Source organism: Saccoglossus kowalevskii, chromosome 3 (assembly GCF_978046115.1).
Source record: "Saccoglossus kowalevskii chromosome 3, keSacKowa6.1, whole genome shotgun sequence".
In the NCBI taxonomy this organism is placed as follows: domain Eukaryota; kingdom Metazoa; phylum Hemichordata; class Enteropneusta; family Harrimaniidae; genus Saccoglossus; species Saccoglossus kowalevskii.
In genome coordinates this window covers 40,809,075-40,933,899 of record NC_140643.1, presented here as the reverse complement: position 1 = coordinate 40,933,899, position 124,825 = coordinate 40,809,075, and the positions used below count along the sequence as shown (strand labels likewise).

The 124,825-nt window shown below is 35.1% G+C and overlaps 2 protein-coding genes and 3 long non-coding RNA genes across 5 annotated transcripts in view; all 5 read right to left on the bottom strand.

The window, feature by feature from the left end:
- Positions 1-12,845: 12,845 nt before the first annotated feature.
- Positions 12,846-18,338, bottom strand: LOC144349470 (uncharacterized). The gene is made up of 2 exons (XR_014928999.1): positions 18,042-18,338; positions 12,846-13,367 (listed from the first exon to the last, which is right to left on the bottom strand). It is a non-coding gene; the product is annotated as an uncharacterized LOC144349470 (long non-coding RNA).
- A 3,525-nt stretch (positions 18,339-21,863) lies between these two features.
- On the bottom strand, positions 21,864-23,311 carry LOC146747983 (uncharacterized). Its single transcript, XR_014928998.1, has 2 exons — positions 22,899-23,311; positions 21,864-22,027 (listed from the first exon to the last, which is right to left on the bottom strand). It is a non-coding gene; the product is annotated as an uncharacterized LOC146747983 (long non-coding RNA).
- A 4,489-nt stretch (positions 23,312-27,800) lies between these two features.
- Positions 27,801-37,993, bottom strand: LOC100367528 (plexin-A4-like). Its single transcript, XM_085497507.1, has 2 exons — positions 37,889-37,993; positions 27,801-28,851 (listed from the first exon to the last, which is right to left on the bottom strand). The coding sequence occupies exon 2, from the start codon at positions 28,842-28,844 to the stop codon at positions 27,801-27,803; it is 1,044 nt and encodes a 347-aa protein (XP_085353633.1). The 5' UTR covers positions 28,845-28,851; positions 37,889-37,993.
- A 10,131-nt stretch (positions 37,994-48,124) lies between these two features.
- LOC100371982 (plexin-A2-like) lies at positions 48,125-111,856 on the bottom strand. The gene is made up of 37 exons (XM_085497506.1): positions 110,804-111,856; positions 108,705-108,872; positions 101,021-101,146; positions 100,652-100,752; positions 100,357-100,489; positions 98,086-98,248; positions 97,684-97,780; positions 96,686-96,806; positions 96,353-96,487; positions 92,854-92,955; positions 92,599-92,692; positions 91,967-92,154; positions 91,720-91,868; positions 91,123-91,246; positions 88,653-88,789; positions 88,360-88,407; positions 87,212-87,385; positions 84,561-84,657; positions 83,663-83,920; positions 82,875-83,051; positions 82,393-82,624; positions 81,615-81,760; positions 80,176-80,297; positions 79,851-79,916; positions 70,320-70,394; positions 70,128-70,194; positions 67,288-67,434; positions 66,794-66,953; positions 66,308-66,417; positions 65,249-65,345; positions 61,641-61,759; positions 60,670-60,810; positions 60,197-60,366; positions 57,131-57,278; positions 56,112-56,252; positions 54,758-54,832; positions 48,125-50,461 (listed from the first exon to the last, which is right to left on the bottom strand). Exons 1-37 carry the CDS (start codon positions 111,854-111,856, stop codon positions 50,360-50,362), a joined length of 5,763 nt encoding a protein of 1,920 aa, XP_085353632.1. The 3' UTR covers positions 48,125-50,359.
- Positions 111,857-121,073: 9,217 nt separating this feature from the next.
- Positions 121,074-124,825, bottom strand: part of LOC146747982 (uncharacterized) — a 15,885-nt gene continuing 12,133 nt past the window's right edge. The window contains exon 2 of the long non-coding RNA XR_014928902.1: positions 121,074-121,187. This is a non-coding gene — a long non-coding RNA (uncharacterized LOC146747982). The remainder of the gene's footprint in view (positions 121,188-124,825) is intronic.

The window sequence follows — 124,825 nt, the reverse complement described above, 5'->3', positions numbered from 1 at the left end:
TGCGTTTCCCGGAATCGTTTGGGTCGCAATTATCGTAGCTACCGGCAAAGCAAAAATTCTCTCACCCCTTGGTTATTATCAATGTTTTCATCGCTGGAGGGATGACAACCAAACAATCATGGCAGATTGGCCTCGACCTTCTCTCGCTCGGAAAAGCAAGGGAGATAAGACTCGATTTTCATAGACGCAGGTCTTTTAAATCGGATGGTTACTTTTGTTTTAGATTTGTTGTTGTTTTAGGTGAATATAGAAGAGGTTCAAGCCCAAAATTGTAGCAATAATGTTCACATCGCTGTTATTCAAAACACACTCTCGAACTTGACAACATTTACTCACCGACCACTAAGCAAATAGGTGGAAATGCCAGTTACATCACTCATGAAGATTGATGATTCGATTGCTGACCGGGATTTAGTGTTCATTTCTATGCAATTGTGATTCTCAATTTGTATGTGTAAAATCATATCGCTGGTGTGGACGGTGACGGCTGGCATATTGTTTTGGTTCTGTGGCTCTCTCGGCACGGGCAACTGACTTTTAGCTTCTTTTTTTTTACTATTCTGACATTTTCTTGGTCACATTTTGTATATACCAGTCAGACACTGACAAGTAAGTAAATGGTCCGGGACATGATAGTCAACATTGGTTGGCAAGGGGTATTTTTCGTAAACTGTAATCAATTGTTTTTTATTTTCATAATAATGTTCTAGTAATTTAAATAAATAAAAACTGTTAATTCTTGACATGGACAAGGTGTAAAATGTAATCAGCTATTTTATTCATTCGTAATTTTGAATTCGCTTTATCTGTAAAGTTTAAAAAATTATTTTCTAACTGTAAATTTAACTTCTATTTTATTTCCAGTTACCCTCTTGCCCACCTCAATATTGGTCTCTGAATACAGGTAGGCCCGGAAGATAGTGTCATCATACAGTATTGATTAACGAAATTCACATTACTTTCTTATGCTTCCGACGGTACAATTCGATATTTATGCTGTATAACAAGTACTGGAAAAAGTGTTGTCAAATCAGTAAGAAAAAGATACTATGGACCCTATGGTATACATGTGCATAAAAATAAATGTCAGTGAATAAAATATTTCCAATGATTTCATTATTTTTTTCAAATCCTGTAGCCACCATGGACAAGTTGACAATATTGCTAAACTGCCAGTTGTGAACGGGTGTTGACAGATACAACATTAGATTCTCAACTCCGATGAAAAGACAAGTTTCTGCTGCTCACTGGGAAATCCAACCATCACGAAAGCCACTAATCGCTAAGCTACTAGTATAACCATCGAAAAGTATTCTTAACAAGCAGCCTGTCGGCTGAGATAGCTCCGCTGTTAGCAATGCACATGGCAATTAAAGAACAGAAGATATCATTAGAAAATGAACAAATCTGAGTGAGGTCAACATTTAGTACCTATATATGTAATATCAAAGCAATTGGACTTGAGGTTTTTAACAAGAAGTCGAAAATATCACTTTTTACCAAAAATGACAAAAATATTCACCAAAATTAGAAAATCAAAGAAAGCTTAGAAAGAACTCCCGTGTGCTGAGGGAATAGGGATCATGATGTAATATTCGGGAATATTTGAAAATGATAAACAAATTATGAATAATCTATTAAATAAGGAGCCACCAGTAGTCATCTACACACATAGACATCGTATACCTACAATAAGCCTACTTAAAAATATGCATAAAAAGTCTACACAAAATTGAAACATTAAAAAGAAAATGGAAATAATTCATAAAACATTGGGGAAAATGAAATGCAACGAAAATAGTAAACAAATAAATGCCCCAAATAAACTTATGGGGCATTTAAAAACACGGAAAATGTAAAGTAGCAAGAATAACTATGTAAATTTCTGACAAACAATCACAATCTAAATATCTAAAATTCAAACCACTATCTTAATATCAATATGTGTGTCAATAAATATTATATTTATTTATTTTCAGTTACGTATATTAATAAGGAAGGCATCACAATCTTTTCGATTGGTTCGTATATCCCGAAAATCGACATGGTAAAATTACAACCATCGTACAGCTCAGTACCATAACCAATATTAATAATTTACGGCAGACGTACTTCTCGGTACATAAAATTCAAAGTAATCCTCAACGCGTCTCATTTGTTACTGCCTATAAATTGACACTATCTGGGGCACGTCGCACGCCATGAGTACCAACCAAAAATACACACAGGACATTTTAAGTGGCTCGAAACAAAACCTATTCGCTAATTTTCTTTTCAAAAACATCTACGACGGCTTAAAACCCTGCAGCCCGTCCCGCATGTTTTTTTTCTTTACATGCAAAATAAATGAAATACGAAGAAAACATGGTTATGAATAAAAGATCAATAATTCAAATGAATCTCCCCACAATTACGTTGCGGCAACTGTGATAACTTCATATCTATATTTAGTACGCTAGATGTTCTTTTGTCAGTTGATTTAGAAATTGATACAGGTGCAAGCTTTACTTTGTTCAATGCACAGGAATTTAAAAAATTATGTAGATTTAACCCAGAATTAACGCAGGGGTTGCAGAAAGTTGATGTAATTTTGAAGACTTACACTGGTGAAACACTGGATGTCGATGGTGTCGTTAAGGTGGAGGTTGATTATAATGGTCAACACTTCACATTACCGGTGATTGTTGTATCAGGTACAGGGCAGAATTTGCTAGGTAGAAATTGGCTTGAAATTATTCAGTTAGACTGGAAAAAATTGGTACACCAAGTCAAGGTAGAGTCTAGTGATCATGATAGTTACTTGCATAGAGTAAAACAGAAGTATAATGATGTTTTTACACCAGGTTTGGGTAGTTATAATGGAGATAGTGCCAAGATTTATGTAAAGAGTGATGTGAAACCTAAATTTTTTAAGGCACGTCCCTTAGCTTTTGCACTGAGAGAAGCCACTGATTCAGAGTTAAACAGGCTTGTAGCATCTTGAATTTTCAAGGTGAATGTTCCGGCGAAGTATTTCATTAGGAATATGTGTATGTGACAATGCCCTCACAGTTTAGAATCAGTTTACCAACAGCCAATCATATTGCTTCTTTCATCAACGCGCTTGACCAAGCTATCAACATTGTCGGGGCAGAGCTAAGTCACAAGACCTTATTAAAGACGCGCACCACTCTACCATGTATTTCTATGGGCTCTGTGCGAGCTGCTGTGGAACGCCGGTCGAAAAGCCGTTGAAAATAGCTAAAATCGAAAAAACAGCACAAACATAACTTTAAAGAAATACAAAAACAACCAAATTTAAATATGTTGCATATGCAGGGTAATCTTGTTACACGGTTCAGGGGGTGTCAACAACCATCCCAAAGTACCGTTTTCTGGGAGTTGTTGGCCTTTGTTTTCACCATGATGGTTGCCAGGCGGTGAAAATGCTCGCACAGTGGAAGCTGTGTTGGCTTGGATGTCGAGGCAATACAATATTCGGACAAAAGCCGTTCAGGGTACTTAGTTCCGAGTCTGATGTGTTCGTTTTTAGTCGCACTGGAAATGGTAAATCATTATGTTATTATGCTTTACCAGCCTGTTGAGTATTATAGAAGAGTAGGTGTTATACCTCAAAGCTCATGGTGTCACTGCAACATATATTGGCAGAAATGAAGCCGAAGATGAAGACATCAGAAATGCAAAGCCCCAAACGCTTTTTGGTAGTCATTGTAACAAAGCTTTCTATTGGTCGGTAAACTTTCTATCGCGCAACCACGTGATATACACGGTTATGAATAGAATTACCGCACGGTGTTGTGGAGGGAGAAATGTTCGAACGGAGCAACACCGTGCAGGCGGACGATGGGCTTGTAGAGAATGGTACTCTCACACCAGTACAGAATTCTGAGTAGGCAACACCTATTGTGGTAGTGTCAAAACCATCTGGGGGTGTTCGCATTTGTGGGGATTATAAAGTTACTATTAATCCTGTAGCTGAATCTGACACATTCCCATTACCCAAGATTGATAGCTTACTTGCAAATTTGGCTGGTGGTAAAACCTTTACAAAATTGGATTTGAGTAATGCATATCAGCAAATGCTGCTGGAAGATGACTCCAAGAAATATTGTGTCATCAACACTCATCGTGGTTTGTTCATGTATAATAGAGTTCCTTATGGAGTGAAAATGGCTCCCGGAATTTTTCAACGACATATGTATAATTTGTTAAGAGATATACCACATGTTACTGTATATATAGATGATATACTCATTACAGGTGTCTCTGATCAAGAGCACAAAGAAAACCTTGAGAAAGTTTTGAAAAGATTGCATGATAAGGGTCTTAAGATTAAGTTTGATAAATGTTATTTTTTTAAACCAAGTGTAACCTATTTGGGTCATGAGATAGACTCAACGGGTATCCATCCTTCTAAGGATAGGGTTAGGGCTTTTGTGGATGCACCAAGACCAACCGACGTCCACACATTGAAGTCTTTCTTAGGTGGAATCAATTTTTATGGGAAATTCCTCAAGAATTTGTCCTCAGTGTTGGCGCCCTTATATAAATTACTACGTAAAGGTGTGTCATGGCATTGGTCGCAGCCACAAGAGCAATCATTTAAAAACGCTAAGAAATTACTGATTTCAAGTGGTGTTCTTGTACACTATGACCCATATAAACATATTGTATTGTCATGTGATGCTTCGCCTTATGGCATTGGTGCGGTTTTAGCACATAGAAATGATGATGGTTCTGAGCATCCTATTGCTTTTGCCTCTAGAACCTTGAATGATGCTGAAAAAAACTATGCTCAGATTGATAGAGAGAGTTTAGCTATCATGTTTGGAGTTAAACATTTTCATAATTATGTTTTTGGATTACATTTTACATTGGTCACTGACCATAAGCCTTTAGTTTCATTGTTTCATGAACACAAAGCCTTGCCTAGTATGGCCAGTGCTAGAGTGCAGCGTTGGGCAATAGCTCTTGCAGCGTACGATTATAATTTGGAATTCCGTAGAGGCCTAGATAATGGTAATGCTGATGCATTGAGTAGGTTACCATTGCCTAATAAACCAAAATCTGTACCAGTACCTACAGATACAATTTTATTGCTAGAGCACTTGTCAGGCCAACCCATTAGCGCTGATCATATTAGAAAATGGACAGCTAGTGATCCACTTCATTCCAGAGTGCTGTCACTTGTTAAAAGGGGTTGGTCAAATGAATTTAAATCACAAGAGTTGAAACCATTTTATGTACGTAGACATGAGCTCAGTGTACAGGAAGGTTGCATATTGTGGGGTAATAGATTGATTATTCCACCTGCTGGACAGCAGGGAATTTTAACTGAATTGCATGAGGCACATCCAGGCATCTCTGTAATGAAAGCTATAGCTAGATCATACGTTTGGTGGCCTCACATAGATCATGATATTGAGAAAGCCGTTGAGAATTGTGAAATTTGTCAAATTCATAGAAGTAAACCTAGTAAGGCTCCATTGCATTCCTGGCCTTATCCAGAAAAACCTTGGGAAAGGGTGCACATCGACTATGCAGGACCATTTTTAGGCAAAATGTTTTTGACTGTAATTGATGCATACTCAAAATGGTTGGAAGTGAAAGTCATGAATAATTCTACATCTACAGCAACTATTGCTGAATTGAAAGAGATATTTTGCACTCACGGCCTACCAGATATATTAGTTAGCGATAATGGTAGCCAATTCACAAATGATGAATTCCAAAAATTCATGCTGTATAATGATATTAAGCATGTGACCTGTGCACCATTTCATCCAAGTTCTAACGGTTTAGCCGAACGAGCAGTTCAGACTTTCAAAAATGGAGTGAAAAAAATGAAACAGGGAGACATTAAAACTAGAGTATTAAGATTTTTATTTAGATATCGTAGTTCTCCACATTGTGTAACTGGTGCTACACCAGCTAAGTTGTCTATGAATAGGGAACTACGCACCCATTTGTCACTTGTTCACCCTGATTTTAGATCAAAGGTAATATCAAAACAGGCAACACAGAAATTGTATCATGACAAACATGTAAAATCACGAGCTTTTGATATTCATGATAATGTGCTAGTACTAAACTATAGTGGTAGAGGGAATAGATGGTTGCCAGGTGTTATTGTCGAAATTCCTGGTCCTGTATCATACAAAATTCAATTGGGCGATGATAGAATTGTTAGAAGACATGTAGACCAGATTAGAATTAGGAAATTTGATAGTACTGTTAGTGAGACTAGGGTAAATGAGGAGTTACCAGAGATTCCAATTGTTAGTAAACAAGTTACTCCTTCATTAAGTATTCCAGTTTCTAACGAGGACTTAAATCCCAGTGTTGTTCTTGATACAAGTCCTAGTAACATTACTGATTGTAATCCTTGCCCAGATCACTCAATTATTCAGACTCCTCCAGATACCACTCCTAAAGATACAGTTAAACCAACGATTTCTAGCCCAGGTGTTATTACTACTAGGTCTGGACGCATTGTCCACAAACCAGATAAGTTGAACTTGTAATTCTGAGTTTATTAGTGTTTTGACTTTCCTCATTGTAAGCCATTTTAGGGGGAAGGGATGTGATAACTTCGTATCTATATTTAGTATGCTAGATGTTCTTTTGTTAGTGGTCACATGACCACCTTTGAGTTTGTAATGGCGGCAAAGCTTGCCAAGTTGTAGTCTGCAGTTCCACAGAATAAAACTGAGTTAAAGTGTTAATTGCCGTTTTTCCTGTGTGGATCTTTGCGGTGGTGGATAGGCAAACACTCGGTTACTACAGCAACGTATACCACGACCAAGAGACCTGCATAAACTGCAGCAAGGCGTTGCCCCAGTGGTTTCCACTGTGCATCCAGTAGTTAATGCCGACATCACGGTCTACACATTCCACATGAAGCATTTTCTTTTTTGCTCCATGGCTTAACTTAATAGGAACAGTAACTCGAGCAATAAATGTGCCTTCCGATTTGAGGGATATCGTGCTGTGTAATATTCAATGAAAAAAATAGTGAAACACGAGGCCTACGCTGGGGGCCCACATAAGGTGTTGCAATAGTTTATTTAATTTATTTATTTACAAGACACTTCGCGATGAGCGTCTTTTGCGGTCAGTAATATTTCCAAAAAATTTTGTTTACTTTTGATGATCCGCTCTGCTAGAATTGCCCTTAAAGTCACGTTTGTTGGCGATCCGCTCCCCTAGAATTGCCCTTAAAATCACTTTTGTGTGTCTGTGTGGGTGATTTCCAGTGTTTTCACGTATTAATTCTTCTGTGATTATTTTGGCTTGGCCAATTTTGCTCAAATTTGGCAGGTAGGTTACACCTTCACCCTAGTTATTAGGAAAAATCTGAAAAAAATATTCTGCCCCAACATTTCTATGGCAACAGCCAAAAAACTGATTTTTTAATACCTTCGCGCGAAATGTATCTCACCGTACATTTCTACGATTAAGTAGCTTATTCTACTCAGTCTGAGTGTGGGCATAAATTCACTGGGGTTTTTATGTCTATTTTCATTACTGAGAAACTTGACCTCAAAGTTGGGGTAACTTTTTACCAGCAACGGTTTTTAACTGCTCTGTGGTTTTTTTCTTTGTATTTGCTAATTGTGTTCATACTTGACATGAATGAACTGTAAATGCTGCCTTCAATCCAGAAAATACTATCGCAAAGCGGTTGGAAATAATAAATTTAACAGCAAAATATGTCCTAGTAATAAAATAAACTAACTTCTAAAGACAGTGTTTTTTTGCTAACTTCGTATACGGGGCCCGGTTTTAGTTATAAACCGACGTTAGCTTCACGTTCATGTCCTACCATGACAAAAGCCGAAAACATGTTGCTTGTTTTTGAGCGGAGCGGATTGCCAACCAGCCTACCGGCTTGGTTTATAAACTGGCTTGGCAATTCCTACCACCAATTAGACCATGTCACAGCATTTCGGCTACTTTTCCAACAAATCCAAAATCACTCATAATTTTGTTTACTTTACATTTGTACTATGATTACATTTTAAGTTTTGATCATTTTAATGCATGCATGCACACTCACAAAAATACCCCCAAAATAAGATAATTTATTTAATACATAGCCTTGACAAATAAGCATTATTTTTCCTTGACTTAATATTGCATTTTTTTTTCTATCTGTGTAACTTCATGTGGAATTCCTGATGAAATTTAAAGTTCAGTTCAGTTCACAGCTAACGGTTTGCAATATTAGAGGCTGTGAACTTGTCCATTGAGGCTGCAGATTAATAAATATTGTATTCACTGACATTTATTTTGTATTTACATTTGTAATAAGTTCCACAGTATTTCTTACTGGTGTGACTACAGTGACTAGTGTGTAGTGCTTTTGTTTTGTCGAATGTTGTCAGTTGTTTGTTTTGTGTTCTTAGAATTCTGTACAAAAATCAACAATGGTTAAATAGGTATGTCATTTCCATTTTGCAGTATATCGTAGACAGTACTTGTATAGTCTGTTCGGAAGCATAAATATTGGATTGTTCGGAAGCATGAGATTGTAATGTACATTTCGTTCATTAATGTTGTACGATGGATGACGCTTTCTCTGGCCTTCAGAGTCATATGTCATAGTCCTTCCTATGTCCTGACCCGTTTACTTACTTGTTGTAAGTGTCTGGGTGGTATATAAAAAATGCGACCAAGCAAACGTCAGAATATTAAAAAAACAGAAACCTAAAAATCAGTTGCCCATGCCAAGAAATCCGCTGAACCAAAACAATCTGTCAGCCGTCGCCGACCAGTACGTACAGCAGCGATATGATTTTACACATCGAAATTGAGAATCACAGGTGTAGACATATTGCATAGAAATGAACACTAAGTACATCTATCCCGGCCAGCAATCGAATCATCAATCTTCATGAGTGATGTAACTGGCCTTTCCATCTACATGTATTTGCTTCTATTCCCACTATCCTAAAACGCTCAAGTGAATGTTGTCAAAATCCAAGTGTGCATATTTTCGTACAGTGGCGTAAACATTGCTACAATCAAAGACGCGCTGAACAGAAAGTCCATTCTGGGCTGGTACCATTGTCAAATTTTGGGGAGTAGAGGACTATTTATATGGGAGACGCTACAATACGGAACTATTTAAATTGTTCGATTTGCATATAAAAATCATTTATTGGAACAGAGCATATTCTATATTCATCAAAAAACAAAGTTATGTTTCTAGACACACAACAGACTCGAAACAATAGAAACCGTCCGATCCGAGCGACCTGCGTTCTTGAAAATCGAGTCTTATCGCCCTTGCGTTTCCGAGCAAAAAGACGTTGAGGCCAAAAACGACCGATTTTCGCCCAGTCTTCTATGAATTTTTCATAATATAGCTAAGTTAGATAGGATATTTATTAGAGACGCCCGGAGAACCAAAATTTAGGACGTGAATCGCTCCGGCGACGAAAAATCAGCGAAAATAGCCAAGGGGGTGAGGGACTGCATTTCAAAAACATATTTTATATATAGGGTACTAGTATATAAAGGGTATATAATTAACACACAACATCCCCCGGAGGGGATGAAAAGGGTTACAAATCAGATATTAGTAAAAGAAAAATAATCACATAAAAAGTAAGGCAACAAAAAAGCATAAAAAAAAAAGATAAAAATTTGAATACAAGGAATGTGTTACTGGCTTAGTTTATGTAGGTGCTGCTGTCTTGTATTAAAACAGTTTTTTAAATATTGCGCTAAAAGAATTGACATTTTCTCGTCACTTAGTAATGATATGAATTTATTTTCATTACTAAATTTGTCAAAATTTGGTATACATTTAATTAGCTACAATGTAAAGTTTTAATCTTATTTCATTGTAATGAGGACAATTTATGACAAAATGTTGTTCATCTTCAACATGGTCATTGTCGCACATATTGCAGACTTTAAAATCCAATCCTGTATGCCGGCCTGTTTCAATTTTCAGACAGTGGTTGCCAAGTCTAAATTTTGTTAAGGATTTGCGAAGTTCACTGTTTTTCATAATTGTTAAGTAGTTTTCTTGTTCTATTTTGGTTTTAAAAAGTTTGTAGGTTCTTAGTTTATTTTTAGAATTTGATTTTTTCCTATTGTCATTATTTATTTCATTTTTCCACTCAGTTGTAAACTCTTCTTTTAATTTCTCATCAATTGTTTTTAATTTTGATAATGAGATAATATTTGTTTCATTTAAAAGATAAGAATGGTTAATATTTTTTAATATCAGATCAAGTTTTTTAAACCATTTACTTTTAATAATTTTATTGACATAGTATGCTTCTTGAAGTAGAGTATTTGTGGAATTTGCAATACGATTGGCATATTTTATCATTTGTTTCTTAATAAAAGAGTCAAGAGGTAATTTTCCCAATTCACTATATATTGCCATGATTGGTGTATTTTTGAGATACCAAGAATGTACCGATAGTATGTAAGCTGGACATCCTCTACAATTGATTTTGTAGAGCTTTCTTCTCCCCAAATGTCACTCCCATACACAATAACTGGTCTGATAAGTTTATCAAATAGTAATAGTAGTATGGACATGTCCAGATTACCAAATCCAATTATGGTCTTTAATGAGAATAAGGCTTTTATTCCTTTTCTTTTTAGGTTTTTCATGGCATCTTTAAATTTACCATTTGGACTCATAGTTGAGCCAAGATAATTGAAATCTTTAACTATATTGATTTCTTTTCCTTCATAAAAGAATATTTCCTTGTTAAGGAGTCTGTTACACTTATTGAATATCATTATTTTTGTTTTATCTGTGTTGACAGACAACTGCCATTTTGATGTGTAGGCTGATAGTTTATCCAAACAGTTTTGTAATCCCCTTTTGGATTTTGAAAGAATCACAATATCATCTGCATAAAGAAGGCAATTAATGGGTGTGTTGTGTAACAGTGTAGGGTCACAATGATCATTATCAAAAATATCAGGCAGGTCATTAATAAATAAATTAAACAGACTTGGGCTAAGGTTGCATCCTTGTTTTACTCCGATATTTGAACAAAATGATTCTGTTAAACCATTTATTGTTTTTACCTTATATTTCACATCACCATACACATCTTTTATAATTTTGTACATATTACAGTTTACACCATTTTTCAACAATTTATAAAAAAGACCTTCATGCCAAACACTATCAAAGGCTTTTTTGAGATCTACAAAGCAGGCATAAATTTTCTTTGATGTTTTCGATTTATTTTTATCATTTGCCTGATGGATGATCTCCTTGTCCTGATGGAGGTATTTATTAATAATAGTTTTCAGGATAAACAGATTGTCTGTTGTCCGACAGTCTTTCCTGAATCCAAATTGTTTATTCGAGAGGATATTATTTTTTTCTAGATATGAAACTAGTCTTGTGTTTAAAATACTATTAAATAATTTACCTAAACAACTTGAAATTGCTATTCCCCTGTAATTAGAAGGGTTCAATTTTGATCCAGATTTGTGCAAGGGTACAATAAGACTAGTATTCCAAGAATCGGGGAATTTGCCAGACATGAACACTATGTTAAAAAGTTTTTGTAGTGCGTCTGACAGGTAATAACCACCACATTTAAAAACCTCATTACTGATTTTGTCTTCTGCTGATGACTTATTATTTTTTAATTGGCTAATTGCTTTTTTAATTTCATTTTTTTGAATAGGACCATTCAAAGATTCTGTATTGACTGCGTCCAAATTTTTCTCTAAAGTTTCTAGATGTGTTTTCATATTAGAGTGAACAGTGTTGTTTTTATTTAACAGTTTTTTAAATATAACAAAGCCAGACACCGATTGTTTCCTTTGCTAGGTAAAATCAAAGACACTAGAAAAAGTGTCTTTGGTAAAATCAATGTACAGAATAATCGGATGAAACAACTAAAGTAAACTAGGATATATTAGAGCCAATGAATTCGTAATTTCCGACGAAAAGGGCCGGGAAAAAATACCCCTCATAACAAGTCACCGTCATAACAAATCACCGTGTTGAAGGGGCGGTGAACAAATGAGACACTGATTGTCAAATTGTTTTGGTAATCATCGCATGTCGATTCATGTCATTTGAACAGGGTACCCTGACACAAAAATAAGGTAAACCAGCTTACTTAGTGATAATGATTTTGTGATTTCCCACACGAAGAACGTTCTCAGAAATAATCCGACATGCTGATCAGCCCATCAACAATCGGCACCAAAATTGATCACTCCTGTCACAGTAAATTCGGTATGTTTTACGAGTTTTTTTCTCCAAATCCCAACATATATTTACACATGTAGGCAAATTTTGTCAGCTCTGTGTAAATAGATATTTTTACTGGGAATGTGCCCCATTTTACGTACGAGAAGCCCTTAAACAACGCAGTAGTCATCAGTACACATAGACATCCTATACCTACTAATCGACTTGATAGCTTCGTAATTTGGGGAAGGTGGGGGTGAAAGTGCACCATGCAAGTTTCCAAATGTGTAAAGGAAAATAAAGGAAAGAAGTACAATACAATGTTGGTAAGCGATACAAAGGAAATATCTCCTTACGGCAGCGACTTGATACAACTACATTGATGCTGGAGGTCACCATACATGTATTTGTTCTCGCGTTCAATAATACGGTGATAAATCAGGATTCACAAGTACAACGAATTTACACAACATTTTACCATGAAATCGAACCTACCAACCATTTTCATATCTTCAACACTGCCATGGTTTTGGCGATGATGAATCTCACATTCATTATTTTCTTGACTGGGCTCACACAGGGTTCAATGTTCCGTGGCTTGAATGTAATTGTGCACCACACGTGAATGTAAACTAGCTTGCACACTAATTCGTTTCACAGTCATTGAGGTTATACATTTGTTCAATTACTTATTTATTTATTTACATATACAATAATAAACATGGGGCCCAGGGGCACCGAAGTCCTTTGGAATTAAGTAGAACTTGGGAAGCAGACATACATGATTTTAACTGCTACTGTTCAAGATTCTGACTATTAATATGTTCAAAATTCAGCAAGTAATCTTCAGATGAATGCAAAGAATCATCTTTGTTACCCAGTATACGTACACTGCTAGTCTTAGCACAAGTGCTATCAACTTGCTTTATATTTAGTTCCATTCAATTCATTATCAAGTACATTATCAGGTTCATTGTCAAGTTTATTATAAGATATATTGCAAAGTAAATTATGAGATTCATTAGTAAGGATTATACCCTCAATTTTGCATTTGGGATTGTTTCCTCATTAATTGTGTGACTCTTTTTTGTGAAGGCAGACTCCTCATTAATTGGGTGACTGTTTTTTTTATGAGGGCAGTCTCCTCAGTTTGTTTGGTTCATCTGCATGTTCTCTGAAAAAAAGAAGAAACACAAACAGGTTTAATGAAAGCACCATGTCATTCATACCTACAATGAATTTGTAGCACATAAATTTTGAGGCCTACTAGAATTTGAATAAAAATAATGATTGCACAAATAAAATACTGGCATATTTTTTCACCACGCATTCGTCGACTATCAAAACAATATGTAATTTAGCTATTAAGTTGCATATGCAAATCATCCACACTAGCAACATGACATGCAGATTACATCAAATCTGTTGAGATGTTCATTAGCTAATTTACATATACAAATTACTCCCAATAATATGACATGACAATTACATCAATGTATATGCCTACCAAATTTGATCCAAACCTATTGAGTCATTTAAGAAATAATCCAAATTTAGTAAAAAAACAATATGCTATTGACAATTTACATACCCGGTATGCAAATTAACCCCAATAGTAATATGGCACACAGATTACATCAATGTACATCTCTATAAAATTTGGTCAAAGTCTGTCGAGTTGTTTAGGATTTAATCCAATTAGTGAATTATCCCTAATAGTGCATCTATTACAACAATGCATATCCCTATCAAAGTTGACTCAAAGGGCAAATATGTCGAATTCTTCAAGAGATAATCCCAATTTAAGAAAAATATGGAAATTAGATAAATTACATATTGTGCATATAAAACAGATTTAGCCCAAAAGGTGCGAGGAGTGTCCCAAAGCATGTGTAATGAATTAAATAATTATTTCTATTCATGACCGCGGTTACAAACGTATTTTAGTTTACCCCCACACTCACAAAAACACGTATACCGTTAAGCCGATCGAGCATGGGTGGCCACATCGGGAGCCACATGCTCTGACTCGCGTGAACAGCGAGGGGTCCAAATTGCTAAATTACAGGATTACTCAGAATATATATTAATGAAATGTTGAAAACCAAAAATAAGTTAATGATAAGATGTTTACAGAAACTTTTCAACTGTATTCTAGATAGTGGAAAATTTCCTGCAACCTGGAAATCTACGATTCTTGTTCCACTACACAAATCAGGCGACAAATTAAATCTTGGTAATTATAGAGCTATTGCATTAACAAGTTGTCTCTCAAAACTATTTACTGGCATAATGAATCAAAGATTGACCACATACTTGGAAGAAAATAATTTATTTACCGACATGCAGTTTGGCTTTAGGAAAGACAGGAGAACGACAGACGCAATTTTCCTGTTAAAAACAGCAGTTGAAAAAACAATTTATAATAAAAATAAAAGCAGCAGTTCTGGAAGACGGTTATACACATGTTTTGTTGACTTTAGAAAGGCTTTCGACAGCATCTGGAGGGATGCACTCTTTCTGAAGTTACAAAACAGTGGTATCACGGGGAACTTTTATGAAATAATAAAATCTATGTATAAGGATATTAAATATAAAATTAAATTGTCAGAGGGTATAACTGATGGATTTCAGTCTACCTGTGGAGTTAAGCAAGGCTGCAATTTATCACCAACTTTATTTAACATTTTTCTGAACGATCTGCCAGAATTATTTGGGGATCAAATTGATAAACCAGTTCTAATGGGCGAGAAACCTATAAATTGCATCCAATATGCAGATGACCTTGCACTTATTTCAGAAACGGAAGACGGCCTACAAAGCTGTCTGAACAAATTAAATGACTATTGTATAAATTGGAATTTAGAAGTAAACGTAAAGAAAACTAAAGTCATGGTATTTAATTGCAGCAACAGACTGATTAAAAACATGAATTTTAAAATCAACAACCAAGACATAACAGCTGTTAGCGAGTTTTGCTATTTAGGGGCAATATTTACTCCAAATGGGAAATTTAAAACAAACTTATCTATGTTAAAAAATAAATCAATGAAGGCTCTTTTCAGCATCAGACAAACAGTCTTAAACCACAAAATAATTTCACCAGCACTTAGTTTGAAAATTTTCGACCAATTAATTTCACCTATACTCATGTATGGTGCAGAAATCTGGGCCAATGAAATCACAACTGACAGTAACAGTTTAGAGCAAGTTTGCAGTCATTTTTACAGGTTTATCCTAGGAGTGAGTAAAATGACGCCAATTAGTGGTTTGAAAGCAGAACTTGGTAGGTTACCAGTAAAATTAAAAATTAATTTGGCTCAAATTAAATACTGCCATAGACTATATAGTCTGCCAGATAATCACATTTTAAAATTAGCCCTGGATGAAATAATAAAAATTAATTCAAACTGGGTAAGGACTATTAATGCTACACTGGGACATGATCTAATTAAAATAAAAAATGATCACAATATGGAAAATTGGAATCAAATACTAAAAAAAGTAAAACTCAGACTATCTGAGTTTTATATTCAAAGATGGAGAGAAAAACTAAATTTCAGTGAAACCAATGAAAATAGGGGAACAAAACTGAGAACATACAAACTATTCAAAGTAAGCTATAATATGGAAAATTATTTGCAAAACATTTCAAATTTCAGTCTCAGGAAAATGCTTTCAAAATTCCGTCTGAGTGACCACAACTTAGAAATAGAATTAGGTAGAAGAACAAAGCCCAAAATAGAATTAGAAAATAGGCACTGTAATAAATGTAACACTAAAGCATTAGGAGATGAAAAACATTTCCTGCTATTTTGTACTGGCTATATAGAACAAAGAAAAAAACTGTTTGATGAGTGTTCAATAAATATTTACACAATGGATGTGAATTCCATATTTAAAAAGATTATGGAGAATAATATAGCTTTAGCAAAATACTTAAAGAGCACAATTTTTAAAACCACAAAAAGTAATTAATTTATTTTATTTTACTAACATTTTATTTTTTATCTCTTATGTATTGTATGTATTTATGTTCCTTACCATACAAAAACCCTCTGAAGGTTTTTTAGTAGTGTAATAAAGTTATTATTATTAACAACATTAATTATCAGAAAAGTATTAACAAAAGTCGTTCGATCACAAATATTCATAATTGGACTCTAGAAAAAAATCCACGATAAAACGACACACTATTAAAATGGCAGAGGCAACGATAAATTCACGCTACTTACCACAGGCGCTCGGAACGTTTCCTGGATAATAAAAATGACCTAAAGTAGGATCGGCATTGTTATAGTCAGTCGCCGGTAAATTTCCCTACTACTCATATAATAACACAAGGTAGGAAAGCGTTGACACCATGGCATCGAAACTTCCCGAAAATAACACGATTTTCCAAATTATATTTCGATCCGCTTCACAAAACTCAAGCATGATATCGGTTGAAACTATCGACTTACATTACCTTTATTCGAACTAAAACGGGATAAATCCTGTGAAAATCGAAACACCAGAGCAATATGAATCAACCCGTCTACGCGGATATTTTGAAGCAGAGGCTCGTGCATGCGCAGCTTCAAACATGCGCAGTTCCATATACATATACGCGCGTACTGCGCCGTCTCACAATTTGAATATCTAGGCCCAGTACATATTCACAGATGATACCGATGTACCTGTTGATGCCGAGAAATAAAGATGTCTGATACAAATTCATTCGCAGCAACTTGGTAAGCATGTCATCAATAATATCAAACACATTGCATTTGTTCATCAGTGTTCATAATCTTTATTTGTGTTTCAGTTTTACTCTGATGAGACAAAATAAAAAAAAAAGAAATTGGAAATTGGAAATACAAGTAACTTATTATAATATAAAATCAAAAATCAAAATAAAATTAAACAAACACGCTTCAATATAAAATGTTTGCTTATAACATATTACATAATACATTTCTTGAGAACACTGGTTCATTTGGAAAATTATAAACTAATTATAAAAATTACAAAAGAAATATCCATGAATCGTCAATAATGCAGCATGTAGAAGTGAATATCACAAAGGCAATACATACTAACATTTGCAGAAAATAATTTCAGGAAGTTAGCCTACTGTGAACAAAAAATAAAGTTATACAGGCATTAACTTTTATATTTTCTGCTGAAGATAAATTTTGTGAGAAAAAACATTACAAAGGCCAATTTCTACAAATTCAAGATTCAAAACAATAATAAGCAGTACAGTACACTTATTTTTTTTATTTCATCTTCTATTCACAATCAATTATATTTTATAAAGCCATACTTGTACATTTTTCTTCACCCTTTTTTCCATATTTTATTCTATTAAAGAAATAATTTCTAAATTTTGATACAACTTTAAAAACAGGTACATCGGTATCATCTGTGAATATGTACTGGGCCTAGATATTCAAATTGTGAGACGGCGCAGTACACGCGTATATGTATATGGAACTGCGCATGTTTGGAGCTGCGCATGCACGAGCCTCTGCTTCAAAATATCCGCGTAGACGGGTTGATTCATATTGCTCTGGTGTTTCGATTTTCACAGGATTTAACCCGTTTTAGTTCGAATAAAGGTAATGTAAGTCGATCGATAGTTTCTACCGATATCATGCTTGAGTTTTGTGAAGCGGATCGAAATATAATTTGGAAAATCGTGTTATTTTCGGGAAGTTTCGATGCCATGGTGTCAACGCTTTCCTACCTTGTGTTATTATATGAGTAGTAGGGAAATTTACCGGCGACTGACTATAACAATGCCGATCCTACTTTAGGTCATTTTTATTATCCAGGAAACGTTCCGAGCGCCTGTGCTACTTACCAGGAAAGTTGGGCGAGAGTGAACTACTTCCGGGTCGCGACCAATCATGTCGAAAAATGACCAATCACGTTTCGTGTACTTCAAGAGTTCAGTGAGTTGACTGTCATGACCTCACGTGCGATGAAAGGTGGCTGGATGGAGGTGTTTTCCGAAAAGAAATAAAATTTCCGAGTCCCCCTGCCTGGCATTACAGCTAAACAAGGTCAGCTTGGACGTTCAGTTGCGAGACGTATAAAAAATGCAGCCAGTGACACTTTTCGAAAATAAAAATACAAAATAACCGCAATCAGACCACGCGCGTTGGTAATAAATAGAACGCGTTGTGACACCAGCTCACCAGCCTCTTTCACTGACGCAATATAATTATGCTATTTCCCAACGCACTTGTATTTAATACATTGACGAAAAACACCACAAGCAAAAATGTAAATCAAGCTTGTAATTACAAGTAACTCAATTCGAACGCAATATTCATCACTGTAAAAGTGGATAAATTCGAACCAGCCAGCTCATGACCGGAGACGTCCGGTCGTCTTTGTCGATAACTTGCTAATTCACCATAATCGTGGTGGTAAACTGTTTAGCTGATTTTTTTCAGAAGATGGATATTCAATTCATTTTTCGTCTTAACCGTCGCAGTCTGCTTCATTGAATGTTTAGTTTGATAATTGATAAACATTGATAGATCCAGTGTGAGACTGTTGTGTTTAATAATACAAAGATGATTTAAACTTGTTCCTTCCGTTGCGATCGTATTCAATATATGGAAATAGGATGTGTGTGCGTTTGCGTGAGTGAAAGATGCACGGTACGAGGTTTTACCCAGAATTCAACACGTTCTGTACCAACGCATATTGCTATGCGCAGAACTGAAATTCTGGCATCGTTCTGCGCAAAAACCGTTTTTAGCGCTTGAGTTGTTTCCGGGTTAGCCTTCCATGTGCTTATCGTGCGATTTATTGTACCAATATCACATTTTCTGGACGTATTCCTACACAATCATGCTAAGAGTATCCAAAAGAGTCAAGCAGGCAAGTTTAGCCGCAAAATTACGTGGGAAATTGGCTTCAACTGCTCACTCGATCGCCGATGTTGTCCGTCGGCACACAAGGTCGTTCGCTTTCTGATCTTTCTTCCGAGACTTAATCAAATAATAATCAAATTTTATTGCATCCTTAGAAATTACAATATTTCTTTTGGTAAAAAGCAATAAATATATACGTACACAACACAATTACAATACAATATAAATAGATACGTTAAAGTTTTCTGTATTCCATGGCTTTAAGTAGATAGGTCCCCATACATTTAATTGCCTTGGAGTCCTTGTTGCTCATCAAAAATATAAAATTACTCAATTTATCTCCTGCATTAGTTAATGTAATTTCTGTGAGCAATTCATGTCTAATATATTTGTACCGATCACATTCTAAAAGGAAGTGAACTTCATCTTCTATTTTATTTTGGGAACATAAATTACAAATTCTTTTTTCAATGGGAGTTTTTGGCTGTGTGTGCCTTCCTTTTTCAATAGCCAAACAATGGTTACTTGTTCGGAAGCGTGACATGCAGACTTGATGTTTTTTCGGAAGACAATTTAAGTATGACTCAAAATTATAAGTGTTTTTGAATTTTGCATATGTTCTTAGTTTTGTGTTTTCTTGATTGACATTCTGTTTCCAAAATGTAATATAGTTTTCTTTTAAAGTCTTATCAATGTTCTTTATATTCAAATCTGTTTTACTAGTTTGAATTCTTGAGTCAATAACTAAATTCTGAACCGATGAACACCATGGTAAATTGAATTTCATTTGTTCATAATATGCTTGTTTTGTAAGACATTTATCTGGAAGCCCTTGTATGCGTAACCAATACTTGATAAGGTTTTTCTTGGTGTCTATTAGTAATGGGAAACAGCCCAACTCTGCCCTACAAGCTAAATTTGCACCAAATTTATTTAGGCCTAGAATATTTCTACAGAATTTCAAATGTAGTTTTTCACTTGTAGTTTTGTCCCATTTGTTTTCATCCAAAACTTCAATTCCCCAAATTTCTGAGACTTTGACTCGAATATTCGGGTTTTGTTGCTTTTTTAATGACAGTGATGACTATATATCACAGTTCGAGAAAGTTAAAACGATGTGCTCACTTCGAATGGTTTGTAGGCGATTTTATGCTATCGCGTCGAATGTTCGTTATGGGAATGACGGCAAGCTCTATTGCCAGCCGTGCTTTTCAAAGATTTAAGCTGATGAAGGCGAGATCGCTCGTTGCTAATGAAATAGGGCAACTTTCCGATTTGATCATTCAAAAAGGGCCATCTCAAGTAAGACAAGTGGTGAGAAATTTGCTGGAAAATTTAAAGGGTCACGAATGGGATGATTCAAAGAAATATTTGGAAGTCTCTCTTGCAGTTCTATTTAGCACGAAAAGATCAGCAATTTCTAAGAAAGCCACTGGGAGTCGAGCCTACATCAGTAAAATCTTAAATCAGCACCAGGCAGTAGGTGAAAAGTTGTCTGGATTTGATGAGAGTGCCCTTTGGCAATTACGATTAAATAAAGATAAAACATTTGCCAAATCAGTATTATCTGTATCATTTTTCAAGGAAGCCATTACATCAGATATTCTGCCTCCTTCTGTTAAATTGGCTTTATTAGCAGCACCATCTTCCCAGAAATTAGATCCGACTACAAATGACACTAAATTATGGAATGATTCTGAAGCAGAACACATATTTATCCATCTAGGGGGTGGTCTATCTGAATCTGACAATGATGGTTTAGAGAAATCTCTGAGAACACAAGAAAATGTTTCAAGAATTCTCAAATTAACCACTTTGTGAAATAATTTGAAATGGTGTCAGAAACTGCCTCTCAAAATAAAAAGGGCTGGTTTGTTCATGATATTGAAGGCCTGGTTTGGAGAAGTGTCCTCAACATATTGACTGAAAAGAAATTGGATTATGACCTTGATGATGAAAATGAGAGACAGAAGTTAGAAATAGTTGTAGGTGAGGGTGGCCACACTTTCCAAGATTTCAAGGGAGTATCCCAAAATTTCAAAGTATTTGCCATCAGTGGTGCTATACGTCTGATAAAATATAATGGTAATGAAGTATGGAGAAATCCAAATCCAGTCTTCTGATGCAAGCCGCATTCCATTTGCCATTATAAATGCCCCAGAGAGTGATGCACTGATAGAAGTTGATATTCTTCCTGTTCTGGCATGCACTGAAAAATTTGCCCAACATGGTATAAAGGGGATGAAATACTGTAGAAAACTGGAACGAGATGAAAAGTATAAAAGTTTGGTCTTGCAGAGAAAGAATACCATTTTTTTCTGCAATTTATGTTTGGCTACAGTTCATAAATGTTACAATCCAAATCATGAATGGGATATGTCTATCACTCTTGCGGATATGAATTCATGGGCAGAAGAAAAAAGTAATGGTCAGAGTAATCATCCTCTTATAAAGTATGACCCCATAAATGAATACACTATGGATCACCTTCATGCTAAATTGAGAAACGTGGGTAAACTAATTGACAAGCTCTTCAACGAGGCTCAAAAGATCGACCAACAACTGGAATTTATACAAAAGTTTGCAAAGTTATCTGAAGATCAAAAACATGATGTGAAGCAATATGAAACAAAACTGGTCGACCAATTTGATACCAAAGTTGAAATTATTAATTAATGAAGCAAATCATTCAGCAAAGTTACTTCAAGTTACTAAAAAGGATGATCTTAACAAACTTGATAAGAAACTTGAAGCAGCTTCACTAGCATTTGAAATTAAATACACTGAACACATTGAAGTGAATTTGTTGGATTCTGCTGAATCACATTTTGAAATTTTATTTGGCACACACAAGGAATACAAATGCACACTATGTGCATCACATCTCCATGTTGTATATAAAATCAAGCCAGGTATCACTCGTCACATGCAAACTGTCCATGGTAAGTTCAGCACAAAAGATCTGAAACAAAACACAAGATGCATTACTAATCTCAATATTTAATATCAAAAATCTGTCATAATAATAAATTATTATTTACACTTGGTAAAACTATTCCAAAGTCAGCCTAAATTGTCAAATTTGTAATGACACTATTTTCTATGAAGTCTTTGACTGTAAAAAATGGGGCATGTGGAGGGGGCCTGGCACATTTTCTTTGAAAATCATTTGTTATTAAACTAATCTCAATATTTAATATAAAAAATCTGTCATAACAATAAATTATTATTTACACTTGGTAAAACTATTCTAAAGTCAGCCTAAATTGTCAAATTTGTAATGACACTATTTTCTAGGTATTAATTCTTCAACTTCAAACACATCAATGTGTGTCACGTTTACTGGAGAAATGGAGCAAGTGGAGGGGGCGTGGCACATTTTTTTTGAAAATCATTTGTTATTAACTATATTTAGTATATTCTCACTTTAATATTACATAATTTATTATGAATAATATGTCAGAAAATAATATTGAGAGAAACGAATGAAATGCATTGGTATCAAAAACAGATACATGGAAAATGTTCATTTTATCCCTATACCCATAGTATCTCAATAGTGTATATATTATCTCAATAGTGAATATATGGTATGCAAATTAATGACAAAATACATTATGACACTTTATTCACTACTCCTATGAGGGACGTAACGTGTATATGGTCGATCTACATATCGTTGTAAAGCTCTCGAAATCCCCAACAAAATTACGTTTTTCATTTTCACGACCAGCATTATTGCAACAAAAAAGGCGCCAACAATTGAAGAAATCGAACGTTATTTTCTAAAAATTGCTTTTTTTGTGTGTAAAACGTAAAAAAAAAGGACTTACCGAACGTAACTTTGTGAGCCGCCATGTTGACAATCCATAGGAGGCACTCTCGCGGTAATTCTAACATAACAGTGAGAGGAGTAGGCCAAAAACCACCAAAAATGCAGTAATTTCGCATAATCAATTATAGTCTATAACTATTTATTGAAATGGTTAAAACGATCCGGGTAAAAAACTTTAAATACATCAAAAAATGAGAATTCCAGTATCAAGTTGGGAATGAGGCTGGTGGGTCAATTGAGGTCATAGAATGGTAATAGCGTGTATGCTAGTTTTTCTTTCAATTTGAAATTGCGCCCTCGTGCGGAGATAAAGTGTATATTGGATGGTACAAAACGCATTGAACTCTGGGATATCACATTTGCCGTGAGATGCAGGTGAGATTTCTCGTCACAACGCGTTCTATTTATTTCCAACACGCGTGGTCGGCGCCTTTGATTGCGTTTATTTTGTTCTTGCATTCGCGAAACCCATCGCTGGCACTGTTTATTTTGTCATGTCTCACAACTGAATGTCCAAGCTGATTTTGTTTTGGCTGTATTTAATAAAAGTACATTAGTCTTTACGAGTTTTGTATATATATCAGCATAATGTTATCGTCAACGCTAGAGTTCGTTTTTTTCTTCAAAATTTTTAATTTGAAAACGACAAGTTGACAACATCGAGTCGCGTTTCGATCGGTTTTTATGATTCACGGGGCCAAGAAAACAATGTCAATACCTACCGATGATGTTGAATAATATTTTTGTGTTTGATTCCATTTACCCAATGACATGATTGACCGCATTACGATTGTGTGTGCTTCGCACAGACTATGGAGCTAAAAAAAATCCATGCACAGACTAGACCACCCACCTCAGGCGAAGCGAACGGTACTTCCGGTGAAATGTGTAGCCATGTGCAATGTGTACGCCACCCTACAGTTTTTAGCGGCTGTAACATCAGGCATTTACACAGGGCTGTGCAATGTCATACTGTTAGTAATATTCTCTCAGTTAAACTCCGTAAAACATGTCAGTACCTTCTGATGATGTTGAATAAAATGTTTGCGCTCAGACACGACTGACATGATTGACCGCATTGCGATTTCATGTGCATTCGCACAGACCATCCACGCTAGTACGCTCAGGCGATGCGACGGTACTCGGTGCAATGTCGCACTATCAGTACCGGTTTAATATTTTCTCAGTGACACGCCGTAAAAAAACATACTTATCTTCTAAATGCACTCTATGATGCAAGACACCCGGGATACGCTGGGAGTTATTACTAGCATTGTATCGAGTAGCCCTGAGTACAGTCCTGTAGGTTGGCCTTCTTCCGCTGATCATTCGGTCCCCACGGACCGAATGATCAGCGGAAGAAGGCCAACCTACAGGACTGTACTCAGGGCTATGTATCGAGGTTAACCCTGAACACACGTTCCTGTAACCTCGTGTAATTATTCCATCGTGATTCGATGAATAGCCGTATGTGGTTCATAGCTCTCTTGTCGGCGCACGTCTTTTTTTATTGCTCAACGGTATTAGTCGTCCCCAGAGATGACTGACAAGATACAAAACCATACTACGAACATAAATAAAAATGTAAAAATCAGTTGTCAGTCGTACAAAAGAGCTATGGAACCGCAGCTATGGATATAGCCGCTGGTTGTTGCCTGTCAGTGACCAGTTCGTGCAATAAAACAGCGCAGCAAGTGTTCAATTCGTCCAATAACACACACTACTTTATTAAGACAGCGCCCATGTAATCACAAATACACATCACGCATTGTATTCTATCAAAACAATTATTATACTTTAATTTTCATAGCGAAATTTGAGACATCGAATCACACTGCCATATCGTCCAATGGTGATTTTATGCGTAACTGCGCATGCGTGATAAATTCGAATTAGTACTATTTAATCTATCATTAAACGAATAATTTATGCGATAAACCATCACAACATACATGAACACATCAAATAATATACATTCTTTATTATGAAACCACAATTTGATAAAAGAAGTGTGTATCAGAAAAAATAACGCAAAATGTTTACTATGCAAATTGTGCCACTCACCATGTATGATAATTGGACAGAGAGTACCTACACTAGAAAAGCCTGATTTTGGAAGGTTTTTGGGCCAAAAAGTAATTTTAAAATGATTCAAGCCAAATAAAAAAAAATGCCCTGGAGATATTCACACAAGCTATCATAATGCCAAGTTTCAGAAAAATAGACTGAAGGGTTTTTGAGATATCTTTGTCTACAGCACACGGCCTACGGCCTACGGCCTACGGCTTACGGCTTACGGCCTACGGCCTACGGCTTACGGCCTACGGCCTATGGCTTACAAATTGTGATAGTATTAGTCCGTTGGACCGTTGGTCCAAAGGACTAAAAATCATACATGTAATTTCTTAGACCTTTTCATAATGTAAACTGATACATTTCCTCTCCCGAGCGCTTGCTTCGTTTTTGTACAACACACTGGAAATAACAAAATGGCTGACACCACCATAAATTGCTGGTCATAAAAAATAGAATACGCATGCGCATCATTATGCAAATTAGTCCACTCACCGATTCTTATTAGTTGTATTCATGCAATTGGGCAGAAAAAAATGTAAAAAAAATAATAAAAAAATACATAAAAAATGCTAAATTTTAATTAAAATGTAAAATACAACAATGAATTGCAGCAGCCAATCATTAGTAACATTCTTACCAAGTTACATGAAAATCGTTTTAATGCTTCTTGAGATATAACTGAAATAGCTTAAAATTCACACATTATTATGCAGATGAGCTCATTAATATGCATGAATGTCAACCAAAAACTAATCAAATCTGCGCATTGCCCCAGACAAGCTATATACCAAGTTTCATTGAAATCCGAACATTGGTTCTTGAGATATCGATGGAACAGACACACACAGACAGACAGACAGACAGACAGACAGACAGACACACACACAGACAGACACACACACAGACAGACACACTAACTGCAAAGACTCCCTTTTTGTGCTTCGCACACGGAAGTCAATTAAAGATATCATTACAAAATGAACAAATCTTAGAGATGTCCACATGCAGTACCTATATATGTAATATCAAAGCAATTGGACTTGCGGTTTTCAACAAGAAGTCGAAAATATCACTTTTTACCAAAAATGACAAAAATATTCACCAAAATTAGAGAATTAAAGATATCATTACAAAATGAACAAATCTGAGAGAGGTCCACATGTAGTACTATATATGTAATATCAACGCAATTGGACATGCGGTTTTTAACAAGAAGTTGAAAATATCACTTTTTACCAAAAATGACAAAAATATTCACCAAAATTAGAGAATTGAAGATATCATCATGAAATGAACAAATCTGAGAGAGGTCTACCCAAGGTTATGTACACCAAGAAGAAGAAGTCAAAAAAGTAAAACATTGACACGGACGACGACGAGGACGGACAATCACTCATATGATAAGCTCCGCTCGACAAAGTCGACAGCGGAGCTAAAAAAATACAGTGAACAAGTCATTGTCAATGACACGTCCCCGTTCCGTTCATATTTGAGTGACATATACATTCAAAGCAGATCATGACCGAAATGCACCTGCATATGTACAACACATTGTGCTAAATCTGAACAAAATCCATCCATGCATGACTGAGATCCGGTTCTGGAATTGTGAAAATACGTGATTTTGATGCATTTTCGGCCTTAAAATGGCCATCATTCCGCTATTGTTAAGCAGATCATGAAACAAATGCACATATCTATTTGTGACATGATGTAACATATGTGTGTGAAGTTAAAACTTGATCAATCCAGACATGTCTTGGATACGGATCCAGAACTGAATTCTTTAACAAAATGGCCGCCAGTCGGCAATTTCGAACTTGATTCGAAAAAAAAAAAGACGTGCATCAAGGTCCTATTATGTTTAATGTATGTACCAAATTTGAACAAAATCCATCCATGCATAACTGAGATACGGGTCCGGAATGGTGAAAATGTGTGATTTCAATGCATTTTCGGCCTTAAAGCGGCCCCCATTTGGCTATCGTTAATGAGATCATGAAACAAATGCACATACATATTTGTGACATGATGTACCTTGTGTGTGTGAAGTTTGAACTTGATCAATCCAGACATGTCTCGGATACGGATCCAGAACTGAATTCTTTAAAACAAAATGGCCGCCAGTCGGCCATTTCGAACCCGATCCAAAAAAAAAAATGACGTGCATCAAGGTCCTATTATGTTTAATGTATGTACCAAATTTGAACAAAATCCATCCATGCATAACTGAGATCCGGGTCCGGAATGGTGAAAATGTGCGATTTTGATGCATTTTCGGCCTTAAAATGGCCGCTATTCGGCTATCGTTAATCGGATCATGAAAAAAATGCATGTGCATATGTCCCATATAATGTGTGATGTATGAGTGAAGTTTGAACTTAATCGGTCCATGCATGTTCGAGATACAGGTGATCACGGACGCACGGACGGACGGACGCACACAGGGCAAAACATAAGTCCCCGTTTTCGGACTGCGTCCGAACGGGGACTAATAAGTACTGAGAAATAATTTTAAACTCATAGTTGCTGTCGACATAGGAAGTAAAGTAAGCAAATAACACCGAATAAACGGCAAGGTAAAGACTATGTCTAATTATAGTAAATACGTACTGCGTGCGTGACTCGAACCGGCGCTCGCCGAAGGGAAGACGTGTAGTGGCGTGAAGCTAGGCGATTAGGTGCCGTACGCGAGCGCCGGTTCGAGTCACGCATGCAGTACGTATTTACTATAATTAGACATAGTCTTTACCTTGCCGTTTATTCGGTGTTATTTGCTTAAAAAATACAGTCAGTATTGTAGCACACACAGCTGTGCATAATATCAGTGAAATATTTGTACACTTACTGGTATAATATCATCTCCAAGGCCAGGGTCAGGACATGCTGAACTTGAGATATAATCTAATTCATATCCCCCATCATGAACACATCCATTTATAGCATTAGTGAAGGCTTGTTGAATTTCTGACATTTTATACATACACACTGTAGATTGTTGTAATGGTGTTAAATCCTGTGGTGTAGCTCCTCTGGCAAACTCACCAAATAGTACATGTTCACCGTCCTCCAATAATAGTGATGTAGCTAGATCTGATGCTGGTCTCATGACATGGGCTGCTTGTAGTAGATTGTATGATGTACCATCAGGGCCATTACACTGTAACGTTACTTCAGTGTAAGAGTTGTAGTAGTAGTCATTCCTTTCTTGGCATACACGTACAATTCTTGTTATGTATGATTCATCAGATGTACCTAATTTTTGTACAGTCAGAAAGTAACTAAATCTGTCATAGCTAAATCCAGTAATGTAGTTCACAATGTCTGGTCCATGATCTTCTTCTTTAATAGTTATACTACTTATTGCTTCTAAGAACAAATTACTTGTCAATTTTCTTCCACTCACAACTTCATCCCCATAATTAGCATATTCTCGTTTTGATGTACCAACATACAACATAGGTTTATCATCATAACCTGGTGCTACAAATCCCACAGTAGAGTCTTCCGCAGTAGGTGCAGCAACATATATAATACTAGTACCCAACACTGATAAATCAGTCAAGTTTCTAATTTGACAATATCCATGGTCACTGCCACAAGTAACCAGATTATTATCATCATAGTTAATTGATAATATTTTATTATAGTTATCTGTTCCATCATCAGGTTTAGTTGTTATATTGGAGATGTGTTGTAAATCTTTATCAAGTCTGTAGATGTAATCAACACCACCAATGTATACGTCACCAGTGATGTCATATACAGTCATGTGACTAAATACCAGAGAATTATGAAAAAAACTATCCACAGATGTGACAATGAGAGAAGAACACAAGTACCACAATAATGCTGAATAGCTATTCATAGTTGATCTGAAATAATAAAAAAAAATTATTTGCATAATATACTTTCAATACATGCACTTCCATGATCCATAACTTAGCAAATTCCAATCATTGACAGAGATTCATATGTACCATATAGTGATTTAATTTTTGATGGTAGGAATTTTCACATTTGGTATTTGTGAAGCCAAAACTGTGAAAATCTCAGTGAATTTTCACTGCTACAAAATTTCAGACATACAAAATTCTCAGGATATTAAATCTGTTCATAATATCAGAACATAATTCAGCAACAGGTGTAAACAGCCAAAAATATCTTTCATTACATTGATTTTCTCAATTAGTTTTTATTTTTTGCATATGTACATTTAATACAACCGACAAATAAACATACAAGTGTGTGTAAGTGTAAGTGTGTAAATTTTATGATGAATGCGACAAAAATGAGACTTGGGTATCATAAATGAAGTATTATGGCCAAAAAGAATAGCCCACAATAGACCATCTTTGATCCAATCATAAAACAAATCATCATGCAAATGTGTACGTACAGGTATCTTTAATCAAATCGCAAAAAGAATATGTATCTATACATCACACATGTGCTAAATATCCATGAAAACAGTAATATATGTAAGTGAAAGAGATATACATGTAGTTGTACACGTATGACCAAAACAGGTATGACTGCCATTCGACCATCGTTGATCTGACTGTGAAACTTATTGTCATGGACATGCATACTAACATGTATAATTTGAAGTTATGGATACTTTTTCTAAAAAACAAGATGGCTGCCAGTCGGCAATTTTGGGTCCAACTGCGAAACAAATCTTTACGGACATGTATCTCAACACGTATAAGATATCACATTTTCTGGAAACAAAATGTCTGCCAGTCAGCCATCTTGGATGTAATCGCTAAACCACTGCATGTGCATATGTCCCACATAAAATACCAAGCACATACAAAGAATGGATGGATTTGGCGCAGAGGGTTCTAAAATAAGACTCTTTCTAATGTGTGTCTCGTGTTTAAAGTTTCAATCTCATAAACAACTAGGAGAGAAAGGAAAATGTCCACGAAGTCACGCGATAATGCATGACTTGTTTCAACAGAAAGTGACTAGAAAGGTCAGACCAAAGTTTAATTTTTTCCTTACGTCAGTGATTCTTCCGGGCCCGAAGACATTCATAAAACAGGTCCACAAGAAAATAAAGTATACAATTCAGTTGCAGGTCAAATTGAATAGCAGTGGAAATAAATCAGGTGGAAGTAAGTAAAAAGCGTTCTCTCGATGAGACGTTGCTACACACAGGTACAAAATCAAAACATCGCCTCAGTATAATTTTGAGACCGTTATATTTTGCCTCGATTTAGTTGACTGGTACAGTTTTTGCCCTGATGTATCGTATTTTTAACGGCTGTTTAATACATGATCGGTGAAATGAAATAACATAAGACCAGCTTTGTTTTTAAACATGGCAACGTGAACTATCCTAGAAAAATTGAGTAACTATCAGGAAAAATTGCTGTGTTACGGTAAAAGTCGTTCCCTTTTTTAATTATACATTAAAGAACATTACTATGAAGATAGTCTACATGTATACACTCAAATAATTGTTACTTTCCTAAAATATGGTCAATTTGGACTAAAAATATATTATTCAGCAACTCAACGTAAAACTCTCTTGTTTCTGGATGATCTGAACTGAATACAGAGAATGACTAAAATGCATGCGAGACAGAGGATTCCCGATGTGTTAAATTGCCATTCGGCAAAGTGTGAAACACCAGCATAGCAGAGATGCACATTCATCAGGGATTAGGCCGATTGACACATCTAAACAATAGTGTTGCCAGTCTGTTTTATGTTGTCTGAGGTTAAGGTTAATACAATTGCTCATCTCATTTCATCAAGTTATCCTCACTACTCAGTTTAAAATTGTCCTATAGATAAAATATTTCAAAAAGTATCAATTAACAAAACATGAATGTCACAGTCCCCGTTATTTAATTATAAAATACTCATGTTAAAATAATGCATGGAACATCTGCAAACAATCGAATTAATATGTACTCTACTTTCATTGACCCAGGTCCAAGTGCAGCCAAACTGTGTTTCAAACATGCTCAAGAAACTGCATTCATAAATCTGAGTAATCCTTGATGTACCTTTAATAACAACTTGCCTTCAGTGTTCTCCTCAGCATTCAATTTGTGTGCGGGGCCGCCGTAGTTCGCGAGCAGTCAGCGAAATAGCCATTTAAAACTGAACATTTCTATAAGGCATGCGGTGTGGGATTCGTGCTTTTCGACCAACCAACCAATGGGAATCGTGCTCTTCGCAGAGTGACACTGCGACCCTTTCGCAGAGTGCAATAAACGACATTCGGCGAGTCGCACAATCGCATCGCAGAGTTAGTTTTTAGACCCCCATACATACCTCCCATATAACATGGTCAAAGCAGAGATCGGGATCTGTTTATGCTGCTCAAGAAAAAGCAAGGTGTTTTCTGCGTGATTGGTTAAAATACATTTGAATTGTTATCATCACGAATCATGTAAAAACTCATCTTTCAAGACTTCTTTTACCTTTTACAGCAAGTCTCAGAAGTATTGGGGCAGCCAATTTGCAAACTCGCTAGTGAATTGGCTAACTGCTTTGGTTTTGACTAAACGGTTGGCTTTCGAATCTCGCTGGTGCTGGCTTGTGATCGCGTCCACTCTTGGCGAGTCTATATTGCATTAGGGGACATAGAATGTTTTTACGCAGCTTGGTACATGTCTGGATTCCCCTGAATAATTTGAACCTGAAACTGGCCACAATCAGCTGGCATACAAGTGATGATATGATAAATACGATTAATCCACCGATATTTATTATATGAGGGTAACCATCTTGACAAGATAGACAAGTTGAGAAACAGTTTCCTACAAATCAGGGAGAAAATAACAAACTTTCACACTCAAACGATTCGTTGGGGTAACAATAAGCCACCCGCTGGAAAAATCGACCTCATTCGTCGTTTTTGTGGCGACACGCAGGGCATAGAACACTTTCCCTGGTATATTTGAAAGCAAAATCGCCATCCAACTGTGAGGCCGTCGCTGACTAGATCCTAAAGTATGAGGATCGTCCCCTACTGTTACATACATGTAGATTCGCCTTAAGTGGACGTGACTGCAAGACGAGATTCAAAAGCCAACCGGCCAGTCAAAACCAAAGCAGTTAGCAAATTTGCTAGCAAGTTTGCAAATTGGCTGCCCCAATACTTCTGAGACTTACTGTAAAAATGACTAATCACCTCTTTCGAAAATCATCATGGGCACAATTGCAGAAGCCGTACCTACACACGAATTGTGACGTCACAAAATACATGACCTTCAATCAGAGTCATTTGCTAGGTACCGTAGATACAAATTAGTATATACAAATTACCAATGAAGTGAAACATCATGTGACAATATAATGATAATAACGGTAATAAATCCTAGTCTAAAGAGCCAGTGGTCATTGCGCCACGTATGCACGTCTCATACGAACAAAAATGGCAACGATTACAAACTGAGATGTTACTAATCCTTAACTATGTAATTTCTCTGGTGATTGGAAGTTATCAAAAGAGTCACGAGTGGTAATTAGTGCATGTTGCATCCAGGTCAAAAATCGTACTCACGATTTCCATCAGAAGAGTGCATTGGATTGTGGGAAAATCAATGTTTATCAACACAAATGTCGCACATGCACAGCACGACGACTGCTGCCACACATAATCATCACATAATCAGTCGGGTCAAAACAAGGGTCACACACTTCGTCGTGCTTTTTAGAATGTATTAACCCACAAATTAATGAATATTCATGAGCACAGAAACTGCTACATCATGAATAAATTAGCATATTTTTTTTTTAATTTGCATAATGTGTAGGTATATCTTCTGGAATTATGCCCCATCATGCAGTTTTCAACTTAAATCCATGCCATCACATCATGATACGACATCGCTTTACTTCTGCAATGTAATTTTTATGATCACTACCATTCGGAAAACTTTGGGTTCTACCCGCATTACCATGTGACATTCTGATTGTTTAATGGCATTCTTGACCCATCGGCGTCAAAGGACACATGCTGGTCAACTAATGTGTCACAAACATGGTGGGTCTGTGTTTTTTACCAAAGCAGTCGAGTGATAGAAATTAATCGCTCCCAATAAAACTAATTTTTTGCATGGCATCATGACTGAGGAATTATTGGTATAACCGGTGTATAACATCGCAAAGTTAATTATGTCACCTCGTAACTTTAATGATCGTTTAGAAGTTTTATTTGTTCATTCATCACTGTAAATGTAAACGTTTTAGAAGCTGATGGTACGAATAATAAATTACAACAAGACGCCAAAAATTACGGGGTCGATTTTTTGAAGGAGATTGTTCTTGGAGTAATTAAGATCATGAAAGTCATGAACATATTCCTGGCTGAAACATTTCAAAAGTGTTTTACTTAACCTTTTACAATAGAAATTGCAACAATAATTTATTTGTTTCTGTTTTTAGTCTGCAGCAGTTGCATTTTGAGATTGTTTCATTTTTAAATTCAAACTCAACTGTTAAACATAATATTTTGACTCCAATAAAAAAAATTAAAAAATGAGTCACCAAAACTCATCTTTTAGAGCACTGATACATGTATAAATTATTAAAACATACTTAGCAACAACAGATTTGAAAAATTTTAGAAATAGTCTTGCATTAAAGTATTTATGATCTTTGAGCCAAATTTCATCACCATTGATTGAAGCATTTTCAAGATATCGTTGGAACAAAATATCTGCACAGATACACACAAATGACAAAGACTCCCATTGTGTGTGCTTCATACTAGGGAGACAAAAATCCATTCATCTTATTGATGATTTCAGTTTCCCCAGTTCACCATGGATTGCCATTTTTGCTATGTATTTAGAAATGCACAAATCAGCAGAATGAGAGATGGACATCCACTCCGATATATCACTAGGTAATAAAAATAGGTAATATGTAACTGGTCTTATAAGCTTATTAAAAAGTGACATAAGAAATGTAATGTTCATGTGATTAATTTTGTTTTTCAGAAGAAACATAGTTTTTTGTCTTTTCCTTTTTAGGTTGTTTATACCTTCATTAAAGTGCCTCTAAAGTGCCCACCCACATATTTTCCATCCTGGTTTTGTGCTGTGTTACAATGATATGAGTAGTTATTGAAAATGATTACTCGTATCTGAGTAAATTTGAGATATATCCTGCCAGTCGACGAAGTGAAAGTGCACCAAATGTCAAAATATGAAAAGAAGCCATGGTCTTGCACCATTTAGCAATACTATTAACGAAGAATTTTTCTTGAAGAGTTTTAGTACGAACACATTTAAAAGTACGAACATATTTACAAAGGTTAAACATTGTGTTATTGGCGAATGCAGAAATACATATAGCAATAGTGCGAGTATTTATGCGCTTCCAAGCGATCCGGGGATGCAACAGCAGTGGTTGAAATCTGCTAAATTAATGAAATGTTGGAATGGACTCCTCGTTACCTCGTTCACCAAACAACACATCAAATTTATAATATAACAACTTGGATTTGAAGACAAGTACTGACACTTGCACACTACTAAATGTTTTCAATTTCGCTGTCTAAAAGTTTCTGAATTGTTTGGTGATTGGTCTTGAGTGATGACTTCACACTTCTGTTATCTTTTTCTTGCAACTTGATCTGTGTAATAAGTTAGAGAGTAAGAATCCGGGCTTGGGCCATCAGCGTTTTGTGACCAAGTATTTTTTATTGTGATTTTTAATTTTTTTTCTTAGATGATCGATAGAATACATTAGTATATGAACATACCCAGTAACTTGCTAAACAAGTCATTGTCAATGACACGTCCCCGTTCCGTTCATATTTGAGTGACATATACATTCAAAGCAGATCATGACCGAAATTGCAGACCACTTTCCGTGGTCTGATCCGAAATGCACCTGCATATGTACAATAGATTGTACTAAATCTGAACAAAATCCATCCATGCATGACTGAGATCCGGTTCTGGAATTGTGAAAATACGTGATTTTGATGCATTTTCGGCCTTAAAATGGCCATCATTCAGCTTTGTTAAGCGGATCATGAAACAAATGCACATATCTATTTGTGACATGATGTACCATGTGTGTGTGAAGTTTGAACTTGATCAATCCAGGCATGTCTCAGATATGGATCAAGAACTGATTTTTTAAAAACAAAATGGCCACCAGTCGACCATTTCGAACTTGATCCGGAAAAAAAAATGAGGTGCATCAAGGTCCTATTATGTTTAATGTATGTACCAAATTTGAACAAAATCCGTCCATGCATAACTGAGATCCAGGTCCGGAATGGTGAAAATGTGCGATTTCAATGCATTTTCGGCCTTAAAGCGGCAGTCGTTTGGCTATCGTTAATGAGATCATGAAACAAATGCACATACATATTTGTGACATGATATACCTTGTGTGTGTGAAGTTTAAACTTGATCAATCCATGCATGTCTCAGATACGGATCAAGAACTGAATTTTTTAAAACAAAATGGCCGCCAGTCGACCATTTCGAACTTGATCCGGAAAAAAAAATGACGTGCATCAAGGTCCTATTATGTTTAATGTATGTACCAAATTTGAACAAAATCTGTCCATGCATAACTGAGATCCAGGTCCGGAATGGTGAAAATGTGCGATTTCAATGCATTTTCGGCCTTAAAGCGGCCGCCATTTGGTTATCGTTAATGAGATCATGAAACAAATGCACATACATATTTGTGACATGATGTACCTTGTGTGTGTGAAGTTTGAACTCGATCAATCCAGGCATGTCTCAGATACGGATCCAGAACTGAATTCTTTAAAACAAAATGGCCGCCAGTCGGCCATTTCAAACCCGATCCCCCCAAAAAAATGACGTGCATCAAGGTCCTATTATGTTTAATGTATGTACCAAGTTTGAACAAAATCTGTCCATGCATAACTGAGATCCGGGTCCGGAATGGTGAAAATGTGCGATTTTGATGCATTTTCGGCCTTACAATGGCCGCTATTCGGCTATCGTTAATCGAATCATGAAAAAAATGCATGTGCATATGTCCCATATAATGTGTGATGTATGAGTGAAGTTTGAACTTAATCGGTCCATGCATGTCCGAGATACAGGTGATCACGGACGGACGCACACAGGGCAAACCATAAGTCCCCGTTTTCGGACTACGTCCGAACGGGGACTAATAACTAGCAGACAAGTCAGACATCAAACTCGATTTTGACAAACTTGGGAAACATTGACATAGACAAAGAGGTTGTGGCAATACATGTATATGTCAGCACATCAACCGACTTCATCAACCACCATACAAGTGATTGTGCAGTACGTTGTTGTTCACGAAGATCAGCTCACTAGAAGGAACATATTTCCCATCTAACTCAACCCTATATGATAAACTTCATAATGTGTATATTATGGTCCACTGTTCTTTGACAAGGAAGCACAGGAGTGGCAATTTAGTAAAAGATGAGAAAATTGAATAAGAATTGTGCCTTATAAACACATTTTGGCAATGCTGACCAGCAAGTTCCCCTCCATCGGTTACCAGGGGTATTTGGGTATACAAATGAGAAGCTAATGAGGAGCCTCGATTTAAAATGCACAAAAATAAGATTGGCATGGACTGAGTTTGAAACCCATTTTTTCACTTAAGTATGCAGTTTACTTGTGACTAAGTATTGATGAGTCACTGTCACATGTATTATTAAAGCAGTCTGGAAGGTCATTCATGAATATATTGAACAAAGTGGGACTAATACCCAACACCATCCCCTCCAACCAATGAACACTCACCCATACCTTGCCTGAGGGCTAATTGGAATTAGGCCAACTGATACAAAAGGAAGTAAAAATGAACAGAGTAATTTATATTATAGTATGACATAAAATGATTGAAAAAAAACAACTGGACTAATTTGCATAAAATAAAGTGTTTTTAATTTTCCAAAATTCAAGTAGATACATCAACAGAAACAGCATAATCTTGGCAGATCAGATCAGAACCACTAATATAATATTATCACATGCCTCTTCCCACAGTTATCTAAGGGGTTGGCCATTTAGAAGATCTCAAGGGACAATGGCAGAATTTGAAAAAAAAAAATTGCACAGAAAAAAACAAAACAAAATTACTGTAAAATACTTTATTTTTGCTTGAAATTTATTTTCCCTATTTTTGAGGAAGGGATGATTCAGTGAAAATAAAGTCCAGCGAATAAACCGTTTTTTCATATATTTTACATTCAACTCTCAAAAATCATGGAAAATAAACTCCATACAAAACACCAAAAAAGTCTTTCAGTGAAAGTTAATTCCAGCTAGAATAAAGTATATTACAGTATCTAGGGACCAATAACAAAAAGAAAAAAAACACAAAAATAAGTAAAATATGCTGCTGCATTTTTGTTCATGCCCCAGCCCCTTTTTGAGTTTGTAATAGTCAGATCTAGCCTCTAAAGATACGAATGTACAAGGACATATCTTGCCGTCGTGTTTCGTTGCCCCGTGATCTTATTACTAGTATGTCGGTGTGTCGATCGTCAAATCATGTAACCGCGAAACTACGGCTAAGTTCGGTCGTCAAAACCCTGTTAAACCACGGCTAAGCCAGACTAGGATTACAAACTTTCATCATCGCCACCACCCCATTCCCTCGGGCCGCCATCGAAGAGTGAAATACAACACGTTTTTAACCTCGCATGAGTTTAAAGTGAGTTGAACAATATTATTTCAATGTCATTTCACAAAAGAAAAACCTCTACTTGCAATGAACCCGGAAATAACCGGGTTCATTGCAATACTGTTTTGCCATTTCCTCGGCCTTGTAAACTAAGTGCCTGTTGTCGTGTGTAATGTCGAAAGACACACACGCAACAATATACAGGGTACATTGTCTCAATGGTGATCGTATTTTTTTAAGCTCGTTGGATAGTCACGGTAATACACATTTACTCACCTACAAAAGTTTCCTGTCACTAAAACTGTAAATCAGAAACCATGAATAAAACACGAACCCGGAGCCCGGAAGTACCTACCAACTTTTAGACGCTAATCACGTTTGGTCATGTGATCCCCCATCATGCATTGCTACCTGTAAAACTTTCTTCTGTGTCTGGGTATCGAGGTTGGTTGCTGCCTAAAACAAAAAAATTAATTAACGATATTAAATAAAAACATAGGTTGATTGAAAATAAAGAAAAAGGTATTCGATTGATGCATTTTACATGCGTCTTGTAGTAACTAGGATTTATAAGATTTATAACATATGGGTTACATTTGATTACGAGTACTATTGTTTTTTTTGCTTGCGAAAATGGAAAGCGATCGCAAATAAACAATCGACTCGTGTCCTTTGTGGAGTTTACCTTGCCAATGGCCTGGTCATTTTCTTCTAATTTTGGATGGTGAAAAACAGGGGGTCATTGTATTTTTGAATAAACAGAGGGCGTGCAATTTCACTAAGTGCCTTAGCGGGAACTAGATTTTCTAGGACACAAACAAATTCACCACATTTGATGACCATTCTGCTCGCTGTGCACTCTCTATTATTATCTACTAGCGTAGATTTCGTTATATAACCATGTGCTTCTGTTTTCTTGGCTGCCCAATGTCACGTTCATCAACAGAGAGTGTGGGGTACATGCAGTTAATTTCATACGGAAGTGGACAAGTCTGTAAGAAGTTCAATTGTCGTTACAAGGCTTGGTTTGAATTATCACACACGCCAACTACTTTTGAGGATTTCTTTTCAAATCCAACAATCCATCTGCAGTGAACTTGTGAGTGAACTTAACTTAATGGCTACTTTGTCGTAAAAATCATGCGTCGTGTTAGTATGACAATTAGATTACTATTATTTAGTATGGAATGGATAATAAATATAATAACATACAATCAGATATTAAATACAATCAATAATATTATGGTCAAAATCTTTTCACGGGAATAATTCCATTTGTACAGGAAACATGTGGCAAGATGTTATATTTTTCGGTTATATATTATAACAATCATACATTTGCGTCTTTAACCACCCCTTGTTAGAGTGAAAATCACTTTATAAGACTTTGAACTGTTGGGGGTAGTGGTGATACAATCAGGATGTTTATTCGTGGAGACATCAGATACAGTGATAATACAGTGAAGTGTAAACTTGGTTTCCAGGCGATGGCTTTACAGCCACGCCTAGAGACAGACCTCCCGTATAACCTCCGCTCCCGTATAACCTCAGCTCCCCCTATTTATAAGTGAAACCACGTGATATCGTGACGTCACTACGACGCCTAGCACAAGTCAACGTGATTGGTTAGAACTTACTAACATGCCAAATAAGGAGTGCTAGACAGTCATGGTGACGTTTGACACGGCGTGTATAAAAGTGTTAATATGGTTTAGGCTTTAAACAATACATTATATATTACATATAGGTGTAGGAATGTGAACATTAAAGTAATAAGCATGGGAAAGTTAACACGTATTGACATAGACAATTGAATGCAATTGTCATGTCATACGTGTATGCGGGTACCACATCAGATTGGTGACACTGTCCCTTCCAACGAAAAATGAAAATGTCCCCATTTTCGTAATATCAAATCATACGCTAGGAAAAAAATAACAGAAATATTGATAGAAAAATAATTACAAATACAAATAAAAAATCGAATCTTATTCAAATACAATGTAGAAACGAAGAAGCCATGGCAGTATACGCACAACAATAGAACAATCAAATCATGGTCAGTACAATAGAAGGTGTCTTTCTTTCTAATTCTTATTTTGCTAATTCCCTTTGTTCAGGTAGATTAATTCTTACATCGTTAATCATGTCTTAACTATATTTCTTTCTGCTCCGTATGCTTAGTTTGTGTTATCTTAGAGAAAATTAAAAAAAACATGCCTCAGTGGTACAATATTTAATAGAACTTAAAAAAAAAGAAAAAAAAGCGAGTTTAGGTTATCCATCAGGTAACCGAATGTGACTCACTTCCGTAGCAAACAAACAGTAGTTACAAATCTCTGAGATATGCCTCTGAGCAGCGATGGCCTGGTCTGAATTCGACGTGGCATTTGTATTATTCAGTATTTGTTGCCATAAAATAAAATTTAAAATAACGATATTTCTCAAATGTCAAACAAATTTAGCCTAGGATTTAAAATTCACTTCATTCGGTTCGTATTTTCTATTGGTTGTAAAATACCATGGCAACTGGTTTTTGCATGTTCAAAACAAGAATCCTTAAAGTACATATGTGGCTAACAATTACGTAAAGAAAAAAATCACAAATAAAATAGTAAAGTAATATAAAAACATAAAAAATCGACTTATTGACAATAAAATAACCAGAAAATGGATGTGTCGGTGCCAAACATAAATACACACACAATGAACATCATATAATGTGCTCAACGTGTTATTCCTCTCCGAAAAAAAAAACAAGACGGAGCATGTCAAATTAAGTGTGTCACAATTGTGGGCATAATACGTGGACTAACGAGATCAAACTTGTGCTCAGTATAATATTGCGTGGATCGAAATCCTGAATAAGTTGGTGCCAACATTATTTACACACACAATGAACATAATGAAATGTGCTCAACGAGATGTTCACCGCAAAACAAAACGGAGCATGTCAAATTAAATTTTGTTACAATCGGGTGCATAATTATACAGAAATCACTGTGCTCAACAAGAACAATTCGCAAAATCTTGGAGCATTCACAATAATTAATGTTTTATGGCTGACCTATATAGCAGAATGAGTCAGTGATATAGTGATATAAAAGACAGTCAATGCGAGTAGAAGAAAAAAATAGATACCCAAAACCATACCTTGTGCAAATGATCTGAAAAGTGTAGTTGTGCTAGAATAGGAAAGTTGCGTCTAAAAAGAGTTTATATACAAAAGTTCATATGAGTCATTGAATGCGTTGTCAAAGTCTTCAGTTGAACTCACATCTGCGCGTTTCTGTACTTCTCAGTGGTTGAGCTTTTCTTGTGACATCGGCAGGATCGTTGTCATCAAGTTGTTTGGTTGGTTGGTTGCTTCCCGTGCAGTCACATATGGTTAGCTTTGGTTGCAGTATTTTACGGGTTGGCTTCGCTGAAGTTGTGTCGCTCTGGTCGTGGGTAGTTCGATGATGTCTGTTTTCCTGTCTTGTTGTTCCACCTCAAGTTAAGCGATGTCATTTATGTCGTTGCTTCGCTGTTACCGTCTTTGATCACGCGAAGTACAAAGTAGCTTTCCACCAACTGCATTGGGCGTCTTGTCTTGTAGGGAATAACTCGCTAGCTTCTGTGAAGGCACCGTCAGCCGCACCGATTTCAGCTGATTTCGGAGCGTTTGATTCTAACACCATGTAACAGACTTATATTTTGAACTGTTGGGGGTAGTGGTGATACAATCAGGATATTTATTCGTGGAGACATCAGATACAGTGATAATACAGTGAAGTGTAAACTTGGTTTCCAGGCGATGGCTTTACAGCCACGCCTAGAGACAGACCTCCCGTATAACCTCCGCTCCCGTATAACCTCCGCCCCCGTATAACCTCAGCTCCCCCTATTTATAAGTGAAACCACGTGATATCGTGACGTCACTACGACACCTAGCACAAGTCAACGTGACTGGTTAGAACTTACTAACATGCCAAATAAGGAGTGCTAGACAGTCATGGTGACGTTTGACACGGCGTGTATAAAAGTGTTAATATGGTTTAGGCTTTAAACAATACATTAGATATTACATATAGGTGTAGGAATGTGAACATTAAAGTAATAAGCATGGGAAAGTTAACACGTATTGACATAGACATTTGAATGCAATTGTCATGTCATACGTGTATGCGGGTACCACATCAGATTGGTGACACTATACATGATAAGAACCATGGGTATATGGAGTCGAAAATTCTCAATGTGGCAACCATACAACCAAAACTACCCACAATCATTCCAAACTTGTCAAGAAATATAATTTTTCAACTCAAAGATAAACATTACACTGAGGTTGCACAATTGATCAAGTTTTATGTCACCACTGTGACAGCCATGACCATGACTGGGACCACAACAGGAAACATTTCCACAATTCCTGCTATCATGGTCAATCATCATATGGCTCCTCATATAACGAACTGCAACAATTTGGCTTAGCTGCATCATCGAAAATTCGTTGTTCTGTCAAGATTACCAGTTATACCAAATCATACCTCAAACAACCAAACTAATTGGTTGTCTGAAATCATACTTATACTCAGGCGATGAAGAGCAGGACCCGGAGACAATGCCCTAATTAGTATATAGTGAACTCTAGACAAGTTCGTGATAGCATTTCATTTTCATAATCTGACACTAAATCTATAAAGGTAAATTCAGTAGTTTCAAATTCCAACAGATTACAATCAAGCAATATATGGGTTTTAAATCTGATAAACTTTTCATTTACGGAAATTCTTAAGTGTGGTGCTAATTCTCTAATTATTATTTTTAATAAAATTTAGATACATTACGATTCAAGAACAAGTGACCAACTGCCTATCATTTGGGTAAGTTGGTATTTATTCAACTCCAGTTGCATCGCGTTTGTAATCATAATGTACATTATGACTTGTTTCAGTTATACCATGAACCATGCTTTAATGGTCTCAGAGCATACACTGTAACAGAATACATTGATTGTTTAAAACAATGAAATAGTTTTATACGAACGTGTGAACATATTTGTTATGTGTGCAATCCAGTCTATGTTTGAAGGAAGGGCCATTGGAAATCATGGGGGATGTGTAATTTCCGTTGATCGAGGATCACTCAGATCCACGATCATGAACGAGGTTATCATGTCAGTACCATTGTCTAGAGAGTGACGACCGGCCATCTCAAATTTGCTGAGAGTACTTTTATTGAAATTGGCGGTTGATGTCATGTAATAACTTGTATGTAATCTTGTTGTATGATTGCCAACTTATGTTTGTGCGTATCGTATCACACAACGTTGAGACTGGCGGATATTTCGTACTTTTTAAAGTGTGGGAAGTAATACATAATGCGCGATTCTGCGTTGGGTCATAATAGTTTATTGTGCAATTTTTAAACACAAACTTTTTTATATTCATTTTGACGGGACGTACCATTCCAATGCGGTAATCACCCTTGGTCTAACAAAACAGCCGGGTTACTGTCATGAATTAGTTTTCGCGTATCTGTTGACCGACTTGGTTAGCTTGTTACTAGTGAATGGCTGTGTTATATATGACATTGTCATCATTTAGCCTCATGCGAGGTCCTGGACGGAACTTGACTCAGTGATTTGGAACTAATTACGATATAACCGTCGCCATCCGGACTACTATTTCTGACAGTTGGTATTTGTAGTTTATTAATATAGAGAACGATTAATCAAAAGATATGACGTGTCCAGTACTTAGTGTAATTTTCTGTATGATTGAAGGCTACTCCTTATAGAATTTATACTTCCTTGTAAAAGTTTTGATACACAATAAACGGTCTAAGTCTTTGGTCCCAGAGAAAAAACAGCTCCACGAGGCGAGATAGTCTTGGTCAGTCCTGGACAGAGTCTCCGACGAGGCAGTTTCCCTTGAGGCGTTCTCGATGTGGCTAAAGACTAGCTATTGAAACGTATTTCGTTGTGTGCGTCTATTTGACTGTAAAGCTTAAGTAACTTTCCCGATCCCGTACCTCAAGCAGACGTGATAGAGACTAGACGAGTTTCCCCCATGACATTACTTCCATACTTAAGGTATACAAATAGACGCCACTGCTTTGTCCCCCTTCACGGTCAAGCCAAATTTATTGACCCCAAATTTTAAGATTTTAATTTTTTGCGAAAAAGCCAATTTTTTGTCCAAAGCCCCCAACTGGCTACGGAGCGCTTCCACATAAAATCAAAGCGAGACCCCCCCTCCCGCATTAAGTTGGGGAGTGGTGTTTGGACCAGTTGGTTCGAACGCAACAGCGATGGGACAAAACAGCGTTGGGGCAACAAGATTGCCAGAAGGTTTTTATCACTTTCCATGTGTAATAATAATATCTTAAACGACAAATTTCTCATTAGGTATCTGGATCGATCATGTACCCGTGGTCCCTTTGTTTAGGCATGGAACGTACTTACGGATGGTTTAGGCTTTATCACGTTGGAGAAAGAAATCAAATACGTCTCCTACGATCAAATACATGGAGCCTGTTTTTTGGCTCTCAATATTTAGTTAATTGTTGGTATATGTAGACCAATACACAAACAGAGAACAAAATCAGACACACATTAGGTGACCAGATATTTGGAATAAGTCAATGACAAAAGAGTTTTTGATATAGTTTGGCTATGCTGACTCTTGGAAATCTATTAACTAGTTGATGGTAAGTATTGGCAAGACGGGAAGAAAGGAAGCAGGAAAACCATACTCCAATACAGGCTGAAGTAAGATGTATACAATGAGATAAATGAAGTGGATCTACCAGCAATATGAACCCAAGAATTCTTTTCTTTTTAATTATTGCTGTATTTTCGTCCTATGATAATTAATGGCGATGCTATTCCCTAAATACTTTACATCAATCAGAGGGTGTAATTAAAAGAGTAAGTAGAAGCTGTAAAAGATCTTTTTCAGAAGTTATTATTTTTCAGGCGCAATTCAAAATAGATTTTAGATTGTCTAAATAGCTAGCTAAATATTTTGCTGAGAAAAATAATAACTCCTCGTACTGGGAGCTAAGCTGTCCAATAAAATAGCCCCAATCTCATCCATCAATCCTAAGACAGCAGGCTTTGTGTAAATAATATCTGGGTATTTGTTCAGCCTGGGTGCCAGGTTCAATGCTTTTTGTACCCGAAGGCGAGAAAGAAGATTTGGTCTGAAATGTACATTGAATTTCATTGATGAAACTACCAGTCTGCGCACCAAACACATGATGAGAGGATCCTTGGAGAATTGTTTATTAACTATGTCCACTACTGCTTTGTTGTCAGACCTAAACATAATTTGATGGTTTTGCCACCGATACCCCCAAACCTTCAAGGCTATAACGATAGTTCTAACAAAGTTATGTTTTTTTTAATTTAGGAATCTGGCCAAGCCAGAGTGAACCACATGTTACCATAACGACCAGCACATCGTGTAGTTTGAGCAGCATCAGTAAACAGTTCATTAGCATCAGCCCATGTAGGAAAAAGGTTCTACCATTAAAGTGTGATGAAATAAATAATTTCTAGGCTTCAATATCCGCCTGGAGTTTAAACAGATGAAGTGATAAGGCTTAGGATTGGCTAACTGGCACAGCAAATTTTGAAGCCTTCTCATAAAAGCCCTATCAGGCACCACTGCGATGCAGGCAAAGTTCAAAAGCCCAAACATTGATTGCAGAGCTCTAAAAGACATCTTCTTTTCCCCAGAAATCTCCCGTAAAGCTGTTAGCAATTTTTTTTACTTTATCTGATGGCAAACGCAGTTCTCCGAAAAAGTATCTACTTCAATTCCAAAAAAACAACATTGGTAGATGGCAACACAGTTTTTGACTGTTCAATTGGTAAATTAATCTCCTCTGCCATTTAAAAAAAAAAGGATTTCAGGGCACCCATACAAGTGTCGTCAGATGGGCCCATAAAAATGAAAACATCCAAAATGTGTACCAAATATATTTTTTTTTGCAAAGATCAGTGTAAGGTGAAACTAAACCTTTCGAAATTTGACAAAAAGCTGAACAGCCCATAGGTAAACATTTATCAAAATAAAAGCAATCTTTAAACTTAAAACCCAAAAGATGATAATCATCTGGTGAAACCGGAATTTGCAATCAGAGCCCCCTTCCCCAGATGTAGAATAATTTAACTGCTTCATCTAATGTCTTATATCTAACCTTCGAAAATTTCTTTGGTATACAATCATTAACACTACAGCCATCTGGAAATAAAAGACGATGGATAAGTCTGAACTTTCCATCTTTCTTGGGAACAATACCCAGGGGTGAACAGTGAAAATTTATGAATGGTATGCTGCTGAAAGGACCCTCTATCCATCCTGCACTCAACTCTGCATTGATTTTAACAGCAACTACGGCGTTTCATGTTTCATGTCACAACAGTTACTTTGCCTTAATAGGAAAACCAAAAAATAAAACGTCAACAATTTTGCTAAAACCATTTAACATCTTTATAAGTTTGATTGGGTTAATTGGTGTTGGTAGCTGTGAATGATTGCCTATGTGAACTGTTGGCAACTGTATGTGGCTGCTTGAATGAATTGGAAGCTTGGGCACCCCCTTGTTCAACTGCTTTTCCTCCAGACTGTCTATTTGGATCTTGCGTGAACCGGATGCACAAGGACAAGGAATGCATCTGAGTAAAGTTCCTCTAGATCAAAAACAGGTAGGGCATTTGTGTAAAAAGATGCAGGACTTGAAACCCTGGCAAGATCCCTGTCTGTGAAAGGCATAACCATATCATTTGGGTATCTCATGTTGTCTAGTGCTAGAAGAAAATCCTCGATTGTTGGAATTGAAGAGACGAAAAAGCTTATTACCATCATGCATTTTCGGATCCCTAACATCAGCTAGTAACTCTGGTAAGGAATCACCCCATGGAAAACCTCTATAATTGGCCCAATGTTGTCTGTATTTAATATCATAGTCTTGCCATGTTCAAGAACCTGGGTACTGTAACCTGTACCTGATGTTTAAAGAATCCTGGGGTCTCTTTAGGGAAACTCTTGGAACGAAATAATTTGCATATGCCATGACCCACATTTCAAATGAAGAAATTGGGACCACACTTGGCAGTAAACATAATAGTATGATCTGGGCCATATGAAATATCCAATACCTGTGCATTGGAATCCACCTTATGTGATTTCTTCTCTTTTGGCAAAAGCAATGAAAAATCGAAGAAAATTCTTTTCAAAATCTTCTCCTGCAACTCTCTGCCTACAAAATAGGGTCAAAAGATTTTGAAGCATCACCCAAATGTTTTTGAGATGCCTCCTGATACTCACCTTCACCAAATAATTGTACCAGGGTTTCATTGACTGCGACCTGTTCTTGTAAAAAAATAGCCCAGGCTGATTTTCACTGCTCCTTGATGAGAAAAAGTAGCGAAAGCGAGCAGACTATAAAATCATGAAATTTTACCGATGAACCAAAGCTTCTGATTGGTTGTTAACTGAAGTGGTAAGACCCTTGTTTTGATTGGTCCATATATTCATACCAAAAAAATAAATTACAGGCACTGCAAAGTATGGTTTTTGCCTTGTGGGTTCTTCCATAAATTGCTTATTGGTAGCCTTGTCTCCCTGAAGTCCTATAAAAATTATTCTGACTCACATGTCAGATATGTTTAACGCCCTCTATATAATCAGTCTACATTATATGATTATATTGTAAAGGTGTTTTATTTTTCACAATTTTGTTGATCTTTATTTTGAGAAATAGACACCTGAAAATAAAAAATAGCCACAAGCCAGCCATTTTGAATCAAATCACAAAGCAAATTGCATGTGTCAGTAATCTGTCATGTGTGGTGTTTATGTTTCTTGGATTGGTCACCAGTCAGGTAAATTTCATCAAAATCCCAATGTAACTGGGAAGAATCATGCAACTCATTTGTGCCAAATTTAAATTAAAATCATGACAAAGTCCCTTGTATTATAGGCATGCAATATAAAGAGGCAATCGGTTCAAACATGTTCAAGATACATTATCTGAAAAATTTAACAAATTGGAAAAATAAAATTAAGTGCACCATGTTTGTCAGTTTGAACAAAATCCGTTAATGCACAAATGCAACCTAGTTCCCGGATGGTGGACATTTCTGTCCTTAAAATGGCTGCAATTCGGCAATCTTAAACTGGATCATGAAACATGCATATGTCTGATACAATGTATGTGTGAAGTTTCAACTTGATCAGTCCAGACATGTCCGATATATGCATCCAGGACTGCAAAGTGTCATGCATCAAGTTCTCATGTTAAAAATATGACAGAAGTTGTCCATGGACTACTGAGGTGCAAGCATGTGTGAGATATGGATGGATGGACGAACGGACAGACAGATGCCCACACAGAGGTTAATTCACAAGTCCCTGTTTCAGGGACTAAAAAATTAGCTTGCATGCCCTCTTCTCTCCATTATTACTATAATAGGCTACATGTATACACTTACAGAGGCTAAAAATAAAGAGATGATTCATGAGTAAAAACTTTAATGTGGTGTTAAAATTATTAAAATACTTCATAGTGAAGAATCCCATTATTAATCACTAGGTTACATATCAAAAGCCTGACTTGTTAATCCAAATCATGATGGAGCTTATGACAGTGATGCAAACTGCTTCTGTCAGCACGGATGATCAAAAAATCCCTTGTTTTTTAAACACAACCAATATAAATTTATGACATACTTAATCTAGTCATACAAGTAATATTAGTATATGCAGTAGATCAACTGATTTCAAAATTAAAATACATCAACAAATTTAACTAGTATGAAATTTACAAATTATAGTTAAATATTCGACAGATATGATTTTGCTTATTACACAAGACGTGTATGTGACACAATGGTTTGCACAAATAATACACTGCTTACAAAAACTGTATAAAACTGTATGATTAATTTGACTTGATTCATAGTTACTGTCTATCAAATATACACACATAAAAATTCAGTAATGAGCAAGCACAAAGATTTTCTCATAATTACATTTAATTTTAAAAATACCTGTCATCTGTCTACCTTCAGAAAGTTGAAATAAATTGCTTTAAAAAAATGACTTCACTGAAAAACCAAGCAGTTTAAAGCAAGTATATATATTAATTTTCTTGTGTGACTAATGTTTTTACAACACACTAATAGGTATACCCATAAGTAGTACATGGATACGATATTACATAATATGCAAATCAGGTCAATACAATACTAATTTGCATGCAATTGTTCTTCATTTGTTTCCATGAATTACTTGATCTGTTCAATCTTGTTTCAAGGCAGAACTCACTCCATCCAACCAAGTATCAGGGGTATTTTTGTCAAATATTTACTTATTAAGAATTTAATGAATGAAACTTTGTTTATTTTCAGTATTAAGAATTAAACAATCATTTAAAGTGTAAATGCATATTCTGGTTGTATATGATTCATTTAAAACTTGAAAATAATATAGGATCATTCTCCTATTAGTAACACTAAAAAAATTATATGAATCCTTTAATTTGAACATTTTTATAAAAATCAATTTTTAAGTATGTAACTTTAAAAACACACTTCTGAACTAAAATAATAAAAATGAATGCAACCACTGTAAAATTGTAATTAAACTAACACTCGAATTCATTACTATGTTAGTATTACCAAATCATGGAACTATGTGGCAAATTGCTTTAAAACAATGACTTCACTGAAAAACCAAGCAGTTTAAAGCAAGTATATATATTATATACATGAAACTATGTGGCAAGTTTAGGGTGTTTATAAAATTGAAAGATTTCTTTTTTAAACAAGTTGAAAAAATAAAGACATTGTTGCATTCCCACGTTCTATTATATGTAAAACAACTTCCATCACAATAACAAATTATAAAATCAGTCGGTATGACCACTACAGGTAATCGTTGTGTTTAAACACCAAATCAAATATGTATTGGTACTTTTTATTGTCTTATCACTCAAAGCCATGAGGTTTCTCTAAATTCATTTTCAGTACCTGTTCGATATTATTTTTCATGAAGTGATCAAATTCATTGACTTTTGTGTAAACATACGAAGTGGGAATAAAACTGTAATACTTAGTAACCCTGCATATATAGTTAAATCTTCTTCTCTGCATAAATAAAATTTAATCTTGTCTGTACTTTTATGTAGAAATATTATTTTCTCATAAAATCATAAAAGTTGACTTTAAAAAGTTTGAAGCAACATTAACTATTATTTTGAAGAATTAGTGAAGGTCAAAGTAATTATACAATACAGATGACAGAATTCTTGCAAATCATTCACTGTAGTGGAATATGTTGCAGAGATTAATTCTAAGGATCAATGTGCCCTCTAACAGGACAGATTTTGTAGAAATCTGGAGTCAAATTGAAGTCCTCAAATTCAATTTCAATCAGCTTGTTGACTGCTAGGGAAGTCAGTCCTCGAGAAAACAATACAATGGTATGTGACTCTAAAGCACATTCTACCAAATTACAAATTCCATAACTATAGTAAGATTTCTGTATTACATTGCGTTGCGTCAATGATATGCATCACAGATTTGACACAACTACTGTCACAGCAAAACCTTGCATGTCAGAGATGTGTCATATTGACATAGAGGGCACACTGTTTAGGATAACTCTAAACCAAACTAACAATCATTTAATAATGTGAATATGCATGCATTCTAGCTGTAATTGTTAAACATGTTGATGATCCACCTTCTCAGTTATAATCAACCTCTGCCATTGTTGATGCTATTTGCTCCAACTGGAATGCAAAACGGTGCTCTCTACATTGCTCATCTTGCTCCAAAGCATCTAACAACTGTTTTCAAAGAAAAAGGAATAAATCTATTAATCAACCTTGAAACTACATTGCCACAGAATCAGAGTTGCAGGGCATCACACACACAATCTGAGTTGTAGGGCATCACACACAGAATCAGAGTTGTAGGGCATGACACACAGAGTCAGAGTTGCAGGGCATCAAACACAGAATCAGAGTTGCAGGGCATCAAACACAGAATCAGAGTTGTAGGGCATCACACACAGAATCAGAGTTGTAGGGCATCACACACAGAATCAGAGTTTCAGGGCATCACACACAGAATCAGAGTTGCAGGGCATCACGCACAGAATCAGAGTTGCAGGGCATCACACACAAAATCAGAGTTGCAGGGCATCACACACAGAATCAGAGTTGTAGGGCATGACACACAGAATCAGAGTTGCAGGGCATCACACACAGAATCAGAGTTGCAGGGCATCACGCACAGAATCAGAGTTGCAGGGCATCACACACAGAATCAGAGTTGCAGGGCATCACACACAAAATCAGAGTTGCAGGGCATCACACACAGAATCAGAGTTGTAGGGCATCACACACAGAATCAGAGTTGTAGGGCATCACACACAAAATCAGAGTTGCAGGGCATCACACACAGAATCAGAGTTGCAGGGCATCACACACAGAATCAGAGTTGTAGGGCATCACACACAGAATCAGAGTTGTAGGGCATCACACACAGAATAAGAGTTGTAGGGCATCACACACAGAATCAGAGTTGCAGGGCATCACACACAGAATCAGAGTTGTAGGGCATCACACACAGAATCAGAGTTGTAGGGCATGACACACAGAATCAGAGTTGTAGGGCATGACACACAGAATCAGAGTTGCAGGGCATCACACACAAAATCAGAGTTGCAGGGCATCACACACAGAATCAGAGTTGTAGGGCATCACACACAGAATCAGAGTTGTAGGGCATCACACACAGAATCAGAGTTGTAGGGCATCACACACAGAATCAGAGTTGTAGGGCATCACACACAGAATCAGAGTTGTAGGGCATCACACACAGAATCAGAGTTGCAGGGCATCACACACAGAATCAGAGTTGTAGGGTATCACACACAGAATCAGAGTTTCAGGGCATCACACACAGAATCAGAGTTGCAGGGCATCAAACACAAAATCAGAGTTGTAGGGCATCAAACACAAAATCAGAGTTGTAGGGCATCACACACAGAATCAGAGTTGTAGGGCATCACACACAGAATCAGAGTTGTAGGGCTTCACACACAGAATCAGAGTTGTAGGGCTTCACACACAGAATCAGAGTTGTAGGGCTTCACACACAGAATCAGAGTTGTAGGGCTTCACACACAGAATCAGAGTTGTAGGGCATCACACACAGAATCAGAGTTGTAGGGCATCACACACAGAATCAGAGTTGTAGGGCATCACACACAGAATCAGAGTTGCAGGGTATCACACACAGAATCAGAGTTGCAGGGCTTCACACACAGAATCAGAGTTGTAGGGCATCAAACACAGAATCAGAGTTGTAGGGCATCACACACAAATCAGAGTTGTAGGGCATCACACACAGAATCAGAGTTGTAGGGCATCACACACAGAATCAGAGTTGTAGGGCTTCACACACAGAATCAGAGTTGTAGGGCTTCACACACAGAATCAGAGTTGTAGGGCATCACACACAAATCAGAGTTGCAGGGCATCACACACAGAATCAGAGTTGCAGGGCATCACACACAGAATCAGAGTTGCAAGGCATCACACACAGAATCAGAGTTGCAGGGTATCACACACAGAATCAGAGTTGTAGGGCTTCACACACAGAATCAGAGTTGCAGGGTATCACACACAGAATCAGAGTTGTATGGCATCACACACAGAATCAGAGTTGTAGGGCATCACACACAGAATCAGAGTTGCAGGGCATCACACACAGAATCAGAGTTGTAGGGCTTCACACACAGAATCAGAGTTGTAGGGCATCAAACACAGAATCAGAGTTGTAGGGCATCACACACAAATCAGAGTTGTAGGGCATCACACACAGAATCAGAGTTGTAGGGCATCACACACAGAATCAGAGTTGTAGGGCTTCACACACAGAATCAGAGTTGTAGGGCATCAAACACAAATCAGAGTTGTAGGGCATCACACACAGAATCAGAGTTGTAGGGCATCACACACAGAATCAGAGTTGCAGGGCATCACACACAGAATCAGAGTTGTAGGGTATCACACACAGAATCAGAGTTGTAGGGCATCACATACAGAATCAGAGTTGTAGGGCTTCACACACAGAATCAGAGTTGTAGGGCTTCACACACAGAATCAGAGTTGCAGGGCATCACACACAGAATCAGAGTTGTAGGGCTTCACACACAGAATCAGAGTTGTAGGGCTTCACACACAGAATCAGAGTTGCAGGGCATCACACACAGAATCAGAGTTGCAGGGCATCACACACAGAATCAGAGTTGCAGGGCATCACACACAAAATCAGAGTTGCAGGGCATCACACACAGAATCAGAGTTGCAGGGTATCACACACAGAATCAGAGTTGTAGGGCTTCACACACAGAATCAGAGTTGTAGGGCTTCACACACAGAATCAGAGTTGTAGGGCTTCACACACAGAATGAGAGTTGTAGGGCTTCACACACAGAATCAGAGTTGTAGGGCATCACACACAGAATCAGAGTTGCAGGGCATCACACACAGAATGAGAGTTGCAGGGCATCACACACAGAATGAGAGTTGCAGGGCATCACACACAGAATGAGAGTTGCAGGGCATCACACACAGAATCAGAGTTGCAGGGCATCACACACAGAATCAGAGTTGCAGGGCATCACACACAAAATCAGAGTTGCAGGGCATCACACACAGAATCAGAGTTGCAGGGCATCACACACAGAATCAGAGTTGTAGGGCATCACACACAGAATCAGAGTTGTAGGGCATCACACACAGAATCAGAGTTGCAGGGCATCACACACAGAATCAGAGTTGTAGGGCTTCACACACAGAATTAGAGTTGCAGGGCATCACACACAGAATCAGAGTTGTAGGGCATCACACACAGAATCAGAGTTGTAGGGCTTCACACACAGAATCAGAGTTGTAGGGCATCACACACAGAATCAGAGTTGTAGGGCTTCACACACAGAATCAGAGTTGTAGGGCTTCACACACAGAATCAGAGTTGCAGGGCATCACACACAGAATCAGAGTTGTAGGGCATCACACACAGAATCAGAGTTGTAGGGCATCACAAACAAATCAGAGTTGCAGGGCATCACACACAGAATCAGAGTTGTAGGGCATCACACACAGAATCAGAGTTGCAGGGCATCACACACAGAATCAGAGTTGTAGGGCATCACACACAGAATCAGAGTTGCAGGGCTTCACACACAGAATCAGAGTTGTAGGGCATCACACACAGAATCAGAGTTGCAGGGCATCACACACAGAATCAGAGTTGTAGGGCATCACACACAGAATCAGAGTTGCAGGGCATCACACACAGAATCAGAGTTGTAGGGCATCACACACAGAATCAGAGTTGCAGGGCATCACACACAGAATCAGAGTTGTAGGGCATCACACACAGAATCAGAGTTGCAGGGCTTCACACACAGAATCAGAGTTGTAGGGCATCACACACAGAATCAGAGTTGCAGGGCATCACACACAGAATCAGAGTTGTAGGGCATCACACACAGAATCAGAGTTGCAGGGCATCACACACAGAATCAGAGTTGTAGGGCATCACACACAGAATCAGAGTTGCAGGGCATCACACACAGAATCAGATGTTTCACCTTTTGCTGTGACATTTTTATTAATTAAAAACAGGGAAAAGCAGAGAAGGAAAACAAAATGTTTTTAATAATATAATATTCATGTTCTTCAATTAATACAGTCACTACATGTATATATTAATCCCAGGGTCCCTTAGAGAATATTATAAAATCAATTATATAAAAGTTCTCAAATAATACAGCAATATATCTAAGCAAAACCTGGAAAGAAATATCCCGACCAGCATGTAATTTTCCTTTTTGTTTGATGGGGAATGATTATCGGGTTACTAACAGATCTTGGAGTACATATTACTAATATTAGGTTTCTTACTATCAAAAGTATAAATGTCTTCATTATGTGCACTTACTTGTATGTCTAACAAATTAAACTCACATCACAATTATACATGCTACCGGTAGACACACTTAAATTGAACTTGGTTGATATTTTATTATGATTGATTAGATTTCCAAGGTCAAAGGCTAAACTCACCTTATCTCCATATTTACTGGCATAATTGTATAACTCATTCAATACTGTTAATTCTTCAAATGTACTGTTCAAACTCTGTAAAATATGATAGTGTAATTATTATAAGCTTGCTAAACACAGTTGCTATGTTCACACAACAGCATGTTATCGGAGCCCTACGGCTCGAGCCAGCAAAAATGGTCGTGTGAACGTGTTTGGCTCAAGCCAAGTTCGGCTTCACTAAACCCTCGGGGTTGAACTCCGATAGGGTTGAGTCCCGACATAGCTCTGATCGTGTAAACGCATCAGGGCCAAACTATCGGAGCCAAAACCACGCCCTCAATCGTCTTCTTCAAGTAACCTATCATTTCAATTATGGCGGAGACAACATATTTCGTAATTTCACGCAATTCCCGGCTTGAAGAAGAGGTACGCGCCCTAATATACACATGGCAGAGCAAAGAATTATTTCACTGTGATAGATTGATAGCTCAACGGAACACGGGAAAAATGGCGTATGACATTATGCAACAAAAACTTGAAAGAACGACTGAACGGAAACTTTTTAAAGACACCAAATAAATAATTATAGAAGCGATCTAGTAGGTTTAGATTCTTCCGCAGTCCCTCTATGATATATAGAGAGAATAGAGGGACTGTGATTCTTCATATTACGAGTACCGGTAGTTTAGATATCACTTAGCTAACGTGTTTCCTGTTTATTCGAGGTACTAGTACATGTATCTAAATAATAACACTAGTACGTGCATTGTCTTTTCTACCTCAATGCTCAGACTCGTGACTTTTTTTTCCTCCCAGCCCATCAGCATCGTGCCATGTAAAGAAACACCACAAACACGACACCAAAATCGATTTCAGTACAGTTTTTTCATACTCGTTATTGGAGGGCATTGTTCCGTTTAGCTCTGATCGAACTGAATCGAACTCTGGCAGATCTCGGCTCTCGTTTGGCTCCCGACCGTATGAACGCATTGGAGATAATCTCCTGTTAATCAGTGGGAGCAAGTGTTTAGTTTGGAAATAATCAGTGGAACATCTGACAGCAATTTGGCTAATTTAGGTAAAGAAGATATTTAATGTCATTAAAATAATCACATCTGTGGATTATCCCACAGCAAACATATACCAAGTTTTATTGAAATTTGATAAAAGGTTCTTGAGATATCAGTGGATTAGATGAATACCGTATACATACATACATACACACACACACATGTAAGTACAGACAGGGTAATTACAAAGACTTTCATAGTGCCTGTACACAGAATTCAAAAATGATCATATCATATTACAATCATATCATTTATATATGTTAATTATGAAAACCAATATATAGTCTCAGTGATGTATTTACCACAAAATCTTCTGATAAAGCTGCTTCCATTTGTTGATCAGTGATTTTTGGCATTTCACGGATATCATGAAAATACTTAGCAAGTTCAGCTTTATAATCTTCTATTTCCTTGGCATACAACAACCTATTAGCAGGAGTTTTCTATAAAATAGAAAGTGAAACTAAAATTACTATCCACATACATACAAAAAAAAACAACACAACTGTATAAATTATCTTGTATCTGACTTAATACTATTCCAGGCCAAACTTTCCTACACCTTCTTAAAACATTGCGACAATTAGAGTGACTCATGGTTCAGTGTTTTATTTTGGAAATAAAATGTGGTAATAAATGTCCTCATTTTTTAAAATGATAGAGTGACCATGAACAGTCAAGTAAACAATATATTCAATTAACCAATACTTAATTAATACTTGCTAAGTATTAGCTATTGTAATTTGATTAATTTTTATCTGTAATTTTCTTATGTAACCTCTAACCTTCTTCAGTAGGTTGTTATGAGTTAATAAATACTAATGAGCAATCAAGGCAAGCTGTGGGTATACTGTTATAACCACTTTGGAATATCAACATGCCCAGACTTTAGTAGAGAAGTGTGAGCCAAAGGGCTAACATCATACCCTCAGTTATTATTTAGTATAATTTCATTATAAACCTTATAAACCTTGAACACAGTGCCATTAGGGGCTTAGATTTAGGGAGAAATGATATTTGAATATGCTGTTAAAGCAATAAAAGTAAGGTAGTCCAGGGTTTGACCGAACTCCACACAAAGAAGTTTGCTGATTCTGTTCTAATTTTTTTTTTAATTTTTGCTTTTCCATGATGTATCCTTGGAAGGAAAGATGTATAATAATAAGGTTATTACGAGGATACCCCAAAGTATGCACTCAGACAGTACGCTGTTGCTTTGACCTCTACTGCTCGTCAGTCGATACATCCGTTGTATTGTCTTTGTGCATACTTGAGGTATCCTCGTAATAACCTTATATTATACTGATTAGTCTTCACCTACCGTGCCAAGTTTTCTTTCCATTTTAGAGCACGCATCAATAAATGTCTGTGAAATAATGTCAAGGCTTGGTGTAACAATCTCTGGTACCCACATATCAAAGATATTTTGTGGATACTTTAATATGTTGGGCCACAATTTCAATAAAAGACTGAAAATAATTGACATACATTAGGTTATGAAAGTGCACATATAACATAGATGAGGTGTATTTCCATGTAAAGGCTGTGTTACACAAGGCAATTCATGTAGCAACTCATTGAGCAACACACGAGGCAATGCAGTTGCCCTACGAGTTTCCTCATGTGTATAATGATATTATTATGTTACCACCAGGTATCAGGGCCAGTACAATTTTGTTTAGACATATACAAATGTATTTATATGGGTAGTTCACTGTATTGTGATTCAATCAAGAAAGGTGGGTTAGTTTTAATTTTGACAATCATAAATCATTAAAAATATGAAATAATGAAAGACTGATTAAACAGCTTTATTTTACTCATCTATTTTGGGGTAAATATTAAATTATTTTATTGTATGGTCATTTGCTGTTTTTAGTATACTATATGTATCTTCGAAAACCAAATCAAAAAATTGTTTCTTTTTTAAATATGTACTGGAAGTTTCAGAACAAGGTTATAAAGCCAATTATTGTCAATTTATTTATTTATTTATATGCTCATTTATTAATATTATGCTGCACTATAAGTATTACAATTACAGTCCACATGTTGGGTAAAATGAAGTTCAAGACCTAAATTAAATAGGTCATTTACCAGCATTTAAATGCATTTGTTGTGATTTGTATTAAAGAAGCCATTGTAACTCTAAGTTTATCACTATGAGTTGTCGCGTACGTTGTACGATGTGTTGCCTCATAAATTGCCTTTGTAAAACACAGCCTTAAGAATTACAAATTAAAGTACTATTGTAGAAGAAATATTTACTTGGTTTTAAACTTACTGGCTTGTCAAGAAAAGAGTAAAGTCTATGATAATAGTAAATTTTGAATATTTTAATTTATAACATTTATTATATATAATAAATGTTTTAATTTAGCATGTTTAACTATGGGCCAAATTAATAATAATAAAATCTAGTGAAATGGATTCCATGCAAAAATAAAATTCTAATCAAAGAAAGCTTAGAAAGAACTCCCGTGTGCTGAGAGTTTTGGAGACACATTAAAAATTAATTCAAAATTAAATTAAATTATACTTGAGATATTGATGGAATAGCTGAAAACTAATTATGCAAATAAGGTAACTAATATGAACAGATTTAAGTGTAAAACTAATGATGTCTGCACAATGTACCAAGTTTCATTGAAATGTGATAAGAACCAAAAAAATATTAATTATTATGCTAATTAGAGAATTAATATGAACAGATTTTAACCCAAAATTAATCAGACTGTCTATTGTCCTAGAGCATTTATGTACCAAGTTTTATTCAAATGTGATGATCAATACTTGAGATATCAGTATTAATTATGTTAATTAGATGATTAAGAAGCATAAATATTTACCAAAAACTAATATGGTGCATAGTCTTACGTTCATTGAAATGTGATGGGTACTCTTTAAAAGTTTCATTGAAATCCAATGAGTGGTTTTTAGACATCATAGAACTGCAAAAAATTAACTAATTATGCAAATTAGGTAATTAAAAGGCACAATTATTTATCCCAAAATTAATCAGGTCTCTGCATAGTCCTAGAATATCTATGTCGCAAGTCTCATTGAAATGTGATGATTAGTACTTGAGATATCAGGTGAAAAGCTGAAAATTAACTAATTATGCTAATAAGGTGATTAATATGCAAAAATATTTACCCAAAAACTAATTAGATCTCTGCACAGTCCTCAAGTAACTATGTACCAAGTTTCATTGAAATGTGATCATTACTACTCGAAATATCAAAAGCTGAAAATTAATTAATTATGCAAATTAGGTAATTAATATGTACTGATATTACCCTAAAAACTATCAGGTATGTGCAGTGTCATATGACACCTATGTACCAAGTTTTATTGAAATGTTATGATTAGTACTTGAGATATCAGTGGAAAAACCGAAAATTGATTAATCATTATGTAAATTAGGTAATTAATAATATTAACAGATTTTTACCCAAAACTAATCAAATCTGCGCATTAGTTCAGAGCATCCATGTGCCAAGTTTCATTGAAATCCAATGAGTGGTTCTTCAAAAATCAGTGGAACAGTCATAGAACAGCTTAAAATCAGTTAATTATCATGCAAATTAGGTAATTAATATTCATAGATAGTTACCCAAAACTAATCAAATCTGCGCACTAGTTCAGAGCATTCATGTGCCAAATTTCATCAAAATCCAATGAGTGGTTCTTCAGATATCAGTGGAGCAGTCTTGGAACAGCTAAAAATCAGCTAATTATCATGCAAATTAGGTAATTAATATTCATAGATTTTTACCAAAACCTAATCAACTCTGCGCATTATCCCAGAGCATCTATGTACCAAGTTTCACCAAAATTTGATTAGTGGTTCTTGAGATAACGGTGGAACAAAAAAAGTGACATACATACATACATACATACATACATACATACAGACAGACATACAGACAGGGTAACTGCAAAGAGTCAAAAACTATTGTTCAATTACTGTGACAGAATGTAGCAATACTGAGATGACAATGATGTATCTGATGAGTTCTTTGTTACCAGAGAATCTGATATAATGGAACTTGATTACCATATGAACTCTCAGATGCACATATACACTATAAATGATAGAATAATCTTTTAGGCATACATATGCCTTGAATATAAAAAAAAAGTTTTCATTTATCTTCAAGTTAAGTTAAGTTAATTAATGACATCAGTATTATGGGGCCACAGACTAGACTATTTTGTATGAACTAGTTCTGTGGTCCTCACTAGAATTACTATTACATGTATTATTATTATCATTGTGTATATTATTTATTATATATTTTCTGGTAAAATAAAAACAACAACAACGAATAACTAGAGACAGTTTTTATTCTGACTACTTTGACAATATAACACGTTGTCTTACCTATTACTTTTCCAGATATGAGCCACGTCAGGGTCATTTATACTGTGTCTATTACTTAATTCATCCAAATAATCAAACATGTATTTGATGGCAGAAGGAAATTGTTCAGATTGCTCACCAACTCTCAATAATTTATTGAAGGCATTCAGAAGAAATTGCTCAATAGTTCCCTGTACAAATGAAAACAAAAAATGGTTAATGTGTTAGCTTGACACGCCAATAATGCACACCTGATTACTACACTGATATATTCATGGGCACTAGCAACTGTACATACATGTATGACTAATTTGTTGTCTAGATATGAGATAGCGATAAAGAAATTCGAAAAGTAAAAAAACAGACATCACCATAGCATATATACATGTATGTATATATACAAGGCCTGTATTTATTTATATTCCAAGTCTGAAATATTCTTCAGACATTGCATGCAATAATATACGGTACTAGTTTTCAATATAAAAGCTTACTTTGGTAGAAACTAATTGAAGCAGAAATACTTCTGATATCACTCTTTGTCGATAGAAGGTTCTTGCTCTTGTCAGTGCTCGTTCACGGAAGTTTCCTTTCTGTATTTTGTTTTCATTTCCACTTGGGGTTTTACACTTAAGCTGAAGAGAATAAACAAAGCATGTCAACCGGTCCCTGGTAGCATAGTGGTTCTCGCAGCAGACTCATGATCGGTAGACCCAAGTTCAAATCCTACCTCAGGCTGAACATCAAAAGGGTCAACCCCTACCCTGGGTGAGTGTGCCACAGACTCAATGGGAAGGCCAATTCCACTGGCCGAGATTCATTCACTAACGAATGCGACTTTGGGGGAACCTTGGTTAAGGTCCGCAGGTGCTTGTGTTTGACCGAGCCTGGTTGACGCCAGGATAGTGCATTAAATTGCCATTTGATAGGAAGATGGCCGCACAGCCCTGTCATGTAGTCCCAAACATAAATATGACTTCTGTGGCAAAAATGTACTATGTGACAGCACTAGCACTTGCAATTTGCACATACAAAAAAAAAAAAAGTCAGGAGAGACAACACTAGACAAGACAAGAAATATTTAAAAAAAAAAAAAAAGCATGTCAACTCAATTATTGAAGAGTAACACCACTTTCTCATTGTTTGTAATGATTTGTGAATTTAACATATTTATTTCTTAATTGAAATTTCCCCTTCACTAGTTTTAATGCTATATAAATATTTACAAGCAAATACTATGTTAGTAGAATTTTGTTGCACTTTCCATGAAGATTTAAATGTAATTTATATATCAAAATATTTTCTATTTTGAAACCATTCAAATATACAAACATATTAGATATGCATAATCTGCTGAAAATTAAATTGCCAAGTACATTCCAGAGATAATGCACAGTGGATGGATTACTGGAGTTTAATACATGACAGGTACAAATGTTTGTTGTTTGTTATCTTTATAACTTACCAAATGGTATGATCTGACTCCACCTTCAGCATCTTCATATCTTCTATTAGTTTTTACCCTATGTAACCTACTACTTGCCATATCAGATGCAGCCTCAGAATCTTGTAGCTCTTTCTCATCTACAAGAATAACAGTGTTAGGCAGAACATATAGCAATGTTAGGCAGAACATATAACAGTGTTAGGCAGAACATAGCAATGCTAGGCAGAACATATAACAGTTTTAGGCAGAACATATAGCAATGTTAGACAGAACATATAACAGTGTTAGGCAGAACATATAACAGTGTTAGGCAGACATATGACAGTGTTAGGCAGAACATAAAGCAATGTAAGGCAGAACATGTAGCAATGTTAGGCAGAACATAGCAATGCTAGGCAGAACATATAACAGTTTTAGGCAGAACATATAGCAATGTTAGGCAGAACATATAGCAATGTTAGGCAGAACATATAGCAATGCTAGGCAGAACATATAACAGTTTTAGGCAGAACATATAGCAATGTTAGACAGAACATATAACAGTGTTAGGCAGAACATATAACAATGTTAGGCAGAACATATGACAGTGTTAGGTAGAAAATAGCAATGCTAGGCAGAACATATAACAATGTTAGACAGACATATGACAGTGTTAGGCAGAACATATAACAGTGTTAGGCAGAACATATAACAGTGTTAGGCAGAACATATAACAGTGTTAGGCAGAACATATAACAGTATTAGGCAGAACATATAACAATGTTAGGCAGAACATATAACAATGTTAGGCAGAACATATAACAGTGTTAGGCAGAACATATAACAATGTTAGGCAGAACATATGACAGTGTGAGGCAGAACATATGACAGTGTGAGGCAGAACATATAACAGTGTTAGGCAGAACATATAACAGTGTTAGGCGGAACATATAACAGTGTTAGGCAGAACATATAACAGTGTTAGGCAGAACATATAACTGTTAGACAGAACATATGACAGTGTTAGGCAGAACATATAACAGTGTTAGGCAGAACATATAACAGTGTTAGGCAGAACATATAACAGTGTTAGGCAGAACATATGACAGTGTTAGGCAGAACATATAACAGTGTTAGGCAGAACATTCAGCAATGTTAGGCAAAACATATAACAGTGTTAGGCAGAACATATAACAGTGCTAGGCAGAACATATAGCAATGTTAGACAGAACATATAACAGTGTTAGGCAGAACATATAACAGTGTTAGGCGGAACATATAACAGTGTTAGACAAAACATATAACAGTGTTAGGCGGAACATATAACAATGTTAGGCAGAACATATAACAGTGTTAGGCAGAACATATAACAGTGTTAGGCAGAACATATAACAGTGTTAGGCGGAACATATAACAGTGTTAGGCAGAACATATAACAGTGTTAGGCAGAACATATAACTGTTAGGCAGAACATATGACAGTGTTAGGCAGAACATATAACAGTGTTAGGCAGAACATACAGCAATGTTAGGCAAAACATATAACAGTGTTAGGCAGAACATATAACAGTGCTAGGCAGAACATATAGCAATGTTAGACAGAACATATAACAGTGTTAGGCAGAACATATAACAGTGTTAGGCGGAACATATAACAGTGTTAGGCAGAACATATAACAGTGTTAGGCAGAACATATAACAGTGTTAGGCAGAACATATAACTGTTAGGCAGAACATATGACAGTGTTAGGCAGAACATATAACAGTGTTAGGCAGAACATTCAGCAATGTTAGGCAAAACATATAACAGTGTTAGGCAGAACATATAACAGTGCTAGGCAGAACATATAACAGTGTTAGGCAGAACATATAACAGTGTTGGGCAGAACATATAACAGTGTTGGGCAGAACATATAACAGTGTTGGGCAGAACATATAACAGTGTTGGCAGAACATATACATTGTAACAGTGTTAGGCAGAACATATAACAGTGTTGGGCAGAACATACAACAGTGTTGGGCAGAACATATAGCAGTGTTAGGCAGAACATATAGCAATGTTAGGCAGACATATAACAGTGTTAGGCAGAACATATAGCAGTGTTAGGCAAAACATATAACAGTGTTAGGCAGAACATAAAACAGTGTTAGGCAGAACATATAACAGTGTTAGGCAGAACATATCCTAAAAGCAATATACATACATACATGTACATTTAACAACACATAAAAGTGTGTACGGTTATAATTAAGTTTATAGGTATATGAATTATTTTGGTATCCAAACACACATCCCCAGACACCTTTGAGACCAAACTTAAGCCATTACATAAATTGTGATGACATCATGGAACTGACATATGCTTATAGTACCTGGTAATGTAATAATGCCATAATTTAAAACAAGTCATTGAAAATGACACAATCCCTGTTAAATTTTTGAAAGTTCTCTTTGTGCTTGTCATATTAAAGCAGAGGGGATGTCGCGAGTGTGTCCTTGAAACTTGAGTTCCAAGTGGCGTATATGTTTATTTACATCAAAACACGTGTTCCGTGTAGTAGTAATATGGCCAAAAATAAAAACAGTCGTTATTCGGCCATCTTTGATCTGATTATGAAACACTGATATGTATGATGTATGTGCCAAATCTAAATGAAAATGGTACATAAATTGTGGAAATATAGTAGTAAGGCCAAAAAGTCAGATGGCTGTCAATCGGCCATCCTTGACCAAATTTTGAAACAAATTGTCATGGACATGCATTCTAACATGTATGATTTAAAGTACATGTATGTGCCAAATTTGAATGAAAACTGACAGAGCACGTCCAAGATACCACATAAAAAAACAAACAAGATGCCTGCCAGTCTACCATCTTTGATCCAATTGTGAAATAAATCGTCATGGACATGTATCCTAACATGTATATTCTATGTACCAAGTTTGAATGACAACTGACAAAGCATGTCCAAAATACAACATTTTCAAAAAACAAGATGGCTGCCAGTCGGCTATTTTGAATCGAATCGCTAAGCCACTGCATGTGCATATGTCCCACATAAGGTACTAGGCACATGCAAAAAATGAACAGAATCGGTCACAGGATTCTGAAATATGACTCTGGACAGATTGACGCAGGGATGGACGGACACACAGACGGACAGACACAGGAACTCACGGACGGTCGGGGACATGTATCCAAACATGTATGATCTATGTACTAAATTTGAATGAAAACTGACAAAGCATGTCCAAAATACAACATTTTCAAAAAACAAGATGGCTGCCAGTCGGCCATCTTTGATCCAATTGTGAAATAAATCATCATGGACATGTATCCTAACATGTATAATCTATGTACCAAGTTTGAATGAAAACTGACAAAGCATGTCCAAAATACAACATTTTCAAAAAATGAGATGGCTGCCAGTCTGCCATTTTAAATCAAATCGCTAAACCACTGCATGTGCAAATGTCCCACATAAAGTACTAGGCACATGCAAAGAATGAACGGAATCGCGCCAAGGAATTCTGAGATATGACTCCGGACGGACGCACCAACGCACAGACGCACGGAGACCGAATTATAAGTCCATGTTTTCGGACTTCGTCCGAACGGGAACTAATAAAAGTGATATATCTCTTACTATGTATATTCATAGCTGAAATTGGACTTCTTAGTTGTTTATTCCCATTAGCTGTTTCTGATTTCTTAACCAATGTCATAGTTGCATCTGTGGGAATCTAAGACCAAAACAAACACATTAGTTTAAACTAGTACAGTATAAAGCTACAATGTGATGGAATGAGTAGAATATGGTTAAGTCATGTACAAAGCATTTAAATGTTTATAATAATAATTTATTGCATCCTTAGAAATTGAATTTCTCTCAGTTAACAGTTATAAGATTGTAGCAAAACAACATGATTTTATGAAATAAAGAATTATCAACATTAAGCAGTCAGTTCTGTTAAACTTCTGTAAACCAATAAAGGTACTGAGAAAATTATTTAAATTTACAGAACCAGATGTTTTCATTAGTTTTATAATATCATTTAATTTTGGTTATTATATATCGGAGAAATATAGTGTCAAGTAATTCCAAAATTAAAACCTACCAAAACTTACTTTCACCTTCTTGTGATTCGTAATATATAATGAATGTTGCAATATATAGACTAGTTCATATACAAATGCAAGGGACATGTTCATTTAAAATGACAATAGCTCTGATTTGAAGCATTTTTGTTGTTTAAATATAAACACATAGAAATGACCAAAACAAATATTGTTTTAAACACAATTGCATAAGCAAAGTGACTCTACACAGTTTCAAGGTATCGTTTTATTTAATATAACTCCCAGAGCATAGCGCTAGAAGACTGCAAGTCTAATGTGCATAATTTATCAGTTAGACCAGAATAAAAATTTTACTCTTTGAATTGTTCTTGTAAGTAAAATCATTTGGGTGACGAGGAATTTTTTTTTGCCTAAAAATTGGAAGCATGGTCAGTGATCACTCGCTACTAATCTGTTTAGCAAGATGCACTGACCAACTTTAATCCCAAGGTCTTAAAGTTTGTGAAAATCTCAGTGACACTAATAATCAAGATATTTTTTGACACAAATAAAAAAAAAATGAAAAAAGCAATATGACAGGTCTGAGGTAGTTCGGTGAACAAAGAATTTGACAGTTGTGTCTTACTTTGTAATTTCTCATTGTATTTATTTTCTTCCAGCGACCTTCGATTATAGTGGTCACATCTTCATCCTGAAGAACCAAACGACCTTCCAACTTACGACCATGTCTCCACTCTGAATTGAAGATTTAATAAGAACACAAGTCATGACATGGTAAAGTCCAGTATACAACTTGTTATATAGCAAGGAATATGGCACATGTCATGACATGTTTAAGTCCAGTATACGTCTTGTTATATAGCAAGAAATGTGACAAAAGTCATGAGAGGGTAAAGTCCAGTATACGTCTTGTTATATAGCAAGAAATGTGACAAATGTCATGAGAGGGTAAAGTCCAGTATATGTCTTGTTATATAGCAAGGAATGTGACAAATGTCATACAATGTCAACAAGATGGAATGTAATAAATCAAGACATATGTAACAGTGAAGACAAGTCAAATATAAACAAAACTATTCCTTCTTCACAAGAAAAAAAAGGTTGACATTACCCAGATCCACTTCATCCACAGAAGGCCTCTTACTGAAGGGTATACCAGTACTTTTATAGATCACATCCAGTAATTTTTCCTTAACTTGTGTTACTGTATCAATATCTAAAACTTTAGCTTTCAATTCAGATGATGAATCGTCAGTGAGAACAGTAATTGTCTAGAAAGTAATAAACAAAATATACATTTAATCAGTGCAAGATTTAATTCAATGTTCTGAATTTATGTTAAAAAGGGAAAGTAATAAATAAATGCAAATACTTGCAATATATTGTACTCCTGGGCATTGAACATTGACAAAATTTGGAAGTCACAAGCCTAAATTTCTGAAAATGATGGATGCATTTAGTGGATAGTGGCCATTTCGCAACATTGCTAAAAAAAACATTTTTCCTTGGAACAGTATACTGAATGAATTCAAATTTCAACAATTACACATAATCTAATATGACTACACTACAGAACTCATTTTAATTTTAATAATTGTAGATTACCAGAACGTTGTGGGTGATATCTTCTCTCATTAAATATTCATCATTTAGTGAGTACTTAGCACGGTATTCTATTGCATCAACAGGTCCAATCTGTATCTGTTGTTTTAAGGCTTCACATAACCAGTAGATAGATGCACCACAACAGTTCTGAAAAAGAATACATTCAGCAGGTCTAAAACATCAGTAACATTTTTAGGCACCCAATTGTAAGACCAACGTTTTTGAAAATTACATACAATACAACAAAAATATTGATGACATAAAAGATATCCAAATATAATATCCTTAATATGGCATCTAAATTTGAAGCTCTAAGTCAGCATTAGAAAAATCATTAAAATATTCAAAAAAAAAAAAACAATGCTTATTCAATATGTAGGTTTAACAAGCAGCCTATCGGCTGAGATAGCTCCGCTGTTAGCAATGCACATTTCAATTAAAGAAGTGAAGACATCATTAGAAAATGAACAATATGAATAGTATCAAAGCAATCGGACTTACAGTTTTTAACAAGAAGTCGAAAATATCACTTTTTACCAAAAATTACAAAAATATTCACCAAAATAAATTAATTAGAGAATTGAAGATATCATCACAAAACGAACAAATCTGAGAGAGGTCCACATGTAGTACCTATATATGTAATATCAAAGCAATCGGACTTACAGTTTTCAACAAGAAGTCGAAAATATCACTTTTTACCAAAAATGACAAAAATATTCACCAAAATTAGAGAATTGAAGATATCATCACAAAATGAACAAATCTGAGAGAGGTCCACATGTAGTACCTATATATGTAGTATCAAAGCAATTGGACTTGCGGTTTTTAACAAGAAGTCGAAAATATCACTTTTCACCAAAAAATGACAAAAATATTCACCAAAATTAGAGAATTAAAGATATCATTACAAAATGAACAAATCTGAGAGAGGTCCACATGTAGTACCTATATATGTAATATCAAAGCATTTGCTCTTGCGGTTGCGGTTTTTAACAAGAAGTCGAAAATATCAGTTTTTACCAAAAATGACAAAAATATTCACCAAAATTAGAGAATTAAAGATATCATTACAAAATGAACAAATCTGAGAGAGGTCCACATGTAGTACCTATATATGTAATATCAAAGCAATTGCACTTGCGGTTTTTAACAAGAAGTCGAAAATATCAGTTTTTACCAAAAATGACAAAAATATTCACCAAAATTAGAGAATTAAAGATATCATTACAAAATGAACAAATCTGAGAGAGGTACACATGTAGTACCTATATATGTAATATCAAAGCAATTGCACTTGCGGTTTTTAACAAGAAGTCGAAAATATCAGTTTTTACCAAAAATGACAAAAATATTCACCAAAATTAGAGAATTGAAGATATCATCACGAAATGAACAAATCTGAGAGAGGTCCACATGTAGTACCTATATATGTAGTATCAAAGCAATTGGACTTGCGGTTTTTATCAAGAAGTCGAAAATATCAGTTTTTACCAAAAATGACAAAAATATTCACCAAAATTAAAGAATTAAAGATATCATTACAAAATTAACAAATCTGAGAGAGGTCCACATGTAGTACCTATAGATGTAATATCAAAGCAATTGCACTTGCGGTTTTTAACAAGAAGTCGAAAATATCAGTTTTTACCAAAAATGACAAAAATATTCACCAAAATTAGAGAATTAAAGATATCAACATGAAATGAACAAACCTAAGAGAGGTCTACCCAAGGTACATATATACCAAGTATCAAAGCATTTAGGCTTGTAGTTTTCAAGAAGAAGTTGAAAAAGTAAAACATTGACACGGACGACGACGACGACGACGACGAACGACGACGGACAATCACTTATATGATAAGCTCCGCTCGACAAAGTCGACAGCGGAGCTAATAAAAACAGATGTGAACACATTATGCCAAGGTTTAACAGCATGAGCATAACTAGTACTTAATACCAGAGGTACAAATGTACATTACTTGGGGTTTGCAATGCGCATAGTTCTGTATGGTGACATCATGTCAAGATCCAATTCAAGTCCCATCTCGTAGATAGCGAGACTGATGCTACAACCTTCCGACATGACATATATCAATGTTGAAGGTTTGTAACAAAACAATAAAACATGCCTTACCACTATCATAGTGAATAAATGTAATACATCGAAAATGTACAGAAAATATAGTTCTTGTAATCCGTCATATCATGAGCAGCTATTTTGATCCACCTGGACCTCCCAGTATCCTAGTTACCTTGGGCATGTACATTCGCATTGTTCTGAGTTGGGAACGCTTATTGCAAGAACGAGATTGAAACAGGATCTTGGTATCATGTCACGCTACTTGCAAACCCCAAGTAATGTACCTCTGGCAAGACTTACATCAGCATAAAAGAGCTCACAATAAATATGACAGAGTTTAATCCCTAATGAAATGGGTCATTACTGACAACCATTTACAATGAATGTGGTAAGTACATTGACATTATGAACTGAATTTGTTTTAAGATTATCAAAGTAGGTAATCAATGTGTGTCAAATGCTTATGCCAGCATAAATTTTTCTAGTAAGAACACTGAGCATCTGATTAAAAAATAAATTAAAACTTGATGTCAAAATGATTCATAACATCAGTGATTGTTTTGTTCTGTGACTGGATGTAAATCTAAGACACAATTTCTAAATTCACACACTTCTGTAACACCTTGGAATATATCCATACAGCATTTTACTGATGGGTAAATTCTATTGTTTTCAGTGTCAGATATGTATTATTATAATGTATCATATCAGGGTATAATTCTGTAGTTACACTATTCTCTACAACAAGAATATTTACCTTTAAAAACGGGTACAGGTTCAGCACATACCAGTTGGTCAGCATTTTCTCCATAACTGACTCAGTTCTATAAAAAAGCAAAAAAAATTCAATTTTATTTTATTTGTTTGTTAGCTTTAATAAAATGTCATTTAAATCAATAAATGTCATCAAAGGCCGATAAGGTATAGATAAAGGTAGATATTGCTGTACCTCCTCAACATTCCTTTTACACTTTCATCTTCCACTGCAAACTCTGCAGCATCAGCCAATAATGTCTTCAACACACTGTAAATGCAAATTATCATAAAACAAAGTTATTCATGATGTGGCTTCATTTTATATGAATTTTCACTGAATCTCTTTTTTAAGTTTGGCACCAGTATCAATATTTGAGAAAAAAAGCAAACAAAAAATAGTTTCGGGTGATGAAAGATTAATTGTGAAGATTGCACCATGAGTGAAACTAAACACTCAGTAGCCTTACACACCATAGCTACAGAATGTCCACAAGTACCCTGTACATAATGAAGTGTATTCTCTGTGTATTTAAATATGGGCAAACTCATATTCAAGCAGTGCTAAGAGTATGTAATGATAATGTAAATTTTGCTATTGTTGTATATTTGGAATGAAATGTTAAATGATATTATAGGTTTCACACCACAATTATAATTTGTAGGTCTTAATGAGGTATGTAATGGCAATCTTGAGCTTCAACCTGAGCTTGCTCAGAGTCAACCTGAGCTCCACCCTGAGCTTCAACTTGAGCTTCAACCTGAGCTTCAACCTGAACTTCCTCAGAGTCAACCTGAGCTCCACCCAACTTGAGCTTGGGAAATTATTTAATATACTGATTAGTTTTTCATGCAAATTTATCTTAATTTATCATTTGAATAAAATATCTTTTTTGTCCAATACGTTTAGGATAGTATATCTAGTTTGGGTGAAAATCTATACAAATTAATACTGCATATTAATTTGGTAGATTTAATTTGGTTTAAGGTAGCGGGACTATTATTTGCATACTTGTTTTCATCTTCTAATTGTGACTAAATGACTACAAATAGACCCAGGGAAGTATATATTTTTAGAATCGCCAGACTTCAAGCTTTTCACAAGTGTATTGTGCATGCCCGTATCTGCATTCTACGACGCGTTACTCAACCAAAGGTGAAAAATTACTTTTTCTGTAAAAAAAATAATTACGCATTTATGCTGGCGATAAGAAGTATTTTTTTCACTTTTCCTAGTTGTTCAATAGTCTGGTAAATTGAATGTGTCTGGTCAGTTTTATTCAAGCAACACGTTTTAAAAAATAGTGTGCTGAATTTCAATTACTGTTTTAGTCACATTGCCCCCAACTCAAACCACAACTCGTTGGTAAATAATCGATGAAATAGTTTGTCTGGACACATTCAAGTTCCTCTCACTGTCACCTTAAAGCTGTAAAAATTTGGTGTTAATCCGACGATAATAAGTATACGTTATTTTTTGTTAAAGACCTTGCTTGTATTTTGAAAAACATAAACTCCTAGAAAACGTCCATGAAGTAACAGCAAAGATTTTCAAGCTTGTTTATCGGCACAATCAATTAGTTTTCCCATCAAGGTCTGTTTTAACATGTGTAGGGACATCCAAATGTGTAAGGCTATTGGAAACCAAAAAAATAAAGGAATGGGATAGCTATAATTGGATAAAATCGCCAGATGAAAACACCAAAATCAATGATTTTTTTCAGTGGCTGTGTGACCTTGTGTCTGACACATTCATATGCAAATGACTAATCTGTGAAACAAATAGGGGCGGAGACAAACCACTCAAATGTTTGGAACACTAATTGTGTGTCAGATAGCTACTGATAACACATCCTAACATTGCTTTGTCTTGAGTTTATCTTTGAAACTTATAGGCACACAGATTAAACCTGTGTTGTTGATTTTGGAAAACACTACTGAAGCTGCCTTGCTTCCCTTCAGAAAATCTACATTTTAACCAACTTACATGACATTCTATGTTATGTTGACTTTATCACATGAAAGTTTATAGTGCATTTCATCAATTAATAAATAAATGTGAAAATCGTAATTTTCAACACAAATAATAGTCTCGCTACCTTAAATCACATGTGGATATTGCACAATTCGAAAGAACTTTTGGAAAAACTCTGATCTTTATCTGAAATAAAGTCTATTAAAACATTCAATTTTAGATATTGTTCATCAATCATTTTTTCATAAGAATGGTTCTAGGCGATATAAATATATTGTTCTAAACTACAATTCCACTTATTTCGTCAAGAATGAAACTAATGCCACCACTTTTTACAGTGAAGACGACATTGTCCTCATGCTTGAATTTTTGATAGATAATATATTTGTTAAGTTTGGAGGACATATATTTAACTGTGCTCCCTTACTGACCGACTTGGTTTTATTCTTGTATGAGACCGAGTTTCTTCAGAAACAAACAATTAAAAGAAGCTAAATCTTTTAATTTTACATTTAGATATATTGATGATGTCCTTTCCATCAACAATTCTAACTTTTGTGATTCGCTCCCATTGATATATCCCACAGAACTAGACATTAAAGAAACTACAGAATCAGCTTCCTCGGCCTCATACCTTGACATTTACCTTGAATTTGACAACAATGGTCATCTTTCTACCAGACTTTATGACAAAAGAGATGATTTGTAATATTGCTTTTTGACATTGATTGTTTGGATTATAGTTGGGTATTGTTGCTTGGATTTACAGCTGAAACTCAAAACGAATTTGGCGCACCGACACTGAGCTCCAACTTGAGCATCTGAGATCGAATCAGCTCGGTTTAAGTCACCCGTTAAAGCAAGCGAAAGAAATGCACTCGCTAGCGAAAACGCACATCTCTCTAAATATAGTTTAAACTTGTCATCGAAAATGATTGCACGGTTTGTAAAATGAAGTCTCCCATTGATGGTAGTTTTTTTTATTGAAATCAGCAAATATGGCAACAAAACTGAGCATTACGACGTAGAAGCCAAAACGGGAAATAATTTTACCCCAGTATTAATAGTGGAAGATCATTACAATAACCATAGAAAAACCCCTTACTACCTTCCATGAAAACCTGAGCGCTGCGCCACGCTGAGCTTTAACTTGAGCTTGGCATATTGTTTACAACGGAAGCTCAAACAAAGTTGGGGCGCCTACACAGAGCTCCAACCTGAGCGTCCAAGGTCACATCAGCTGTGTTGAAGTTAAATATTATGTTTCCAATTCTGTCATCGCCCAAGACTTTCTGATGGCACAATAAGAGCGAAATAATTTCTTGAAACATTATGTTGAAAATAAATCTCACCTTTCTGTCAAAATATTACTATGATACAGTGTACCGGTATTTGTAGTTTTGTTGTGCTTTAAGATTTTTTGTCTCTAATATATTTTATCTTTTGTCTATTCATGGAGCTTTTTTTTAGCTCCATGGTCTTTTCGACCAGGGTTGTTTATGTTTGAACAATCTAAGGTAACAAATCACTAATAATCGGCTTTATCTGTCATTTACTCATCGAATCTTAGGGTACCAGTATAACAAATTAAAGTGCAACAACACAGAATAATTAGCAGCTTGTGTCTATTCACAGTATTGAGCTCCATCCTATATAGAAAGGCTGTGGTATATAGAATGAATAAAACAAATAATAATAATAACTTTGTTGTTATCAAATCTCTGTTGAAATATAGATAAAATTACAATAAAGAAAAAAATCATAATAATAAAAAAGTAAAAACAGAAAATTCCGTTGAGACAAGCGTAAAATAAGTACACATCAAAAGTACACGTCAAATACAATACATTTATAAAGAACACATCAAAAGTCTGTTTTGGGGTGGAGAGGTGTTAGACCTAGCTTTGTTTATAATAATAATAACAATATTCATTAGACGCATAAAATCCTTAGGAAAGGATAAAAGGGTCTTACAGAAAGAAATTTAAAAACTATAATCTAAAAAGAAAAAGAAAAACCTATTCTAAAAATATAAAAAAAATCAAAAACAAATATGAATAAACAATAAAGACAATTTGCAACCAATGGTGAATACAGAATATAGAATGAACACAAAATGTAACCTAATACACTGATAGTTGTTGCTGTTTTGTTCCATAGCTGTTTTTTAGGAAGACAGCTAAGGCTGGTGCTAGAGTATGGTGGGCTGTATATTTCATTACAAAATGCTACTCATCCTCAATTATATTTTGGCTGCACAAATCACATGTTCTTTTATCCAGTGGCATATTATTATGTCTGCCTTTCTCAATTTTAAGGTCATGGTTGCTTGTCCTGAATTTTGCAATTAACCTCCTAAGATTATGGTTCTGCATATTCATTAAGTAATTTTCAATTTTTAAATCTTGTTTAAAAAGTCTGTATGTTCTTAGTTTGTTTTAGCCAAGGTTTGTTTTCTATTATCATTATGCATGTGAAAAATCCAAATGATTTTTTGATTTTTTTATGAATAAAGTCTAAATTTTTCTTATTTATCTTGAGTTTACAATGGTAATAACATCAATATCTTGCATGAGGGTTTCTACACTTGTAAACCATTTACTTTTTACATTCTTATTTACTAAGTAGGCTTCTCTTAATAATATGTTATCAGAGTTTGTTACTCGGTTGAATATATATATACTTAAGTCGTTGTTTCTTGATAAAACAATCAATTGGATACCTTCCTAGCTCACCATAAACAGCCATTTTTGGTGTGAATTTGGAGAGACCAAGAATGAACCGACAAAATGAAAGATGGACATCCTTGGTTTGGTCTTAATGTAGCTTGTAATCAAACCATAGTACATCCATGATCAAACAAACCAGGGCATAGTCAAGCCTGGTTTTTACTCATCAAACTTTGCAAAATTTTGTTTTTTAATTCGGGTTAGATAATCAAATTTACTCAAATCCCCTTCAAATACCAATATATGTACATATATCCCTGTGCTTATAAGTATGCTAATTTTTGTTACGAGGGTTAAAATGGCTGGACAACAGGAAGTGCTCTACCTGCTGCCAAGCTTCAAATTATGATATCACATATTTAAACAATGTTTTTATCAATACTTTTCATTTATTTCCAGTTGACGTTTTTGATGGGCAGAAAAAAATAAAACAAGCGGGCGACGGAACAATCTTTTCTGTTCTGCAGTTTTACTCAAGGAATTGTACCTAGTGTTTAATAATAATAATAATAATAACTTTATTGCATCCTTAGAAATACAATGTTTCTATCAGTTAATAGCAATAAAGATTAGTTGTGATAACTACTACTACAAAAAGAAAGTTAGTTGTTAAAAAAAAAGATAAAGCAAGTGTTACATATCAAATGGCATTTTTATTTCTTGATTGAAATGCATTATGAATATAGTTGCCAATCTTTTTTATTATTACATCATCTTTTGAAGTCATCAAGAAATTAAATTTCTGGAGATCATCCTGGGTTTCTTGTGGAAATATAATGTCTTGTATGATTTGTTGGCGTATTACTTTATATTGTGGACATTTCATAACAAAGTGCAGTTCATCTTCTATTTCATTCTGTGAACATTGTTTGCAAATTCTATTTTCAGTAGGTATTTTTGGTTGCATATGTCTCCCTTTTTCTATTGCTAAATTGTGATTACTAGTTCGAAATTTTGTCATTGAAATTCTTTGTTTCAAATTTAGCACATCTAAGTATTTTTCAAAATTATAAGAGTCTTTGAATTTTTCATAAGTTCTCAGCTTTGTTTTTTCAGTTATATTTTTTCTCCAGAAATTTATGTATTTTTGTTTGACAACTTTGCCAATTTGCTGTATATGTTTTGTTAACCAATCATTCTGTTGTTCTCGTGAAAAGTTCATGTTGTTCATCATTTTTTGTATTGAAGAGTACCATTGTAAATTGGATTTCTTTTGTTCAAGGTATGCTTGTTTTGTGATATTATTGTCTGGTAATTTAGTGTTTATGTGTATTGTTTATGTGTTAATGATGAAAGTGTTTTGTTCTGCCTATGTTACACCTCAGACTACTATAGAACAGACTAGCAACACCTATTGTATGTGTGAATTGGGGGGCATGTAAGAGAGGAGGTGTGAGCCATGGCTAATCTTGCTGGTAGTTAATTGACACGTCTTTACCCGAAGATCGCATGTTTTCGTAATGTCATTCTAGTGCATCGCACATATTTTCAGATCTAACTGAAATTCGAATCTGAGTTTTGAAATGAACAAATCTGAGAGAGGTCTACCCAAGGTACATATACAATGTACACCAAGTATCAAAGCATTTGTATTGAAAACAATTGTTAAAAAATATCTCCAGCTAAATGGAAAATTATATGCATGCTTTATAGACTTCCAAAAAGCCTTCGATAGTGTCTGGCGTAATGGATTGTTTTATAAATTACTCAAAAATGAAATAAATGGCAAAATCTATAATATTATTAAAAATATGTATTGTAATACAAAAGCATGCATTCGTTTAGAAAACACAATCACGGATATATTTGAGACAACAAAAGGTGTGAGACAAGGCTGTGTTATAAGCCCCACACTATTTAATTTATATGTTAATGATATGAGTAAATACTTGGAAGACAGATCCCTTGATCAGGTCACACTACATAACACAAAAATTAACTCGCTACTTTACGCCGATGATCTGGTGCTAATTTCAATAACAGAAAATGGCCTACAAAATGCATTAAATAAACTGCAAGATTATTGCCAAAAATGGAAAATCAAAGTAAATCTTGCGAAAACTAAAATTCTTGTATTCAGAAGGGGAACACTACAAAGAAATGAACAATTCTATTATCAAAATGAAAAACTTTGCTGTGTCAACTCATATAATTATCTTGGAATAATCTTTCAGTCAAATGGTAAATTTACAGAAGCTAGAGACAACCTAGCAGATAAAGCAATCAAAGCCATGTATGCACTAAAGCAGTCTTTACCAAAAGAAACAGACTGTAAAACGTACATCCATCTGTTTAATATATGTATCAAACCAATTTTACTGTATGGATCTGAAATTTGGGGAATGAAAAATATGAGTAACAATAACTGGGACAAAACTAAAACAGAAAAAGTGCATCTAAAATTCATTAAACAACTACTTGGGCTTAATAAATACACAGCGAATAGTGCATGTCGGGGTGAAATTGGAGCATTTCCATTGATAACTGAAGTGAAAATCAATATGATTAAGTTCTGGTCCCGTGTCACAGACAAGTCACAAAATAATTATACAAAGATAGCGTTAAGCGATCAGACTTTGTCAAAAGCACAATGGGAAACATCAGTCAAAAATATCTTGAAAGATGTAGACCTCTCTAAAACATCACAGCTATCACATCAAAATATTAAGGAAATTAGCAGCACTATTAAACAACAATACATAACATACTGGAGAGAGAATATGACAAATGAAAAAACAAAACTGAGAACATACATTAAATTTAAAATTAATTACAATCTGGAAAATTACATTAATGTTTTGGATAATAATCAAAGAATATCAATGGCTAGATTCAGGACAAGTAGTCACAATCTAGCCATTGAAAAAGGCAGACATACCAATCCAAAAACCCCATTAGAAAATAGAATTTGTAAACAATGCCCATTACAGGAGATCGAAGACGAATTACACTTTCTTTTAGTTTGCCCACGATATCAAACAGATAGAAATGATTTTATTTCCAATATTTTATTGCCCAAAGAAATCATTACCAACCTGCAAAAATTCACATATTTAATGAAAAGTAATGACAGAAATATAATAAAACTTTTAGGGGAATTTTTACATAAATCATTTATTTTAAGAAATGAGCTTTTTTTGGATATAATACCTTGACTCTTTTTTTTCTATTTTTTACGTTATCATACTTTTATTTTTTTTTTTTAATCACTTATATATTTATTGCTGTAAACCAATAGAACATTTGTAATTCTAAGGATGCAATAAAGTTATTATTATTATTATTATTATTAAGCATTGTAAAACATTGACACGGACAACGACAGACAATTACTCATATGATAAGCTCCGCTCGACAAAGTGGACAGCGGAGCTAATAAAACTGAAGATGAATTACATAATAAAACTGAAAATAAATTACATTTCTTCATGGATTGTCATCTCTACAACAATTACTTTCAGGTACTTTTGTTTACTATTACCTTTATCTTATTATTAACCAACTCAACTTCCATTTATTACTTTATTGTTGTAGACTGATAGAAAAATAATATTAAATAAACATTATTATTATTTAAATAATTAGTCAATTTTTCCTTTTCAGAATAAAATAAAACTGTAACTGCAGAAATAAAGATTAGAATAAAAAAAGGAAAAATGTTTCATGTGTGTGAAACAACTGCTTTAATGTGTGACTCCAACACAACTGATTTGAATTTAGAGCTTCTGTTGTAAACAATTTCCAGGGTTCAAGTTGGGTGGAGCCCAGGTTGACTCTGAGGAAGCTCAGGTTGAAGCTCAAGTTGAAGCTCAGGTTGAAGCTCAGGGTGGAGCTCAGGTTGACTCTGAGGAAGCTCAGGTTGAAGCTCAAGTTGAAGCTCAGGTTGAAGCTCAGGGTGGAGCTCAGGTTGACTCTGAGCAAGCTCAGGTTGAAGCTCAAGATTGCCATTACATACCTGTCTTAATTGTAGACACCCATGAATGTAATCCTTTCTATTTTGAAAACAATTTTTTTTGAATAATAATGGTATGTATATTTTATTTTATTGGGTTTGTGAATAGAATCTTAGTGGAATGGCAAACTGATACAATAGAAGTTACCAGGTTTTACTTTTTAAATGAGACTATGGTAATACCAGTGTACTAAAATCAGGTTCATTGTTTGGACTTTCAATACTGTGTCCTATTTAATTTAAAAAAATAGTCAAATCACTCTTTTTGATTTTGTATAATTTGGGGTACTTAACTTAACTCAATTCTGCTACATGTATGTGTTACATAGCCTTTTGTTTCAACAAGACTTAAACATCATACAGTTAAACCTGTGTTAGTAACCACTATTGTAACTATATTGTGCAGTCCAAATGCAAACTACATGTAAAGTGAACTGTCTATTCAGACAACCTGTCTAATATGACTGTCATTGTGGAATCACTTTGGTCAAATAAACCTGTGTATAAAGACCAAATTGCTGTGCGCTATTTTTATCTTTAGTGTTTTATACACGTCTGCTCAACCAGGATAATTATTTATCCCCCACCTTCAAATACGTGTTGACAAATTGCTTTTAAACTTATAAATTATTTGCTATACAAAAACCACCTGTCAATAATGAATAATTTCTTTCAGCACCTTGAGTGGTCCCCTTACACAGGTTTAACTGTATAACGTATATTAGGATTATGTGTATATGTTTTTACAGAAATCATGCATTCAGTGCCTGGCACTCACAGATATGTTAACTCACCCTTAAACAAATCTTCAGAAGAAAATCGTTAAGAGGAAGAGAAAATAAGTTAATTAATAGGAAAATTGTGGGAAGATTTTGATGACAATATTAATGAGTTAGTATCACAAAGAAATGTATTAGCGGGAAGTTTTGAACAAGAAAAAAACATAAAGTTGTTAAATATATCAAAGCAATATCAAAGCAAGAGTATAATAACAATATATAGCATTAAAAAATAACTTGCACAAACCATTAAGCATGTACATTGAAATACTACCAAGTAATTCCCACTTACTCAGTCAGGTAGGCCATGTGCCTCTCTTTATGCAATGCTAAAGTCAGCAAGGATCCAATGTTAACCCTGCATAAAAAAGTTATATAAACCTGTTATGAAAGCAGTTACCAAGAATGATAACCTGAGTATATATTATATAATACTATAAAGTACCACCAGTGTTTACGTTTGATCCTTATTTATTTACTCCAGGGTTTGAATTGGTGAATTATCTACAAGTAAGTGCACAAACTGTGTTAACCTTCAGATTTAGAAGTGCCACTTCTTGTAAGATTGATATTTGCCTTTTTGGCACTCAATCACAGATAGTTTTTGTTGCACTTACCGATCTCTTACAGAAATGTTACGTTCCTCTTCTAGTGTATGTATAAAGACAACCAGAAATTTCTTTTCTTTCAATAAGTTGTGGAATCTTCTTAATCCTTTGGCTAAATTACTACTGGCATCCTGAAAATATAAAAAAACAAGCCATGCATGAAACAGTCCCAGTTAGTAATCAAATTTAAGATATATAGTTTTGTAGTATAGTAATATAGCTGGAATATAACCATGTCAGGAATATGATTTTACATTAAAATGATTGACATTTGTATCTGATTGTCAAACAAGTACTTGTCCATATTGAAAGATATTGCTCTGGAACAGCATTAATTAAAACAAAATTTTGAATACATGTATATATATATAACATGATGTATAATGAATATATAAAATTTAAATATAATAAGTCAAAGCATTTAAGAGATATGGCTTTAGAAGCCCAATCATTAAAACAAAATGGCCATCAGTCAGCCATTTTGAATCCAATTTGAAAAATAAAATGACGAGCATCAGGAACCCGTAATGTCTAATATACATTAGACATTACGGGTTCCTGATGCTCGTCGTCAAGTTAGAACGAAATCCACCCATAAATGCTTGATATTTGATGATTTTTTAGCACAAAAATTACAACCATTCGGCCATTTTGAATAGGATAGTCAAACCAATATATATGTATATTTATGACATGATATATAATGAATATTTAAAATTTAGTCGGAGATATGGGTCTAGAAGCCCATTCATTAAAACAAAATGGCCACCAGACAGCCATTTTGAATCAGATCTGAAAAATAAATGATGTGCATCAGGAACCTGTAATGTCTAATATATGTACCAAGTTTGAACGAAATCCATCCATAAATGCCAGAAATGCTTGATATTTGATGATTGTTTAGCACAAAAAAGGCCACCATTTGGCCATTTTGAATAGAATCGTCAAACCAATATATCTGTCTATCTATGACATGATTATAATGAATATTTAAAATTTCAACATAATCAGTAAAAGCAAGTCAGAGATATGGCACGAGAACCACATTCATTAATCCAAAATGGCCGCCAGTCGGCCATTTTGAATCTTATCTGAAAAACAAAATTATTTGCAGCAAGGTCCCATAATGTCTAATGTTTATACCAAGTTTGAACAAAATCCATCTGTAAACAGCTGAGAAATGCTTGATTTTGATGATTTTTAGCACAAAAATGGGCGCCATTCGGCCATCTTGAATTAGATCGTGAAACAAATTGACGTGCATATGTATAATATCATGTATGATGTATGTGTGAAGTTTGATTGTGATTGGTCCAGGCATTTCTAAGATACAGGTCCGGACGCACGCACAGACGCACACGCACAGACACATGGAGGTCAAAACATATCCGAATGGGAATTAACAAGCTCTTATGTATGTGCCAGAAAATTAATTCTATTTCACTTACAACTGTTCCCTTCAAAAAGACAGGATGGTCAGTTTGTCCAGCAAACATCATATTAACAACATAGTCATTAAAGCTCAAGAATGGAATAGATGCAGGGCCACCTATATCACTCATCTCAGGCATCATAGTCTGTAACTCAGTAAAAGCTGCAAGTAAAACAAAAGTACAGTTACTGTGAATACATTGAGTATTTGTTGGGTTTTAATTTCAATATAATTGTAAATGAGTAAAATGTGAATAAAATCTGCAAAACTAAAACAACGAAAATGACAACAGAACTTGATTGAACTTGATTCAATGGAATACCCAATGAATTTGCCATAAAAATATTTCAATACATATTGAAAAAAAATCCAAAATTTCGACCACTTTTAAATGATTTGTTTTGAAAAACGGTTGGGTTTTTAGAATACAAAACAACAATAAATTTTTGGCCAGTCGAATTTTTCAGTGAAAAATCAACAAATATAGAAGTTGGGTTATATACAGTTGCAGAAATAGAATAGTTATAGAAAGTCACGTCTCTAAACAAATTATTTGAGTAAAAATAAGTGAGTGATTTCTGGTGAGGTCAAAATTTTGGAAATCAATAAACCTGCCAAATAATTAGGTGGTCGAATTTTTAGAGTTTTTAGGGTAATACATTGTACAAAAGGTCATATTGGGGTTGGTAGCCCCATAGCTGCATGGCGAAACTGAACAACTTTATTTTATGTATGTAAACATTACATAGACATATAGATATACAAAACATATTTTAATAAGATTTTATTCTTACCAACTTTCAGTTTATCCCTTATGGCCAACTCAACAGATTCCATTTTTTGCTTTGTTTTCTCCACTGTTAAGCGTTCATTGGTATGTCTACGTTGACATACTATACATACTACAATCAGGATAATAAGAAGTAATAGAGCAGCAGCAGCTACTGCAGCTATGACTTCTATAGGTAAATCATCTTCTGGATATTCCACATAACCAATAAAAAATTCCAATACACCAACTCGGACCTTATTTATGAATAAATTCATGTGAGATTTTGTAGTTACACTGTTTTGTTATTTACACATTACCGGTACAATCAGTTAGTACATGGTATCTGCTTCATACTTAATTTGTCATAGTCAGCATAGTTCAAATAAATCATATCTATTTTGCATGGTTTACTATTAGCTTCACCGGTGAAAAACAATTCCCTTTGCCACTTGTCTCGATACTAAAACGAAACAAAGAAATATTGATTTATATGCCATTACTTACCCTAACTTCTGGTAATTTGTTTTTGGTTGCTGTACCATTAATATCCACACCTTTTGGTTGAGAATTTGGGGGGTTACAATTAAGTTGATTGACAGCAAGGCTGGTCACATTACATCGCTCAGTACCAATGTATACAAACACTTCTTGTGCTGTACTTGCAAGGTTAAGATTCTTTCCCTACAAACAACATATACAGTAATCATAGATGTTGTTAGTGTACAGGTAAAACTTGCATTATATCTAACCCACATGTAAACTAAGGAGTATTTCCCCTGCCAAGCATATATTTATGTTCGGTTATGGGCTTTCGGGTATATACTGTAAAATACTTTATTTTCTCTTGGAATTAATTTTCGCTATTTTCGCTGAAGGAATGATTCAGTGAAAATAAAATCCAGCGAATATAATTTTTTTTCCTATACTTTACATTAAACTCGTCAAAAATCAGTGAAAATAAATTCCATACAAAACACCCAAAAAGTCTTTTCAGCAAAATTAAGTCTTTTCAGCAAACATTCCAGCGAAAATAAAGTATTTCACAGTAATTCAGTACAAATACATGCAATACTGTAAGCAGTTTAATTTTTACTGAAATATACTGTTATGTGTATATAAAGTGATACGATGAATCTTAGGCATAAATTGATTGATAAATCTTTAAATTTAATACATCACAGACTAGATATAAGTTATGCTTATATGTAACAATTAAAGAACTTTAAATGAAAACAAAAACAAAGAAAAGCTTTTAATTAATTACAGATTAAACTAATTATAAATGCACTTACATCAATTGCCAATTGTTCTCCTTCAAACTCTTTAATATTGTCTTTTTCTTGAAACATAAAATATTCTGGATCATCAAAGATTTTGAAACTAAAGTCTGGTAGACTGAGGAGATCCTCTACACCATCCATTTTGAATCCAATTGTAACATCTGTGCAGTTATCAACACAAGTTGATGCTCGTCTTGACCGAGATAATAAATAATTTATTTCTGGTGTAATGCATACCATATGGTCGTTGGACAATACATCACATGGTTCCTGTATTGAAAGAATTAACACATCACATGAATAATATATGCACATTGTACATATCATACTCAACCACGTTAGCCCACACATCAAGTGCCCACTCCCACTTTTGCGCAATTTTCATATTTTCATATTGTCATTTACACTTGGAAACTTGGGTAAGCACCCACCCCTAAAAAATCCTGATTTTCTGAGTTGAAAACCCTGGGCACTAACGTGGTCGAGTATGGGATATCCTTTCTATAAATACTAATCAGTAGCATATGCACGTATATAAATGATACTAATAAGTATATTATTTTATTGAAGGAACATCTTATTAATCACAGAGTCAAATGGAAAGGATCTGGAGATGGTACATCATAAAAAATGGGCAGTTATATATACTGGTATAAACAGCAAGTGAAAAATTCAAGTTGTCTTGTATGGGATATACTGGTACCTGCAAAACCTTTCCATTTGACTATCGATATGTACAATTTGGTTTTGCTTCAACTGTTCAACCAGCAGCATAAATTGAAAACAGACAAACAGAGACATAGTCTGATAAATAAAACCCAAACTATAAATCCCTTTTTCTCCACTACAAGAGTTTAATATTCTATTTATTTGAAACACTGGAACAAAAGAAATCTTTGTGTATACTTACAGATTGATATGGGTCTTCTGGAGGTGAATTTATAATAAGTAAAGGTTTCTGTATTGATTTGAAATATGATCCTGTGACTTCAATCATGCGACCCCCACTGAAATTAAATTTGACAAGTCATTGAAAATACAGTTCCTATTGGTACTTTTTAAATTGACAGACATCTTGAAGACAAGAGTGACATATGTGTGAAATACTACAGTCATAAAGCTATTAAAATATATAGAATATATATATGATTAAACATAATTTTAACAAAAGCTGTCAATGTATGTATACTAGTATATCTAGAAATGGTTATTGATTAAAGACAAAAATAAAACAAGCAGCCTCTCAGCTGAGATATCTCTGCTGCTAGCAATGCACATTTTAATTAGAGAATTGAAGATATCATAGCGAAATGAACAAATCTGTGAAAGGTCTATCAGAGGTACCGGTACCAATATGTTTAGTATTGCGATTTTCAACAAGAAGTCAAAAATATCACTTTTTACCAAAAATGACAAAAATATTCATCAAAATTAGAGAATGGACATATCCAATGAACAAATTTGAGAGAGATCTACCTGTCGTATCTATATTGAAATATCAAAGCAATCGATTTTCAACAAGAAGATTAAGCTTTCACTTTTCATCAAAAAATTACAAAAATATTTACCAAAATTAAATCATTAAAGACAATCACTAATATGATAAGCTCTGCTCGACAAAGCCAACAGTGGAGCTAAAAACGAAATCTGCTAAAGTGTACCCAAGAGAGGGGCAGATCATTTGTAAATTGAGAAATAAATGACTGGCATCATGAAATCTGCTTAGGTATGAGAAATGGTTATTTGAGGCATAACAAGCAGCCTCTTGGCTGAGACAGCTCCGCTGCTAGCAATGCATATTTCAATTAAAGAACAGAAGATATCATTAGAAAATTAACAATATGTATAGTATCAAAACAACCAAAATGAACAAATCTGAGAGAGGTCCACATGTATTACCTATATATGTAATATCAAAGCAATTGGACTTGCGGTTTTCAACAAGAAGTTGTAAATATCACTTTTTACCAAAAATTACAAAAATATTCATCAAAATTAGAGAATTGAAGATATCATCATGAAATGAACAAATCTGAGTTAGAACCACATGTAGTACCTATATATGTAATATCAAAGCAATTGGACTTGCGGATTTCAACAAGAAATCGAAAATATCACTTTCTACCAAAAATGACAAAAATATTCACCAAAATTAGAGAATTAAAGATATCATTACAAAATGAACAAATCTGAGAGAGGTCCACATGTAGTACCTATATATGTAATATCAAAGCAATTGGACTTGCAGTTTTCAACAAGAAGTCGAAAATATCACTTTTTACCAAAAATGACAAAAATAGTCACCAAAATTAGAGAATTAAAGATATCATTACAAAATGAACAAGTCTGAGAGAGGTCCACATGTAGTACCTATATATGTAATATCAAAGCAATTGGACTTGCGGTTTTCAACAAGAAGGTGTAAATATCACTTTTTACCAAAAATTACAAAAATATTCATCAAAATTAGAGAATTGAAAATATCATTATGAAATGAACAAATCTGAGAGAGGTTCACATGTAGTACCTATATATGTAATATCAAAGCAATTGGACTTGCAGTTTTCAACAAGAAGTCGAAAATATCACTTTTTACCAAAAATGACAAAAATAGTCACCAAAATTAGAGAATTAAAGATATCATTACAAAATGAACAAGTCTGAGAGAGGTCCACATGTAGTACCTATATATATAATATCAAAGCAATTGGACTTGCGGTTTTCAACAAGAAGGTATAAATATCACTTTTTACCAAAAATTACAAAAATATTCATCAAAATTAGAGAATTGAAGATATCATTATGAAATGAACAAATCTGAGAGAGGTTCACATGTAGTACCTATATATGTAATATCAAAGCAATTGGACTTGTGGTTTGCAACAAGAAGTCGAAAATATCACTTTTTACCAAAAATGACAAAAATATTCACCAAAATTAGAGAATTAAAGATATCATTACAAAATGAACAAGTCTGAGAGAGGTCCACATGTATCACCTATATATGTAATATCAAAGCAATTGGACTTGCGGTTTTTAACAAGAAGTTGAAAATATCAATTTTTACCAAAATGACAAAAATATTCACCAAAATTAGAGAATTGAAGATATCATAATGAAATGAACAAATCTGAGAGAGGTCTACTCAAGGTACATATACACCAAGTATCAAAGCATTCAGGCTTGAAGTTTTCAAGAAGAAGTCGAAAAAGTAAAACATTGACACGGACGACGACGGACAATCACTCATATGATAAGCGGAGCTAAAAAGTCAATGAAACAAATCAATGTGCATACAATGTATGTCTTCTATTATGACTTATTTTTGCACCAACTGCAAATAAAATCAGTCCAGACATGTTCGAAAATTGTCTGATGGACCAACATGGATGAATCAAGGGATGGAAGCCAGAACATAAGCCCTTGTTTCAGACTAAGTCCGAGCAGAACAAAAACTACAATATGTATTATGTGGCCGGGTCTTTATTGTATTAAATACAGCTACATAATAACAGTATTAAAATGTAGTGCAGATTACTGGTTCAATAAAACTAAACTCACCTAACCATACTTGATTCTGGTAAAATAGTTTCAATGGTAGGATCCTCTGTGTATTCATAAGTGACACCTAATAGGGGACGTACAGCTCCATCAAAATATATTGTTAAGTTAGCAGCGTCTGTTACTTTGTTAGCACCAGATGAACATATAATATGAGTCTCATTTACCATATTCCTGAAATAATGATATTTATGATTAAACTCATAAACTTGAACACCCAATATTATTATATGGGGTTTAATTATTCGCATATTTCACTGACATGTAAAATAGCTTTAAAAATTAATAATATAGAAATATTGACCAGCAGTGGTCGGACCAACAGATATAATCGTGCTGTTCGATGATCCCCTGGTAATCACAGAACATAACTCGGCCCAGGTAATACAAGATATCTTGTTGAGCTGAAAATATTAGTTACTCGCCTTGTTCATAAATTACAGGTGATTCTCAAAGAAAACATAGACAAAGCTAAATGGTGAATCAGAATTTCTTAGATCGATCGTAATGTCCGTGTAGAAGCCGAATATTACGTCTTTGAATGCTGAGAAATCAGTACTCAAATATATCTACCACCAAATTCGTAAATCTGATTGTCTGTTAGGGCTCTGAGGTAAAATAATACCATGTATTGTTTCTTTCATAAACCAGTGAATTTAAAATCAAATGAAAATACCTGCAATATCAATGACACCTTTTTTTAATTAGACTCACTCTCCTATCATGCACTCCAACCAAAACTTAGGTATAACTACCACTTTCTCAATTTAGATTTTTGAATGCATTTATAGCATACATGTGGCTACATTAATCACTTACTGTATTTAGGAGAGCAATTTATAGCTCAATGTCAAAAGACATTGTTTTATTAAAAGTACAAAAATGATACCAGTGTATATATCTCTGTATAGTGTTTGACTTAAAGCAGGAGGGTCATCACCTGCGCACGCGCCGGAATTGAGTCCCAAGCGACGATAACAACACACGCTAAAAATGCAAAGGCTCATGGGTAGACGCTTGTTTGTAAACAATGACACGCGATGGCCACCTGACGCATGCGCAGGTGACAACTCTCCCGCTTTAAATGTGAATACATTTGAGACATTGATAGACATGTCAGTAATGTCTGCCGTAATATTTCTACTTACATCCACATATTGTCCTGATCAATATTCTGGTTCATCATGCATCTTTCTCTGTTGAAGTAACACAAAAAGTTAAACAATTTAGTTATCAAGGTATTATTTTAAACCAAAATGTGAAAATTCAAAGCAGCTATGAAAAAATTAAAAAATGTAAAGGCCAAATAGCATTGCACTCCTTGATAGGGAGAGTAAAGTATAACCACATGATTTAAGATTGAATCAGGACAGCACTCAATTTGTCGTCTTGTACAGAACCAAGGCTACTCAAGGCTTTGATAAATTCATGACACACTTACCTGTCTACAGTACATATAGAACCACCAATGTCAACTGTAATATTTCTACCTGCATCCATATATTGTCCTGATATAATAACTGTAGTACCTCCAGATTTAGGACCAATCTTAGGGTGAAAGTCAACCACACTTTGGCTCTAAATGAGATAAAATCAAATGGTCAACATTTATTGACAAGACAACATAACATGCACATATGAGTATCACGGAAAATATTAGTTCAAATTTAGGTGGGAACAACAAGAATAATTTGGTTGTCATAATAACATTCTTTAATATTGATGTTCCTCAATTAATATATAAATGTAATAGTAAAAACTCCAAAATGTCTCCCTCTCTAAAAATTGGACCAAGTAATTAATAGGCATTTTTTTGTTGTTGTAATTTATTGGTTACTAAAACTTGGTTCAACTACAAAATGGTGATATCTTAGTTCTCCAAAATGTCATCAGTTTAAAATTTTTCTTTTTGAACGTATGGTTTAACATAAATTTAGAACTTTGAGTGTTAGAGATGGAAGAAGAAAGAAACCATCACTGACAAATAATCAATATATGCTGTACACTTACACAAAAATAACTTATTTTTTGAAGTTCTACCGGCATTGCTCAATTAATATTCACTCCTGATTATGGTATGAAATATATGCAAAATTCAGCTTAGTTTTATTGTGACTAAATGTGTCAACATGCTCACCGATTTTGGCAAAGTAAATATTGATCATCGTTTTGGTGCAAAAAATACTGTCAATTTCATGTACATGTTGATGGGAAAAGTATTAATTTTTTGGATTAGAAGGATGATTTACACTACATAAGAAATATACCAATCACATTACTGCCATACATGTATCTATCCCATCTTAGTGAGTATCTGGTTCTCATGGTCTGTGCACAGTTTTATTTTCCCCAGATAAACTTTTTTATTATACCCGGTAACCCAAGAAAAGAGCACTTTTAAGTAAAGTTTCACCAATATATTGAAAAATACATGTACAACCCATGCCAAAAATGGTCTTCAAACTGGTTAATAAATTATCCAAGTTTGAAAACTGTTTGAGTTATTGTAACATCAGAGATGACAACAATAGCAACAACAATGACGACTCCAATTTGATGATCGAGGCAAATAATAAATAACAAGCCATGCATGGCACAGTCTCCGTAAGTTATCAAATTTAAAATATATACTTTTGTTTATAGTAATATAGCTGGAATATAACCATGTCATGAATATTATTTTGATAATTATTTTAACATTTAAATGATTAACATTTGTATCTGAACATCAAACGAGTATTGAGAGATATTGCTCTGGAACAGCATTAATTAAAAGCAAATCAGCCATTTTGAATACATCTACATGTATAATGAATATATAAAATTTGAACATAATCAGTCACAGCAAGTCAGAGATATGGCACTAGAACCACATTCATTAAAACAAAATGGCCACCAGTCGTCCATTTTGAATCTTATCTGAAAAACAAAATGATGTGCATCAAGGTCCTATAATGTCTAACGTATATACCAAGTTTGAACAAAATCCATCTGTGAACAGCCGAGAAATGCTTGATTTTGATGATTTTTAGAACAAAAATGGCCACCATTCGGCCATCTTGAATCAGATCCTGAAACAAATTGATGTGCATATGTATAATATCATGTATGATGTATGTGTGAAGTTTGATTGTGATTAGTCCAGGCATTTCTAAGATACAGGTCCGGACGCATGCACGGACGAAAGCACGGAAGCACTGCGTCCGAACGGGGACTAAAAATGGCTGCAAGTCAGCCATTCTGCACTGGACCATGACACAGATCAACTTTCATTAGTTCAAATGGAGCAGTGTCACGTGTGAATTTAAGATGTAAGTGAATTATGCAAAAAAAATGAAAATTGCAGATTTTTATCAAAATCAACCACCTAGGATTGGATTGATATATGAAAGTTCCTAAGTGAGCCAACAGATGTTTTAGTATTTCAAATTCCAATTGGTCTGTACAACTTGGAGATGATGTTCTAACATAAAGAAGCCATTTTCATGTCATTTTTGAGCCAAACATATTAAATATGTCAAAAAAGCAAGCATGCTATGTACCAATTTGGGAAAAAATGGTCCATGAAGAAGAATGTAATGAACAGATGGACAGACACCATTAACAATCCTACACTGTGTCCAGACAGAGTTAAAAAAGAAGTAATAAACAATTTATACCAGTAATAATTAGTAAAGCTACACCACATTAAAAATTATACGCAACTAACTGAAGCTAAGCTAAGTCAATAACATCAGTTATGTTGTAACTCACGTAACATTCACATATAGTTGAAAAATATAATTACTACTACAGGTATTAACTTATCTAACTTTAGGCTACCAAATATCAGTACCACTAATAATAAGTTCTCATTATTTGGTTAATTACTGGTATTTGAGAAATTTAAAAATTTTGATATTTTATCTTACCCTCCATGTAAACTGTACTGAATCATCAGATGTTCCAGTTTGAGTTGTATTATCATTACCAGTTACTGTTACAGTGATTGTACCAGAATAATCAACATCAGCAGACTCTGTGGTACACTCAAGACTGTAATGTAAATAAATAGAAAACAACAACCCACATTATAAATGTAGCAGTGAAAAATAATCTTACATTTTGGCGAGAAAAACACCAAATCTTAATTGACCTGCTTGTACCTGACATTTTTACATTTTGTTTTTTGATTTTGTATCAAAAAATCACCTGACAATTGCCATTGCTGCAAGATTCTTACAAAATGCAGAACCTTGAGACAAGAGTTGTTCAGGTATACCGGTACATCATGTATACTGTTTTCCAATGATGACTTAAATGTTTGCAATTTAAAGTTTCTCTGTTTTGTACATTGTTTAAAGTACATGCAAGATGGGTGGGTATGAATGTTTAAACTTTTTAAACACCACCCCAAAAAAAATCAGATGAGCAAGATTTTTTTTTTGTCTGTCCTTAGTAGTCTTGTTTGTTTGTGGAATGGCAAAAAGAGTACAGATAAGACCAAAGAAGAAAATGTTTTTTTGTACCTTCTTGCTACCACATATTTTTCTTTGATTACTTCACAAGGATGCCCTCCTATAGTAACATTCCCAATACGAGAGGAGTCTTTGCCCAAATTACTACCAGTAATTATCACATCCGTTCCTCCTTCAAATGAACCAGATGACGGACAAATCTGAAATGTAAGAAAACAAATACAATGATTTTATTCTGGTGTTGAAAAAATAGCAGCATCAAAATGTTTGTTCATTAAATATTGATTCACATTATTACCGCATTGATAATAGGATCATCACATTTCACTGTAGATTCTTGTTGCAACCATTCCTGATTACAATGATCGTCAATCTTACAGGAAGTATCACTAACACACCATCCACATTGTAATTCTTCTCTTGTCGTTACTGTTGATAAACATTCACTGCAGTCATGACGACCAACACTACAGTTATACAATGTTACTGTGTGAAAACAAATGTACAAGTTGTTATCATTCAAAAGTCAAGTGAACATGTTAGACTTTCAGATCAATCTGGCAGAGAGTAGAGTGAGGAAAATCACAAAATAAAAATTTCAACAGGCATGAAAAATCGTCATGATTTTACCCATTCACACTGAACACAATAAAATAGACAGTAATAATTATGAAAAACCTAAATAATATCCTAAATTAGGCATTACATCTAGCACTGACAACAATTTGCTGCTCATATCTGCACTTATTTTTTACTGTTTACATTTTCCCTTACAATGTACATGAGGGACACTATGTCACCAACATTAATGTGTTCAAGAATGTTCTGCGTCATTGGATGTAGAAGCACTATTTACACCATACTGTACAGAATGCAATTTGCACAAATAGGTATCAATAAATCAAAAAATGATAATAAACAGATACTCACCAATGAATCCATATATATCATCAATTATATAATTATCATTCCATTGCAAAGTTAAACTAACATTCAGCTCCTGAACATTAGCATCATAATTATACTGAAACATAGAACATCAACAGTTAGCCTTTCAAAACAATAACAATATTTTTCTTTACTAAACAATGTGAGATATAACAATTGAATGGTCATGCATAAACCCACAGTGGCAATGTAGAATTGTCACCATGTGACTCTGATATAACAGTGTATAATACTCACTTTCTTGTCATTACATATTAGAGTAGAGTCATTGTGTCTGGTAGCTGGTGTGGAATCTTCAAATCCATCTCCTCTCAGAATACACTCATAACCAGGATTACCCTATAAATGTACAAATACGGTATATCACATATTATAGCATTATCAATAGCAGTGAATTTTTAGGAGTCATCACTGCAGATTAATCATGATAATGTATCTCATTATTGAGCATCATGAATACAATGTTGTACTCAGAAACATATACCGGGGTACATGTAAAAGAGAGAATATTTAATGAGCTGACGGTTGAAACAGCTCCACTTTTTCATCAGAGCACAGTCTTGCAATACTAAATGCATACATAGTTACATTAACATCATATGCTAGATTTACATGCCAGCATTCTATTGGAGCCAAACTATTGCTCTTCCCACCAATTAACAGGAGATTATTTTTTGTATGTTTATACGTTTGGGGTCAAATAAGAGCTGAGGTCAGTCTGGTTCTTTCAGAGCCAAATAAAACAGCTCCCTCAATCATTTTTTAATATTCGGGAAACTGTGTCAAATCTAGACATAACACCTTCTTGGTATTGATGTCTTCCAGTGACTATTCAAATTCTTTGGTTTTATGTCATGACAGGACTGACAATACATTTCTTGAAAATATAGGTACACTCAGAGAAGACAAGAAAGAATGGGCAAACGATTTGTGCCAATGGTCGTCAACAAACAATACTTATTCCCGTACAGAAATTACAAATGATATTGCCTACTGGGATACCATGATTTGAATGGAACATAATTTGAAGAATGTGAGACAGGGTCTGATTTTGGCCTGAAGTGTTTACATGTTACAGTCTTATCAGAACCCCAAGATTATCCAAACACACTTATACTACATTTTTTTCTGGCTGGATCTATAAGTGTTTCAACTCCTGAGTTTAGATCTTATCACTGTTAAGGATAAGTTCAATAGTATCCAAGTTGTAGATTTATCCACCCCAATTATAGGATATGTCTGTTAATTAGTAGTGAATTCCCCAAATGTCATGAAATAAATTAATCTAATAGAAGTCCACCCAAACCAAGTATCAAAACATTTGGAGCACCTGTTTCACAAAAAATGATGAAATACAGATATCGTCGCATAATGAAAAAAATCTGACAGAACTCCACCCAAGGTATCCACATACCAAGTATCAAAGCAATTGAGCTGGTAGTTTTTAAAAATAAGTCAAAAACAGCACTTTTTTACTAAAAGTTACAAAAATATTCAGGGGGGTTATCGGCTGGTATCTAGTGTAAGAAATAGACAAGGGATGAAGGCTCCAACTAGCTCACATTTTTTAAACTCGAAAAAACAGTCAAACTGAATGAAAAATAAACCGATAATTATTCATAAATAGAGTCAATTTGTGTAGTTTTCTTGATTTATTCTGCAGACATAGGTAAAATAGAGGTAAGGCTATGGCGAAATTTGAAAGAGCAACTAATATTCTTCAAGCTGGTATTTTTTTAGATTTTATTTTTCATTCTGTTCATCTGTTTTTTCCAGTTTAAAAAATGTGAGCTGGCCAGAACCTTCATCCTTTGTCTATTTCTTACACTAGATACCAGCCGATACCCAGAATCCCCACCCCCACTCCCCGCTCATAGTGAGTGCGTACAGTTGATCATACATGTAGTTTCTGGGCTCCCTGTGGTGTAGCTTAATTAACATTTTTTACAAGCACTCAAAAAAATTGCATGCAAGATAAAAGTTATGATTTTATGATTTACAGTCATATTTTATTTACTTATTGAATCTTACACAATCCCCGGAGGGAAAGAAAATGGTCACAAAGTACAAGGAGAAATATATATATAAAAAAAAAAAAAAAAACACAATATACTAAATAACAAATACAATCACTAAATTACTAAAAAATACAAAATCTCTAAAATACAATCTAATATAAAATTACAAAATTGACAGCAGGCATTAAGATGTCAAGTAAGACCCTGCTTCCTGACTTCAAAGCTTTTACTTATGAACTGTGCTACTGGAATAATAATGTTTTCATTCTGTAACAATTCCATGAATTTTTTCTCTGCAGGTTTATTTTCAAATGCTGGGATCATATCCTTAGCTTTATTGAACAGTTTGGCACGCAACTCATTATATTTGTTGCATTCCAGCAGAAAATGCATTTCATCCTCAATTAGACCTTTGTTACACATGTCACAAACCCTGTTGTTTAGTGGGATTTTTTTATGACGACCCATTTCAATTTTGAGACTATGGTCACTAAGACGGAATTTGGTAAGCACACTACGCAGTTCAAAGTTTTTTAGCTTGACTAAATATGGCTCAAGTTTTAAATCTGATTTGATTAGCCGATATGTTCTTAGTTTGTTTTTCTCATTTGCTTTGGTGCGGTTATCATTATAGACCTCACCTTTCCATCTTGTTAGAAATAAATCCTTGATGCCCAAATCAATTTGTTTCATTTGTGCCGAGGTTAATTTATCACAGTTGTTAACTGAATGATATAGTTGGATATTGTTTAATAATGATGTCACTTCTAGATACCATTTACTTTTAATGCTTTGGTTAACCACAAAAGCTTCCTTGAGTAACGCATTATTAGAATTCATGGCCCGACTGTAATATTTAATTATTTGTTTTTTTATAAATACGTCTAGGGGGTATCTGCCTAACTCGCTATACATGGCCATAGATTTTCAACTGTTGAATGTTTGTAAACATAGCGATTGTAAATTTTGTAGGTTTCTGAGGGGCAGCACATCAGAACAAACACTCACAAACACAGCCATGGAATCAAAGGCTATGGGATGTGTACCTGTGTAGTATTCACTACAATGCTACTTTACACATAGTATCAGTCTTTTTTTTCCCCCTCAAAATATAAATGAATAAATTTATTATTCAATGTATCAAAACTCTTTCTCATTTTATTTTGTTAAAAGCAATGTGAATTCCAGGCTAAGAATTGCATTTTAAATTATGCAGATTCCGGGGCCAGTGACAGTGAGATATCAATTTACTAAGGATTTTTAATATAATAACCTTTTTTGTATTATGGCAGCAAATTCACTGGTTTTGATGACATTTCAAAATAATAACAATAATGGGTTCTCCACCAACCCATACTGAAGTCAAGCATACTTTGTGTCGAGATTTGTGCTTGGCTGACTACTTCACACAAACTGTGCCCTCAAAGTGTGCTGTCACCAAATATGGTTTGGTGAGGAGTTCATCATTGTATATGTAGATTCATTATATCCAGCAACTGAAGCAGACAGAATCCTCCAATCCATTTTCTCTCAAAACTCATAAAACAGAAATGAATTCTACAAATATTCACAAATTTCCCTTACAACTATCTAAAATATTTATCTAATATGTACATTTTGTACATACAAAATATAAGAAAATGTATGCAGTTGAAATAACAAGTATACAACAGTTTCCAAAGTATTTTTTTATTTGCAATTGCAGTGTAATACCATACCTTGAGTTCTGGTAAGTTGACAGCGGATATTGTAATGATACTAGTCAGATCTACAGGTATCAGAACTTCATCATCTTGCTGTTCCAGATGAGGACAAAAATAATCGCCTCTTCGCATACTATTAGTAAAAATATTCTGTGAAATAAAACATGTAAAGCTGAGAATATGCATATCCGGCCTTATCATGTCAAGAAATCTTCTGTACATTGATAGATGGCTGGTATATATCAGAATACTTTCACATTGCATTATTTTCAAACATTCTGAAATGACATTGTGATATTCTAGGTTTGTTTTATAATCAAGTATAATCAATTGACTATTAAAACTTACATTTACTCCAAACACAATTGTTGAATTATCATCCTGTACACATGTATCACTTTCATGAGTACACCTGTTTTCATATATACACCAATCACATGCCCAGTTACTGCTTACACATTCTGTACACCTGGAATAACACAACAGGAAATTACTGAACTACAGAAGAAATTTCTAAAAAAAAAGGAACAGTTTTACAAAAACCATATACCGTATTTAAAACATTACATTGTGATCGCTGTTGTAACAGTATTTATACTACTTTTAGTCATGTGACCCATTGTTCTGGCCATTTGATTATTTTTGTAAATCCACAAATGTCTCTTTGTCATTATGCTAATTGTAAACCAGCCACAATTTCTGAAGTTGTTGATGCTTATGTGTAATTTACTCAACTCTAACCAAAACTGTGGGCTTATATCCGTAGACCAGCACTTTCTTGTGGTGTTTCTAATACAAAATTACTACAGATGTGTCACACATACACTAAACAGAAGATTTCTGACATGAAGTCTTTCCTTGGTAATAACAACCATTTGACAGACAATATTTCACATTAACCAACATACTTTGCAATATTCAACTATTGAAATATTAAGTTTATTATTTACAGAATACACTTATTTTCTATTACATGTATATTTATTCTACTGTAAGCTACTTTATGTATGCGCTTGTACCTTTCCCTTATCTTATTCAGTAAGGTATTGTTTGCGCACTAACCCACCACCTAAAGAACTGTGACCAGTTTACAAGATTGGCCATGCTATGTGCCACTATGGTTGTATCTGCTATTCTTTAAATTTCAAAAGCTAAAATTTTTTTTTTCTGTATTTAATTTTAGAAGTGCAGAGCTCTGCTGATTTTGCATTGTTAGGGATTACAGAGGAAATATACTGTGTATATACTGAACATATTTTGCAGATCACACAATTACAAATAAAATCATTTTCAAACATGTCTCATAAACATCATCACATGAAATGATAATTGAAGAAAAAACTCACGTTTTAATGTTTGAACATTCAAAGAAATAGAAACTAGTATTGACAAAATTCACATTTGTTTCATGACTTTTTACAAGCAGTTGTACAGACACATGATCTGAAAGACAAACAGATGATATACAAATCAATAACTTTGTTAGCCACACATTTTTGCTGTTTTCTGGTTGTTGAATCTTGCATGAATATTCTTTGATTTATATGTACCAAATATTAAATATCACGATCATTTTAAATGTTAAGTAAACACTATTTTTGTACAGTTCATGTGTGATCGATATCAAACAAAACATGATGAAACTGTACTATATTTACATCTTCACAAACTTATGGTAGGTATATATTTCATTATGAGTTACCGGTATATATGTATTGGTATCACTGATAATATCTTAAGAGCTATACCTTGATCACTTGGTATATCAGGTCTTTGATTGGTAGGTGGTGTATCACATGACAAGCTCTGGCCAGACTGATTGGCTGGTGTCTCAAACCCATTTTCATAAATACATTCATATGCTGGACTAATATCTCTTTCATCAGGAAGCTCAGCAACATTAAGTACAATCTGAAATTAATGGAACATAATTTGTTCGTTTTTTTTGAGCCCAGAGGACAATTTGTGAACAAAATATGTGTTTATCTGTGTGAATAATAACAAATGTTCAGTGAAAGTGGTAGTTGATAATTGTACTATTTTGTAATGAATCTAAATTCAGTCATGAAAAAGTAATTGACAAGATTGTAGTATTTTGTCATCCTACTATCTGCTTCTACTTATGTGCATTAGTCAATTTAGTTATGATTTGACAGTAGTGGGTCACCAAAATATCATTTTTTACCAAAAAGTACAAAAATATTCATCAAAATTAGAGAATTAAAGAAATCATCATGAAGTATCAAAGCAATCAGACTTGCATTTTTCAAGAAGGCGTCCACAAACCTGACAGCAGAGATAATAAAATGTAAAACTGGTAAATTTTTGCTACTAGGAATGTTTGTAATTATATAATTTAAGGTCATCACAAGTTTCTCTGTTGCAGAACCACTGGAAAATTTTCACTAATACAAGATTACATTCTATAACATTACAGATATGTCCATTTCTGGTGTATGTGTTGTCCATGGCAACAAGAATCAGCTCAGAAGTGTTGAGAAAAAAACCAATAATATTCCGTCATGGAACTATAAAGGAACCACAGGGAAATAAACTGTTTAACCCATGCCATGATCTAACTACCTAATGCCGTATATATGATCTATTTTGGAATCATTTGATAATATTCCAATTTATAGTTGCATGTTCTTAAATTCTTATTTCTATACATTTACTTCTATGTTATCGATAAAGAGCCATTGCTTGAAATTGATAGCCATATTCAATAGTTATACTTAGGACAACAATTACCAAATTTAACCTACTACTGGTATATATCATAACACATTTAACTATCTTGATGTCTAGTCTGACAATGGATAACTACTATATAGAGAACATCTTACCTGATTCTGGACAGTAATAGGGATACTATCTGTTGGTTCTATTGATGTGATATTTAACACATGTATCATCAGAAAACACATCTAACCATCTTGATGTCTGGTCTGACAATGTACAATTACTATACAGAGAACATCTTACCTGATTCTGGACAGCAATGAGGATACTATCTGTTGGTTCTATTGATGTGATATTAACACATGTATCATCAGAAAACACATCTAACCATCTTGATGTCTGGTCTGACAATGGACAATCACTATACAGAGAACGTCTTACCTGATTCTGGACAGTAATAGGGATACTATCTGTTGGTTCTATTGATGTGATATTAACACATGTATCATCAGAAAACACATCTAACCATCTTGATGTCTGGTCTGACAATGGACACTCACTATACAGAGAACATCTTACCTGATTCTGTAAGCAAATAACACCGAATAAACGGCAAGGTAAAGACTATGTCTAATTATAGTAAATACGTACTGCGTGCGTGACTCGAACCGGCGCTCGTGTACGGCACCAAATCGCCTAGCTTCACGCCACTACACGTCTTCCCCTCGGGGATGCCCGGTGGCCGGTCCTATGTCGACAGCAACTATGAGTTTAAAATTATTTACCTGATTCTGGACAGTAATAGGGATACTATCTGTTGGCTCTATTGATGTGATATTAACACATGTATCATCAGAAAACACATCTAACCATCTTGATGTCTGGTCTGACAATGGACAATCACTATACAGAGAACATCTTACCTGATTCTGGACAGCAATGAGGATACTATCTGTTGGTTCTATTGATGTGATATTAACACATGTATCATCAGAAAACACATCTAACCATCTTGATGTCTGGTCTGACAATGGACAATCACTATATAGAGAACATCTTACCTGATTCTGGACAGTAATGGGAATACTATCTGTTGGTTCTATTGATGTGATATTAACACATGTATCATCAGAGAACACATCTAACCATCTTGATGTCTAGTCTGACAATGGACAATCACTATACAGAGAACATCTTACCTGATTCTGGACAGTAATAGGGATACTATCTGTTGGTTCTATTGATGTGATATTAACACATGTATCATCAGAAAACACATCTAACCATCTTGATGTCTGGTCTGACAATGGACACTCACTATACAGAGAACATCTTACCTGATTCTGGACAGTAATAGGGATACTATCTGTTGGTTCTATTGATGTGATATTAACACATGCATCACCAGAAAACACATTTAACCATCTTGATGTCTGGTCTGACAATGGACACTCACTATACAAGGAACATCTATAAAAAAAAAATTGAAAAACAATTAAATAAGAGCCTCATCCTAGTGGAGGCAAAGTTTGAATCCATCCTGATATTGCTGGAAAAAAAAAACAATTCAGAAAAAAGTTAGGATGCAGTTTAAATGTTGTGAAAATTCAACCTGAATTTTATGGTCTTTACCTTCTTTCTAATGTACACCATCCACAGTATGGATCCATAGAATCAAAACATTCACTGCATGTTGTATATTGATTACAATCTTGTACCTTTACTTTGTAAACCTAATATGATAATTAAACATAACTTTATAATAACTATATCTTGAATGTTCACACTGGATTTATAGTAGAAATATAACAAATTTCGGAATACAGTGATATGTTTATGCAAATGATTGGCTTCTATAGAAAGTGTGACTAGTGATTGATTTTAATTCATTGTATTTTATAGGAACTTTGCATTATGATGATGGCACCACAGCTCATGTTCTTTGAAAAAAACATGATTGTATTCTGAACATTACACACAATAACAAACCTAAACACTTACTGTATGTTCAGTCAATACATTGAGATGTTCCATGTTATTATCAAACACCATGTCAGATAGAATTGTTGATGTTGCCAGATTTTCATTGCTGTATTCATTAGCTGATGAAGATGATTGGAAGTGTGCCTACAGAAACAAGAACATCAATATCAAGAAGATCATTGCAATAGCAATATATAAAGTTAGAAGACACTAATTGTGAAACAAATACACATATCAACCTTCTTGTACACAAATCCACCGTACCTTCCATGTTAAACATGCACCATGTGTTTTTTGTATAATAGTAATCGAGTGTCCATCTTGTGTTAATATAAACCCAACAGTGTGTTCTTGTACAGGGGTTACAGCAATGGATGTAAGTATAAGTGTATTGGGATATTCCAGTACACCAACCATGGATTTCTTTGTATAGTAACCCTTACCTTCAGTATGTGTCCATCTTGTGTTCCTATAAACCCAACAGTGTGTTCTTGTACAGTGGTTACAGTAATGGATGTAAGTAGTGTATTGGGATATTCCAGTACACCAACCATGAATTTCTTTGTATAGTAACCCTTACCTTCAGTATGTGTCCATCTTGTGTTCCTATAAACCCAACAGTGTGTTCTTGTGCAGTGGTTACAGTAATGGATGTAAGAAGTGTATTGGGATATTCCAGTACACCAACCATGGATTTCTTTGTATAGTAACCCTTACCTTCAGTATGTGTCCATCTTGTGTTCCTATAAACCCAACAGTGTGTTCTTGTACAGTGGTTACAGCAATGGATGTAAGTAGTGTATTGGGATATTCCAGTACACCAACCATGGATTTCTTTGTATAGTAACCCTTACCTTCAGTATGTGTCCATCTTGTGTTCCTATAAACCCAACAGTGTGTTCTTGTACAGTGGTTACAACAATGGATGTAAGTAGTGTATTGGGATATTCCAGTACACCAACCATGGATTTCTTTGTATAGTAACCCTTACCTTCAGTATGTGTCCATCTTGTGTTCCTATAGACCCAACAGTGTGTTCTTGTACAGTGGTTACAGCAATGGATGTAAGTAGTGTATTGGGATATTCCAGTATACCAACCATGGATTTCTTTGTATAGTAACCCTTACCTTCAGTATGTGTCCATCTTGTGTTCCTATAAACCCAACAGTGTGTCCTTGTACAGTGGTTACAGCAATGGATGTAAGTAGTGTATTGGGATATTCCAGTATACCAACCATGGATTTCTTTGTATAGTAACCCTTACCTTCAGTATGTGTCCATCTTGTGTTCCTATAAACCCAACAGTGTGTCCTTGTACAGTGGTTACAGCAATGGATGTAAGTAGTGTATTGGGATATTCCAGTACACCAACCATGGATTTCTTTGTATAGTAACCCTTACCTTCAGTATGTGTCCATCTTGTGTTCCTATAAACCCAACAGTGTGTCCTTGTACAGTGGTTACAGCAATGGATGTAAGTAGTGTATTGGGATATTCCAGTACACCAACCATGGATTTCTTTGTATAGTAACCCTTACCTTCAGTATGTGTCCATCTTGTGTTCCTATAAACCCAACAGTGTGTTCTTGTACAGTGGTTACAGCAATGGATGTAAGTAGTGTATTAGGATATTCCAGTACACCAACCATGGATTTCTTTGTATAGTAACCCTTACCTTCAGTATGTGTCCATCTTGTGTTCCTATAAACCCAACAGTGTGTTCTTGTACAGTGGTTACAGCAATGGAAGTAAATAGTGTATTGAGATATTCCAGTATACCAACCATGGATTTCTTTGTATAGTAACCCTTACCTTCAGTATGTGTCCATCTTGTGTTCCTATAAACCCAACAGTGTGTCCTTGTACAGTGGTTACAGCAATGGATGTAAGTAGTGTATTGGGATATTCCAATACACCAACCATGGATTTCTTTGTATAGTAACCCTTACCTTCAGTATGTGTCCATCTTGTGTTCCTATAGACCCAACAGTGTGTTCTTGTACAGTGGTTACAGCAATGGATGTAAGTAGTGTATTGGGATATTCCAGTATACCAACCATGGATTTCTTTGTATAGTAACCCTTCCCTTCAGTATGTGTCCATCTTGTGTTCCTATAAACCCAACAGTGTGTCCTTGTACAGTGGTTACAGCAATGGATGTAAGTAGTGTATTGGGATATTCCAGTATACCAACCATGGATTTCTTTGTATAGTAACCCTTACCTTCAGTATGTGTCCATCTTGTGTTCCTATAAACCCAACAGTGTGTCCTTGTACAGTGGTTACAGCAATGGATGTAAGTAGTGTATTGGGATATTCCAGTACACCAACCATGGATTTCTTTGTATAGTAACCCTTACCTTCAGTATGTGTCCATCTTGTGTTCCTATAAACCCAACAGTGTGTTCTTGTACAGTGGTTACAACAATGGATGTAAGTAGTGTATTGGGATATTCCAGTACACCAACCATGGATTTCTTTGTATAGTAAGCCTTACCTTCAGTATGTGTCCATCTTGTGTTCCTATAGACCCAACAGTGTGTTCTTGTACAGTGGTTACAGCAATGGATGTAAGTAGTGTATTGGGATATTCCAGTATACCAACCATGGATTTCTTTGTATAGTAACCCTTACCTTCAGTATGTGTCCATCTTGTGTTCCTATAAACCCAACAGTGTGTCCTTGTACAGTGGTTACAGCAATGGATGTAAGTAGTGTATTGGGATATTCCAGTATACCAACCATGGATTTCTTTGTATAGTAACCCTTACCTTCAGTATGTGTCCATCTTGTGTTCCTATAAACCCAACAGTGTGTCCTTGTACAGTGGTTACAGCAATGGATGTAAGTAGTGTATTGGGATATTCCAGTACACCAACCATGGATTTCTTTGTATAGTAACCCTTACCTTCAGTATGTGTCCATCTTGTGTTCCTATAAACCCAACAGTGTGTTCTTGTACAGTGGTTACAGCAATGGAAGTAAATAGTGTATTGAGATATTCCAGTATACCAACCATGGATTTCTTTGTATAGTAACCCTTACCTTCAGTATGTGTCCATCTTGTGTTCCTATAAACCCAACAGTGTGTTCTTGTACAGTGGTTACAGCAATGGATGTAAGTAGTGTATTGAGATATTCCAGTATACCAACCATGGATTTCTTTGTATAGTAACCCTTACCTTCAGTATGTGTCCATCTTGTGTTCCTATAAACCCAACAGTGTGTCCTTGTACAGTGGTTACAGCAATGGATGTAAGTAGTGTATTGGGATATTCCAGTACACCAACCATGGATTTCTTTGTATAGTAACCCTTACCTTCAGTATGTGTCCATCTTGTGTTCCTATAGACCCAACAGTGTGTTCTTGTACAGTGGTTACAGCAATGGATGTAAGTAGTGTATTGGGATATTCCAGTATACCAACCATGGATTTCTTTGTATAGTAACCCTTACCTTCAGTATGTGTCCATCTTGTGTTCCTATAAACCCAACAGTGTGTCCTTGTACAGTGGTTACAGCAATGGATGTAAGTAGTGTATTGGGATATTCCAGTATAACAACCATGGATTTCTTTGTATAGTAACCCTTACCTTCAGTATGTGTCCATCTTGTGTTCCTATAAACCCAACAGTGTGTCCTTGTACAGTGGTTACAGCAATGGATGTAAGTAGTGTATTGGGATATTCCAGTACACCAACCATGGATTTCTTTGTATAGTAACCCTTACCTTCAGTATGTGTCCATCTTGTGTTCCTATAAACCCAACAGTGTGTCCTTGTACAGTGGTTACAGCAATGGATGTAAGTAGTGTATTGGGATATTCCAGTACACCAACCATGGATTTCTTTGTATAGTAACCCTTACCTTCAGTATGTGTCCATCTTGTGTTCCTATAAACCCAACAGTGTGTTCTTGTACAGTGGTTACAGCAATGGATGTAAGTAGTGTATTGGGATATTCCAGTACACCAACCATGGATTTCTTTGTATAGTAACCCTTACCTTCAGTATGTGTCCATCTTGTGTTCCTATAAACCCAACAGTGTGTTCTTGTACAGTGGTTACAGCAATGGAAGTAAATAGTGTATTGAGATATTCTAGTATACCAACCATGGATTTCTTTGTATAGTAACCCTTACCTTCAGTATGTGTCCATCTTGTGTTCCTATAAACCCAACAGTGTGTCCTTGTACAGTGGTTACAGCAATGGATGTAAGTAGTGTATTGGGATATTCCAGTACACCAACCATGGATTTCTTTGTATAGTAACCCTTACCTTCAGTATGTGTCCATCTTGTGTTCCTATAGACCCAACAGTGTGTTCTTGTACAGTGGTTACAGCAATGGATGTAAGTAGTGTATTGGGATATTCCAGTATACCAACCATGGATTTCTTTGTATAGTAACCCTTACCTTCAGTATGTGTCCATCTTGTGTTCCTATAAACCCAACAGTGTGTCCTTGTACAGTGGTTACAGCAATGGATGTAAGTAGTGTATTGGGATATTCCAGTATACCAACCATGGATTTCTTTGTATAGTAACCCTTACCTTCAGTATGTGTCCATCTTGTGTTCCTATAAACCCAACAGTGTGTCCTTGTACAGTGGTTACAGCAATGGATGTAAGTAGTGTATTGGGATATTCCAGTACACCAACCATGGATTTCTTTGTATAGTAACCCTTACCTTCAGTATGTGTCCATCTTGTGTTCCTATAAACCCAACAGTGTGTTCTTGTACAGTGGTTACAACAATGGATGTAAGTAGTGTATTGGGATATTCCAGTACACCAACCATGGATTTCTTTGTATAGTAACCCTTACCTTCAGTATGTGTCCATCTTGTGTTCCTATAGACCCAACAGTGTGTTCTTGTACAGTGGTTACAGCAATGGATGTAAGTAGTGTATTGGGATAATCCAGTATACCAACCATGGATTTCTTTGTATAGTAACCCTTACCTTCAGTATGTGTCCATCTTGTGTTCCTATAAACCCAACAGTGTGTCCTTGTACAGTGGTTACAGCAATGGATGTAGTAGTGTATTGGGATATTCCAGTATACCAACCATGGATTTCTTTGTATAGTAACCCTTACCTTCAGTATGTGTCCATCTTGTGTTCCTATAAACCCAACAGTGTGTCCTTGTACAGTGGTTACAGCAATGGATGTAAGTAGTGTATTGGGATATTCCAGTACACCAACCATGGATTTCTTTGTATAGTAACCCTTACCTTCAGTATGTGTCCATCTTGTGTTCCTATAAACCCAACAGTGTGTCCTTGTACAGTGGTTACAGCAATGGATGTAAGTAGTGTATTGGGATATTCCAGTACACCAACCATGGATTTCTTTGTATAGTAACCCTTACCTTCAGTATGTGTTCATCTTGTGTTCCTATAAACCCAACAGTGTGTTCTTGTACAGTGGTTACAGCAATGGATGTAAGTAGTGTATTGGGATATTCCAGTACACCAACCATGGATTTTTTTGTATAGTAACCCTTACCTTCAGTATGTGTCCATCTTGTGTTCCTATAAACCCAACAGTGTGTTCTTGTACAGTGGTTACAGCAATGGAAGTAAATAGTGTATTGAGATATTCCAGTATACCAACCATGGATTTCTTTGTATAGTAACCCTTACCTTCAGTATGTGTCCATCTTGTGTTCCTATAAACCCAACAGTGTGTCCTTGTACAGTGGTTACAGCAATGGATGTAAGTAGTGTATTGGGATATTCCAGTACACCAACCATGGATTTCTTTGTATAGTAACCCTTACCTTCAGTATGTGTCCATCTTGTGTTCCTATAGACCCAACAGTGTGTTCTTGTACAGTGGTTACAGCAATGGATGTAAGTAGTGTATTGGGATATTCCAGTATACCAACCATGGATTTCTTTGTATAGTAACCCTTACCTTCAGTATGTGTCCATCTTGTGTTCCTATAAACCCAACAGTGTGTCCTTGTACAGTGGTTACAGCAATGGATGTAAGTAGTGTATTGGGATATTCCAGTATACCAACCATGGATTTCTTTGTATAGTAACCCTTACCTTCAGTATGTGTCCATCTTGTGTTCCTATAAACCCAACAGTGTGTCCTTGTACAGTGGTTACAGCAATGGATGTAAGTAGTGTATTGGGATATTCCAGTACACCAACCATGGATTTCTTTGTATAGTAACCCTTACCTTCAGTATGTGTCCATCTTGTGTTCCTATAAACCCAACAGTGTGTCCTTGTACAGTGGTTACAGCAATGGATGTAAGTAGTGTATTGGGATATTCCAGTACACCAACCATGGATTTCTTTGTATAGTAACCCTTACCTTCAGTATGTGTCCATCTTGTGTTCCTATAAACCCAACAGTGTGTTCTTGTACAGTGGTTACAGCAATGGAAGTAAATAGTGTATTGAGATATTCCAGTATACCAACCATGGATTTCTTTGTATAGTAACCCTTACCTTCAGTATGTGTCCATCTTGTGTTCCTATAAACCCAACAGTGTGTTCTTGTACAGTGGTTACAGCAATGGATGTAAGTAGTGTATTGGGATATTCCAGTACACCAACCATGGATTTCTTTGTATAGTAACCCTTACCTTCAGTATGTGTCCATCTTGTGTTCCTATAAACCCAACAGTGTGTTCTTGTACAGTGGTTACAGCAATGGATGTAAGTAGTGTATTTGGGATATTCCAGTACACCAACCATGGATTTCTTTGTATAGTAACCCTTACCTTCAGTATGTGTCCATCTTGTGTTCCTATAAACCCAACAGTGTGTTCTTGTACAGTGGTTACAGCAATGGATGTAAGTAGTGTATTGGGATATTCCAGTACACCAACCATGGATTTCTTTGTATAGTAACCCTTACCTTCAGTATGTGTCCATCTTGTGTTCCTATAAACCCAACAGTGTGTTCTTGTACAGTGGTTACAGCAATGGATGTAAGTAGTGTATTGGGATATTCCAGTACACCAATCATGGATTTCTTTGTATAGTAACCCTTACCTTCAGTATGTGTCCATCTTGTGTTCCTATAAACCCAACAGTGTGTACTTGTACAGTGGTTACAACAATGGATGTAAGTAGTGTATTGGGATATTCCAGTATACAAACCATGGATTTCTTTGTATAGTAACCCTTACCTTCAGTATGTGTCCATCTTGTGTTCCTATAAACCCAACAGTGTGTTCTTGTACAGTGGTTACAGCAATGGATGTAAGTAGTGTATTGGGATATTCCAGTACACCAACCATGGATTTCTTTGTATAGTAACCCTTACCTTCAGTATGTGTCCATCTTGTGTTCCTATAAACCCAACAGTGTGTTCTTGTACAGTGGTTACAACAATGGATGTAAGTAGTGTATTGGGATATTCCAGTATACCAACCATGGATTTCTTTGTATAGTAACCCTTACCTTCAGTATGTGTCCATCTTGTGTTCCTATAAACCCAACAGTGTGTTCTTGTACAGTGGTTACAGTAATGGATGTAAATAGTGTATTGGGATATTCCAGTACACCAACCATGGATCTTTGTATAGTAACCCTTACCTTCAGTATGTGTCCATCTTGTGTTCCTATAAACCCAACAGTGTGTTCTTGTACAGTGGTTACAGCAATGGATGTAAGTAGTGTATTGGGATATTCCAGTACACCAACCATGGATTTCTTTGTATAGTAACCCTTACCTTCAGTATGTGTCCATCTTGTGTTCCTATAAACCCAACAGTGTATTCTTGTACAGTGGTTACAGTAATGGATGTAAGTAGTGTATTGGGATATTCCAGTACAGCAATTACAGATACAGGATCTTTACCATTAACATATCTATATCGGCCACCAGTGAAACATTCATCCTAATAAACATAGAAAAAATAATTAAAACTTTTGGAATTCTTGTACTTGTGATGTAATGCTGCTGATGCAGCTCAAAACTTGGTTATTGAGTATGCTTATAAGCATGTCACATTGTATTCATTCACATATTGTCAGTATTGTAATTTTGCAGGAATGATAGATTCATTTTATCGTAGCACTGACAGGAACAATGAAGTTTAATCATAAAATAGTCTCACATTTGAATTAGACTATTAGGTTTACCATTTAGATAACAATTTTCAATTTCCTTTACAATGAATCTCACAAATTTAAAAGAATCATCTACATTTGTCAAAAGATTAAAGAAATATCAGGATTTGAATAGTAGTGCTACATGTGTGTCATAGTTGATTAGTGACAACAGTGAACACTGAAGACATGGCTGTAGTGGTTGGGACAAAAATGGATGAGCTACAAAATATATGTGAAAATACTTCCTTCACAAGAAAGGGAACTACCATATTCGTAGAGCAAATACAGTATGCATACTATTGATTGTTTTTCCATTCATACCGAATTAGATGGTAGCTGGATATTGAATAAACAGAAAAAAAATCTTATTTTTAACTGAATGTAAACATTACATAAATATTTGTTAAAAAAGAAAAAAATCTGGCATCTAGTCCATTCAATGTATGTGTAAAGAGTATCAAGGAATAAACCATTTTTGATTCACTGTGACATCGGTAATATGTGTGAATTCACATAACAAAACAAGGCACAAAATAGTTATATTATTGTAGTCAAAACATCGCAAGGGATTTATTTGACAAACAAGTGGTATTTCCATGCTAAATAATGTGCTATATACAATTTTAATTCAAGTTCAGAATCAATTTGATTTGTGTGGCAGAAATTATGTAAGATCTTGCAGTGAAAATAAAATAAACTATTTAGTCGGTAGTTTTCAAAAATAACTTTTTTCACCCAAAATAACAAATAAGATACATGTATCTGCTAAAATTAGAGAAATGAAGATATCTTCACAAAACGAACAAACCTGACCGAAGTCCACTGTGGATAATTCAAATTTATTGGAAATTATGACAATTGCTATTTAGTTTTTATGAAATAACACATTAAAGTGGCATTGGCTGTCTCAAACTTATTTTTGGTTAATTATGCATTTCGTGATTTATATTTTTCTTGTTGTTTTTATATAACTATAGCTGAATACCCAGTGTTGAGCACGGTGTGTGGCCACATGAAAAATAATTTAGTCCTCCCTAGATCCTGTAAAAACCTTTTTTCTGGCTCACATGATTAGCACATTTCTTAAAATTAAAAAGGCGACAGAATCATCATAATAGTCATTGACAGTGAACTTTTCTATTACCTGTTTAACATGGAATAGTTTCATAAAAGACTATTTTAGAAATTTTTAAACCCAAAAGACAATGTGTCTAAACCAAAATTGAAAAAAAAAAAACATGATAATTTTTACTTGCTGCAACCATGTCATGTATTAAAGTTATAATTTGTTTTGCTTAAATATACTGTAAGTATTAAAACCAACATATGTAACACTTGACATAATGGTTTAATTTTTTTGTTTCACAGTAAAATTTATAAAATTTCTGCAATGAAAGGTATACTGTGGTTGATTTAGTGAAATCATTCAAATGCTACCACAGACACTAGTATGGTGATACTTTTTACTAGCATCACAAGGATATGCATATCTCAAACAGAGTAATGGGGTTTGTGACAATTTGCACACATGTCCTTTGATGATCTACATGAATACATCATACATGTATGTACAAAGTGTGAAAGCAATTGGTATAGACATATCACATATCATATCTATTATAACCACCAAAAAGTATTCTTAAAAACAAAATACAGTCTGACACTATTGTAGCACACACAGCTGTACATAATAACAGTAAAACATTTGTATACTTACTAAATCATTAGTACCTCCAGTGCCAGTACATGCTGATCCGGTGATATACTTTAATTCATAATCCACTCCACCCGGATTAATAAGACATCCATATATAGCATCAGTGAAGGCTTGTTCAATGACTTTCATTTTATACATACACACTGTAGATTGTTGTAATGGTGTTAAATCCTTAGGGGTTTCTCCTCTGGCAAACACAGCAAATAAAACTTGTTCACTGTCCTCCAATAATAGTGATGTAGCTAGATCTGATGCTGGTCTTATGACATGGGCTGCTTGTAGTAGATTGTATGATGTCCCATCAGGGCCATTACACTGTAGAGTTACTTCAGTGTAAGAGTCGTAATAGTAGTTGTCATTCCTTTCTTGGCATACACGTACAATCCTAGATATGTATGATTCATCAGATCTACCTAATCTTTGTACAGTCAAAAAGTAACTAAATCCTTCATAGCCAAAACCTGTAATGTACTTCAAAAAGCCTGGTCCAGAAAGAAAAACGTTATCTATATTTACTGCAGTTTTACTATTGGGTTGCTGAACTGTACTAAAAAGGTTATCTTTGAGTTCTCTTCCACTCACAACTTCATCCCCATAATTAGTATATCCTCGTTTTGATGTACCAACATACAACATAGGTTTATCATCATAACCTGGTGCTACAAATCCCACAGTAGAGTCTTCCATAGTAGGTGCAGCAACATATACATCACTATTACCTAACACTGATAAATCAGTCAAGTTTCTAATCTGACAATATCCTCTGTATCTGCCACAAGTAACCAGATTATTGTAATCATAGTTAATTGATAATATCTTATTATAGTTTTCAGTTCCATCATCAGGTTTAGTTGTCATATTGAAAATGAGTTGTAAATCTTCATCCAGTCTATAGATGTAATCAACACCGCCAATGTAAACATGACCAGTGATGTCATGTACAGTCATGTGATTAAATTCCAGAGAATCCAGAGTAAAATTTGCAACTTCAGCATAATTAGTGGCAAATGAGAAGACGAGTATTAGAAGGAAAAAATAATACTGGCTGGACATGGTTTCAAATGATGATTGGTACTTCATTTCTCACACTAAGAAATATCACCTGTAAAAAAAAAACGATTAAATTTAATGATTTTAAAAATGATACAACAATGCTGCAAATGTAGGCATGTGGCAATCCACAATAGTTTGACTCCCAGTGCAAAACACTATCCATAGCAAGTATGTCTTGTCTTTGTACCAAATTTTAAACAAAATTGGTCAAGTGTACATGTACCTGAGAAACAAGAAGAACACATGGATAAAATGAATACCAGTCCTCCATTTTAAATCAAACTACATGTATTATACAAAATGAAGTGTATCATTAAGATTACATGTTGAACTGTTTTGGTGTGTTCTACAGACAAAATAACCACCAATTGGATTATCATAATTATGTATTCCATTATGTCTTGTCTTTGTACAGACTTTGAACAAAATCTGTGAAAGCATGTCCAAAAAATGATAAAAAATTCATTGAAAATGACACAGTCCCTGTTAAATTAAGTTCTCTTTGTGCTCGTCATATTTAAGCGAAGGTGTTGTCGCGAGTGTGTCCTTGAAACAGTCCCAAGTGGCAAATACAACAGATTGTTTATTTACATCAAATTCGAACACATGTTGTGTAACCCCTCCCTTTTAAGACATAGCAAAGAAAACTTGCTAAAATTGTTTAAAGTATGTTTGAGGAAATGCAAGTCTGAAGATCAGAATGAGGCACTAAAGTTACATTACCATACATCTCATGAATATGAATGCTTGTTGCCATGGTGCCCTACAATAAATCTTTACACTAGGCTTACAATGTTAACATATGTGTGATGACTGAATTTGAGATTCTGGGATAGGCAATTGCAACTCTTTGTAATTGTATTGTTAGTTCTGGACTAAAGTGGCTAATAGACAATGTACAATGTACAAGTCAAGCGCCCTCTTGTGTTGAATAATATGGTGAAGGCAGTGTCCTCAAATTTGCAGTTTTAATAAATATCAGTTCAAAATAATGTGTTTAAATAATAAAATTTAACGTTTGTCATGCCTCTAATTTAAATTCACATGGCAGGGGGTGTCAAACAATGGTGATCTATCTGTGAATTACACTTGCCCATCTACATCATAAAATAGTTCGTCAGTTTATTAGTGTAAAACGTCTATATCCCCATAACCATATCTGAGAGGCAAAAGGCAATCTCAGATATGCGAAAGGTGCTTGCTTGCTGTGACAAAATGCAATGAGACATGTAATTGTCGAATCAAATAGTAGCATCAATGTGAATCACCCCTTAGGGTGAATGGCAAGCAGAGTTAAAGCGTACTAGGTCAGAATAATTAGCATGTCAAAAAAGACACCAATATTAAGAGTAAGCTAGGCATAGGCCCGATTCAAAAATGTCTGAGCATGTCCAAGTTATCACATTTTAAACAAAAAAGATGGCCGCCAGTTGGCCATATTTGATCAAATTGCAAATTGAATTGACATGTACATGTATCCATTTATGACATGCTAAATATCAATGAAAATGATTCTGACTGTTTGCACTCACATACAAGCTTGGATGAATAAAACGGTAACAGTTTCAGGAGCGTCTTGAAAGCGGTGTATCTCCTCCGCTGACCTATGACCTAGATATTTATTTCAAATTATTTGAAGTTATGATCTTTCCGTTAATTACATATGGCAGCGAAATATGGGGTTTCAAGACATATCCTCACCTAGAAAGTATTCACACAGAATACTGTAAAAGATATTTAGAATTAGCAAGAACCACATCTTCAAGTATGGTTTTGGGAGACTGCGGACGACTTCCATTATTTTGCTATTACTCAACACGCTGCATTAAATACTGGCTTAGAGTTACCAGATTAGGGGATGAGCATCTGCCAAATAAAGCTTATAAAATGCTTTTAAATATGCACAATCAAGGCAAACGCACTTGGGCTACTGAAATAATGCTCCTATTAGACAATTAGGTTTTGCCACAGTCTGGGAAAATCAAGGCGTTGAAAACAGTGAAAATTTTCTACTTGAGTTCAAAAGCCGTGCGCAAAATGAAGGCAAAAGAATTTGGTACTCGGATATATGTACGGCGGAGAAAACAGATCATTATCGACAATTTGAATTTAACTTTGGCAGAGAAATGTACTTAAAGCTTTCATTCAACACAAAACTTTGTAGAGCATATGCCCGTTTAAGGTGTTCAGATCACCCCCTAGCTATAGAAGTTGGTAGACACAGAGGAATTGCCAGAGAGTATAGAATTTGCGATCTATGTTTGTCTGAAATTGAAAATGAGTTCCATTTTCTTCTAAAATGCCCAAAACTCAACACATTCAGGCAAACATTTCTCCCCCAGTCTCTCCAGGTCCATGCAGCAAACACCTTGCAAGATTTTCACAAGATAAGGCATCAGACAACCCGACTGTTATTGAAAGTGTTGCTTTTTTTTGTTTTCATGTATTTAAAATTAAAGAGAAAATGTAATTCAAATCTTTTATAGTTTATTTTCAAACCTATGACAGAAATGTAATGATTTATTATTATTTGTGTACATGGGCCAGAGGCTTAAATACGAATAAAGTTATTATTATTATTATAATGAAAATGATACATGGGTGACAGAGATATAGTAATATGGCCAAAAATAAAAACAGCCGTTATTTGGCCATCTTTGATCTGATTATGAAACAAACTGACATGTATGATGTATGTGCCAAATACAAATAAAAATGGTACATTAATCTTGGAAATATAGTAGTAAGGCCAAAAAGTCAGAAGGCTGTCAATCGGCCATCTTTGATCCGATTTTGAAACAAATTGTCATGGACATGTATCCTAACATGTATAAAGTATATGCCAAATTTGAATGCAAACTGACAAGGCATGTACAAAATACAACATTTTTAAAAAACAAGATGGCTGCCAGTCGGCCATTTTGAATCAAATCGCTAAAAAACTGCATGTGCATATGTCCCACATGAGATACAAGACACATGCAAAGAATGAAGGATTCTGAAATATGACTCCGGATGGATGGACGCACAGACGGACGAACGGAGACCAAATTATAAGTCCCTGTTTTCAGACTTCGTCCAAACGGGCACTAAAAAGAAACAAAAAAAAGCAACATGCATGGCCACCACTAACAAATTTGCATCAAATTACTGATGCACCAGAAACCTATCAAGTTTCAATGAAACCAGTTGAGGTATACCTGAAAAACAATGTATACCAAAAATTACATTACATTCATAACCATCCATAACCAGTACCAAGTTTGTATGAAATCAGCCCCTGCCCGTCTGAGAAACACCTGACAAAACAATGTTTCTTAGGACAAAAAAGGCCATCAGTCCAAGAAACAAGGTTGGATGGAAACACAAAATCATGATTCCTCATTTTGGACTATTAGAATTAACATGCATACAAGGTACAGAGTAGTGTCAAAAATACAAATGTATAAGATGCGACTCAAATAAGTAGAATTAGAAACAATCATTATACAGATCATATTGGGAAAATAAATTAATTATATCAGGTGAAACAAAAATGAGCAAAAATATTATCTGAAAAGAGAAATTAAATGAAACAAAACTGAGAGTGAGTCAATGAATCAATCAAAATATTGAGAAGAGGTTGAAAATAATATTAAACAACAAAAATTATGATAGCAAAAATATAGGCTAAAAAATAGGGAAAGGGAAATAGTTGACAATGTTGTTTCTCTGGAGAAATGTTGTTCAGTTACCCTGTTGTTGATAATAAATATTCTTTAATGTGTCTATGAAATTCACAATATAATAATTATTCTGTTAAGTTATGTACATGTAAGTTAAGTGGCAACAATTGCTCAGAATCAATCTTTTTTTAATACTGACTGATACATGTAGCATTATATTACAACAACACACTTTGTACATTTTACATTGTATACAAGTTTAGGTGATTATATGTGTTGAATTTTCACTTTATTATCAAACCATAAACACTAGAGTCTTTGATGAAAAAAAAATAACAGTTGCTGAAAAATGTAATTTTGCAATAAAAACCCATTCCTTATAATTCAAGATCAATGGAAACTCCTGTTTGTTGAGGGAATTGAAGACTGTTAGAAATAAATAATTATGCAAATTAGATAACTTATTTGCACAGGCCTGTGTTTTGTCCCAGGGCACTTATATACACCACATGTAGCAAGTTTCATTGAAATATGTTGAAAAGTTAAGATAATACTAAAATCGCTGAAATGGCCTAATTGGCAAGTGCTTTATTATTTAAAAACCCTGTTATCCATCTTCAGTAAAATGGGCCATTTTCGCATTGATTTTATGGCTTTCCTCCCCTGATGTCACACCTTTGAATCGTTTGCAAAACAAATAAAATTCCCACACTATTACTACATGAGTTGCTACATCCGCCAACAATATATTAATGTACCGAAAAATATATATTGTTAATAGTATTGTTAAATGAGGCCGTATTATAAAAGTACAAATGTATAGCACAAGAGTATGGCTTCCTCTCATATTTTGGCATTTGGTGGCACAATTTTACTTCAGCTTCACATATGGGCTTGGCCACAATAAGCATTATATCTCAAATTTACTCGAATACAAGTAATAATTTTCAACAAATCAAAGAAAGCTTAGAAAGATAGAAAGAACTCCTGTGTGCTGAGATTATTAGAGACATATTAAAAATTAATTAGCCTTCCAAACAAGATGCTTTACAACCTTCCAAGCCCAAAAAATCATGGGACACTATTGTTTAGGTTGTTTACAAAGTTAATCTATCTTTTGTTATCCATTGTAATTTTAATCCAGAAAGTAAATTTGTTGTGAGATTAGGCTTAACTGGAAGTGCATGCCCCTTTAAGGTAGCGAGAAGGGAAATTTTCACTTTTTTCTTGTTTTTTCAAAAATTGATAAAACGGTTACTTTAGACCTTGATACATCATCCCAGGTTTACAAAAGATCGAAATTGCGAAATAACGTTGCTTAAATTAGTGTTTTAAAACACTAGGAGAAAAGATTACAACTGCCGTTTTGTGGATATTTGCATAATGTTTATCTTTTAGAAGGGTTTAAATGATAACATCTTATCTGTGTACTCTGATGTTGACGATTCTGCTATAATGGGTGATAAGCTGCCCGTCGTCGCAAACTATGAGCGTTTATCTAACGTCCATTGTCAGCATTATTGTCAGTTGAGACTTCGTCGGAGAAACATGGTCATACAGTTCTCATTTCACCGGCCGGTACTCATTGGGCGGCCCAATCTTTCGCTTTTACATCAACCGCTTATTGCTTATTTTCCGACCATGCGGTCTTGTCCGACAGGAAACCGACAACATTTTAATCACGTTTTTTTTCGCTCGGTCGCTAATTAAAACACCGACATTGATCACTGGCACATGAGTGGTCGAAATGGTGGTTTTGATAGTAAAGTGTGAACATACAACTAGTATTAACTATTATTAAATTCTGAACGACACCTCAAATCTAATAGTTGTATGACACTTGTATCGTGAAAGCAACTGAGCTGGGACCTCTTGTTACGTGTTTTGGGTGCTTGTTAGTCTAGATGTAATATTTTTATTTTTATTTTAATGAGACAGTTACGTGAAAAAAGCCTAGGTAACTCCTTTTGACAGAGCAGAGAAACGAGGAAATGTTAGTGATTAATTCCAAAAATAACGATATCGAATCCACATCGGTCCACGTCTGGTAAAATTTGACATTCAATTTTTAAAATTAAGTCACGATCATTGAATGAGCTCGGTCTATACTGTATACGTACCGCAAAAGTGTTCCCACAAAAAAATATTTTCGACTAAAAACGGCCACATGCCCTGAAAAAATCAAACAGAGCTTGACATGTATGCATAATTTATTGGGCTTAAAAGAAAAACGTGTCAAATTTAGTTATAGCCATAACTATTTGGTGGCCAGTCGATGAACAATTCAATGTCCTTCAGGGCTGAAAATCATCGACGCTACTCTGGTTTACTTTATTTCACAACTTGCAGAGAAAACTGATTTGCGTGAGCTCTAATGTATCTTAGCCTAGTATGTTCTTTTTGAACTAAGGTCAAATTCCATCAGTTTGTCAAAATATATGTTTTTCAGCGAATAATTTTGAAGCCTGTCACAGCACAAACAACTATGTGAATCGACGCCGGAGATTGGATTATACGACGACCCTTCAATTAGCGTCAAATATGCTTTGTTACAACATCATTGATTGGCTGAGAGTCACCTGATCGGAGCACGAACTGGGTCACAGAACCATATTTGTCCGTATTATCAACAGGACTTTGCAAAATAACCTCACCCACATTTTCAATCTTTTTTAGCGCGGAAGTTGCCAACAAATGTAAAAAAAATCGTGAATTTCATAGATTCGAATAAAATAAAGCAAGCGATTGATAAGGATGATTATTAATATTTTCCCCGATGCTCTTCGAATTTTTATTTTTTTTATTTCAAGGTAAGAAATGGCTAGTTGAAGTTGCATCGTCTTCAATGCGGTTGTTTCACCGCGAACAACTCTAGCTCTGTTTTGGGCATGGTTTAGTTTTGCGATGTAAAATAAAATATATATTAAAATAATAATACTTGATTAATTATTTGGGGTTTCAGCCCACAAATTACGGACATGATCTCCATGAATTACGGTCAATGTTTGTCTTCTCTCGGCTGATTGTCACGGTGTTGATCGACGCCCTTCCTAAACTCAGTATGGAGAAACCAATGGGGATCGACATTCCAAACAAACAATCGAAATTATCAACGAAAGACGAGATTTTTCTAGATATTTACAAACATACTGTCATGACAAACATATGTAAAATTAACAAATACACAAAGAGGTGTAATATTAGGTTTTATTTTAGGCTTAGAAATATTTTCTTTCACTCAGCCCATGCATGTAACTGACATTTAGCTTTACGGTCCTTCAGCATCGGGGGAAAACAACAATAATTATACAAAACACATTGCGAAGACTCAACAATCAGGAAAGAAACCCCAGACAACCATGTCGTACTTGTGTTGAAATACATTTTGTATTTCACGTCAGAATATTGTTTAAAATAAAATATTCAGTCCACGCCAAAATCGAGGTCAAAGGGTCAGGTTGCGTGCATATAATTATATATAGTTAAAACAAAAAAGTATTTGAACTTTTGTCATCTGTTCAACATCTATAAAAACCAGAAAGACAATTATAAGACAATGTGAACCTCGGAAATTATTCTGTTAGTCCAAATTTTAATGCGCGCGAGCGAGCAGGTGGGCGGTGATATTTCGGGGTTTGCGCGGTCGAAAAAAAAGCGGAAATTGTCCGGTTGAATTCAACAAGCGGTCGCAAAAGCGAAAAAAAAAGGTGATTGGAAAGCGAAAGCGGGCGGGAGGTTGTGCGAAAGGAGTACTGTAACTTTGCACAACTTTCTTTTAAATCGTTTTATTTTCAAAGTCAATATTCTATTTTACTAATACATTTTTTTCTAACGCAATGGCGAAGAAAAGAAAGAAAGCGTTGACAGACGAGGCAAAGAAAAATCTGCCACTCAGTGTCGCACTCAGAAGCAGCATTTTTTTTTTTTCAAACATCGGCCATTTTGTTTCACCATGAAAACCGTTTTATTAGATCTCTTATCAGAGACACTTGAAGGATTAGCTTGTTTGTAAACTGTCAGCGTGTACAGTGGGACAGTAATGTTTGTCAGAGGATTATCCCTCGTTCGTTTGCATAACAATGGAAACCCGAGCGTTTCTGGAGTACCAACTCAAATGCCAGCAGTTTTCTTCATTTTTCACGCTTGAGCCTAAAATTATTCATTATCTGACACTCTTTATGAGTTTTATGATATCAGTGGTTAATATGTTTGGCCATTTTTAGTGTATATTTATAATAATGCAGCAAATCTACAGTGTTTTATTAACCAAAACTGTTTATTGCATTTTTCTCGAGTTGAAGTTTTGATTCAGTACGACTCATTGGGACCGCCGCCAAATCAAGTGCGTTCGAACTAAGACATTCAAATTCGCAGTTATTGTTTGAGGACAAAAAAACAAACCTGCATAGAAATCGGAATAATAGGTCTTTTGATTACCGAGGACACATTTCAATGGACTTGATTACGGATAATGTATGATGTAAATTTCACCAGGAAATTCCGCAGTGTGCTCTTGCAATCACGGACTTAGTAATTTGTACAAGGTTCGCCATTTTTGATGTCACGTGATAATTATGTAAACAATGACTGTCCAGTTTGTGCGAACATGTACCTCTATATCTTTTGAAATATATAAGCTAAATTACTGATCTGAACGAGACAACAGACAGAGAATGTTTTACTCGAAAATGTCACAAAACCCTTCTCGCTACCTTAAGATGTACAATTACAACATGAAAAATACTTATAGAAAATACATTCAATTTTACATCTGTAAAACACAGAGCACCTCTACCACAAGTTCAATTAAAATCTGACTTTTTGAGATATCAGAAATTGGCTAATAATAATAAGATAATTAATTAATATGCATGTTTTTCATTATTAAACTAATCATGTCTGTGGATTATCCCTGAGCAAATATGAACCAAATTTCAATGAAATGTGATGACTATGCACATTGTGCAAATAGATTTCAACCTCAAATTAATTAGATCGTTGCATTGTCTTAGAGTATTTATGTAACAAGATTCATTGACCTGAGATATTTGCCATGTTCACTCGGCAGCATTCTACCGGCAGCATTCTACTGGAGCCGTACTACTGCTCCTCCCACCGATTAACAGGAGATTATCTCCAATGCGTTCATAAAGTCGGGAGCTGAACGAGAGCCGAGATCTGCCATAGTTTGATTCAGTGCGGTCAGAGCCTAACGGAACAGTGCCCTCAAATAATTAGTATGAAAAAAAACCATGGCTGAAAATGATGTTGGTGTCGTGATTGTGTTGTTTCTTTCATGGCTCGATTCTGTTGAGCTGGGAGAAAAAAAAGAAACAGTCACGATCTAGTATGAGCATGGAGGTAGAAAAGGCAATGAACTGGTGTTATGATTTAGGTACTAGTATCTCAAATAAATAGCAAACACGGCAGCTAAAATGTGTTACAGCCTATTCGCTTAAGTTATTGTTATTGTTCAACTGTTGTGATAGGTGTTACAGTTGTCAATCTAAACCTACCAGGAACATGTCAGCTTACCGTGACCGCTTCTATGATTTTTATCTTTGGTGTCTTTAAAAAGTATCTTCAATTTTCATTGGATCTGTTCAGTCCTTCTTTCAAGTTTTTGTCGCATAATTTCGTACGCCATTTTTCAGTTTTCCGTTGACCTGTCAATGATAATTGTATCGCAGTATTTCTTTACTCTGCCAAATAGATATTAGGGCGCGTACCTCTTCGTCAAATCGGAAATTGCGTGGAGTTACGAACGATGTTGTCTCCACCATAATTGAAATGAGAGGTTACTTGAAGAAGACGTTTGAGGGCGTGATTTGGGGTCCGATAGTTGGGCCCGATGCGTATACACAGTCGGGGCCATGTCAGGGCTCAGCCCTATCGGAGTTCAACCTGAGGGTTTATTGGAGTCGAACTTGGCTCGAGCCGGCTCAAGCCGAACGCAAATTTTTGATGACTCGAGCCGTAGGGCTCCGATAAAACGTAGCAACGTGTGAACGTAGCAATTGAAATCTGACTGTCACATATCACCAATGTACTGTGTTTCATTGAAATGTGATTAGAACTTGAGATACATCCCAAACCCACTGACAACATTTCAAGGTCAACCGTACCTCCGTCTCGAACAGATGCTTCGATTGACTCACAACTTTGCCACACTTGCCAATAACCGACGATATCTTTAAGGGCATATGCACCCTACTTCGAGGTATGTATAGGGGTCTATAAACTAACTCTGCGATGCGATTGTGCGACTCGTCGAATGTTGATTATTGCACTCCGAAAGGATCGCAGTGTCACTCTGCAAAGAACACAATTCCCATTGGTTGGTTGATCAAAAAGCGCGAATCCCAATGGTCTATCGATGTAAGGGTACACTGCATGCCTTATAGAAATCTTTGGTTTTAAATGGTGGTTTCGCTGACTGCCTGGGAACTATGGTAAACAAGTATTTACCGACAACATGTCGCACTGTTCGGTAATCAGCAAGCATTTAACATTTATTTATTAACATATATAACATCCCCCGGAGGGGATGAAAGAGGTTACAAAACCCATGCACGTTGGTGTTGGCTGCCTTATTACGGTGTAACATCAGGGAGCTGGTAACATTAATGCCATCTTGAAGTTGTAAGGCTTTGTCCGCAACTATGCTCATTAGCATAGGGGGTAGCTTTAAAGGAGTAGAGCGCGAAGTAAGTTTCACATGATGTTACATTCTTTTTTGTCATTAGCAGGTATAATTTGTTACTAGTATGACTATAGTCATCACTTTGAATTCCCAAATAAAGCGTGTCACACTGTTTCTAGGCAATCAATATCATTTTATTAAGAATATTAAGAGAGAAAAAACGTAAAGCTGTGTGAATGGATTGAAACTACTTCTTTAAGAATTCTTAATATTTACGATTTATTCAAATATCAGCTATGCACTTTTATTCATGACCTTCGGCATCAAAAATTCCCTCGTAATCTTTTAGACTATTTTTCGTTTCATTCCCACAACTATACCACTCGATCTGTAACCAATTCTGACTTTTCCCTTCCCCAAAAGAGAACAAATAAAGGTCTATATTCAATTGATTATAATGGTTCAAAATTATGGAATGCTCTACCCAGTCATTTGAAACTCATTAACAGCCGTGCAAGGTTAAAAAAAAACTCAAAATGTATATGTTTTCACTATAAGTTTGCAATTTTTGGTTGGTTAAATGATTGATTAATTGGTTAGTGATTGGTTGATCAATTTGTTATTTAGTTGGTTGGTTGATTGGCATATTGGGTAATTGATTGGTTGGTTGATTAGCTGCTTAATTAGTTGATTAATTGGTTGGGTGGGTGGTTACTTGGTTGGTTAATTGATTGATTGGTTGGATGGTTACTTGGTTGATTGATTTGATAATTGGTTGACTAGTTAATTAGTTAGTTGGTTGGTTGATTGGTTAGTTAATTGATTGGCTGGTTAATTGCTTGATTGGTTAAATGAGTAGTTTGATTAATTGATTAATTTATTTCTCTATTTATTTACTCTGTATTTCTATGTTTAGTTCCATGTATTATTTATTTACTGTTATAACTAGTCTTTGTAACATTTTTTGTAATAATCAATTGTGTTAGGTGAATACTACGCCTTTGTATTTTTTTTTCTCATTGAAATAATTGTATACCAGACTTGTCTAGCATTACGATTGCTATCTTCTGTTACCCCAGCCATGGATCAGTTGTTCATTTTATTTTAATTAATTTTTTAATATTTATTGTATCGCAATGTACTCTCTCTCTCTCTTGTCGTATGTTTTTAATTCTTTGTACAACCTGTAATCTATGGCAAATAAATAAATACAAATATCGTTTTACTAAGAATATTAAGAAAAAAAAACGTACCGGTAAAGCTGTGTGAATGAAATGAAACTACTGCTGAAGATAGAAAACTAAAATGGCAGTGTCAACTGAAAATTAGATGGGTGCACGCTCTCTGCATAAACGGAAACGATGGCTTGTTTATTTGGCCGATGTCGACGAGCAACAGATTTCCTGTACTCACTTCCTCACCTGATCACCGGCCCTCAACGGTCTCACGTATCGGTGTCGTCATCGATTTAGTAGTTGAAACTCTTTCGCGTTGATGTGAATATTTCAGCCTAATCGTCCCTTTTGAACCACTCACGAGGTTGGTCAAAATATGACCTAGACGTGCTTGCAGTCTGTTGTGACTCAGATGAAAAATTCGTGAAAAATAAATATAAATTGCGTAAACGAGGCGTGAACGCAAATGTCCTGTAATTTTTCATCGGAATCACAACAGGCTGCAGGCAAGTCTAAATTAGTAAATATGACCCTGAGTTGCAGATTTTTCTTTGCCTCGTCTGTCATTGGCGTCTTTGCTTTCTTTCTTTTCATCATCATTGTGTTAGTAAGAATATAGACTTAGAAAATAAAACGATTTCTCAGACGAAGTCCTGACTGACAATAATGCTAACAATGGACGTTAGATAAATATGCATTGTTTGCGACAAGAAGCTTGTCACCCGTTCTATAAGAATCGTCAACAACAGAGTATTACCAGTAGTATACATATACATGTTATAAACATTATGCAAATATTAGCGAAACGGTAGTAGTGTTAGCGTTTAATTGGGCACTGGTCTTTCCGAAATTTTGAAAAGCTGGGATGATGAATCAAGGTACAAAGTAACCGTTTTATCAATTATTGAAAAATCAAGAAAAAAAAGAAAATTTCCCTTCCCGCTACATTAAGATCAATATGGACCACCGAAATTTGGCTTTCATTTAAAAAAAAAATAAACCATAATTTTCCGTAATACTGACTTCAAAAATTATGATACAAAAATAATTACATTCATACCACAAAGCCGTTTTTGTTTACTTTTCACAACTGTTACAAAGTATTTCATTTCTAGTGTTTAAAATACAGCTAATCGATCGTAGACCACAAGTTTGGAGTCCGTTTATGATCTAAACAAAGGCAGACAATTGCAAACAACTGCTGTCATGGCAAAACGTTGCACATCGTGAATGATTTTTTTTCACTGCATGCAAATTATTTTCCTTGATGCACTCACAAAGTCACAGCTGATGTACAACACATGAAAAGTACTTCCCGTTTCACTCACTTTGAAGCTGCCGCCTATGGTAATGAGCATAGTCGTCGGGATGAAGCATTACAACTCATTTTGACCTTTTGCTTGAAACAGCCTTCCTGCTAGCCTTCTTTGGTTTTCTCCACTGTAGCGAACTGAGATGCAATGCAAGAACCTTCAATCCCAAACTT

Bases quoted from the DNA above. Each gene is read 5' to 3' on its own strand.
- LOC100371982 (XM_085497506.1), bottom strand. From the start codon at position 111,856: ATGTCCAGCCAGTATTATTTTTTCCTTCTAATACTCGTCTTCTCATTT. The intron at 91,247-91,719 runs GTACAAAAAAAC...TTTACATTACAG, and splicing joins AAATATGTGGTAGCAAGAAG to TCTTGAGTGTACCACAGAGT. The intron at 65,346-66,307 runs GTAAGACACAAC...TTTTGGTCTTAG, and splicing joins ATACAATGAGAAATTACAAA to ATTCCCACAGATGCAACTAT.
- LOC100367528 (XM_085497507.1), bottom strand. From the start codon at position 28,844: ATGAATAGCTATTCAGCATTATTGTGGTACTTGTGTTCTTCTCTCATT.